Source organism: Protopterus annectens, chromosome 4.part1 (assembly GCF_019279795.1).
Source record: "Protopterus annectens isolate FY-2018-M chromosome 4.part1, PAN1.0, whole genome shotgun sequence".
NCBI lineage: Eukaryota > Metazoa > Chordata > Ceratodontiformes > Protopteridae > Protopterus > Protopterus annectens.
In genome coordinates this window covers 359,866,868-360,011,046 of record NC_056734.1, presented here as the reverse complement: position 1 = coordinate 360,011,046, position 144,179 = coordinate 359,866,868, and positions in this window count along the sequence as shown.

Sequence of the window (144,179 nt, the reverse complement as noted above, 5' to 3'; positions counted from 1 at the left end):
AGATCTATGGAGCACACCCAATTGTCTTGTCCCAGAAAAGGGAGTATAGACTGCAATGTCACCATCCAGAACTTCACTTTCTTTACAGACTTGTCCCCAGTTCTGTGTCTTTGTTGGAACTAAGTAGAACCTTGAGTAGATTCTGGATCTGATTTGGTTTGCGGGGACTTCTTGGATGGCTCTTTTTTCTGGCAACTTTTGGATTTCTAGAGTTGCTTGATCCCTTTGACCGGGTGGGATGTCTAGGATTGATATTGTTGGAGGGGGTGGAGAAGAGAAGGGTATGATGTTTCCCCTGGATATAATCGACCGTACCCAGTTGTCTTGAGTGATGTTGTGACAGGCCTTTGGGTACAGTGATAATCTCCCCCCGACTGCCTCCTGAGGTGGACAGGTGGGCCTCCTTTCAGGAGCGCTGGAAGGGCCTTCCAGAAAACACATCTGTTGCCCTGATTCTGTGTACCCCCTCTACTGCGAGGGGTGGCATCTTCCATTGTTATTTCCCCCTCTGTCCTTGGGGGAAAATTCACCACATGCATCCGGTGAAGCTCCTTTGGATTTCTGGAACCACATGTTTCCGCCTTTCTGACCTTTACGATAAGGTCTGGTAGGGATGGAGAAACGTACTCCCACAGCAAATAGAGTTTTGCCATCTTGTTCGCACCTGGTAAGAGGCTCTTTCACTTTTGACCCAAACAAAGATGAGCCATCAAAAGGGGCATCAATAAAGGAAGACTCGAAGGGTTCAGCAAACTCGCAGATGCATCCAGGAATGTCTCCTCAGAGCTATTCCTGTGCATGCTGCCCTACTCACTCCATCAGCCACATAAGAAATGAGGCACACGGAGGAGTTTGTTACAGAGTTTAAGGTCGCAAGCTGAGAGTTTATCTTGTCAGGTACACCCCCAGATGTAGCACTTTAGAGGGTACCTCCTAGATCCTTGAGGCGATCCCTTTGAAGTCAAGTAAAATGGGATAAATAATTCAATGACCTAAGGGTAAAGGCCGCTGAAGAGAACAGCTTCCCATATCTGTCCATCGTTCGAGACTCATTTGACGGATCGACAGATAAAGTTTTGGCTAATTCCTTCTTGGTGGCTGCCGCCACCACCATAGCATCTACTGGAACACCTTTAGTTAGAAATTGTTTGTCCTCCGGGGCTGTAATAAATTTGTTGGGCCTCCTCGGAACTGGTTCCACCGACTCTGGAGAGCCCCACACCTTTCGACTGACTACACCCAGGAGCTAGTCAAAAGACGGAGACATCTAAGAGGTGGAGAGTCAAGAACCAAATGCCTCCAGGTATACAGACTCATCTTCAGAAGGGGAGAGGGTCTTCCAGCCACCTGTTTCAGGATCTCTAAGGTGTCTGAAAAGGAGACTTCCTCAGAGGGTGACCTTGGGACCTTTCTGAATCCTCTAAGTCAGTATCTGATGTGACAGACTCAGGGGAGTCTATGTGTTTCCTCTTACAAGTTCTCTTCCGAGGGACCTCCTCTGAGGGATGGTCCGAGGAGGTTTCAGAAAAGAAGGTCTTACCCATTGGGGCATCGGTTCTCTATGCTGGGGCTGGAGGGATAGCGTAGAGGTTGGCACTGGCCTTTTTGGGGGAAGAGTAGCTGGAGCCAACGGTGGAGCAATTTCTGAGGAAAGCACACTCCTGATTACCTCAAAGGCCCCACGATCCTGGGCCGAGAGAGCCTCCAGCTCCAAGGAACTGGGAGACCTCCCCCGCACCAAGGAGGATGGCTCCGAAGCTGATGTGGATGCCAAACTCACCTGTGCCGAAGCTCTGAGTGGGAGGGTCAGGTACGACAAGGGTCCGATTCGACTCTCTCCCCCTCGGAACTGAGGAGGGAGTCTCGGACCCTAGATCCCTCGATGGACGACAACATTGATGAAATCGGAGTGGAGGTTGGCACCAAAACTCCGGGGGTGGATTTCAGGTCTGACAGTTTCACCACCAGGACCTCCAGGCACTCTGGCTCCAAACTCGACTGAGTCGGAGGAGGAACAGAAGGTAAAGCAGCTACCGAAGTCAACTCCATGACTATCTGGGCTGGGCTTGTGATAATCTTTGCTAGGCCTGGTGTACAAAGCAACCTTCTAACCACTCGCTCTACATCATCATCCAAAAGGCTCCTGGATGACAGAGAAGAATAGGTGGAGGACTTGTGGTTACCCACTACCGAATGCAATAAAGGAGACTGTGGCACCGAACAAACTGGATCCAGGAAAGGTGACCGGCTCCTTTTTTGCCTCTGAGACGGTTCAGAAACTCCAGGTGGAACCTTTGGAGACTTTGCCTTTTCGGAAACGACAAACTTCGGATCCGAAGAATCCACTTTCTCATGTCTTTTCGATGGCTCGCAAGCTGGAGTCGAAGAAGTTTTGGATGACTTTTCTGAAGGTTTGGAGGCCTGAGTCCCTTCAACAGCCGATTCAAAAGGCCCTTATAACAAACCCCTGCCTATTGTTCCTCCATTCCTGTAGGACCCTTGAACTAAAACCATGGGAAATAGAAGAGGAATCCTGCAGGTGGACAGTGCCCAAGCAGTACACGCAACTAGTGTGTCCATCTGTGAGTGACATTTTGTGTGTGCAAGAATCACACTTCTTAAAACTGGACTGTTTGGTCTGTTTAGACGTTCTGTTAAGTCGCAATTAGCAAAACCATCACAACCAGTAATGAAGTCACAAAATAATAAATTTGTCACTACAAGCACAAGAACACACAAAACGGATCAGCAAGACTACCAAAAAAACAACTGTACTAGAAAGAAAACCAAGTTTGTTTTTTTTTTTTTTTTTTTTTTTTTGGAGAAGGAAATTAGAAAAAAAGGGTTAGAGGAGAGTCTCTAATTTAAACGACATATGTCTCTAACCTGAGGAGACTCCTCTAACTTAAATGGCAAAACCTGGATTTCAGAACAGGGAAAGGGGAGCCCTTTAACTAAAAAGGGCTAAGCTAGGAAAAAAAGGCGAAAAGGAATCCTCTAACTTAAATGGATTCACTGAAAGGAGTAGCCAATAGATAGAAGGTCTAAGAAAATGACGGCCCACACAAAATCAGAAACAAACAGCGAAAAAACCTTTAACCAAGGCATGGAAGCACTCGCTATCTAAAGAAATTAATCCTACCACTTTAACTACCAAAAAAAAAACACACAAAAGGTTAAAGAAAAAATTCACATAGCCTGAGCCAGTGAAAAGGCAATCTCGAAGCTGCAAGTAGCAAATGAGATCTGGGTAACAGTTGCTAGGCATCTTGGTATAGTATGTAGCCTCAAGCCAATGAAAGCTCTTGAGCTTTAGTATGTGGCCGAGTCCCAACCATCAAGAATTAAGGAAAGATAGGACAACATAACATCAATAGTTCCACTGGCAAGATTACACATGAGATTATTGCAGTGACTTCTAACAGTGGTCTCCCTTGACTCATCCATTGTCCTTCTAGATCCATTTAACAAATCAATGCAAACAAGATTTACTTTGTGGAAGAAGCCAGAAAAAGTCCTATGGAGTTGCCCTTTCTTCTCCTCTCAACCCAAGGTCATAGTGATCACAGATGCTCCCCCAGGCACTTCCAGGGAAAGACAGTGCAAGGCACTTGGTTACCAGTGGAGGCCCATCTGCATATCAATGTACTAGAACTGAGGGCAGTACTTCTAGCATTGGAAACATTCCAATCTGCTCTCCCATCAGGGACAATTGCTATCCAGTCCGACATGTCAGTGGTCTGGTATATCATTTAGAGGAGGAGGAAGCAAGTCCTACCCGTTGTGTCGAGAGGCCATGAGAATTTGGCAATGGGCGATAACATTCAACCTTTCTGATAGCAATGCACATTCCTGGGCATTCCAACATGATTGCAGACAAACTGAGCAGATGCATTCTCCTGCCTCACGAGTGGTCCTTCAATCCAACCATAGCAGCAAAGATCTTAGCCGCTGGGGCCAGCCTTGCTGTGACCTATTCCCCTCACCAGCAAACCACAAATGCAGCAGCTATTTTGCCCTAATGGACACTGTAATACACAATTGGCCCACGGGACTTCTTTATGCTTTCCCTCCTCTTCCCCCGATCCCACTTTTTCTAAAGAAGGCCCTTCAGTTGAGAAGCAGAGTAATGCTCATTGCACCCTATTGGCCCAGACAAGTTTGGTTTCCCTTTCTTTGGCCTCAGTATATCAACCATGGATTCTGGATCCAATTCTGGAATTACTGTCGGACCCGAAGGGGTTGATACATCCAAACATATCATGTCTCAAGCTGACAGCTTGGTTTCTCCACTTCTACTAATCATCAGGCAGAAAGATATATCCTCTCCTCTACATAACATTCTTCTGGCTTCACACAAACCATCCATCAGGAAACTTTATCTCAACAAGTGGAAGAGATTCACCACTTGGTATTGACAGAAAGGACTACACCCCTACTCAGCCCCAACTAGTGCAATACTGCACTATTTGCCAAATGTTTTCCATTCGGGAATGGCAGCCTCAACTATTCAAGTACACATGGCTGCTATTTCAAATTTCCACAATGGCTTCCAACATTCATCCTCGATTTCCCACGGTTTATGTAAACCTTTTTGAAAGGTGTTCACACATTAGACCACCCTTCAAAGAACCAATCGAAACTTGGAATTTGACATTAGTTCTGCAATTACTGACTCAATTCCCTTTCGAACTCGCTGCCACTCGCGACAAAAAATTTTTATCATGGAAATCTCTATTGGTAGCTATTACCTCAGCTAGACGAATATCTGAACTACAAGCCTTATGCATAAAACATCCCTACATGGTCTTTCATAAGTATCACTCTGAACTAATCCCTCCTTCTTGCCCAAAGTTATTTCAGAATTGACCATTAATCAAACAATCGACCTGCCAGTCCTCTTTCCCAGTTTTTCTAATAAAGGAGAATACTGCCTGTATTTATTGAATGTACATAGACAATTACGATTCTACTTAGAACTAAATCACTACAAAAATCTGACCAGTTATTTGTATCCTACTCAGGACCAAATTTGGGAAAATCTGTTTCTAAGGTGAATCTTTCTAAATAGTTGCTGAACTGTATATGCTTTACATTATCAAGAAAATTCCTCTACCAACTAAGGTCAAGGCACAGTCAATCAGATTAGTGGTGACATCTGTTGCCTTTCATTCTAGGGCCTCCACGGATGACATCTGTGCAGCAGCTACATGGGCTACTCCTCATACCTTTATCACTCATTACAAATTGGACTTGGTCTCCAGGGGAGAGCATCCTGTCTCCAGGGGAGAGCATCCTTTGGTTCAGTGTTGCTCAGGAACATCCTTCCATAGGGCCACCTAGGACATAAAGTAGCTAGGGACTCTGTCCCATCAGTAATGAATGAATGAAGATTAACAACATTAGATAAAGAAGTTATGTTCTTACCATAATGTTCCATCTGTGTTGTTGATCTTCATTCATTCATTCATTCATTCCATCCCACCCTCCTTCCCCCTCCATAAGACTCCTGGAGGTTTAGATTTGGTTCAAATCCCATTTTTAGGGAATTTTCTCAGAAAAAGCCTCCACTTTCTTACGGCCAAACTCGATCTGCGGTAATAGGGAGATGGGCACTATGGATAAGCTTAGCTCAAGAGTTTTTTTTGCATCTCGCTAGCTTGTTATAAAGGCTGACTCTGTTCAAAGGACAGAACCGACATCCATCCCCATCAGCAATGAATGAATGAAGATCAACAACACAGATGGAACATTATGGTAAGAACATAACTTTTTCTCCAACATTGAATCCAGTACTTTGTAGTGTTCTCTCTCCCTTCCTGGTGAGATGCCATTCAAGGTCACCATCCCTTGCCTCATCATGTTCTTCCAGGAGTCTAACTGAGGAAGATGTGGACAGAATGATGAGGAAATTTCTCGCTGTGCATATTAAGATGGGTGTTCTCCCGGCTCCTACCTTGTTGGAATAAGGAGCCTGTCCATCTGTTACACCACCATTATCCACTCCTTCTCTGATCCCACTGGTTATTTCAGAGTCCCTGGATAGGAACCTTCTGTGTGTATGTGTCTGTCCAGCTCAGATCTGAAGACTTCTCTGAGTGCACCGGGTCTGACTTCTTCGGATTTGTATGACTCTCCGAGCCAAAGCTGCCTTGTCAGATCCAAGGCATTGGAGTCAACTCCAAGGTTTTCTGAGCCATCTCTGCCCCTCGGAGCTTTGGCAAGCTCTGCTCTGACTTCTGCCTCTGGGAGGTTGTTCTTGGAGAAGAGGGAGACAGTTGTCCAGAAGCCTGCCGTCTCAGAGCCACTGTCTTTCTTCTGTCCAGAGCAATCTGCCTTTGAGATAGTGGAGAGGGTGTTTTCTTTTCTGACAAGATGGATGGATCCAGCCCTTTTGGATCTCCAAACTACCTCCCAAATGTCACTGCACTTAGACCCACATCATTCTACACCACAAGGATAGCCAGCTCAAGGCCTCCACTCCAGGCCACCCAACAGGGTCTTACAGTCTCTTCCGACACTTCTCCTGAACATCCCACCTAGAAAGTCCCACAGAAGAGGAAGTACAAGAGGAGGCACTTGGACTCTTCGCAAGAGTCTGTTACTGAAGATACTGATTTCGATAAAGGAGAAGAATCCCCATGATCATCTCTGGAAGATGTCTCATTTGGAGTCATTCTTAAGATCCTTAAGCAGAGTGATGGTTGGTCCTCCAGCAACCCTTCCCCAGAGGAATCGGTATTTCTGGAGGCCTTTGGAGCCAGCTACCTCCTGGGTTACTCTGCCCGCTGATAGGCTCATTGATATCATCTCTAGGTGGGAGTGGAAGGAACCTGACTCAGTTGAACTAATTCCCAAGAAGTTACATTGGATTCTGGCTCCACCAGTTGGGAAGGAATTTTAGAGTAAGGGGGTGCCTGTGGAGTTTATGGTCATGACGGTGGCCATCAAGAAGGAACTCACAGATGGAAGTTCCTCTGTCCATCACCCTAACAGGGAGTCTAGGGAAATGGACAGGATTGGGAAGCATCTATATGCATCAGCGACCTTTGACTTTGGGTCAATGAACTATTTGGCACATTTTACCAGACTACAAAGGGATTTGATCAAGGAACTTTCAAATTCACTTTCCCTTTCAGGGACCATTGCTGCTGAGGCATCTTCTGTGGCCTCTCAGTTGGCTACCCACCAACCCATTTCAACTTCGCTCATGAGGCTTACCTTGCATGCAGCTGAAGCTGTCTCAAGGACAGCGGGTTCAGGCATATCCATTAGAAGCAATGTCTGGATGCACTTATGTGATATTGTGGAGCCTTTCAAGTCCTTGTTTCTCAATGCTCCCTTTGATGGCAGTTTGTTGTTTCTCACACAAGTGAAGGACACACTCTCCAGGTGTGAGAAGGATGGAAAGACCCTCTCAGCAGTGGGCATACATTTTTCAACACCTCAAAGATAATTTTCTGTGAATCAATGAGGTGGTTGGAAAATGTGGTTCAGAACAACCCAGGGCCCTTTACAGGACACACATGTGAACCACACACACCCAAAGAGGCCAATTTGCATATCAATGTTCTAGAGATGAGAGCAGCACTCCTAGCACTGGAGGCTTCCAAGATGCTCACCCTTCAGGGTCAGTTGTGATTTAAACACAGTAGTTCAGTAGTTTGGTGCATCAACAAGCAAGGAGGAACCAGATCTTACCCCTTGTTTTGATAAGCACTCAATGTGGCAATGGGTGATCTCATCCAACCACTTTCTGATAGCAGCAGACATTCTGGGGAAGTCCATTGTGATAGACAAATGGAGCAGGTCCATTCTTCTGCTTCATGTGTTGACACACATGACTTTCTGTCAGTGGGGCCAGCTTTGCTGTGATCTTTTTGCATCTTCCCTAAACAAGTGCAGCAGCTTCTTTGCCTTGATTCCCCCCACCCTGGGAATCACTGAGGGATGCTCTACTCCATGATTGGCTCCCTGGCCTTCTCTGTGCCTACCCCCCCAACTCCCCCAATTTCCAAATTCCTACAGATAGCTTCCCAGTTGAAAAGCAAAGCCATCCTCATTGCACTTTACTGGCCTTGACAGATTTGGTTCTGCATTCTTTAGCCTCATATCCTTTACCCACCTTCTATTCTGTATCCAGTTCTAGACCTCCTGTCTCACCTGGTAGGCATGATTCACTAGGATATCTCAAACCACAAGCTAACAACATGGTTTCCCCCAACTGTCATATACTTTTATCTTTCCATAAGGCTTCTACAAGAAAACTTTACAGACGTAAATGGAAAAGATTGGTTTCCTGGGCACAGCAAAAACACATTGACCCTTTCTCAGCCCCTGTACAATGTATACTTGAATTTTTAGGCAGCAGTGTTTAATGAGGGAGCTAGCTCCTCAATGATTAAGGTTCAGTTAGCAGCAATCTCTAATTTTCATATTGGATTTGAGATTTCTTCTGCGGCTTTGCGTAAACTTTTCATTTTTTTAGAGGCACACTACTGCTGAGACCCCCATATAAAGACCGTACTCCACCATGGGATTTGAACTTGGTACTGCAAGCATCGATTCATTCACCCTTCAAACCAGCACCAGCAGCAAAATGTGATCTTAAGTTTCTGACTTGGAAAACTATCTTTCTAGTGGCCATTACCTCTGCTAGAAGAATTTCAGAACTTCAGGTACTGTCATTACTACTTCCCTACTTGATTTTGCATAAGTGTGGTCACTATATGTACCAGTGCATCTTTCCTTCCCAAAGTGGTGTCAGAATCCACTGTCTGTCAGTCCTTTAATTTGACAGTCTTTTCCTAAATTTACAAACAATGGTGAATATACATTGCATTTAATGGATGTTCACAGGCAATTTACTTACATAGGACAAAAGAAGTAAAACAGAACAATTATTTGTATCCTTTGTAGATTCTAAATTGGGCAAATCAGTTGCAAAGGTAACTTTAGCCAGGTGGCTGATGGATTATATATCATTTAGCTACAACAAATTGGGACTATCCTTACCAAGACCTCTAAGAGCCCATTCAACTAGGTCCATGGCTACTACTTCAGCATTTCTCTCTAGAGCATCCATGGATGACGTGTGACTGCAACTTGGTCCAATCCTCATACCTTTATCACCCAATACAAACCTGATCTGGTCTTGAGGGGAAGAGCAGCTTTTGGCTCAACCGTGATCAGGAATAGCCTTCAGAGTCCACCCAGGATTTTACGTAATTGGGACTCTGTCCCAACAGTTGAGGATAGAATGAAAATTGACAACATCAGATAAATAAGTTATGCACTTGCCATAACATTCCATCTGTGTTATTCATTTTCATTTTTCTTCAACTTCCCGCCCACCAACCTCCAATCCCTTTTTCTTTTTGAACTTTTGGAACAAGAGACTATAAGGACACCACAATCCTTAGTATTGAGCTCCAGCTATGATCTTTCTGTCAGAAAAGTTGTAATTATTTCTACTTTGTGAGGCAGCAAACAAGATGTGAGTTACTCAGCTTAGGCATACTAGTGCACAACCATTCTTGCATTATAATACTACTACACCTTACACCAGTGACGAACAATATAATAAACAGCATGTAGTCATTTTTTCTATGCATTATACCAATGATCATGGACTATTTTGCGATATTATTAAAAGGAATTGGCCAGTTCTTATGATAGAAGAGAAGACTGGTCAGGTTGTAGGACCACAACCTTAAATTTATTTTTAAAAATAAACCCAATCTTAAATGCATGTTACGTTATAATAGATCAGACACTCATGTTAATGAACGAGTTGGTTTTACATCAGCATGTGGAAGTTGTCATTTTTGTGCATATATAGATATACATCCTTCTTTTATACACCCTGTCACGCACTTTGAATACTCTATTCATTTCAAAACTAACTAATAGTACCTTTGTGGTCTATTTGGCAACTTGCCAATCATGCTGTAGTTTCTATGTAGGTAAGACCAAGAGGCAATTGAGAGATAGGATATGTGAACATCTATTAGCCATCAAGAAGTCTGACTCTAGAAATGCCTTGTCTACTCATGTAATGAATAGTGACCCTACTCGCATGTTTAAATTCAAAGTATTAGAACAGACAGCAATTAATATGAGATTAGGAGACTCTAATAATATCCTTGAACAAAGGGGACTAATTGGATTATCAGGCTACATAGTGATACACCACCAGGGCTAAATGGTCCAGTCCCTTTAAAATCTTTTTTTGAGGGGGCGGAGATTGTTTAAGGGATTTTTATTGATGCTTTAATGTGATAGGTATTTTTGAAATAGAGTAATGTATATAATGATGTTATTTTAATATATTTATGTGGTCTGAAGAAGTGCTCAGTGGGGCATGAAAGTGCTTACTTATTGATAGATAATACATATGGCATCACAGCTATTGAATGTATATTGGACAAAGTAGGTCTTGACATAAACGTTAATCTGTGTACATGCACTTTGTTAAAATAGATTTTGGAGAATAACCTTTTCTTGTGTCAAGGGAAACATTACCAACAGAAGCAGGGCATAGCGATGGGTACACCCTGTGCAAATTCTTATGCCAATTTAGTTTTGGCACACTGGGAGGGCTCAGTGATTTTTGATGACAGTAATAAGTGGCTAAATAAGATAGGCTATTACTGTAGATTTGTGGATGAGGCTTTCTTTCTTTGGAGAGATACGGTTGCAGAACTAGGCATGTTTATTGCATATCTAGAATCCACCATGAATTTTTTCAGATTCTCTTTGAATACCTCTGACATACAGATAGATTATTTAGATGTACGTATAAAGAAGGGTAATTGTTGCTTGGAAACTTGTTTGTACAGAAAACCATGCTGGAAGAACAGCACTCTAGAATTTGATAGCATGCACCCACGGTATATTTTCAAGAATATTATAAAGGGGCAAACATGTAGAATCTCCAGACTTTGTACTAAAGATGAAGAGTTTGAACATGAGATTAAGATATTGGAAAATAACCACTCGAAGAGGGGCTACAAAGAGGGAATTGTAAAGAAAGATTGAGCCTATATTAAACAAAAAAGGGCTACCAGTGCTAAGCCTTGGTACTATCGCAATAGAACATTTGCAACAGGGACAACAACACAGGATGCGAATATGAATCAGCTGCACATGTATCTCACATATAGTAATGACATAGGAGGCTTTTGCCAGATTATTAGGAATAATTGGGGGATTCTGTCATCAGATGACAAGATCTCTAAAGTGGTGGGGGCACAACCCATATTCACTTTTAAGAGGAACAAGAATCTGAAGGACATTTTATGTCATGAGCCCCTAGTTGAAGCTAAAAAAGCTAAGATACATAGGAGGGGTACATATCCTTGTCAGAGCTGCAAAGCCTGTATACTTATAAAGAAGGACAATCTCTTTGTACATCCAAGAACTAAAAAAATCCTATTTCTTGAACACATATGCAGACTGCAATACACAGAATGTTATCTATTTAGCTGTGGGTCAGTCCCGCACGGCATATTATGTGGGCAAGATGAACTGTAAACTGAAGGATAGGATCCTTAAACATATGTCAGAAATCAGGCCAAGTAACAAGCATAATGTATTATACACTCACATCCAACAGAACCATGGCCATACTTTATGGTATTACAGGTTGTGAATCAAAAAGCCAGAATGAGTGATATTCAGAATGAAACAGAATACATGGAGATGAGATGGATTATAAAATCAGGGGCTGATAAAGTACCAGGAATTAATGCAGTTGTGCATTTAAAGCCAGCCTTGAAAAAAAGGCGGATTAAGTACTGATTTTGATTGGTTATGTGTCTTATAAAATGCTAAGCTGTTTTTAGTGATGTACTTTATCTGATGAAGGGGCAATACCCGAAAGCACTTATAGAGCTTTTTACTTGTTTTTATGACGGTCTGTTTTAACAAATATTGAATTACTATACAGCCTGGTGGTTCCGGCTTTCTTTTTGCTGTTTTCTGTACTTGGAATGTCAACTGGAACCTTTGGTGAACATTTTTCACTTTCTTTGTTGATAGCCATTACCTCCACCAGAAGAATTTCCAAAATAAAATTGGACCCGTTATTTGTCTCTTTCTCCAGTCCATCTTTGGGGAAATCCATTTCAAAAGTCACCTTGTTAAGAGAATGTATGTTACTTTCATCTACAATAAAAATAATCTCCAGTTACTAGCGCCAGTAAGAGCACATTCTGCTAGGGCAATAGCCATGTCTGCTGGTTTCCATTCTAAATCTTCCATGGATGAAATATGCACAGCAGCAACCTGGGCTACTCTATGTACCTTTATCACTCATTACATATTGGATCTGGTCTCCAGAGGAAGAGTATCTTTTGGCTCTATGTTTCTCAGGAATATCCTTCCATATGGCCACCCAAGATCTAAATTAGCTGGGGACTCTGTCCCAAAGGTCAAGGATAAATGAAGATTGACATCAGATAAAGAAGTTATGTTCTTCCCATAACATTCCATCTGTGTTGTCGATCTTCATTTATCTGTGGCACCCTACCATCCTTCCCACTCCTGCAGATTCTTTGGAGGATCGGACTCTTGTCCTGTTAACTTTCTCAGGTTTGGCCTTGGACATAGCCTCTTCAATTCCATATACATATTCTTCTGTTCTCCTGTGTAGCTGCAAACTCAATCTGAGGTAATTTGGAGATGGGTAGTGTGGGTAGAGACTTAGCTCGAGAGTTTTTGGCTTGTACAAGCTGTGTAATGGCTGAGCTGGTTCTGAGGACTGGAATCAACTCCCAAAGATTAAGGATAAATGACGATACATCACAGATGGAACATTTTGGTAAGAACATAACTTCTTCTCAGTTCCTCAGGAAGTAGTATGATTGGTTGCAAATAGAAATTTCAAATCCTACTTCCATTCCTCATGCTCTGTCTGCTTTTGAGGATTTGTGTAACAGCCTGCAGTTTTCATAACAGGTAGCCTGCTGCCTCCCAAAAAATAGGCTATATAATTGCCTGAGTCTTAAGTTTTTATGCACTTGTCCCAAAATCAGAGCCCACGGTTATTGCTTTAGTGAATTCAGCTGCTGCTAAACATTTGATTAATAGGAATCCCTCTCCATGTGATAAAGATGTGAAGGGTTTTGATAGATTGGGGGGGGGGTATTTTTATGCAACATTTATTTTTAGAATTCTCAATTGCCAAGTTCATATGTTGAAGTTTGTGCTTGCCTCTTGTGAGAATATGAGTAATATCTTAACAACTTTCCTCTTGAGGGGAAATCTGTTTTGTGTAACTTGGTTTCTTCTGTGTCAGAAGTGGCTACCCTGTTTGAAATGTACATATGATTCTACTGGTTTACCATCAAAAGCACGACAGTAACATGCTCAACAGCCATCTCCTCGACCATGGTAGGAGCGACTGTCGGAATGTCGACGTACATTTGTATGTCCGTTTAGAAGGTCATACACGGGCAGGTAGTTACAGCATGTATGTCAATGGGAGAGTTCCACCTTAAGGTCAACAGAATTTGTCGACGTTGCTGCGTCGATCATTCAACCTACTTCATGTTTATGAGTCATTATTTGTCATGGAAATCACCGTTCGTGGACGTGATTTTCACCCTTTTGATAGTAAACAGATTCTACTGATACCACTTCCAGGGCTACTGCTACTGGCCCTGTTATGATGGGGCATGCTGTGCTGTGTTCTCAAAACCTCAAAGAGGATGTCAAAAAATAAATTTTAAATTCTCCCTTAGATAAAGAATTAGTTTTTAGATTTTCTGCAGAAGTCTTTAAAAAACTGTGATGACGGGAAACCATCATTCACTGGATCATTCGGATGTTTCAGCACACTTTTTCCAAGTTTGCCAAGGGATTCAATGCTCCCTCTTCAGCGCTCTTTAAAAAGTAAAATAAACAGTCCCACAAGTTACTGGTAAGCAAATGTTTAAAAAATCAATGGCAGTGAGGTTCCAAAAAGAAATCAGGACCCTCGCCCCCAGAACAAAGGACAGTTTAATAAATCTGAATGACTCTATGAAGGACTTTAAGCTCCCCCTCCCACCCTGGCAGTCCCTTAATCCTAAAGTGAAACATAACGTACTGGTTTCACTGAAACCAAGCCTTGTAAGAATGAGAATAACAGTTTAGGATTAAAAGGTCTTGTTACCAGGCAGAACTGTTAAAATCAAACACTTTACTTAAAAAAACTTTAATTAAAAAAATAAAATCCAAGCTCAAAGTTCAAGTCCCAAGGATAACAAAATTAAAAACTGTTCCTTTGAAGCCTTTTAAAGGGTAATCAAAATCTTATCAGTCTCCGCCTTCTGAGTGCTGGTTTTAAAGGGTCCACACCACTGAGTCCAGTGGCTATCCATCACATTTCCATGTACTCAGTGCAATTGGATATATCCCCTCCAGTTGTCTGTGACAAGTTGGATTGCCATGAAGCAAAAATTATGTGTTGGATTTTGTATTACGTTGGGCTAATGCATTTTGTTTATTCTTTAGATGGATATCATTTAAGTGATGAAGAATACATAATTTAAATGCTTTGTTAGTTTTTCCAGTATAGAAATAAATACATTGTTCACATAGTGCCAAATAAACTAGATTGCTAGTGGTACAGTCCGCATAGAGTTCTAAGTTATAAACCCTTTTTTTAGTCAGATGCTGAAACCATCCAGAACTGTTGATTTAATTGCATGCCTTACATCTCCTACAAGGATACATTCCCAGATGTCCAATGTGTTCTTTCTGGGTTCTAGAAGGAGTATTATCACACAAAACTGTCTTTAAATTCATATTATTTTTAAAACAAAATCTTGGTTGGTCTCCAACAATCTTTTTAATGTCTGGATCAGTCTGTAATATTTTCCAGTTATTCCTAATGACTTGACATACGTCTCTCACATCATTACTATACGTTAAAGTAATTCTAATCCCTCTTTCACTTGTATCAACTGTGTGTGTGTCTGTTTTGAAGTTGCTTCAGTATTACGAGCTGAATAATATGGATGTTCTTTCAACCTTCTCATCTCCCTGTTCTTGCCAACAATTTCTTACACTTATCTCTTGGTGTAACCTCGTTCTATGAAATTATTCTTCAAAGATTCAACTGCAGTATCATAGTATATGTCATTAGTACATAGTCTTGAAACCCTAAGCATCTGTCCCATTATAATTGGTGAGTAAATATAACTGGGATGCATGTTTGATCTGTGTTTTTTTTTCCAACATTTCTTCGGATGAACCTGTGTGTTAATACCATGTGCAGGACTAAGGTCTAGTTTAACATCCAAGAATTGATACTGGTTCTTGAATGCTTCATGTCAAAACTAAGGAACGTAAGTAGTCTTCTCAAGGTATGCAGTAAAGGCATCCAGTTCATCTTCACTGCGGCTCCACAGTAGGAAATTATCAACAAAATGTTTATAGAATATTATGTCTTTTTCCCCCCCATGGATTCATATCATTGAAGACATATTCATTTTCCTAGTAGCAGTTCTCAAAAAAAAAAAAAAGAGTATTATTTTCCAAGATGATGTTTAATAAGGAACAAATTACTTCTATGATGTTAGTAGAAATAGTGTTATCCAATGTTAAAAAAGTATGAACTGCTTTGATTCCATATTCATTGGGTATCATGGTGAATAAATTTGTCATGTCCATGGTTATGAGGATTGGTGCAGTACCATCTCTCATATTGTCTACACATTGAAATAAAGATGTTAGAAATTGGGACATGTCCATAAGGATGGTTGGAACCTTTGTAACAATAAGTTTGAGTTGATGTTCAACAAAGATAGAAGCAGGTTCAGTCAGCCACACCCTGCACCTGATACTGTCTGGTGCATAGGTGGATCTTATTCATTCTTACAAACCTTCAGAAGCCCTTTGATGGTGGGCGCTATAGGTTTTTCCAGTATCAAATATTCATGCAATTCCTTATTGATCTTCTGTGTCAAAAATGTATTATATATTTCATCTTGAACATTGTCCATCACCTTATTCACCTCCCTTTTGGATAATGTCATGTAAGTCTGTACTTCACTCAGCATCTCTTTAATCTTATTTTATATATGACACTATCCCTAGCAATGCTGCCACTTCCTTTATCTGCCAGTCTAATACTTATGGTATTGTTGTTGCTTAGATTTTTTTAAAGCCCTGTTTTCTTCATAGGTCATATTGCAAAAAAAAACTTTCTATGTTGCATGTGTCTGAGCTTGGAAACTTCTGTTTCATTTACTTTAATTAATAAATCCACTACTGAATGCACTAGTGACATATGTACTGGATTTCTTGAATATGTTTAAATTTCCATCTAGATTGCTTCCAAAAGCATGTTTTAATAAAATATTACATCTAAAGGTCTTAATATCAATGACAAATTCACCCAAAGTGGATGAGAGTGCTGGTATGAGTGTCAAACATTTGTTTAACACTGCTGTTCTGTGGCATTAAGTACGTATTTAGAGAGGTTGAAAACCAATGTTCCATTTTTCTCTATCATCCCGTCATTTTTGTTTTCTTCCTGTCTCAGCTGATGGATTGTGATGGTACTGTATGAAGTTTTCTGTCTTATGAGTACTGGAAGATCCAGAAAAAATGGAATATGTGTGGCATTATTCTTGGGTCTAGCCCCTTGTGATGTACCATTTTCTGCAGAGTTTGATGTAATGCTACTTTTCTTTGATGAAGTCATCATCTTATCAGTAGATACTAAATCATTCTGTTCTAAAAATACATTTATCTTTTATGGCTATTGTTTCCTGGCAACAGTCTAGTCATTGCTTATAGGTGAATTAGCAGAGGCAACGTCTTTAGAGTTAATTGTAGTACTTAGTTAATTTCTTTCATTATTAACTTTTTTATCAGCACTTTTGCTGGATTTTGGCCATTCAAAGATATTTCCATGACGGAAGTCCATAAAGTCTCATGCAAGTTTCTTACTCTTCAAATTTTTAAGTTCGGCATCATAAAGTGTAAGTAAATACTGTAGATCTTCTATCTTAGTTATAAAAACATCCGTAAGTCCTAGTATCTGTAATTCAACTTCTTTCCATTCTATAAGCTTAGCCACTCGTTCCTCTTGAGGACAAAGAATTCTATCAGTAACCTAATGTATCTGAAACTTGTTTCCAAGTTAATCTCTTGCCATCTCTTAAGAAGTTCCGGATAGTAGTTTCCATATGTTGGCATGCATTTAATTCTAAGCCTCCTTGGTATGATATTGTAATGTAGACAGGCTTCCAAATGGAAGCAAAAAGCTGCCACTGTGGTCGTTTCGGCTTAAAAGCTGCATCTTCCACTTCTGTCTTGGAAAAGGTCTCATCTTCAGTTTGCTTCAATGGTAATTCTGCAGCCACATCAGCCAGGTTGAACTTCCATCAGATCTCGTTTGCTGCTTTCACGACCAGACGTGGTTGACTACTGCTCATGAGTGATCGTATTAAGATGTATTTCTTTAAAACCTTATCTTTAATTGCCATCCATTTAGCAAATCTCTGTCTGTTTAATAACTTTGTACTTTCCATCAAGTTCTTGCTACTCTTTCATCTTTATTTTCCCCTATACAGTTGCAAATGTATTCTTGCTACTATTGTTGGTAGGCCTTTCATACCCCTACACATATCTCCTTCTGTTAAGGGTGTTAGACCTTTCTTCTTCTTCTTTTTTATTATAAAAGAAAGAAACTACTAGCATTTTTCCCTGCTCTTTCCTTTTTTCAGTGACAGTGTTTAATTCATTACTGTCTGAGTAATCTTCATAGGTAGGTACTAGGCTATTAGCCCTAAAGCCTATATAAGACTAGCCAAAAAGGTACCCTGACTTTCGCCACCCAAGAAAATTATTTACCTGTGCCCCTTTCAAGCAGAGCCACAGAAGTGATACCCAGGGTGAATTTCCTATTTCCCATCCAATCATCAGGATTTGTCTTGAAGAGTGCTATGAGGAGCTTTGTTTGATATAGATAGGTAGTTTGTTCCAGAGTATGGGAAGTCTCTGGGACAGGAATCCATCCCTCCAGCATGTTCTGTTTATTGTGGTGACAAGGTTTAGGTCCCTAGAGCGTGTAGCTTAGAGGGACTGGGATTTCTTTAAGTGGAGCATGTCCATCAGCTCTGGGTTTGACATAGCTTTGTATGTTAGGCAGAGATCACCTCTGAGTAGGTAATATAAGACAGAGTAAAGCTGGAGTTTTTTTAGACACTTTGCGTAGGGCACCTGTTTGAGGCTGGTAATCCTCTTTGTGAGGTATTTCTGTGGCTTTTCCAGTTGTTGTAGATGTCTTATAAGGTACATACCAAAAGGGGTGTTGTACTCTGTAATGGGTCTGAGTGACTAGTAGAGGGGAACAATGACCTCTTTTTTCCTGGATGAGAAAACTTTTGTGATGAGGTGTGCCATGTAGAAGGATTTCCTGACTACTGTGGTGATGTGATTATTAAAGGAGAGAATACTGTCCTCCTGTGTCTCAAGGTCTCTTAGCACACTTTCGGTGTTAAGTAGACTACTGCCTATGTGGTAGTTCATGGGTACAGAGTTTTTCCCAACAGGGATGACAATGCAGTTTTTGACATTGAGCTTGAGGCCATGGCTTTGACACCAGGCATCTGTCTCAGTGAGGCCCTTTTGTAGGATGTCCACATTGTTAGGAGTTTTCAGTTATGGCTCCTAGTTTTCAGTCATCTGCGAACTTCATTAGCCAAAGACCTTTTGTGTTAGCCTGTAATTCAGAGAAGTAGATACCAAATAGGAGAGGACCCAGGACTGAAATCTGTGGTACTCCACTTGTCACTGGTCTGAAGCTGGATTTGCAGTCTGCTACTTTCACAGTGTGGGTTCTGTCAGTGAGCCAGTTGGCAACCCACCTTGTGACATGGGGATTTATACCTATTTTAGTGAGTTTATCTATAATTCCAGCGTGGGGGATGGTGTCAAAAGCCTTGGCGAGATCTAGATAGGCTGTGTGAACCACCTTACCCTCATCTACGGCTTTGGTGACTGCTTCAAATAAGTCTATCAGGTTTAGGAGACATGATCTGCCTTTTACAAACCCGAACTGGGTGGGGTCCAGAGTTTGGAGATTACCAATGTCTTTGTTTATAAGTTCCATGATGATAGGTTCCATTGCCTTGCAGACCAGGCTTGTCAGGGTAATGAGGGTGTAGTTCCTGGGGTCCGTGGTGGATCCCCCTTTGTGGAGTGGGATAACTGTCACTTAGGCGCCATTCAGTGGGCATAGAGCCTGAGGTGAGGCTATGATTGAACATGGTACTTAGGTGGGGTGCCAGTTCGTTCTGTATTTCGAGTAGAATGCAGCCTGGGATGTTGTCAGGTCCCATGGATGCTGTGTTCTTGGCTTTGGAGAGTGTGTTTTTTACCTATGCAGCCGTGTTTACAGGAACTTTGCTTTCTTCCGGTATAGAGATGGGCCCTTTAGGGGGTGGGGCGGGTAAAGTTAGCACTGACCCTATCTGCTAGGATGTTGGCAATATCAGTTGGTTCTGTGCTGTAACTCAGAGCAGATCTGAGTGTTGCCATTGAAATTCTTAACATAGCTATAAAATGCTTTGTGGTTGTCTTTAGAAATGGTGGTGATTTTGTTTTTCTAACTAGCTTTGGATGATTTTATGAGGGGATCTCAGCTTCTTACTCAGGCTGACCAGGGAGTTCCTCTAATCATGATATTTTGCTCTTTTTTGCAGCAGTTTCTTTCTTCTGTTGTAGAGTTTGTTTATGGCAGAGGACCACCAGATTGGCTTCCTTTTTTTGGAGGATAGCATCTTGGTTCTGTTAGGCATAGCATGATCCATGCACTCGTGTAAGTGCCTATAAAGTGCATTTGTGTAGGATTCAGCAGTTGTACCTCTATTGTCCATCTGCATGGGTGTCATGAAGTTTGCCATTTCTGTCTTAAGAAGCATGAAGTTGGCTTTGGAGAAATTTTTTACGGTGGTTTCCCTAATGATGGGTGGAGGTGGGATGTGGATGTCTAGTGTGATTAGCTTGTGGTCGGATCTCACCAAAGAGAAATTGACTTGTGGTGTGGAATACCGGTCGCCCGTGTTGTTAATGACCAGGTCTAGGATATTGCTGCCCCTGGTGGGGGTGTGAGTAAGTTGATCCAAAGCATTGGAATTTATGAATTCCAGAAAACATTGAGCAAAAGAGTTGGTACAGGAGTAGTTTTCCCAGTTAATGGTGGGGTAGTTGAAATCACCCATTGTTAGGGTGTTAGGTTGTACTCTAATATTTTCCAGTGTATCAAGAAATGAGGAGTGGGAATCCTGGAGGATGTGTAACAAGCTACAATTTGGATTGTGGTTTTGCCCAGAGTTAGTTGCACTTGGATAATCTCGGATACATTATGCTGAGCAACTAGCCTGGAGGTGTATTTAATGAATATGGACATGACTCCGCCTTTAGTGTTTTGGTCCAGGTTAGGTGGCCAAAAGGTGTGGTATGAAGTATAGCCTGGTAATGCAGGGGTGCTCCATGGAGCCTTGAACCAGGTCTCTGTCATTGCACAGATGTCGATGTTCTCCATTTTAAGGAGTGCCGAGAGTGAGTGCATTTTGATGTTTAGACTTCTAGCATTGAGTAGCATTACTCTCAGATTTTGCTTGCTTGTACCTATTATGGTGGAGAGTTTGTCATTTGAGCCTTGCCTAAAAAAGGACTATAGGGGTGGCAAGAGCCCTAGCCAGTATCTGGAATCCCAAGGGTGACAGGTGCAGACCATCTCTAGCAAAGCATTGTGGTCTGTCAATCATGTCATCCCAGGCAGACAGATACTGGATCCCTTTAGAATGACACCAGAAGCTTAGCCAATTGTTGAAGTCAATCATTTTTGTCGTTGTATTGTGGCATTATTCTGGGTGATGGTAGGATGCTACTCAGGGCTAGGGTCATACCTGCCTGGGCTACAAGATCAGAAAGTTCCTCCATGTCTCTTTTCATGTAGTCCAGGGCGGTGCATCCCAGGTCATTCACACCAACATGGACAACGGCAGAGTCATATTTGTACTTGTGGAGTGACCTAAGTGCGTGTGTTATGTGGCGGATCCTGGTACCCAACTGGCAGCTGGCAGTAATCTTCTCCTTGTTTAGCCTGGTGAGTGGAACATCAGTGTGCCTGACTGCAGAGTCATCTATGACTATAGTGTTGGATACATTGTTATGCCTTATGGGCTGTGGTTGAGTGGCGCACTGAGTTTTGGGCTATGTGTCATTTGGGTTGTGTTGGGGGAGTGGAGGTTGATTGCATTTCTGCTTTGGAGGTCTCTCTTTCTTGGGCTGATTTTTATTGAGAGCCTCCATGAATGTAGGTGTGTGTTTTGTGTTTCTGTGTGTGTGTTTTGGTGTTGTAGGTTTTGAGGGACTGTGATGAGTATGGTGTGGTGCAGGTGTTTACCCTTTCCTCTTGACTGTCTAATCCAGTCTTGAGTGAAGAGAGCTTTGCTTCTAGTTTGGCTATATAAGTGCATCTCTCACAGGTTATAGTGTTGGGTGGTAGGAGGAGAGAGGGCCGTCTGTGTACATGAGGCAATTGCTGCATTGCCCGAAGATGCCCAGATTCATCAGGTAGACAGGAGAAAACACTGGGAGCTGATCCATAGACATGCCTGGATAGAGGATTATTTATTAAGTACCAAAAACTGTTTTCCTCTAGACAAGTGAGGAATGTTGAGTGCTGTAGTAATTTGTAGCTTATTTAGTGGTTACAACGAGTTCCGAACAAGTGCTGAGCTCAAAGAAACAGATTTGAGTGCTAAAACTAAAAAAAAACTGGCTAGTTCTAAGGGAAAATTTGAAGAGCAGACTTTATGGCGCCGGGAATAGTTTAACCCTAGCTAAGCGGTGATGCATAAAGTGTTTTTTTTTTTTAATATAGCATTAGCATATGAGCAAACCGTTTTAAACAAATTAACCAATAAAAACCTAACAAGTGAGCCCCGTTCCAGCAGTCTTTTTTTTTTTGCTGATATCTGGTTAGAGTGTCACTTGTAGCTATGTCTGAAATAGCCTTTAAAAATGTGGGCACAAGATGCCATTTACTGATGCCTACTCTTTATGTGCGTACTGCTCAGGGGCTTAACACCTAGACCAGGACTGTGACATTTGCAGTGGGTTCAACCCAGGAGCTCTCACATAAAAAAGAAACAAATTAATGTTAAAAGGTTTATTGCCAACTCCTTTTTCCCAGGCCATTGCTTGATTTCAGTCTCCCAAGGACCCTTCGAAAAGGTCCAGATCTTCAGATTCTGTAGCTTCAACTTTTTCAGAACAAAAGAAAAGGAAATCAAAATCAGATCTGACCATTCTTGGATCCAGTCAGATATCTGGCAAGTCCTCCTTCTGATCCAACACCACACACTGCAGATCCAAAGTATTCAGATCCTAACCTATTGCCTCGGACTCGTGTTCTCAACCATGGATCCAGTACCATCCTTGTTGCCTTCCCCATTTCTGGAGTGGCACTGTAAGTCTCCTTCAGTGGTGTCCTCCCATTCCTCCAGAAGTCTCATAGAGGCAGATATGGAAAGGATGATGAGGAGGTTCTTCACGAAGAAATTTCAGAAGTCTTTCTTCATGGTTCGTACCTCCTCGGGTCAGGAACACCGTCCATCTACTATTCCACTGATAACAACTGTTCCTCTGACCCAACATGTGATGCTAAAGTCCTCGGATCTGAGCTTTCCAGGCCCTTCTGTGTCAGATCTGAAGACAGCTTGTCTTTGGATCCAGCTGTTACTCTGAGTGCACTGGCCCTAACATCTTCAGATCCGGATGTCTCTCAGAGCCAAAGCTTCTGGGTCAGGTCCAAGGGGATAGAGTCAACTCTGAGGCTTTCAGAGCCATCTCTTCCCCTTGTAGCTTCTGCATTGGACACCTTGGCTCTGGTTTCCTTCTCAGGTGGATGGCTCTTGGAGCAGTGAGAGGTGGCAAGCCAGAAACTCACCAGAAACTCACCTTCTCGGTTCCATTGGTTTTCTTCTCTCTGGAGTGGTCTGCCTTGAGGTCATGAAGAGGGTTTTCTAAGCTGCTGGAGGTCAAGTGGGTCCTTCCTCCTCAGATCCATCCTCAACATCTCCGCTGACTTTGCAGTATGATCGCTAGAATTCTACACCACTTGGACAGCCAGCTTAGAGCTTCCAGACCACCCAGCCAGGTATTCTCATCTCTTCCAATACTCCTCCGGATCATAGGTTTATAGGTTGGTACTAGGCTATCAGCCCTAGGGCCTATACAAGCCTAGCCATAACAATTCCCTGGATATTTCTTCCCACAATATTTACTTCTCTGGACCCCTGTCTAGCAGGGAGACTGACATGATCCCCGGGGTGAATTTCCTATCTCCCATCCAATCGTTAAGGTTCCTTTTGAAGAGGGCCAAGGAGGCACTCTGCTTGACATGTATGGGCAGTCTAACAAGAGTATGGGGAGTCTCTGGGTCAGGAACCTATCCCTCCAGCATGTTTTATTCATTGTGATCACAAGGTTTAGATCCCTGGAGCATGTGGCTCTGAGGGATTGGGATTTCTTTAAGTGTAGCATGTCCAACAGCTCAGGGTTTGACATGGCCTTGTAAGTTAAGCAGAGATCGCCTCTGAGTAGATGATATGCCACAGAGTATAGCTGGAGTTTTTTAGACGGTCAGCATAGGGCATCTGCTTTAGGCCTGTGATTTATTTAGTGAGGTATTTCTGCAGCCTTTCCAGCTGTTGCAGATGTCTTTTGAGGTACATACCAAATGGGGCGTTGTACTCTATAATGGGTCTAATGAGGGATGAGTACAGTGGGGCAATGACCTCCTTTTTTCTGGATGAAAAGTCCTTAGTGATGAGGTGTGCCACATAGAAGGATTTTCTGACTGTTGTGACAATGTGGTTATTGAAGGTGAGACCACTGTCCACCTGTGTCCCTAAGTCTCTCATCACACTTTCGTTGTTTAGTGTACTGCCACCTATGTGGTAATTCATGGGTACATGTTTTTTCCCAAAAGGGATAACTATACATTTCTTGGCATTAAGCTTGAGTCCATGGCTCTGGCACCAAGCATCTGTTTTTATAAGGCCCTTTTGTAGAATATCTACATCATTTTTCGGATTCAATAATGGCTCCCAGTTTGCAGTCATCTGCAAACTTTTTTAGCCAGAGTCCCTTAATGTTGGCATGTACTCCAGAGACGTAGATGCCAAACAAGAGCGGTCCCAGCACTGAATCCTGAGGTACTCCACTTGTCATGAGCTGGATTTGGAGTCAGCTACTTTCACAGTCTGGGTTCTGTCAGTAAGCCAGTTGTCAACCCATCATGATGTAGGGATTAATGCCCAGCTTACTAAGTTTATTTATGATTCCAGAGTGGGGGATGGTGTCGAAGGCCTTGGCAATGTCCAGATAAGCTGTGTGGATCACCTTACCCTCGTCCACAGCTCTGGAGACTGATTCAAAGAAGTCAATCAGGTTCAGGAGACAAGATTGGCCCTTCACGAACCCAAACTGCGTGGGGTCCAGTGTTTGAAAGTTACCAATGTCTTTGTTTATAAGTTCCATGCCCTTGCAGATCAGGCTAATCAAACTGATTGGACAGTAGTTCCCAGGATCCAAGGTGGATCCCACCTTCTGGAGTGGGATAACTGTAGCTGTGCGCCACTCAGTGGGCATGAAGCCTGAGGTGAGGCTATGATTAAACATGACACAGGTGAGGTGCCAGTTAATTTTGTAGTTCATGTAGTACATAGCCCAAGAGGTCATCTGCTCACATGGATGCTGTATTCTTAGCTTTGGAGAGTGCGGTTTCTACCTGTGTGGCCGTGATTACCAGAATTTGGCAATCTTTTGGTATTGAGATGGGCCCTTTAGGGGGTGAGATGGGGGTGAAGTTGGCACTAAATTGATCTGCCAGGATATTGGCAATATCCTTGGGATCAGTATATTTAATGCCATTCTTTTGTAGCTCAGAGCAGATCTGAGCATTGCCATTTAGATTTTTGACATAACTATAGAATGCCTTGTGGTTGTCTTTGGAATCTTTGGCAATTTTATTTTCAGCTTTGGAGGATTTTATGAGGGATCTCAGCTTCTTACTGAGGCTGGTAAGTTTTTTGCATCCTGGGATTTTCCTCTTTTCTGCAACAGTTTCTTCCTTTTGTTGTAAAGTTTGTTTATGGCAGGAGACCACCAGATTGGCTTCCTTTTTTTGGAGGAGAGCGTCTTGGTTCTATTTGGGATGACACGATTCATGCACGAGTGGATGTGCTTGTACAGTGCCTTAGTGTAGGATTCAGCAGTCGAACTTTCAGATCCCGTCTGCATGGGCATCATGAAGTTTGTCACATCTGACTTAAGTAGCATGAAGTTGGCTTTGGAGAAGTTTTTTACGGAGGTTTCCTTACTGGGGGTTGGGGGAGGGATGTGGATGTCAAGGGTGATTTGCTTATGGTCAGACCTGACCAATGAGGGGGTGACCACTGGTGTGGAGCATCTATCTCCCATGTTGGTAATGACCAGGTCTAGGATATTGGAGTCCCTGGTGGGGCAATGGATTAGTTGATCCAAGGCATTGGAATTTATGAATTCCAAGAACCATTGGGAAAAGGTGTTGGTACCCGAGTAGTTTTCCCAGTTAATGGCAGGGTAGTTGAAATCACCCAGTAGTAGGGTGTTTGGTTGTATCTTAATATTTTCCAGTATGTTTAGAAAGGTGTAGTGAGAATCTTGGGGCATGGTGGGGGATCTGTAGTAAACTACAGTTTGTATTACAGTCTTACCTAGTGTTAGTTGCACCTGGAGAATTTCAGATGCATTGTGTTGGGCAACTAGCCTAGAGGTGTGAATATGGACACTCCTCCACCTTTAGTGTTTCGGTCTTGGTTTGTTGGCAGAAAAGTGTGGTAAGAGTTGCAGCCTGGTATTGCAGGGGTGCTCTCTGGAGCCTTGAACCAGGGCTCAGTTACTGCACAGATATCGATGTCCTCCATTTTTAGGAGTGCCTCGAGAGAGTGCATTTTGAGGTTTAGACTTCTAGCATTGAGTAGCATTGCCTTCAGATTTTGCATGCTTGTATCTGTTACAGTGGTGGTTTTGTCCTTTGAACCTTGCCTAAAAAAGGCACTATAGGGGTGGCAAGAGCTTTAGACAGTGACCTGAATCCCAGGGGTGACAGGTGCAGACCATGTCTGGCAAATCATCATGGTTTGTCAGTCATGTCTTCCCAGGCAGACAGATACTGGATCCCCTTTGAATGACACCAGAAGCTGAGCCAATTGTTGAAGTCAAACATTTTGTCCTTATATTGTGGTATCATTCTGGGTGAAGGCAGGATGCTACTCAGGGCTAGGGTCATACCTGCCTGGGCCACATGATCCGAGAGCTCTTCCACGTCTCTTTTCATGTAGTCCCTTTTCATGTAGTTCCCCTGAAGAAGTCCCTAGGAAGAAGATGTGCAAGAGGAAGCACTTGAACCCTCCCCAGGAATCCGTCATTGAGGATACTAACTTTGAGGAGGGAGAAGGGTTTCCCAAATCACCACCAGATGATGTCTCATTTGGAGACATCCTTGAGATCCTTAAACAGAAGGGTGGTTGGTCTGACGAAAACCCAACTTCTGAGGAGTCAGTATTTCTGGAAGCTTTTAGACTTGCCTGTCTACCTTCTGGATCACTCCACCCACTGATGACCTCATTGATTTGGTGTCTAAGCAGGCATGGAAGGAACCTGATGTGATTGAGCTGATCCCCAAGAAACCAGACAGGATTCTGGCTCCACCAGTAGGAAGAGAGCATTGGAGTACTGGTTGATGCAGTGGTTGTAGCAGCAGCTACAAAGAAAGATCTTGAGGAACAGAGTTCCACTGTCCATCCCTCAGTAGAGAATCTAGGGCTCTGGACAGATTTGGTAATGACGTATATGCTTCAGTGACTTTTTCTCTCCAATCACTGAACTACATGGCACACTTCATGAGATAGCAAAGGGACTTGATTAAAGAACTTTCATAGTCCCTTTCAGGGGCCACTACTGCAAGGGCTCAAACTTCTGTGGCATCATAATTGGCTACCCTTCAATCTTTTGCAAATTCATCCATAAGGCTCATCCCAGATGCTGCAGAAGGTGCCCGAAGGGCTGTGGGTTCAGGCATTTCCCTCAAGAGGCATGCCTGGATGCGCCTGTGTGAATTTGCGGAGCTCTTCAAGTCATCTTTCATCATTGCTCCTTTTTGACAATTCTTTCTTTGGCCCCACAGTAAAAGACACACACTCCAGGTGTGAGAAGGATGGAAAGATCCTGTCTGCAGTGAGCATAAGTTTTTAAACCCCTCAACAGACCTTTTCCAGGAACCAATGGGATGTCTAAAAATGTGGTTCAAGACGTTTACAGGTCCTTTCCAGTACATGCGTGGAGGTAGTTCCCCCAGAGGCAGAAGGAGAGCGATAATGTCAGAAGACACCCCCATGGCAGAAAGGCCTGCAAAACTAAGGGTCTAGAGATACCTTTTCTGACAGACCCTTTCAGTGCTCCAGAATGGAGGCCTGATTTCTGCACCAGGAAGACCGGCTAAACTTAACAAAGGATACTTGGGTGCAGAGAATCATCTCTAGAGTAGGTTATAATATTCCCTTTTCCCTTCTACCCCCATTACCCAGGAAAATCCCTGATGTTCCACCCAGTTAGAGGGATGTAGCAACACTGGAAATATAAAAGCTGTTAGAAAAGAGAGTCAGCCAAGAAGTTCCCTCCAGACCAAATAGAATCTGGAACTTACTCAAGATTCTTTTTACTGCCAAAGAAAACGGGACTGGAAACTGACTTTAGATCTCATTGTGTTGAACAAATCAGTTCAACACACCAGCAGTTCAATTCATTCTGCCCTTTCTGAGCAAAGACGAATGGGTGTGCTCAATAAACCTTCAGGATGCGTGCTATCACATAAAAATGAACAGATGTTCCAGAAGGTACTTATGATTCTGGCTGGGAGCCAGTCATTACCAACTCAGAGGACTGCCCTTTGACCTCACCAAAACCCCCAGGGTGTTCACCAAGTGCATAGCAGTAGTAGCAGCTCACCTGAGACTGCAGGGATTATGGGTGTTTCCATATTTGGATGACTGGCTCATTACCGCTCCAGCCAGGCATTATCTGGTACAAGCACAAGACCAAGTATTGCAAACTTGTTCGAATCCTGGAATAACCATCAGTTGCAAGTCTCAATTACAACTGACTCAGACATTCAAATTCATAGGAGCAATATTCAACACGGTATCAATGATAGCAACTCTTCCCCTTTCGAGAGTACAAACAATAAGAAATCAGGTCAAGAAAATAATTTGCAGTACCAGAATTTTAGCCCGGGTGATTCTGCAAGCCCTTCGATCAGTGTCAGCGGGAATAATCTTAGTTACTTTAGCAAAATATATTATGATAATTTTGTAATGGATGCTACAAACACAGTGGTCAATTCTCTATCAACCCATGTCCACAAAGATTAGAATAACTCGGGTGTGCAAATGGTATCTTTCCTGCTGGATGCAGTCACAGCAACTGCAGGGTTGCCCTTTTGTTCTCCCTCAGCTCCCAGATTGGGTGGGGGGGTGCATTTTCTGGGGAAGACAGTCCAAGGCACATGGTCCCCCAAAGAGGCCAACTTGCATATCAATATTCTGGAAATGAGAGCGGTGCTTTTGGTGTTGCAAGCATTCCAAGACACACTCCCTCTTTGAACAATTGTGATTCAAATAGACAACATGTCAGTGGTTTGATACATCAGCAAACAAGGGGGAACCAAGTCTTACCCCCTGTGTTGAGAAGCTATGAGGGTGTGGCAATGGGCAATTTACTCCATTTTCTAATTGCAACGCACATTCAAAGGAAGTCCAACTTTATAGACAAATTGATCAGGTCCATTTTACTACCTCATGAGTGATCTCTCAACAGTAAAGTGCCAGACATGATTTTCTCTCAGTGGGGGCAGCCTTGCTGCAGTCTCTTTGCATCTCCCCTAAACATCAAGTGCAGCAGCTTCTTTGCTCTAGTCCCAGTCTTATATATACTTATCCCCTGACTCCCTTGATTCTCAAATTCCTTCAGAATGTTGTCAGGCTGAAGTGCAAAGTCATCCTCATTGCACCTTACTGGACTCTACAAATTTGGTTCCCCTTCCTTTGGCCTCATCTTTGGTACCCACCTTGGATTCTAGATCCATCACCAGATCTGTTTCACCTGAAAGGCATGATTCACCTGGATATCTCAAATCTCAAACTTGACTGTATGGTTTCTCCAATTCCATTAATAGCCAGGCAACCTACACTCTGTTTGCCTCTCCATACCATCCTGTTATCTTCCCATAAACCCTCTATGAGAAAACTCTACAAAGGTAAATGGAGAAAATTTGTTTATTTGGCAGAGCAGTAGCATTTTCAACTAGAATACATTCTGTTCTTGGAATTTTTAGCAAGTTTATTTAATAAGGGTGCTAGTTTATCAACTGTTAAACTCCAACTCACAGCCATTTTAAATTTCCATGTCAAATTTCAGAATTCTTCCCTGGCTTCCTCCAAAATATGCAAAGCATTTTTGAAAGGTACTCTTCTACCTAGACCTCCTTACAGAGATCCTATATCACCATGGGATTTAAATATGGTACTGCAAGTCTTGACACAGTCTTCCTTTAAACATGCAGCTAAATGTGATTTGAAATTCTTGACCTGGAAGACTATCTTTTTAGTGACAAATACATCTGCTAGAAGAATTTTCAGAACTTCAAGCATTATCTTCTAACCCCCCCCCCCATATTTGATTTTCCACAAGAATAGGGTCACCTTACATATCAGTGCTTCCTTCTTTTCTAAGGTGGTGTCAGAATCCAACATTAACCTGCCAGTATTCTTCCTAAACTTTAAAAATAAAGGAGAATATATGCTACACTTACTGGATGTTCATAGGCAATTAAGTTTCTATCTGCAAAAAACAAAACCAATTAGAAAGTCAGACCAGGTAATTTTTTTCCCTTTACACACCACAAGAAGGATGAATTAGTCACAAAAGTAACTATAGCCAGATGATTGACAGATTGCATCTTTTTTGTCTACACTAAATTGACTGTCCTCCTACCAAAACTATTAAAGGCTCATTGTACTAGATCTGTTGCTACTTCCACCATGTTCTAGTCTAGCGCATCCATGGATGATATTTGTGCGGCTGCTACTTGGTCAAATCCTTATACCTTTATCACTCATTACAAACTAGATCTGGTCTGGAGTGGAAGAGCAGCCTTTGGCTCAGTTATACTCCGGAACTTCCTTCCTTAGAGTCCACCCAGGAATTTAGGTAGCTGGGGACTCTGTCCCATACATTGAGGAATGAATGAAAAATTGCCAACATCAGATGAAGGTATGTACTTACCATAACATTCCATCTGTGTTGTGCATTTTCATTCTTCCTCAACTCCCCACCCTCCATCCCCCTCCATTTCTCACAAACGACTCCTGGAGGAATGAGACCTTTAAGTACACCAAGGACACCGTATGTCCCTTGTGTTGAACTTCAGTTATGGCAATTCCTTTATAGCCTTTCTGTCTCTCTTTAGCTGTGAATAGAATCTGGGGGAAGTTAGGCAGGGTGCATTGTGGGTAGGAAAGGGGCTCGAGAGTTTGTTGGTCTCCACGTGCTGGAGTAACGGCCGAGTAGATCCAAACCCATACTTGAAAGAATGAAAATGGACAACACATGGAACTTTATGGTAAGTACATAACTTCTTTTTAATGACTATCATGTGATTTTAATATTTTTTTACATGGGTGGATTACTTTTTTACTTTTATGGTAAGAAGTTGTTAAAACTAACTTTATTTTTTCTTTAGTAAAGTTGTGTTATTGTACTTTTGGGGGCTGGGGTAAGTGTTTACAGTGCTTTTTATTTTGTTTTAATGGGGAAAGAGTTACACCTTTACTACTTACTTGTTTTACTGATTGCAGCTGCCAGGTTTCCCAGGAAATGGGCATCTTTTTCGGCTTTACCATGAAACAACCTACTGGATCCCTGGTTCTTCCTTTCAGCCACAAAAAGAAGAAAATTGTCAAATAGTCTTTGCCATCACAACACACTGCTAAAATGTCCCATCTGCAGGTGGGTGACTGCTGAGGCTAGAAAAGGTTCCTCAAACCAATTATCTTTTTTTCTTGAGCCCTGCTGGTGTAGATTTGGGATTAGACAAGTCCTCTGTGGCTGTTGGAGTGTTCTTGGCTGGCAAGGGAGAGCCATTCTTGTTGGCCCTAGGAGAAGGGGCAGAGAATGCTACTCTGTCCATCCCTAGGAACTTTTTTTCCTGGCAAAAAGTGAGTCTGTTTTTAGAGAAATTCCTATAAAAAATAAACAAACTTAAGCATATGTCTTCTGTCTCAATTACTCTGGACAGGAGCAATTTATTGGGCTTAGTTTAGGGTTTAGTGCAGGCTGTTGACCCTTCCTGTCAGTCAGTTTCTGGAAAAAGAAAATTAATCATTCATTATCTGAAGAGATTCAAGAGTCTGAACCTCAAAATGATGCTGAAAGCACATATGTTATGTTATCTCCATGGATTTCTGATTTTACAGAGAATGTGGTTTTGAGTAGTACTTTTGAGGGGCTCTCTTTTTCTGAAACTATTTCCAGAGCAATGTGATTGTTTCAGTGGGAAAACAGTGATGTTTCTCAATCCCTCATGAAATATTAATATCTGTTACACCTGAAATTTCCATAACTTACTCTTATTCTTCCTGTCTTGTTTGTTTTATATGATGTTTTTGTCCCACCCTGCAGTATTCATGACAGGCAGCCTACTGCACCCAGAAAAGCAGATACTCTTTTAATAAAGTACCTCATTCTTTTAAATTTTTATATATCAGCTATTGCTTTAGTGAATCCAGCTGCTGCAAAATGTTTGACTATTAGTAATCCCTCACCTTCTGAAAAATGTATTCTTCTGCAACACTTATTTTTAGAATTCTCAGCTGTCAAGCTCATATGTTGAAGTCCATGCTTGGCTGTTGTGGAAATTAACATATTTTGGCAATCTTTCATCTTGTGGCAGAAATTTGCTTTGTGCAACTTGGCTTCTTCAGTGTCTCAAGTGACTACCCATTGTATGAAATGTGCTTTTGATTCTGCTGATGTCATCTCCAGAGCTGCTGTTTGCCTGGCTGCATTTTCAAAATTTTCCAGAGGATTTCAAAAATGAAATTAAAAATTGCAGTGAGAGAGGCTAGCAAATTCAAAAGGTCTCTCAGATTTTTCAGACCTCCTCCTTCAACTTTGCAAAGGGATTCAATACTGCCTCCTAAAACTTTCTTTAAAAAGCAAAATAAACAGTCCCAGCAAGCAGCTGGTAATCAAATGTTTAAAAAGCAATGTCTGGGAGGTTCCAAAAAGAAGGACCCCCCCCAACAAAGGTCAGTATGATAAGGCTGAATGACTATATGAAGGGCTGTCAACCCCTCCCCATACTGGCAGTCCCTTAATCATTGCAGAAAGTCTAAACCTCCATTTCTCTTTGGCAACAGATAACTTGACAGATGGGTTTTGAGAGTAATATATCAAGGTCACAGATTGCAGTGGGAGTCTGTCCCTCCTTATCGGGAGATTCTTACGTATCTGCCAGACATGACTCTTATCTTCCTGTTTGTCATTCAGCTTATGCTTGTCCAGGAGGTGATAGAAGTTGCTGTTCCTCGTCAGTTAGGGCAAAGGATTTATTCAGGATGTTTCTTGGTACCAAAGAAAGAGGATATTTGGAGATCAATTCTGGATCTTTCACTTCTGAATCTGCTTGTGATAGTACCCAAATTCAAAATAATCTGTCTTCACAACTTGTTATCCCTTATTCCCCATTTGAGTTTTATGGTGACCTTAGATTTAAAAGATGAATATCATTGCCTTTCTGTAGATACAGAAAACCTGAAGAAATGTCTGAAATATGGATGTGGATCACACTATCAATTCTCTGTACTACTCTTTGGTCTATCTATTGATGTCCTTTCATTTTACTGTTGCCATATTCCTTACAATAAGGATCCCCTGCCAAAGGCGGCCTGACATCCGGCTAATATACCAAAGCCTTTCAGTTGCCAAGAGTACACAGTACATCACATGTATGCTCCCTGTGTACGTCATAGGGCATAAAGGTGATGTCCAGACATACTAACCTCAGTTCAAATGCCATCTTTGATCATCGGTCTGAACTCTTGCTTCATTTGCTGTTTCACCAAGCTGTTTTTCAGATAAGTGCCCTTCTGGGATTTTTGCTCTTATCTTTTTCCTTTTGATTTGTTGCTCGTGGGTTTCATGTTCTCCAGAAAGGGTAAATGCCAGTGTGGGAGATTCCCCATAAATATTGTCAGGAGCAGTGTTTATTTTGTCTTGGTGTGCCCCACGACCATACTTCCCATTCTATTTGTCAGACTTTTGTCCCAAAGACTCTCCATAAGTCAGCTTTCCTGTTTGGCCATATATTTAGAGAATCAATGTCTTAAACTTTAAGTGAAAGACATTAAGGAAGGAAATTCCCACTCTGCGGATCAGCCATCTACGAAGAAAAATACCAAAAAGGCTAGGTCTGATTCTTCGGCTGTGCCACCTCCACTAGACATCTCTCTTGAGGTGAGTGAAAGCACAGAGGATCACCTGGCCCTTTTGTTGGATTCTTCTGCCATGTCTGCTTTGGAGGTTGGCATGGAACCGACATCACTTACGTCCCTGGAGGCTTTGTAGGCAACCGTTTCAGATGTTCACGGGGAAATGCGGATGATTATTACCGAAGGGCCAAGGGGCATTCCTCAGATTTTGTTTAGGGAGGAGTTTCTGACTGCTGTTGTAGAGTGCCATACAGGTCTGAGCCTTCGACGTTTCATAAAGTGTATGTCTCTTTAAAGAAAGAAAAAAAAAAAAAAACAAAGCATGTTTCTCCTGATTCTAAAGACCCTTAGAGTGACTGGCAGAATTTCACTCGGGGTTTGTTCAGTGCCCTTATGGCCTTGAAACCCCCTCAAAAAGTTTCTGTTACACCTCTTAAGGGACCCAGAGAACAGGACTCCTCTGAGGAGGGTCTATATTATGTTATTGAACGTTAATTTGTTCGAAAACATAAATATCAACCTGTAAATGTCGATCTGCAGGAATAGTGAAGTCTGAAAATGTCAAAATCAGCGTTTTCTAAAAGAAATAGTTGGCCCGCTGTAATGTACTTAAGTATCATGTCCATACAGCATCATGTCAGAGTTAGTTTATGAGATAGTAATTAGCTACTAAGTAAGTGTACGGAGTTGTAAGATGACTGTGTGGGAGAGCTATATTTTTATAGCATGCATGTATATGTCACATTTATAATAAAATAGTACAAGATTATGATGATGTCGTTTAGTGCAATCTCGGAGTTAGTATATTTAATTAGCAGGGGTTGTGGGGGTGCAGCCCCCCACAAACGCAGAAATAGGTGAGCTGCGTACATTTGGTTTTATGTTGTAGCAATGCTGGTTAGGGATAGTAGTCAATTTTAGTAAGTTGTTTTATTGTTAGTGTGAATTCCATTTGCTGATACATTTTAGTTAGGTTGGTTTAAAATGTTTCCCGGATGTGTGATAATAGTTGTTTAGGTTTGTTTTAAGTAGACGTTAAGCAGTTAGCTTAACACAGGCACGGGATGTCAATTGGGACAACTATGGCCATTCAATTTTGTGATTTTCGACCTTCTCAGATTTTGCTATTATGGTACTTCGAAAAGTAAATATCGACATGTAAATGTCAAACAAATTAACGTTCGATAATGTAATGAATTACTTGCTTTACTCTTTCTAGATTCCTTCTCAATTATCACACCTATATGACTAGGTATATTTTGTCTCTCCTTCCTCAGGCCTGTCAGGTTATTTCTGACCTTCTAGGGACTTCCTCTTAGGTGACTAGCAATTCTAATAAATGCAACTATGATACAGCAGATGCTTCTAGTAGAGCTGCTGCTTCTGGTTCGGTGATGAGGAGGTATTCCTGGCTTAGGCTTCAACCTCTGCCTGATGGTATTAAGGCAAAGTTGATGGATGCTCCTCTGGACAACATGCATTTGTTTGGTGCTGCTACCGCTGATTTGTTTAGGTCTCTACAGGAAAAGGGTAAGGCCTTACAAAGCTGAAACATAGTTTTGTTTCTCCTGTGCCTAAATTCCAAAGGAATTACCCTGATAAGCCAGCTTTTGTTCGTAGGCAGTCTTGCCCTCCCCCAAGGTAAAAATGGTGGAAAATGGGCTTCTGCTAAAGCTAACCAGACTATTTCTATGCAGAAATATCCTTTTCCTGAAAATCCAGGTGCTGTCTGACTATCCTGCACTTCTCAGCCACATTCCTGTTTCTCTCAGTCTTTCCCTGGCTCTTGGGTAAAGATTACTAAGGATTCCAGGTTCTTTCCATCATTCAATAAGGGTATTACATGGTCTGGAAATCTCTTCCCCTTTCATGGGCATGCTTTAACCCCCTCAGGAACAACTAGCCTTTTTTTCAGAGATGCTTCGGGGTCTCTTGACTCAGAGAGCTATTCAGGAAGTTCCAGTTTCCCAAAGGGGGAAGGGGTTTTGTTATTGAATGTTTTTCATTGCTAGGAAAGAGGGCATTTGGAGACCCATTCTGGATTTCTCCCATTTAAACACATTTCTGAAGGTCCCTTCCTTTTGGATGTTGTCCCTTCAGACCTTGTTCCCTCTGCTGCTTTCCTCAGGCTTTTCTAGTTTCTCTGAACTTCAAAGATATTTATCTTCATATCCCCCTTTTCAGGAAGTTTTTACATTTCTCTGTTCCTTCTCAACATTTTCAGTTCTCTGCTTTGCCCCTTGGTGTCTCTACTGCCCCAAGGGTATTCATAAAATGCCTTGGTCCTGTGATTACTTTTTGCAGGATAAAGGAATTACAGGTCCTCCCCTACTTGGACGACCTGCTTTTTCAGGCATCCTCTCCAGAGACTCTTCTGCAGCATCTACATTTTGCCATTTCCCTCCTGCAAAGCCTAGGGTTCACTATAATTTTCCAAAAGTCTTTTCTAACTCATTCACAAGATCATGTGTTTCTGGGGTGTAGGATCCAGACTGTTACAATGATGGCATCCTTGCCTGCTCCCAAGGCCTTAACTCTCATTGATTGTTCTTCCTCTGGCCTCAGTTACAGCCAGGGAATTTCTAAGAGCTCTGGGTTTCATGGCCTACACTATTCCTATGCTCCCTGTAGTCAAACTCCACGTGTGAAAGTTTCAGTGGTTTCTAAAACTGGTTTGGCTTCAGCACTCTCACTGTCTAGATTTCATAGTCCCTCTTCTTCCAGGTCTCAAGCTGGAAATTCAGCACTGGATTCGGTAGTTTTCTGTCAATCCTTTTCAACCTCCACTCCCCACTCAGGAGCTGTTCAGATGTTTCATATGTGGGATGTGGGGTTTCCTTTGGCTTTCTAAAAGTGCAGGGCATGTGGTCACCTCAACAAAAGAAAGGCCACATCAGTGTCAAAGAGATGAGAGTTCTTCTACTGACCATTCAAGCATTTCATCCTCTTCATTCCAGGTCCCCTCAAGGTACTAACCAACAATACCACAGTGATGTGGTACGTCAACAAGCAAGGGGGAACAAGCTCTTATCTCCTGTGCAGGTTACCAGTTCAAGTATGGGAGCTAGCTATCCAGTATCAAGTGACACTTCAGCCAGTTTACATTCCCTCTGGTAGAACATTGTGGTAGACTCTCTGAGCAGGTCCATATCACAATCCCATGAGTGGATGCTTCACAGGGATGTGTTTCTGGACATTGTCCACCAGTGAGGTACTCCTCAAGTAGATCTATTTGCCTCCCCTCTGAACAGATAGCTTCTACTTTTTTTGTGCCAGAGGCCCATGTCCTCTGGTCTAGAAGGTGGACACCTTCTCTTTTTCCTGGAAGGGGAGGTTTCTTTATGCCTTCCATCTTCTTCCTCTCATTCCAAAAGTCCTATTCAAAATAAAACAGGATGCTCCCAAAATCTTGCTGGTGACCCTCTTTTGGCCCAAACAGGATTGGTTCCCTCTTTTTCTGCATTTAGCCAAGGGGAATTGTCACAAGTTACCTCACAGGAGGGGGGGGGCTACTCACACAAGACAAGGGATCTGTCATCCATGCCCACCTTTCTACTCTTCAGCTAGCAATGTAGGTGATAGGATTTTGATTCCATGTAGACACCTTTTCTCTGAGGACATGCTTAGGGTCCCACAGGAAGCTAGGAAACCCACTACTAGGAAATCCTACTAATCCAAATGAAAGAGGTTTTCTGTTTGGTGTCTTTCTCATAACCTGGGTCCATTTTCTGTGGATGTTCCCTTGGTTCTGTCTTATCTGTATGAGTTGCTTAATGCTTGATTGGCATATTCTTCTGTTAAGGCCCACTTGTCAGCCTCTAGCACCTCACTTAGCTTCTAGATTTGAGGCTAAGCAATTTCTTGAAGGCGTCCTTCATATTAAACCTCCCAGGTAGCCTGTCCCTTCTTCCTGGGACCTTAATTTTGTTTTTGAGAAGTTGACTCAGGCTCCTTTTGAGCCTGCCGCTTCAGTTTAGCCCTTAGTTCTACCAGATGGGTGTCTGAGCTTCAAGCCATTTTGGCTCTTCCCCCTTTTTTAGTTTTCCATAAGGACAGGATGTCCCTTTGCACCAATCCTTTTATGCCCAAAGTGGTGAATGAGTTGTCTGTTACTTAGTCTATTAATTTGCCCACTTTATTTCCCTTCTCTACAGTCTGCTAGTGAGAAGGTTTTGCACAGTTTAGATGCGCATAGACAACTCAGATTTTATTTGGATGGGACCAAAGCTTTTCACAAATCTGATCAGCTTTTTGCTTCTTTTCATCCCAAATCTTTGGCATGGGCTATCCAGGCAAACTGTTTCTTCATGGATATCTAAAACCATTTATTTTTGTTATTCTTTTCATGGCAAGAGCCTTCCTTCTACAGTTAGGGTCATTATACTAGGGCTGTGTCTTCTGGTTATTTTTTCCAGGGTTTAGATACTAACTCTATTCTTGAGGCAGCTACCTGGACTTCTCTGCATACTTTTACAGAGCACTTTAAGTTGGATGTGTTATCCAGGGCTAGACCTGGTTTTGCTAGGGCCATCCCTCATGGTTTCCTAGTGGGCTCTAATGGCCTTTCCTCCTCCCTCTCTTCTTCAGGAGCTTTTACACTCTCCCTATTGTAAGGATTACTGCAGCAGTGAAATGGAAGGACATAGTACAGTTGTGTAAAATGTTACCATAATGGTAGATGTCCTTCTCTTCACTGTTGTAGTATTCATTCCTTCTACTCCCTCTTGGTAGTTTTCCCTTCTGGATGTGTCTAGTACCTGTCTAATTCCTAGATTGGCATTCCTACTGGGGCTCTCAGTTCTGAGGATGGTACGTCCAGATTCAACTTTATGCTACGCTGCACAAGAGGATTATACGTGTGACATGTGGTGTACCCTTAGCAGCCTAAAGGCTTTGGTATACTGGCCAGACATTGGGCTGCCCTTGACAGGGGATCCCTATTGTAAGGAGTACTGAAACAGTGAAGAGAAGGACAGCTACCATTATGGTAACATTTACACAACTGTACTTTCCAGTGATATCCACAAAGTGTCTGGCTCCTGTTATAGACTCCTGAATACTGCAAGATATTCATATTTTTCCTTATTTAGATGACTTGCTTATGTTTGCAGAGTCTTTTTCAAAGTGTCATGAATTTCTCCTTTGGGCAAGGGATCTTCTACACAGGCTAAGATTCCAAGAGAACTTGCTGAAGCTTTCTTGACTCCTCCTCACAGGATTGTTTTTCTGGGGTGTCTTCTGGACACCTCAGTTCAAAGAACTTTTCAGTAGGGGTGGCTAATGCCTTGCCAGTATCTGAAAGCCTAGAGGAGACAGGTGCAGACTGGTTCTGGCAAATCAGCTTGGACTGTCGACCATGCCTTCCCAGGCTAACAGATATTGGATCCTTTTGGACTGACAGCAGAAGCTAAGCCAATTGTTAGTGGATCACTTTTTTGTTTGTATTGTTACATGATACTTGGAGAAGGCAGAATGCTGCTTAAGGCAAGACTTATACCTGCCTGTGACACATAATCTGAGATTTCAGTCATATCTCTCTAAATATAGTCCAGAGAGGTACATCTCAAGTCACTCACCCCCACATGGGCTATGACGGAGTCATACTGGTACTTGTGGTTGTGACTTGAATGATTTGATGTATCCTGCACCCGACAGGCAGCCTGCTCCTTATCCAGCCTGGTGAGGGGAGCATCCATGCATCTCACTATGGAATCTTCTATGACCGGTACATTGGGTTTTGTGATGATGCGCCTTATAGGCTTATTTTTTCAGACACTGGTGTGTGTGTTGAGGTTGTTTTTTATATTGTTGTGTGTAAGTGGTTGCTGAAGGCACCGTTTGAGAGGCTTTTGATCTTTTACTAACTTACTAGTGAATGAAATGGTGTGTGTGTGTGCTGACAACTTGTTTGGCATTTTATTTGTCTTTATGTATGTGAGAGTCTTGCCTCCAATTTCATACTGTAAGTTCATCTAAAAATATTTATTTGTTTTGGGAGTAAGTGGTTGTCAGTATACATGAGGCAATTGCTCCAATGCCTCAGGATGACCTTGTCCACCAGGCTTGCCACAGAGATGTTGGGAAATTGCCCATCCATGATCCTTACTGTGGATTTACTCAGGAAGGAAGTTGGTTAAACTAGACTGGACTGTGCTGGTGGCAGAGAGAGTGAGAGTGGGGACTATACTTTGTGTAGTCAAAAGCAGCCACACAAAGCGATGCTGCTCAGTGCACAACTTATTTACTACTTGAGCAGCAATGGCTGGGTATAGTGTTAGTGAGAGTTATTCTAGGAGAATTTCAGTTTCAAGGCATTTGCGTGTATACAGGACACTGCTAACATCCTCTGCACGGAGATCAGCTTAGTGCAAATGAGAGGCTTAAATGCAAGCAAAGAAGTACAAGTTTTAAGTTAACTACCAGTCAAGAAAGCACACAGTAAGCCTTCTACCAGCAATCCCCAACTTGAATTGGTCAGATCAGCCCACTTCTGCATAAAGAGTGCAGAAAAAAACCTTAATGTAGAATGGCTGGTTTGGAGCCGCAGTGTAAAAAGACCACACAAACTAGCTAGAGCAGCCCTAGAACTGTCATATACAATATAATATAGTGCAATTAATTACTTAAAGCAGCCGTACACAGTACAGATTTTTTATATAATGTGCAGAAAAAAACAGTAAATAACTGCTAAAATTGTAAAATAGTCTCAACTTCTTTTGTTAATTGTGACTGTATTTTAGCAGTTCTTAAGTTATTGCTTCAGAAGAAAGTGTGGCTTCAGACTTCCTTCTAAAAGAACTGTTTTTCTGAAACCTTGTCTAAAATGAAAGACGTGTTTCAATGGGAAGAGTATAAGATCCCAATTTCCCAGCAAATTTATTGTGATTTGATAAAATTGGATATTCCACAACCTACAGCTGTTCCTCTTGTTTTATGTGCTTTGAGAATGTTTCCCTGACAGCTTTTAGTTTACCTGCCAGTCAGGCTTCTACTCTGAGTCTAATAGGCTATACAAGGTATCTCAGACTCGCAAATACTTGATCCAATGTTGTCCTTTCCATCCAGTCTCAGCTTGTGGGGGGGTTATCAGTTCTGACTTGGATCTGACACAAGCCATCTCAGAATCATCAATCCAAGAGCCCTGCCTCCTCTACCCATAATACCCTTTTCTAACAATCTGTCCTCAGATTGAGTTTGCCCCATGACAACACCCTGGAAAAGGACCAAATTTAAACATGATGATGAAAATGTCAGCACGAAAAGAGGGCCAAAAGAAAAAGATGCTCTTATGCAGGCTTCAGTGCTGAACTGCAAGGTCTGAAGGTTTAGAATTCTAAAAGTCTGAATTGCAGAAGCATATACTTTTTTCCCCTCAAACTTAACAAAAGCTTTACCATCCTTATCAGAAGGAGAGAAAGAAGGATGGCAGCAACTGGATTTACCTAAGCTATAACTCCTGGGTCAGGTCTGGGACTAGTATATAAAAACTTGAAAGGCTGAGAAGCTCTGTACAATCTATCTACTTTCCTAGGGGAAGAAGTCTGAGTCTAAGCGAAAACTGTTTGTGACAAGAACATCCTCCAATGCTGACAGTTGTGTGTGTGTGTGTGTGTGTGTGTGTGTGGGGGGGGGGGGGTGTTGAAGGTTGTCAAAATTTTGTAGCAAGTCATATTTTCATAGGGACTGAGAACCCTCACTGTTCTCCCACTGAAAACAATGGTTTATCCAGGAAGTAGTCGCAAGGAAAGAGAATCCCTGATAGGAAGAAATGGATACCACACTATCCTCAGAATCCGAATCAGAAACCTGAGGAGAAAAAATGCATCTATCCCTCTGCAATCCACAACAGGTTCCAAATCTTAAACATGTTCAAGAAAAGAGGTGTACCTTTTCTTTTTTGTAGAAACCACCTTACAAGAAGGGTCAAGAGTCTGCATGAGACCCTGAGGCACACCTATTAATTACTCCTGTCCACAGTAACTGACACAGAAGAAGATAAATGTTTAGTTTCCTATCACTTTTTGACAGGAAAATTAGGGAAAACAGACCCAGGATTGCCTGCAACAGCCTTCCCAGGGATAGGCATAAAACTCAGGCTAAACTGGGGCACATTCCCTGCCCCTTCTCCCATTACCAACAAGAGTGGCTCATCCCTTGCCCACTGAGGGAATGCCAACAACTGCACAGGACATGGCTAACCCCCAGTCCATGGTGGCTGTATGGACTACACCAGAGGCATTTGAAAAAAAAAGATGAGTGGTTTGAAGAACCAGCTCTAGGCACAGCAGAGTCACCTGCTGCCATGGCAAAGGCTGCTTAATCTTTTTCTTTTTAGCCACTGAGGGATAAAGCTCTAACTATGGCCCAGCTGCTGCATTTGATTAGCTGTTGTGATGGATGGTGGTGAGGCAGAGTGGGATGGACAAGCTCATGGGGTAGGCATTCACTGGTGATGCTCTCTAAGGGGAGGCATGGTCCAAAGTGTGGAGTTTCCCACATATCTGACCAGCAGACATGGAGGAAGGGAAAGTGGCAAAGGCATAAAATACAAAAAAAAAATGCCACAAGAGAGAAGCACAGGCAGCCCAGCCCCCAGGATGCCCTTAAGATCCATGACTGGTCCCAGCAGCACTGGATTAAGCCAGGGGTGGTAGTAGCATGGCTGGTAGATACAGTGTGGACTTCAGACACTGGATTTCAGAATGGTAATGAGATCTGAGGAGACCAAAAAATGTCTTTATGTGGCTGGTGAAACAGGAAAGTAGCAAAAAAGTAACTTTCCCCCAGGAAAAAAAAAACGCTATAAATAGCACTTTAAATGCTTTACCCTGCACCTGAAAGTAAAATGAAAACAGCTTCTCCACAGAAGTAGTACATTTTGTTTACCACAGAAGTAAAAACATACACTCTAGCTTAAACATGCTTAAGTCATGAGACAGTTGAGGAAAGTACCTTTTCCTAGCTTAAAGGTACTTGTTTCTCACAAAAAAAGCTACTTAAAACAAGTAAAAAAAAGCAATGTGTGAGGTTTTTCCCCCAAAGGGAATTTATCAGCCCAGCAATGGAACAGCGTTAGCCAACTGTTGATCCTCCAAAGCTCACAGAGGAGTGATTTACTTGGTGCAGGAAGGCTGAGAAGGACTAGGTGTCCAAACCTGATTTTTTAGCTGAGAAATAAATAAAATTCTGTTTGCCTTAAAAAAGGTAGTTTGGAAGATTTAGGTCACCCCTTGAGTTAACCTTCCCCTCTCTGAGCTCATGTTTGGAAGGTACCCTGAATCTTTGGGAGATGACTAATGGTTTGGTTATATGGAATGTGTGCTAAAGCTTTAGAAACTGACTTGCTGTTATGTCCAATGCAGGCTGTAATCCGTATAGCTAAGACTACTGCAGTAGTGATCAATATGAAAAAAGTCTGCTAATGAAAGCCAGATACAGTAAATCTTTAACTTCTAAAACATTTGACAATGGGAATGCGATGGTAGGCATCTTATAAAATTAAATTTACCATGAAAGCTAGTAAAGGAATAAGACATACATAATGGTATTTGAGGGAATAACATTTTGAACTTTGGGAGCTTGAAAAAAAGATTGAGAAAGGAGAGGTCATATACCAGCCTTGCAATTTCCTTCTTTGTCCTTGAAGAAAACCTTTTGCCCATCTGGCAGAAAGGCAGTAGTTCTATGTCCCCTGAGATGTTTGTTCTGGAACTGGAGGAAATGGGGATTTGTAGTATTCTGACAAGGATAAATCAAATGGAATGATGATTATTATTAGATGGTTATTACCAACAACAAAAAAGTTGAACAAGTAGCCTATTATGATCTGGCATTTATTCATACACGTACCGCTTTCTCAACTGATATTGCCAATATTATCAGGAAATACTGTAAGGTATTGACTACTAATGCTGAGATTAGTAAATATATACCCCTGACTCCAACGTTTATTAAGAAAAGGGGCATGAATATTAAAGAAATGCTTGAGTATCAGGAAACTGGGAATGGGATAGAGAGATCTCAGAAGAGGCTCGGCACATACAAATGTGGATTTTGCCATCAATGTGGAAATATTTTGGAAAAAGATGGTATTAATCTTCCTACGAGGAATTTTAAAATGAAGGCCAGGGAACACTTCAACTGCAATAGTAAGAGAGTGGCATATATTAGTGTATGTGAAAATGTACCAATTTCTATATAGGCAGACAGAGAGACCCTTGAGAAGACATATATATGAACACATGTATGAAGTTACAGTGCAAAAAGACACTAATGCATTGTATAGGCATCAAAAGGAATATGTACACAGTAGATTTAAGTTCTACGTTTTGGAACAAGTGAAACAGGATCTAAGGGGTGGGTTATGGGAGGCCCATCTGGAATACAAAGAGTTATACTGGCAGTTGAAATTGGATGCAACAAAAAAACAGGGTTAAATGACCACCTAAGTATTAACAGTGTCCTTAAGTTAAGGGCAACTAAGTTATAATACATTGGTAGTCCACATTAATTTTACGCAGGAATTTGTAACTGGATTTATAATGAACAGGTTTTGATTTAATGTTTAATATGTATACATATTTTGTACTTGCAAGCTTTGATTGTATGTATATGTTTAGAATATTTTAAGTAAGAGATTTAGTTGGTAAATAATACAAAATGAATGAAAGAGAGTTCTAAAATTTGAATTAGTGACATCATGTTAATTAATACTAATAAGATTATTTCACTGGGGGAAATATGCATGAGCTGTATAAAACGTGTGGCTATTTTAAGTATTATATGTTATGATGAAGCTTGGAAGATTTTTGAGAGAAAGCGCTTAACTTGTATTCATGGTTTTATTTGGATCTATGTTTTTACCTATTTTTGAATTGTGAAGTGTATTAAAGAGGAGGTTTATGATTCTACAGTGGTGTTTTGTGTTCTTGAACTGTTTGCTGCTGCACGCTGATTTTCCGTCAGAATACCAGATCAACAAATCACCATTATGTATGTAGCTATCAAAGACCAGATTAATAATCTCTCTAAGTAGTGTAAAATATAATTTTCTAGCCTTATTTCACACAAGAGTTGAATTTGTAATTTAAGATTTCACATTAATGTCTTTGCTTTCATTTTTACCTGGAAGTTTGAGTTGTATTTCATTGTGAGAGAACTTGCAGGCAATCAAGAAAATGCTCTGTATGCAATGCTCTTGTATGCTGCGGGTTAGAAAACCTTCAAGATGTTTAATATATATATCCTCAATGATGAGTACAGGGAGAAACAAGCTGCGATAATAAATTTAAAGCAAACTGGGAGCCAAGAAAAATGCCGCATATTTGGTAATATTTTTTTTAACTGGAAACCAAGCAGTTCAGTAAACTTTATATGTAACTGAACTGAAGAAGATGTTGAGTTTGGTGTAGGAAATGATTCACTGTTCAGTCATAGACTTTTCTGTGACATTAAAATTGAAATAATAAAGGGCAGATTGCTGACAGAATCAGGACTAACTAGATAAAGCACTGTGTTGGTGCAGAGTGAATGAAATAAGGCATATGCATTTAAATGAGCTGGCAGAGGGAATGTATAACATTAAAATTGGAGATAATGCTAAAATGAGATGTAAAGACAAAATGGAACTTCATAATTGAAATGGTGACACTAAAAACCATACAGCATTGAATATACCAGCCAGAAGGAATCATATGCTTGAACTTTAATGTCTTGTGTACTTGGTACAGTTCAAGACATAAAATAAAATACTTAGGTTTGAATCAAAATAGGCTGTGTGGCAGCAAGGACCATTTCATTTAGTTATACTTTTAACAGGTGAAATAAGGTTGCACACTAGAAGTTACATGATGTATCATCAGTAATATATACAGCAGAAAACATGAGAAACAGAAAAAAATATTTGTGAGCACTGTGGAAATGCACAGAAAGCAATGAGACCAGCAGCCTGACAGAAACACTTATCAATAACTCTGTTTTAAAGGTTGCCACAGGAGCAGAATATATTTTGATGTGTGTAAATTGCCTTTTATTATGTTGACCTAGTCAGGGCGCAGTATAAAATTTGTGAGTCAGATACTACTGGCATACTGTATAAAAATGAGCTTTAAGGTGCTTTTTCAAGTCATGTCTTTGGAAAACAAATGCAGTAATGCAACCAAATATGTTTGGCATGTAGGAAACTTGGCACGGCTAAAAGGACATAATTGTAGAATTGCTGTCACAATTATGCTGGTAGTCTAATGATTATTTCAGTGCCAGCAAGGTAACATCTAGAGAGATCAGGTTGAAGCTGAGACAACAGCAGCTTCATTCAGAATTAAGCAAGCACATGGTAGGAAGAATACAGGACAGGGAAGTAGGTGTAAAATTACAAAATGAGATGCAGGTGATAATATTTTCTAAAACACCAGATTCATTTATTTGTTTGGGTTATTTTCTAAGTGAACACAATATCAAAATACTGCCTGATGTGATGCTAATAGTCCCAAAGATTTTTGTCTTTTCTAAGCAGTGAGAACAAGAGCTTTAAAGAATTGCAAATCTTGATACTATTGTTACACAGATACAACCTAGAGAGTAGGTTAACAGTATGGTTGTAAGATCAGCTCAGAATCTGTAAAGACCTCCCAGATCTGAAGATGTCGATAGACAGCACTACCCACTTATGAAGCAAAAAGAGAATCTACAGCTTTCATGAATTATTTCACAGTTACTAATTCCATGTAAAAATTGGCTAGAACTTAAATGTGTGGTCTAGAAGACCTCTTGTTCAATCCTGTTAAAATAATTAATTATACACAACAGCTGATTGAAAGCAATCTGGAGAAATTCAAAGAATCACACTTAACTATTGTTAATTGCAGAGAAAGTGCTTGAAATATTCTTTATTGGACAAAGACTGTCAAGCAGATAGGGAATATATTGACAATTTTTTTAGATATGCAACAAATTCCATAAGCTGAACCTTAAAAAAAAACAAAACAACAACAAAAAAAAAACCTTTTAAATGCTAAACTAAAGAACCAACCATAAGAATAAAACGTGCTATAACTGTGTTACTAAAACTGCAGAAAATAAAAACCACAACAAAGTACTTTAGCACTTTTGTTCTTTTACTTAAAAACTTCATTAGGTTACACCCCCAGCTAAGTACAATAAACATTGTGACAGGAAATCCACCTTAGATTGGAAACTCCCTAACTCCCCAAACAAAATTCTCTCTTCTATTGCTCTCTCCAACATTTTATGCAACCAACTCCCTACTTTTATTTTAAGGGACAACCACACTTGCAATCTGTTCTCCTTCCAAAAAGATGCCTTCATCTCAAACTTAGAATTAATAAACTGGAACCAACCAATACAATGCTGTCTCCCTATTCAACACTGCTTTCCTCAATATTGTGAACATACATGCAGCTATAAGAATCAAAGCAAATCTAGCACCGTGGTTCTTCAGACAAACCAAACAATCCATAAACCAGAGAGACAAAATGTGGAGGAAAAAAAACCTAGAAAACTATAAATACCTTAGAAATCACACCAAGCAAAGCATTACATTTGACAGGAAGACACATTGGAACAGTCTCCAAACTGTAAATCAAAAGAATCCAAAACTTTTCTGGTCTTTAGTCAACCAAGTACTAAATCTGGTCAAGTCACCCATCCTAGCTCCTCTGCTGTTCCTCAGTCAAATGACTTGGACTCTCAAATCAATACATGCTTGAACTCTGCAACTTCTGTCATAAATCTCTCAAGCTCCACTATACCACAACCTTCCTGTAAACTACTATTCCACCATAAAACCTTCTCCCTGGAACTATTTCTACCATAAAAAATATTTCTAAAACTAAAACTTATCATTGCTGCTTCAGATAACCTACCGAGAGAAAACATTAAAATGACGGCAGGTACTCTGGCCTACCCAATTTCTATATTAACTGATTCAGTAAAAAGCTATGTTCCCAACCTATAGAAACAAAATATTACACCTTAACTCTTACACAAGGTTGCACTTTCACAGATCTTACTAACTATAGGCCAATAGCTATTCCATCTTTACTCAAGACGGTTTGAGAAACGTATCCAAACACAACTACTCTCCTTCATTTCAGACAATAATCTGCTATCTCCAAGACAGCATGGCTTCCACCCTAACTATTACAATCCTCTTTAATTTCAGAATACTATAAATTGAAACAGAAATGAGGGAAACCTAATCTCCACAGTCTTCTTTGATGTATCAAAGGCTTTTAACACTGTTCACACTCAAAACTGCTACAAAAATTGTCCTCCCTAGGCCTAGATACATCCACAGTCACTTGGTTTGACAACTAACTGTTCTGCTGATGTCTCGCAACCTGCAGACATTGAAAATAGGAACAAAGACTCTTGAAAAGTAGGAGCATTCAGCCAAAAATCTGGAAATCTAATTAGTGTAAAGTTTGAATAACAAACAGCACATACCTCTTCCCACTTCCAGTAGGAATGTGAGATACTACTCAGAACTAAGTTTAAGAAACAGAGAATTACAAAAATGATGGAAAAATATAAGCACATCATCAGAGAAAAGTGTAAAATCTGTAGACTTTAATGAACTGTATTGCAAAATTCTACCACACAAAGTGATTTATTTTTTGCTTCAGAAAAAGGGTGATGTGCAATGCATGTCTTCTTTATAGGTTCATGGGTAAGAACTGTTAGCTGCCCTTGCGGGCCATTTTAATCCTAGTCAATTTCCCTTTTGTGCTTGAATTAACCTAACCCATTTGTTGGAGATTGTCCTTACCCATCCCATGGTCAATAATTATACATCACCCCTAATAAGAATAACTGTGATCATGCCATAGATAATTTGAGGGGACACATGCATGGGATAGACATTTAGAAGCTGCCTCTGTACATGAAGTACAGAGGGCAGTCCTGGAGTAAATTTTCTGTTTTCCATCCATAGATCCCAGTTATGCTTGAATATGGTATATGGACAAAGATAGTGGGGATGGGAAGTCTGTTCCAGAGCAGCCAAATCCTTTGTGAAATATACCTGTCCCTCCAAACCATTCTGTTGATATTGAAAAAAGGTTTAGATCCCTAGACTGGATGTTTCTGATGGCATTTGACTTGCTGATGTGCTGTAAATCCATCAGTACTGGGTTAGAGGATACATTGTATGCCACACACAGGTCACCTCTTAGCAGTCAATATGATACAGAGTTTAGTGCCATGGCTTTGAGTCAGTCCATTAAAGACATGTTTAGGCCTTATATCATTTTGCTAAGGTATCCTTGTGGGCATTTCAGTTGCTGCATGTATCTGGACAGATTTTTAGGATGTTAATCATTCACATTACCTTAGTGGCAATTGTGTTCTACGCTTGCACTAACAGCTTCCCAGAGCTCAGAATTCCCTCCTCTGTCTCTCTGTGATGGGGATTCTTTAAGCTCTTCCCATCAGAGGAACCCTAACTCCAGTCACAGAAAGTCTGTTGTTCAGTCTTTTGCTGCTAACTGTAGGACTAACACAGTTGAATCTCCACAGCAGCCTACGTTGATGAATTACAGCCATAGCTCTTAATTGTCCCAAATTGCTCAGCAGCACACATTTTGAAGCTTAAATAAGCATAGTTCCCCGACTTCCCGATTTGGGTGCTTATGCACCCGAGATTTGTGGTAAAGTGACTTCTATTCTGGCTAGAGATGTCTCGGCCAATCAGAGCATTGTATCTAATTTGCTTGCTGCTGACCAGTTTCATCTTTGTTTCATAACCTTCATTTATTGCTTACATGTAGGAGTGGACCTGATATGTTTTCCATCTTCAGTTAGTATCACGAATGGTGAGTCTGTTTTTGAACTACAGAACAGGAAGGGATATTATGCAACAAGCAAGAAGATAATTCTGTGAAGACCATTGTACTTGCTGAAACTCAAGGGGGACCATGTTAGCCATGAAGAAAACTGGATTTATTGTTTTGGAGCTGTGAGAGCATAAAGTCCATGCAGTTGCCGATAGTTTGGTGGTTTTCAGATGGATTTTCTTCCAGGAGGAAGAATTATTCACAGGAGGTCTGAGGTTTTGTTTTCTACTTCTGCAGAAATGGATTAAAATTCACCATTGTGCAGTAAAATATAGGTGAGTAATTGGTTGCTAGCTAGCCATGTGGCCAAACTGGAAACACTTTAAATCTTCTCTGGCAAATCACTGAGGACTGAAGTCATTAAATAATGACATGCATTTTAATTTCAGATTTCAAAACCTTTAAAAACTACATGCTAAGACAAGTCTTATTATTCTAGCAACTTTGTAAGTTTATAAAAGCAATATTTAAAATCTGTCCCTATTTTAGGACCTTTATCTCTCCATTATTTTAGTCTTTGTCCAGTTTTCTTGCTCTAAGAGGTTGAGTAGTAGTCATGGCACATGTAAAACTTATATATAGATAGATATATAGATATACTATGTTTACTATCAAAATGTTGAAGTGCAGTTTTGCGTTTAGTCACATAGCCAATCCAAAACATTGAAAATGAAAATACCGTGTTGTAATAAATGCTATATGGAAGGCACAGTACGTTCGACAATTGAAATGCTTGACTTCTGTTTTCGAATGTAGGAGAGTCCTTCTATATTTTTGCAGGGGGACAAGCCCTGCTGCACCCCCATGTGGGAGGCTGTACCCCCACACCCCTTGCAAATTATACGTACCAACTCTGAGATTGCACTACAGTGAGGAAAATGGTAAATTCCCCACTCCCACTGTAGCCACGATCTCAACCACAATGCCAAATGCATAATAACGAATGCAGCTTTAATTTCGTTATTATGATTCATAATATTTACTTTCAAGATTCTGCAACCTTGGAACTGTGATTTCACCAGAATATTCAAAGTACTATATATATATATATCTATATCTATATCTATATATATATATATATATATATATATATATATATATATATATGTATATATATATATATATATATATATATATATATATATATATATATATATATATATATAAAGTACATTTTGTTCCCGCTGGTGTATGTGTATGAGTGTGGGGTGGGGGGCAATAAATGCTGCAATGATTTGCAGGAGCACCAGATGGAAAAATGTTTTTTGTAGTGTGTAAACATGAGACACTAACATATTAAGAAACCGTGAAGAAAAAAAGAAGTAAAATATACATAATCTAAAACAAAAGAAGTCTATAACTGCTGTTTAATTGAACATGTGTGGGTGTGTGTATTAATGTCTTCATTTGCATAAGCATATGTTATGCTAATTAGGTGTCCCTGATTCTCTCATCTGGAAGTTGAGAGGTATGATTACAGCTTTCAGAGTCAGGTAAGATCATAGGTTCATAGGTAGGTACTAGGCTATCTGCCTGAGGGCATTTATAAGCCTAGCCAGAGTGTGTTGGCTTTCCCTACCCCATTGATTAATTAACTGATTCTCTGTCAAGTAGAGCCAATGAAGTGATCCCAGGGATGTATTTTCTGTTACCCATCCACTCATCAAGGTTTCTCTTGAAGAGTGTTAATGAGGGGCTCTGCCTAATGTAGTTTGGAATTTTGTTTCAAAGCATGGGGAGTCTCTGTGACAGGAATCTATCCCTCCAGCATGTCCTATTTATTGTTGTGGTGAGGTTTAGCTCACTAGAGTGCGTGGCTCGCAGTGACTTAGATTTCTTTAGGTGGAGCATGTCCATCAATTCTGAGTTGGCTTTTTAAGTCAGGCAGAGATCACCTCTGAGTAAGCGATATGCCACTGAGTACAGCCGGAGTTTTTTCAGTCGGGCTGCATAGGACATATGTTTGAGGCCAGTAATCCTCTTGGTGAGGTACTTTTGTGGTCTTTCCAGCTATTGGAAGTGTCTTGTGAGGGGGCATTGAACTCTATGATGGGTCTGATGAGTGACGAGTAGAGAGGCACTATAACCTCTTTATTTCTAGATTGTTAAAAGAGAGATTACTATCTACCTGGGCCCCAGATCTCTTATTATCTCTTCTGTATTAAGGGGGCCTCCACCTATGTGGTAATTCGTGGGTGTTTTGTTTTTCCCAAATGGGATGACTATGCATTTTTTGGCATTTAGCTTGAGGCCATGACTTTGACACCAGGTGTCCGTCTCAGTAAGGCCCTTTTGGAGGATGTCCGTGTCAGCCGGAGAGTCAGTTATGGCTCCCAGTTTGCATTCATCGGCGAACTTGGTTAGCCATAGTCCTCCTGTGTTTGCCTGTACTTCTGAGAAGTATATAATGAACAGTAGGGGTCCCAGGATTGAGCCTTGTGGGACACCACTTGTGACTGGTTTAGAGTCGGACCTGGAACCCGCTATTCTTACTGTGTGAGTTTTGTCTGTAAGACAGTTGGCAACCCATCTCGTGATGTAGGGGTTTATGTTCAGGCTGGTGAGTTTTTCTGTAATACCCGAGTGGGGAATGGTGTAAAAAGCCTTGGTGAGGTCAAGGTAGGCTGTGTGAACTACCTTTCCCTCATCTATGGCCTTGGTGACTGTCTCGAAGAAGTCAACCAGGTTTAGTAGGCATGATCTGCCCTTAGCAAAGCTGAACTGGGTCAGGTCAAGTGTTTGGAGGTTCCCAATGTCTTTGTTAATGAGTTCCATGATGATACGCTCCATAGCCTTGCAGACCAGGCTAGTCAGGCTTATGTGGCAATAGTTACCAGGGTCAGTTGTGGGCCCTCCTTTGTGGAGAGGAATAACCATTGCTGTGCGCCATTCTATGGGCACGTAGCCTGTGGAGAGGCTAAGGTTGAACAGCATGTTTAGGTGGGAGGTTAGTTCGTTCTGTAGTTCATGTAAGATGCAGCCTGGGACACCATCTGGCCCCACTGACACTGTGTTTTTGGCTTTTGAAAGGGCTGTTTTCACCTATGCATCTGTAATTTCTGGGACACTACACTTTTCCGGTATTGTTGTGGGCCCTTTTGGGAGGAGAGAGGGGGGTGAAGTTTGCACTGAACTTATCTGCCAGGATGTTGGGAATATCAGTAGGTTTAGTATATTTTGTGCTATTTTGCACTAGTTCAGTGCATATCTGCGAGTTGCCACTTAGATTCTTAACATAGCTAAAGAATTCTTTGTGGTTATCTTTTGAATCCTTGGCTATTTTTCTTTCAAAGTTAGCCTTGGATGATTTCATGAGGGACCTTAGTTTCTTACTGATACTGATCAGGGATGTCTTTCCTTCTTGGGATTTGCTTTTTTTCTGAACTAGTTTCCTCCTTCTATTGTATAGCCTGTTTATGGCAGGGGTCCACCAAACTGCTTTCCTTTGCTTAGAGGAGTGAGTCTTTGTTTTGCTAGGGATGGCACAATCCATGCATCCTTGTAGGTGCTCATAGAGTGCATTTGTAAAGGTTTCTGCATCTTGGGCCATGTTATCCTTTAGTATGGGGGCTGTGAAATTTACCATCTCTGTCTTAAGTAAGGGGAAGTTTGCTTTAGAAAAGTTTTTTTTACTGTGGTTTCCATAGTTGGGGGTGGTAGGTAGGTGTGGACATCCAGAGTGATTAGTTTATGGTCTGATCTAACCAGTGATGGGTTGACCTTGGGTGTGGAACACCTGTTGCCCATGTTGGTGATGACCAGGTCCAATATATTTTCACCTCTGCTAGGGGAGTTTACCAACTGATCCAGGGCGTTTGAGTTGATGAATTCCAGGAAGCGCTGGGCCTGGGAGTTTGTACTCGAGTAGTTTTCCCAGTGAATGGTACAGTAATTGAAATCACCCAATATCAGGGAGTTCGGTAGGACCTTCATGTTTTTCAGTGTCTCCAGAAAGGTGGAGTGGTGGTCCTGGGTTATGGAGGGTGATCTATAGCTGGCCACAATTTGCATTGCAGATTTGCCCGATGTTATTTGCACATGGATGATCTCAGAGGTATCATGCTGCGCCACTAACCTGGAGGTGTAAGTATCCTTGAGGAATATGGATACACCCCCTCTTTTTGTGTTTCGGTCCATGTTCTGTGGCCGAAATGTGTGGTATGTGTTGTAGCCCGGTAGTGCTAGGGTGCTCTCTGGAGCCTTGAACCAGGTTTCGCTTACTGCACAGATGTCAACATTCTCCATACCGAGGAGTGCTTCTAGTGCGTGCATTTTGAGATTTAAACTCCTGGCGTTGAGTAGCATAACCCTCAGTTTTTTGTTAATTGTGCTGTTTACGGAGGTGGGTTTGACTTTTGAGCCTTGCCTAAAAAGGCACTATGGGGGCAGCAAGAGCCTTGGCCAGTATTCAAAAGCCTAGGGGTGACTGGTGCAAGCCGTCTCTAGCGAAGCAACGTGGCTTGTTGAGCATGTCGTCCCAGGCTGACAGACACTGGATCCCCTTTGAATGACACCAGAAGCTTAGCCAATTGTTGAAATTGATCATTTTTTCTTTATACTGAGGTATCATTCTTGGTGAGGGCAGGATGCTACTCAGGGTCAGGGTCATACCAGCCTGGGCTACAAGATGAGGAGCTCTTCCATGTCTCTTTTCATGTAGTCCAGGGAGGTATATCTCAGGTCATTCACACCAACCTGAACAATGACAGAGTCATATTTGTACTTGTTCTGGAGTGACCTGAGTGCTTGTGTTATGTGGCGGATTCTGGTTCCCGACAGGCAGCTAACAGTAGCCTTCTGCTTGTCCAGCCTAGTGAGTGGGACGTCAGTGTGATCCCTTTGGAAACTTCTCTTCCTTCCCTTCCTCTTTATTATTATATACTTTTGATTTCTTTCTGTTTAATTTATTAAAATAAATATGTTAGAAAGAATGTTAAAATAAAAAGTTATTTACTACTAATTCCTCTCTGAATTCTAATTTACTACTGTGTTATTTGTATGCTTAATACTGCTTTTAAGCAGTTATTTTATTTTTATTTTATTTTACATTTATTAACCGGGAGTGTCTGACTGAGCCGAAAAGGCCCTTTTTCAGCAGAGGCCCAGGGAGAAAAGCTCCACAAAGAACAATTACAAATACATTTAGTTATTCTGACATGATCAGTATACACACAAATTACAAAAGACATGGTTTTACAGTGGTATGCGGCACATCAACAGTTACAGTGGAGAGAAGAAACAAATATTAATTTAAAAATAAAGGTAATAGATTTGTGGTGTACAGCTGAAATTTGGAACATAGGTAGAATACATACATAGTACACAGGTACAGTACATACATTGTAGATTAGCCAGTGTTTGTGAGTAAGATTGAAAACTATTATTAAGTACTCTAGATTTAGTATGTATACCTTATCCACTTTCACTAGCTTGGGGAACAATTATGTTTTTTTTTTTCTAAAGTGTTCTATGACTTGTACTGGGAAACTGCAGCTCTGTGGTGTCAGTTAAACACTATGCCTGTTGTTTCTGTTATCTATCCCCTTCATTCAGGGGAAATACTGAATTTCTTCATTTTTCTTCATTTATATGGTATTTACTACTGACTTAAAACTACCATAGCCGAATTTATCATTAAATTGCAATTATACTGCAAATTACTTTATTTTCATTTTCTGTGGAGATTTCATTTCATTTCTAACAAGGGAATCTGTAAGTAAATGCTTATCTATGCTATTTTAAAAGGTTTGTGTTTGATTTAAAAGGTATATATTATAGCAATAACCCACGCCTGGGTGTGGGTAATGCTGGATTTACCCACGGTTGGTGTGGTTTGCTCATGAAGGCGAAGCCCGAGTGGCCAAACAAAGCCAACCGTGGGTAAATCCAGCATTACCCACACCCAGAAGTGGGTTATTGCTATTATACAAAGACATTATTTAAGAAAAAAAATAATTACTTTTCTTAAATAATGGCATTGTATAATGCCTCCTTGCTGCCCTTCCGCAGCTGTCTGGTATTCTGCGGCAGTTCTGATGTACTGCGCATGCGCATGCCTATGCAGTACATCAGAGCTGTGGGCAAAAGCAACGGAGAAAGCAAGATCTCCGTTGCTTTTTAAAAACTGTTTCGCTATGTTAAATGAGTTTAACATAGCGAGACAGCTTTAAAAAAAGCAATGGAGAATGTCCGTTGCTTTTTAAAAACTGTTTCGCTATGTTAAACCCATTTAACATAGCGAGACAGTTCTGAAAAAAGCAACAGAGAAAGCAAAATCTCCGTTGCTTTTTAAAAACTGTTTCACTATGTTAAACTCGTTTAACATAGCGAGACAGCTTTAAAAAAAGAAACGGAGAATCTCCGTTGCTTTTTTTAAAGCTGTCTCACTATGTTAAACTCGTTTAACATAGCGAGACAGTGTGAAGCAATGGAGATCTTGCGTTCTCCTTTGCTGTAAAAAAAAAGAGTTATAGTAATGGAAAAAGTCCGGGCGACCGGACCTTTTTCCATTACTATAACTCTGATTTACAACGTGCACGCTGAATAATCAGCGTGCACGTTTTTGAATATTTAATGGGGGGGTCGTTGTATAATTGATTTTTTAGCGCTATTTGGATACGTGAATTTTACTTGGTACTGTAACTGTGTGCTGATGTTTACTACACTCTGCAGATTGTAGAACAAAGTTTAGCACAAAATTTAACTGCTTCTGCTATATTATATGCAGTATAGTCCTATTTGCTGTGTGGGGACATAGTTTATATTTTTCTACTTTTGCTGCCCTTAGTCAACCCTTAATAGTGCACATGTATTTAGCTGGCGTTTTTCCCCCTGACTTGGATCTTAATACAGCCCCCCCTCCCCCATCAAATCCATTAGCTCCTAAAAAGAAAAGCAAATCAACAAAAACATGCATTAGCCTATGGTTTGTGAATCTGTTGTTTCCTTAAGCTGGCCTATAGACCACTTACTGTTTTCTCCATCAATCTCTAGTGTGAACCCACAGTCCTCTATGGTATGGGGGTCAGACACATCCTCTAGGGCTGTAACAAAACATAAGAAAAAGGCCAGTAAAAATATAAAATTCATCAGCTTGCACTTTATTAACAAGAACTTCTCAGCAAGAAATGCCTTCTAGGAGTACATCAGTAAGGAAAAAACAATGCCATTTTATACAAACATTAACTATCAATTATAAAACACTTTAATTAATTATCTAAAACATAAATACTGTATTTCTATAATATTTAGAAAACAATTATATCAAAAGTTTCCATGAACATTCAGTATTAAGTCCACAAGGACTTTTAAAATATAAATCCTTTCTTTATATAACAAATGATGCTTATTCTTAACCTCAGAGTCGCCAACACCCCAATTAACTTGTTCTAGGATGCTGGCTTGCAGACAGTCTGGATTGCTACTGTGAAACAACTTAAAATGCATGGCAACAGGACTAGCAACTTTCTCCATTTTTATGTCTCTAATGTGCTCCTGCAGTCTCAATTTAAAACTTCTCTTAGTTTCGCCTAAATAAAAGAGACTGCAGGAGCATCTGAGAACATATATAACATTAGATGTTATGCAAGTAAAATGTCCTTTAGGACTAAAGGGAACATCATTGATATAACTAAAAAAAATAACAATATATTTACATGCTGAGCATCTAGTACAACCACTAGTGCCCAGTATACCTAAAGTGCTGCTTAACTTGTCCACTGGCTTAACAAATGTACTGTGTACAATAATGTCTTGTATGTTTCTACCTCTTGTGTACGAAAATATAGGAAATCTGCATAATCTATCACAAAAATACTTTAAATTTAAATAAAAAAGACCAAAAATGCTTAATTATCTTAACTTGTTCATGAGAAAAAACATTGTAAGAAATAACTATATACATTTGCCTGACTTCTAATTTATCTTGTCTAGTATTACTGCCAGTATATCCTCTGTAGTGTTTCATAACAGAGGTACTGGCTGCTGACGAATTATTTTGTACCAATGAATTATTTTTTAGTTTAACCAGTGCCTTCTGGATGTCTTTCATGAAATAACCCCTTCTCAAGAACATATTTATAGAAGTGCACATTTCCTTGTATAATTCCTTTTCATCAATACATAGTCTATAGACTCTCTGTCACTAACTCTCCATAGGGTAAAGAATCCAGCAGATGAGATGGATGGCAACTGGTTCTATGTAAGAAATGATTACTGTTGTCAAACTTTCGATGAATTTTAGTTTTAATTTTTCCCCCACTACACCTGTTAAGTCAATATCCAGAAAACTTATAGTTTGTCTCCGTTGAAGTCCATCAAATTTTATTTGAAACCTATTTACATCCAAATCTTTAACAAAGGCAGATAAATCAGTCAACCAACCCTTACACAAAAATACTAGGTCATCTATAAATCTATAATACGAAACAACATAAGTTCTAAAAAAATTATGTCTATATAAGTATTCCACCTCATAAAGGCCCATAAAAAGGTTAAGATAGGCAGGTGCAAATTATGCACCCATGGCAGTGCCTATTTTCTGAACATAAATATCTTCACAAAAACAAAAATAATTATTAGTGAGACAAAATTCTATCAGTTCTAATATATAATGACTTAGTGGACTGTCTCCTAAGAAAAACTTAGTAGCTTCTAAACCATGTTGATGTTGTATAGAAGTGTATAGACTTTAAACGTCAACAGACACCCAATACATGTCTTCAGTCCACTCAGTCACTTTAATTTTATCTAAAAAATCAAAATAATCTTTTACAAATTATGGTAGCATCATTACATAGGGTAATAAATAACTATGCAGAAATACACCTATGTTTCGTAAAAAATAGTGAGTAGCAGAAATAATGGGCCTTCCTGGGGGATGTTGCATGCTTTTATGAAGCTTGGGTAAACAGTAAAAATATGTTATAGAATTATTTTCATTATATAGCTTTTTATCTATGTCTTGTTTAGAGAAATACCCAAGTCTTTAACCTTTAAAAAGTAAATGCTGAAATTCGTTTTGTGCATTATGATAATCACTCACTGTCACCTTAACATATACTTCAGTATTACTAAACCATCTGATAATTATCTGACATAACTATCTGATATTTAATGATATAACTATCTGATATTTAACTGTTAGCCTAGAGGGTTTCATCTGTACTTTTAAGTGCTAGCCACAAAGTTTGAGAATTCATTTTATGCTCAATTTCGGAGAGACTTGGTTGGCTACAATCACCTGCATTAGAAGCTGAAGTTAAGTGCAAACTTGCAGTACTGTATTTTAATCTTCTGTTAAGTGCAAACTTGCAGTTTTCTGATACCTAATTGTTTCACTGAATAGTGTGCTGTGTGTCTCTCTGCAGTTAGTTCCCCACCCACCGTCCCTGTTCTTGTCTTGGTGTTAGTGTTGGTGGCTCTGGAATTGCACGCCCCTCCTGTAAGTCTGTATTTGAGCACTCCTCCTGGGTCCATCTCATTTGCTCACTTAACCGAGTACAGTGAGATCATATTCTGAGTCTAGTGTTCACTCTACTTAATACAGAGAGAAGATTTGAGAATGCCAACCCACTTAGGTTCTTCCTTCCTCTCTCATTGCACTTTACTAACAAAAAAAAATTGCACTTTATTTATCTGTTTTTACTGTATTTGTGTTTCCTCCTACTTTATTTTGCTTTCGTCTCTTCTTAAAAGTACTCAATTTTATTTATTCTGCTGCATTTATTACTGCTTGGTAGTAGCCTGATTAAATTGTAACTGTTATTCTAAATCTTTTGGTTTAAGCATTTGGATTTCATACCATTTGTTTTACATTAAGAAGGTTTGTGATCTGCACTCTTGTGGCAGGACAGGTAGCTTATATCCTTCTAAGCTGGGAATTGCTGATTGAAGGCTCAGTGTCTGCTATTCCAAAAGTGTATTAGTTCTGGTTTAAGCACTTGGGCTTCAGGCCAGTTATTCTACATTAAGAAGGTTTGTGGTCTGTACTCTTGTGGGAGGAGAGGCTGGATTCTGCCCTTCTGAGCTGGGAATTTCTGGTCACAGGCTTATTGTGCTTGTTTATTTGAACTGTTTCTTTCTGAAATTGGTGCACCTTGTTGCTGTGGCTTAGATTCTGGCCTGCTGAATCTAACTTTGTTTGTATAACTTGAGCACTGATCCAGGCCATCTTTTTTTTGGAGAAGGTTCCCCTGCAGCCTAGTGGCAGGAGTGTGCAGTTAGAACTTGTCTGATTGAAGACTGCTGCAACAGGGTTCAGTTTTGAGCTTTTTTCTGGTTAATTGGGTAACTTGTTTAAATCAGTTTGTAAGTTTTATATTGTTTATATATATATATATATATATATATATATATATATATATATATATATGTGTGTGTATATATATATATATATATATATATGTATACACAATTTTGCACTTTATTCATCTGCTTTTACTATTTTACTGTATTTGTGTTTCTTCCTACTTTATTACTAGGTGCATTGACTACGACTACGATCTGAGATATATAACAATAAGTATCCTTTTCTGTGCATTTAAAGTATTTTTTTGATTGTATCTGCTTTATTTTCTGAAAAAAAAAAAACTTGTTTCCTGCCTTTCTAACCTAGTATAGTCCAATTTTCAGGTTAGTACTGAATTCAGGGCTGTGTTACAAATCTCTGTGTTTGCCCATACCTTACTTGGATAGAAGGAAGTTTCTCTGTTCACCTGTGAGAGAGGGGAGCTTTGCGCAGCCTATCTGTCCCTGGAGGAGTAGTTTCAGCCCAGAAATTAGTAGTTTACTGGCCATTTTGGGCTAATTTATATCTCTTTCATTTCCCTGGTATAAAAATTGCATTTGCCTGGTTTTGCACACCGGGCAGCGCTGGTTAGCTAGGGTACAACTATTTCCGGCTCCACAAAGTTTCCTCTTCAGTTTTTCCCTTGGAACTAGACAAATTTCAACTTAAGCACTCAAGCCACTCATTTCTCAGCCCGGCACTTGCTCAAAACTCATACCAAGCACTTATAAACCCTAGCACTGGACCCCTTATACTGTACAGTAGGACAAGGCTCTCTATTCGACCATACCAGCCAGTCAGTAAAACAGTTCACTGTACCTATCCAGGCATGTCCAAAGGGCAGTTTCAGGTTTAATCTCCAGTCCAACTGGTGAATCTGGGCATTTTGAGGCAATGTTACAACTGCCTCATGTACACAGACAACCCTCTCCTCCTACCACCCAACACTAATACATGCGAGAGATGCAATTATACAGCCAAATTGGAGGCTAAGCTCTCTCAACCCAAGACTGGATCAGACAGTCAAAAGAAGGAGGGAAATACTTGCATCACACTACCAGTCTTATATAGACCCATTAAACCAGCACCAGCAAAAAACACACATAAATACAAGAAAACATACTCGGAGGCTTTAAATAAAAATCTGCAAAAGCAACAGAGACCTTCAAAGCAGACATCCAAGCAACCCCCCCAACACAAACCATGAAACACATACTTCACAAAACCAGTGTGCCATGCAATCACAGCCTTTAAGTCAAAATAACATACCCAACACACTAGTAATAGGTGACTCTATAGTCAGACACACTAGGCTGAATAAGGAGAAGGTTACTGTTAGCTGCCTGTCGGGTGCCAGGATTCGCCACATAACACAAGCACTCAGGTCACTCAAGAACAAGTACAAATATGGCTCTGTCATTGTCCATGTTGGTGTGAATGATCTGAGCCATACCTCCCTGGACTACATGAAAACAGACATGAAAGAGCTCTCTGATCACATAGCCCAGGCCGGTATGACCCTGACCCTGAGTAGCATCCTGCCCTCACCAAGAATGATACCGCTGTATAAAGAAAAAATTATCAATTTCAACAATTGGCTAAGTTTCTGATGTCATTCAAAGGGGATCCAGTGTCTGTCCACCTGGGATGACATGCTTGACAAGCCATGCTGCTTCGCTAGAGATGGCTTGCACCTGTCACCCTTAGGCTTTCAAATACTGGCCAAGGCTCTTGATACCCCCATAGTGCCTTTTTTACACAAGGCTCAAAAGACAACCCCACCACCATAAATAGCACAAGTAACAAAAAACTGAGGGTAATGCTACTCAATGCCAGAAGTCTAAATCTCAAAATGCACGCACTCAAGGCACTTCTCAATATGGAGAAAATCGGTATATGTGCAGTAACAGAAACCTGGTTTAAGGCTCCAGAGGGCACCCCAGCACTACCAGGATACAACTCATACCATACATTTCGGCCACAGAACCCAGACCGAAATACAAAAGGCGGGGGCGTATCTATATTCATCAAGGATACCTACACCTCCAGGTTAGTGGCACAGCACGATGCTTCAGAGATCATCCACATGCAACTAATAACGGGCAAAACTGCAGTTCAAATTGTAGCTTGCTACAGATCACCCACCATGTCCCAGGACCCCCATTCCGCATTTCTTGAAACACTGGGAAACATAAAGGTCCTACCACACACCCTAATATTGGGTGATTTCAATTACCCAAACATTAACTAGGAGAACTACTCAAGTACTAACTCCTTTGCCCAACACATCCTAGAATTTATAAACTCAAACACCCTGGATCAACTTGTCAACACTCCCACTAGAGGTGACAACATATTGGACCTGGTCATCACCAACATGGGTGACCGGTGTTCCACACCAGAGGTCAACCCCTCGCTGGTTAGATCTGACCATAAACAAATCACTCTGAATATCCACATTCTGCCCCCACCCCCGGACAAGGAAACCACTGTGAAAAACTTTTCAAAAGCAAACTTCATGTTACTTAAGACCGAGGTGGAAAGTTTCAAAGCCCTCATGCTAAAGGATAACGCTATCCAAGCTGCAAAATCCTTTACTAATGCATTCTACGGGCAGCTACAGGAATGCATGGATCGTGCTATCCCAAGCAAAACCAAGACTCACTCCTCCAAGAAAAGGAAACCAGTCTGGTGGATCCCTGCCATAAAAAAACTATACAATAGAAGGAGGAAACTAGTACAGAAAAGACTAAAATCCCAAGAAGGGAAGACATCCCTGATCAGTATCAGCAAGAAACTACAATCCCTCATAAAATCATCCAAGGTGAGCATTGAAAGAAAACTTGCCAAGGACTCCAAAGATAACCGCAAGGCATTCTTTAGCTATGTCAAGAATCTAAGTGGCAATGCTCAGATCTCCTTGGAGTTAGTGCAGAATGGCACAAAATACACTGAATCGACCAATATTGCCAACATCCTGGCAAACAGGTTCAGTGCAAACTTCACCCCCCTCTCACCCCCAAAAGGGCCCATAACCATACTAGAAGAATGTAGAGCCCCTGAAATCACAGACACTCAGGTTAAAACAGCCTTCTCCAAAGCCAAAAACATAGCATCAATGGGACTGGATGGTGTCCCAGGCTGCATCATACATGAGCTCAAAGACTAACTAACCCCTCCCCTAAACACACTGTTCAAACTCAGCCTCTCCACAGGCTATTTTCCCATAGAGTGGTGCACAGCAATGGTTATTCCACTCCACAAAGGTGGAGCCACAACAGACCCTGGGAACTATCACCCTATAAACCTGACTAGCTTGATCTGCAAGGCTATGGAGTGCATTATCATGGAACTCATTAATAGAGACATTGGGAACCCCAAAACTCTGGACCCTACCCAGTTCGGCTTTGTTAAGGGCAGATCATGCCTCCTAAACCTGGCGGACTTCTTTGAGATAGCTATCAAGGCTATAGATGAGAGAAAGGTGGTACACACAGCCTACCTAGACCTCGCAAAGGCCTTCGACACCAGTCCCCATTCTGGTATTATAGACAAGCTCACCAGCCTGAATATAAACCCCTATGTCACAAGATGGGTTGCCAACTGGCTCATGGACAGAACCCACATAGTGAGAGTTGCCGGAGCTAGGTCCGACTCTAAACCGGTTACAAGTGGTGGTCCCCAGGGCTCAGTCCTAGGACCCCTCCTGTTCAGCATATACTTCTGAGAGGTACAGGCAAGTACAGGAGGACTATGGCTGACCAAGTTTGCAGATGACTGTAAACTAGGGGCTATAATTGACACTCCGGCTGACACAGACATCCTCCAAAAGGGTCTCACTGAGACGGATACCTGGTATCAAAATCATGGCCTCAAGCTAAATGCCAAAAAGTGCATAGTAATCCCCTTTGGAAAAAACAAAGTACCCACAAACTACCACATAGGTGGTAGTCCCCTAAATATGGAAGACATAATAAGGGATCTGGGGACCCAGGTAGATAGTAATCTCTCCTTTGATAATCACATTGCCAAAATGGTTAGAAAATCGTTCTATGTGGCCCACCTAATCAGAAAAGGGTTCGCATCCAGATCAAAAGAGGTCATTGTGCCCCTCTACTCATCAGTCATCAGACCCATCACAGAGTACAACACCCCATTTGGGATGTACCTTACAAGTCACTTGCAACAGCTGGAAAGGCCACAGAAGTACCTCACCAAGAGGATCACTGGCCTCAAACAGATGCCCTATGCAGCTCGACTGAAGAAACTCCAGCTGTACTTGGTTGCATAAAGCCTACTCAGAGGTGATCTCTGCCTGACATACAAGGCCATGTCCAACCCAGAATTGATGGACATGCTCCACCTAAAGAAAACCATATCCCCTTGAGCCACATACTCTAGGGATCTAATCCTCACCACAACAATAAATAGGATGTGCTGGAGGGATAGATTCCTGTCCCAGAGACTTCCCATGCTTTAGAACAAGATTCCAATCTACATTAGGCAGAGCTCCTCACTAACACTCTTCAAGAGAAACCTTGACAAGTGGATGGGAAACAGAAAGTTTACCCCGGGGATCACTTCAGTGGCTGTGCTGGACAGAGGCACAGGGAACTAATCTAAGGGGGTGGAGAAAGCCAACACATTCATGCTAGGCTTATAAATGCCTTTGGGCAGATAGCCTAGTACCTACCTATGAACCTATGAACCTATAAGATGTTCCATGCACATTTCCATGTACTGATTAGCATGCATTAGTACTAAATGATTCCCCTTGTCAGAGGGTTTAGAGACCAGTTCATGTTATTCCCCCATATTTTTAAGATTTTTTCATTCATCTTTAGACAAATTGTAAGAAAAAGAATTCCCTATTTGCATAAATTCTCTATATGTATGTTCTAAAGAAAAGTTGACCATAGCGGAAAATTGTTGCACACCCTCATGCAAAAAAGGTGGGACAAAATCACTGGAACATTTAAAAGATGTAGTGTCAAGATAGCAGTAACCATTTAACTCATCTATGTCTGAAGAACAAGAATAAAAACTGTCATCTGTATCTGAAATATCTTCAGTGGAAATTAAAGTGTCATTAGTGCCAGCATCTGAGTTATTTCTAGAAAAAAAGTTAAGCAAATGTAATTTTGTACACATTCTATATACTTCAGGTTTAAACATATAGGGTCTAGGCATCACAGTAGGTACGAATTTAAGACCCTTATTTAAAATATACATTTGTATTTCACTCAATTCCACTTGTGATAAATTTATAAAAATGTTATTCTCACCATGTTGTTGTTGATAAGCTCCTCTATTACTAAAAGTTTGTTGTTGGTGGCGAAAACCATCCTCGGTGTTTCTTTCCGAATCCGCTGTTCTCTTACCATTCCAAAAATTATTTTTCAAATATTGAGGCTTTTGAGCTTGAGGCAAAGGTGGATATTGCTGGTCATCCATGTCCCAGTTTGTAGAGCCTCTAGAGGTGTCTGAAAACACTTGATGTGAACTGCCTCCACCACAATAACCCCTTTTAGCACTATTAACAAGCTGTTGACATGGTTTGATCTTATTTGCTTTCCAAATGAAAGCCTTATAGTTATTGTAGTCCCTTGAATCTCTATGAGTTTTGTTTTTTCTTTTGCATGAGATCCTGTTCAAGATCAATCAGTTTGTCATTAATGTCAACTAGCTGGGTCTGTAAGTGAGCTGAACTAATTTTGGCTGCCAAAGAATTACACAAAGTAGAAATTTCTTCCTTCAGCTTTTGCTGCAAAGTGTCCCATTCTATAGAGATATTCACCCACTCACAGGCACACAGATGGGCGGCTGCAATCCATCTAACTTGAAGCCATTTTTCTGCTTCATCTGAAACATCAAAATGTTTAGATGGATGTTTAAAGGCACGCAGCCCCCTCGGTGTAATGTCAAGCTGAATATAACATTGCAGGCTCAAAATGTTAAGATAAACTGCAATTTCTTTAATCATAAGCTGTTCTAGCTTGTAAATGATATCAGATACATCCGTGGAAGAATAAACAGAGTGGTTCTTACCCACACAGTCAAAAGGATTGGCTATATGTTGTTTATGGCCATCTTCAATAAGATGTTCCCAGTTGATAAAATTCTGCTCACCTAGCAAACCAGTTTCTGAAGATGTCTCTCGGTTAGACAGCACACACTGATCCATGTTTTTTTGAGTAGCATCTATACTCTCATCTCTCAGAATCCTCGGTAGTTGGTTAGTTAGTTGGTACTGTGAGTGTGTGTTGTTGTTTACACCACTCTGCAGGTTGTAGAACAAAGTTTAGCACAATTTAAACTGCTTCTGCTATATTTTATGCAGTTTAGTCCTATTTGCTGTGTGGGGACATAGTTTATATTTTTCTACTTTTGGTGCCCTTAGTCAACCCTTAATAGTGCACATGTATTTAGCTGGTATTTTTTCCCCTGACTCGGTTCTTAATACAGCTTCCCCCCTCCCCCATCAAATCCATTAGATCCTAAAAAGAAAAGCAAATCAACAAAAACATGCATTAGCCTATGGTTTGTGAATCTGTTGTTTCCTTAAGCTGGCCTATAGACCACTTACTGTTTTCTCCATCAACCTCTGGTGTGAGCCCACAGTCCTCTATGGTATGGGGGTCAGACACATCCTCCACGGCTGTTCCAGTACCTGGTTCAGGTATGGGAGAACCAAATCCTTTAGGTGCAGGAGAGGTCTGGAGTAAGAGACCTCTTGTCAGACATAATACTGTTTCTCCAGATATTTTGTCATCTAGTGTAGTTCATAGTAAAAAGAAACAGAGACTTCACCACATGACAGACAGTCTAAGAGTGTTTTACAGTCAGCCAGTTCCAGAGGCTATGCTCCTATTCAGAATGACAATTGGGCTACCTTCTCTAGAGATCAGTCTAGTGCTGTCAACTTCATTGGAAACTCTGATGCAGATGGTAGTGAGAATTGTGAGTCTGTCCCATCTGATTCTTTTAAAGGTGAGCAAGTTCAAAAGCTTAAGCAGGTGTTTATCTTTCCATAGGGGCTAGCTAGGTTTAGAGATGTGTTTGGAAGCAATATGGAGCTATGTCACAGAGTTTATAATCTAACTGAGGATGAGATTCTAAATGTTTTGGCTGTTTCTCCTCTGTTACCAGCATTAGGAGGTATCTATAAAACTGCATATAAACCCCCCTTGGCTAATGAATCAGTTTCTAAAAAGGCTTTGAGGAAATACAAGGTCTACTCTGATCTTGTAACTGTCTTTGCTCTATTGTCAGCTTACCCAGCTGTGGCTTCTACAGCTACCAACTTTAATAAGAAATGCAACTTCTTCTAACCCTACACCACTGGATAAAACTGGCAAGTGATTTGAATCTCAAGAAAAATAGTTGGCTCAGTCTAGTAATTTAGCCTTTAGAATTTATATTATTAGAGCTTCATGTGGACATTTATTTTGCAATGTGCTTGTAAGTTAGATGACAGCTGTATTTTTGCCTGCTAAACAGAACTATCGCCCCATTAGCCTGACGAGTCTGATATGTAAGGCTATGGAGTGCATCATCATGGACCAAATAAATAATGATATAGGGAATCTCCAAACTCTGAATCCCACCCAATTTGGCTTTGTGAAGGGTAGATCATGCCTGCTCAACCTGGTTGACTTCTTCGAGTCAGTCACCAGAGCTGTGGATGAGGGCAAGGTAGTTCATACAGTCGACCTCGATCTGGCCAAAGCCTTTGATACCATTCCCCATTCTGGAATCATAGACAGACTCAGTAAACTAGGCATCTACCCCTATATCACTAAGTGGGTGGCAAACTGTCTCACAGACAGAACCCACAGTGTGAAAGTAGCAGATTCCAAGTCAGACTGTTGACCAGTCATGAGTGGAGTCCCACGGGGATTGGTCCTGGGTCCTCCCCTGTTTGGCATCTACTTTTTGGAAGTCCAGGCCAACACAAAGGGTCTCTGGCTGACCAAGTTCACAGACAATTGCAAGCTGGGAGCCATCATTGACTCCCCAAGTGATGTAGACATCCTACAGAAAGGCCTCAGTGAGACCAACGATTGGTGTCAAAACTGTGGCCTTAAACTCAATGCCAAAAAATGCGTCGTCATCCCCTTTGGAAAAAACTCAGTTCCTATGAATTACCACATCAATGGTAGTCCACTGAACACTGAAGGCGTTATAAGAGATCTGGGAACACAGGTTGATAGCAGCCTCTCTTTTGACCACCACATAGCCACTGTGGTCAGAAAGTCCTTTTATGTGGCACATCTCATTACTAAGGGTTTTGCATCCAGGAAGAAGGAAGTATTTGTCTCTCTCTACTCCTCCCTGATAAGACCAATCATTGAGTACAATGCCCCAATTGGCATTTACCTCACCAGACACCTGCAACAACTGGAGAGACCACAAAAGTACCTCACAAAGAGGATCCTGGGTTTTAAACACATGTCCTATATGGACAGACAAAAAACTCCAGCTATTCTGTTTCATATCGCCTACTTAGAGGTGCTCTCTGCTTGACTTACAAAGCCATGTCTGAACCAGCCCTGTTAGAAATGCTACATCTAAAAAAATCCCAATCCCTCCACACCACATGCTCTAGAGACCTCTACCTCATTACCTCAATCAACAGAACATGCTGGAGGGACAGGTTCTTAACCCAGAGACTGCCCATGCTCTGGAACAGCCTTCCAATACATGCCAAGCAGAGCAACTCACTGACCCTCTTCAACAGAAATCTTGATTGGGAAATAGAAAATTCACCCCTGGGATCACTTGAGTGGCTTTGCTCGTTAGAGGCACTGGAAACTAAAGTTGGGTGGCACAATGACAGGGCAATCCTATGGGCTAGGCTTGTAAAGGCTCTAGGGCCATTAGACTAGTATATGCCTATGAACTCATGAATCAGTTAGGATAGTACAGTCTGGCATACATGTATATTTATTTTCTGTCCAACAGGGCATACTGTTGGTACATTTTTTACACAGGAGCTTTACAAATACATTTTTCAACACAAGCATCTGTACAAATCATTTTGCTATACGAATGACATATAATTCTTTACAAAACTCCAGCTAGCTATGCTGACATATGTTGCACATACACTGCCCTATTTCTTCTGGCATAGCTGGCAATACCTCACATCATCACAATGTAATATGGTTTAATGGGTACTAGACAACTTCAAAAATCAGATGTGATGTGGGGGATTCAGAAAATTGTGTGAAAGGGTAAATCAAGCCCTAAAATAGGGACATACCTCCAAAAATGGAGACATCCTGTGCAGGGGTAAATCAGGCCTGACTATAGCAGCATTCCTCCAAAATAAAGATAGTTGAGAGGTCTGAATCCCCCTTTTCTTCCCATAGCAATGGGAGTTCCTCAGGACTCTATTTCAGACTTGATATCTTATTCAACATGTTTGTGAATGACCTCCACCCAGCAATCAAATATGCAAAAAAATCATTCAGTATATGGCTGACTTCCGATCTGTGCTGCTACAAATGGATACACCACAGCAACTAACCCAGAATTCATTTCCCTGACCTCTATTGAAGTATAACTATCTGATTTCCAACTTCTGGTAACCCCCCAAAAATCCACATTCATCCTATCCCTGTTCACTGTAACTTCCTCAAATAGCAGAGAAATTGAATTAGTAACCCACATTAAGCTACTAGCTGTAGTAATTGATAACAACTTGAAACTTATCATGGAAAAGATTTATTTAAAAAAAATAATCAAAAATTGACACTCTCTACAGGATAAAACTTTAACCAACAGAAAATTTTCTAGAATATGTTGCTCCAAATTTCCTCCTTCCAGGTCTCCTCTAAGAAGTTCCAATTCTTATAACTCTTCAGGCATAGCACATCAAGATCTTTGAGCAATGTTACAGTAAGTAGCTAAATTTGGTGCTAATGTGGTATATAAATCTCACCCTTGTCCAGCCATACTGCAGCTACACTGGCTAGAATTGCCTCTTCCCTGACAATGTCAACTTCTTATCACATATAACCTTTTTCATGAAACTGGAAAATGTCCTATCCTAACTTACACCTTTAATACTGCTACCAAACAGGCATATTTTTTAGTAGGTACAAAGTACTCCAAAGAACTAAATGTAAAAACACTGGATGCACTCAAAAAACCAAGAATCCCACGAAACAGAGTGCAAGTAGCCAAAGAAAAACTGCAAGGCTTCTGTAACTCCTTTTGAAAACATGTTTAATGAAAAAAACGAACTACACAGACCATAACATTAACGCAATTCCAACAACACAGTTCCTAAGCGTTTTCATCCAAACCAAATGGACTTCATCAGACATTGTTAAGACATTAAATAGGTCTATATATAGTAATTTAATTAACCCAGTGACCAATGAATCTTACTTTAAACATTTAAATTAAACAAATCAGAAAAACGGCCTAATTAATATTAAAATATGATAATGAATTAATAAATAAAATCCTTGCCTTCAGAATAAAAACCTGTCCACAACATATACACAAAAAATATGCAAGTGTTAAAATTGTACTTAGTAAAAATACTAGGAATTATGTAACTAAAGTTTTATATGAATAAAGTGCTTGTGCTAACTAACAATATATACCTATATATACCTATTGATATTCCTCCCTCTGCTGACAAAACCCTATATTACATGTGTGTTGACACTTGCCTAAAAAATATATATTGAGTACAGAGAAGTAAATCAATAGAATGCTGTTTGTGCAAAATATTCATAATAAAGTGCTTGTGCAATAAATAATTAAACATTAACACCCAACCCTGTTTGAAATATTGCAGTTATATTTTATTTGCCTTTATTTTCAATAAAGAAACTATACTTAAATAGTTATTCAACCCTGGTTTTTTGCCCGCTTCCAGGTATACCTGCCACCACAATTCCTTACTTTCCAAGATCTCTTCCCAAATTCCACCCCTTACATCTTTTCTAACTTGTTGAAGTATAAAAAAATAAAATTTACATCCTGTGCATTCTTTACTATGTTTAAATAGTGCACTTGTCTCCTTTCCTTTTTCAATATCATAGACATGTTCGTATATTCTTTTCTTTAACTCTCTTTCAGTTTTTCCTACGTAATATGACGAACATTTGTCACAAGTTGTCAGATAAACCACACCTTTCGTGTCACAGTTGTAGTAGCCTTTGCTTTTAATTAAAATATTTCTACTTCCTATACAAATATCACTCTTGTTACTGACGTAAGAACATTGATTGCATCGACCGCATCTAAAAGTTCCAACTTTTTTTGTATCATTCTTCCTATAATCCCCACTTTTCTTATTTCCTTCTAACATATTCTTTATACATCTGGAATTTCTATATATAATTTTAGGCTTAAAACTGTTTATTTCCTCTATATCAGTTAGGGCAGTGAATTTATCCCATTCTTTGTTTAAAATATTTCCTAGTCCAAAATTTTGTGTGTTATATTCTACAACAAGATTCCTTTGGTACTGTTCAACAGTCCCCTTATTTTTACCTTCTTCACGTAATGTCCTGAATTCTCTCATGCCTATAATGGGTTAAAATCTCTCCACCCTGCCCTTTTCCACTTCCCTTCTTATGTTAGTTACAAACATTTCTGGATAACCTCTTTCCAAAAACATCTTATTTAATTTATTACACTCAATTACAAAATCGTCATCCAGACTGGTCATCCTTGATCCCCTCACAAACTGCCCTTTTACTATATTTCGCTTGCAATGCAGGGGATGGGCACTTTCAAAATGTAAATATGAATTAACATAAGTACTTTTCCTATATACCCTGGATGCAAAATACTTTAGTGTGTCATTCTTAACCAATTCTATATCCAGATACTGTAACACTTCACTATTAATGTTGTAAGTAAACTTTAAGAAGTTAGTAGAATTACCAATATATTCCATAAATTCCATGAACCTTTCCTGTCCCCCTGTCCAAAATATAACTATGTCATCAAGGAATCTTCTATACAGAATCCATTCCTTGTTAAATTCAGAATTCAAAATATATTTTTCCTCCCATTTGGACAAAACTATGTTGGCATATGTGGGTGCACATGCCGCTCCCATGGACACCCCAGTCTTTTGCTGAAAATACTCTCCATCAAATATTAAGAAATTGTATTTTAAAATAGTGTCCATGAGAGCTACCGAAAGTATTTTTTCTTCTTGGGTCATAGTTTTGTCCTGAAATATACACTCTTCAAACATCTCCATACCACAATCGTGTGGTATACTGGAGAATAGATCAACAATATCTATAGTTATAAACAAAAGGTCGGTGCTGTAAAAATCCGGTGAAAGTTGTTTTAAAAAATCCCATGAGTCTTTCAAAACAACTTTATTATTTATCCATATATGCTTAGTAGTGCTGTCTACATACTTCGCCAAAGGTGTGGTTTTTAACCCTTCAGCCGTGACTATGGGTCTTAAGGGGGGGTCCAACCAAGTTTTATGGACCTTCGGAATTCCGAACATTGTAGCCATTCTAGGTTTTGCTACTATAAGAAATTTATATAATTCAGGCTTTAACACCCCCTCAAACATAAAATCTTTCAACATATTGTCTATTCGGTGGTAAGCTAAATTTACCTCATTTTTCGAAACCACCGTATACTTTGATTCGTCCCTGAGGATCCTGTTCATCTTTCCTTCGTAAATAATATTGTCCATAATAACCACCCCCCCCCCTTATCTGGTTTCATAACCCTGATAGAATCATCGTCTATTAATTCAATTAATGCTTCCTTCTCATCCTTCTTCAAGTTGTTATGAAATCTATTTATATTCTTATTATGTTTGTTTCTAATTTCTTCTTCCAATATTTTTTCAAAATTTCTTAACTGAGGTAATAAGGGTGGATTATACGTGGATTTCTTTCTCAATTCTGCCTTGTTATTTCCATACCCATGACCATTATTCTTAGCCAACACACTTAAATTAATTTTTCTCATAAATAACTTTGTGTCTAATATTGTGGTGGTAGTGTCTCCCTTACAGCTGGGTATAAACTTCAAAGAACTAAACCATACAACTTTGCTGGAAACTCTCTGTATTCCTCCTACATCTCACATCTGGAACACCACCCCAAATACCTCAGGTGGAACTCTTCCAGATTTCAATTAAAACAACACCTAATGAACACATAGCTGTGTTTCTTCTCATATCCTGGTTAGACAAAAATTCCAGTCTATCCACACACTGTATTCTAAGCTATGCTATCCCACCATACCTGTCAACCTCTTACAGCAAGCAATCTGGACAAAGGAACAAATAATGGGGTGACAAAGACCCAAAATAGGGACACTTTTTAAATATTGCTCTTACAAACTTAGAAAGTTTTGCATTTGCATGAATTTTCCAAGGGATATGAAGTCTGAAACTCAAATGTGTGCCAATATTTTCTGAAGTTAGTCCTAAATAGTTTGCCAGAAACCTCCAGTTTCATGAGAAACAGACTAAAATATGAGGCAAAAATCTGGACATTCTGTGAAAATATGAACAGTTGAAAGGTATGTATCCCTCATCTTATATAAGGGCATTATGCTGACATATATCTACAGCCTGTGTTTCTATCATCCTTTCTCCCTAAACCACTCACTTTCCTCCCACTCTCTTTACCATTTCTTACTCTTCTGCTTACATCCCCCTTATTTTTATTCCCCTCTCCTATTCCCCTTCAACATCTCCTGGCTCAGTGCCTTGCTTTTTATATTCCCCCTTCTGACATCCCCTCTTTCATCATACCCCTTCTGTATGTCACTATACTCACCTACATAGCATAGATTGGCACCTGACGCCCTATTCATGACAATAATCCTAGAACTTCTTAGTCAACCTTACTCACTCATTTTATCTAATAATGATCTGTTTCAACCTCACCACTCCCCTGCACAATCCACCCATTTTCTGTGCAGACACATCAACCCATTTCTCTGGTTTTACCTATTATGCTTGTCTTTTCACCCTGCTCCTCCTGTATACTGCTGAATACCTATCAGGTCCATCAACATGATACCTGAATACTGTTTTCCTCATGCTTCACTTTTTAAAAGCTTGCTTTCATGGGTGCTTTATTTCTTCTTTGCTTTGAACCACTGTTGTATTCATGTATTAGATTTGATTTATGGCTTACAAACATGTTCATATATTGATATGTATTACTATGTATTTTGTATGCATTCATTCTGCTAAATTGCTTAAAGTCATTGTAGGTTCATAGGTTTATAGGTAGGTACTAGGCTATTGGCCCTAGGGCCTATACAAGCCTAGCCAAAAAGGTACCCTGGCTTTTGCCACCCAAGAAAATTATTTTCCTGTGCCCCTGTCAAGCAGAACCACAGAAGTGACCCCCGGGGTGAATTTCCTATTACCCATCCAATCATCAAGATTTTTCTTGAAGAGTGCTATAGGTTCATAAAAAGGTTGCTCCTCCCAGGAGACACACACAGTTGGCAAGTGCAGGAATCAAACCCCTACCTAACTACATTATGATACTACAGCAATACGCATTTACACGATGCGCTGTACACATTACTGTAGTTTTGCTCATCTGCTTTTTGTACCTTTTATACATATGCTTGAAATTTCTCCCCAGGCCTGTACTGAAAAGGGGCAACATATTCTCAGATTAATAGCCTCGGTAAACAAATGTTAATAAATAAAAATAAATTTAGTTACATAACTGGTACTTTGTATGTCAGATCTACTACTGAAAATTTGCCTAAAAGTTGTGACAGGTCAAATCTTGGTGAACTTCTATGAATAATCTGCAGCCTACAGTTGATCATTTATAGCTACCTGAAATTGAAGAGGGAGTGTAGTGATGGGTGGTAATTAAACAGAAGAGGAAGAGAACGAAGACGGAATGCATTTAGAATGGCTAAATGAATATGAGCATAGAATGAAAAATATGCCAAGCTTAAGGATTCCAGTATGTCAGCAGTAGTATAAGCAGCTAAAAAGAAAACTCTGGGCACAGAGCAGTTTAAAACATCAAAGGCCTGCAAACTGCTCCATATTGTTAACAGAATTTGGTATCTGAAATGTCTATAACATCTATAAGGTCAGTGAAGAAGACTGGAAATAACATAAAAGGGAGAGCATCTGTGAAACCTCAGAAGAGGACTAAAAGCAATGTGGTGGAGCAGTAGTGGGAGAAGTAGATGGCAATGGCAGCTGGAAGAGAAAACACTTCAGTAACTCTAGAAAGAAAGATTGACCGAATCCCCTCTTGAGATTTTCAAGATAAGTGGAATATGTAGAGACAAATTAAGAAGATGCTACAGGATATACAAGAGGTTTTAAACAGGGTTTCAGTGGAAATAAATGATTTCTAGACTTATGAAATAGAGGTAGCTATTCAAGTATGAAATGGCACAGAAACTTGACCTTAAACATATGTCATGCAAAGACAGCTTCAGGTTTACAGCAGTACCAGAGCAAACAGAAGGAAAGAATTGTAAGTACATTTTAAGAAAATGCCTCAGCACATGGACTGAAGTTTCTATTGATGATATTAAAGAGAATATTGAATAAATACACCTAATTTGAGACCGAGAAATCAACCAAGAGATATGGCAATTACTTTGCAGATATACTAACTGAAGGAGGAAATTCTGTCTTGTTAATGAGGGGGAGCAATCTTAAAGTTCAGAGACAAAACAGTTTGTGTAGATAATGACTTTTCATTACAAACATGTACTAACAGAAATGCTATTCTTTCTTCCATAAGAATCTGGAGTGAAATGAAACTTTATTTTTTTACCTCCATAAAGAGACACATGAACAGTAGAGTACCCCAGGGTTTGGTGCTGAGACGTCTCCTGTTCGAAATCTACTTCTATAAAGTAAAAGCCAGTATCAAAGGGCTCTGGCTGACTAAGTTTGCAGATGACTGCAAGCTAAGATTAGTCACTGAATCCTTAAATGACTTTGCCATTCTGCAAGAATGCTTTCCCTAACAAATAACTGGTGCCAAAATCGTGTTCTGAAGCTAAAGATAAAAGAATGCCTTTTTGTATGCTTTTGGAAGTCATCTACCATGAAGAACTACCACTTTGACAATATGTCCCTAAGAGCTGACCCATTTGTTTGGGATTTGGGAACTTATGTGTTTGTGTATAACTTATATGAACTTATGTCCAACATGCCCACTGTTGTAAGAAAGTCCTTCTATATTGTTCAGCTTATAAACAAAGGGGTTGTGTCTGGATATAGAGATGTTATTGTCCCCTTTACTCTGCCATTATTAGGCTGATTATTGAGTATAATGCATCCTTTGGCATGCAACTGTCCAAATACATGTAACAATTGTAACACCCACAGAGATACCTTCCTAAGATGATACAAGGCCTAAACAATATATACTACATGGACTGCATCAAAGCCCTGTCACTATACTCTGTATCTTCCAGACTGCAAAGACTAAAAGCAAAGGTTCCAAGTGGTGGACACAGCCTGATCCAGGCTAAACCAACCTGGGGAGGTAAGAGGCCCCCGTCAGGAGGGACAGAACAAATGCTAACAGAAGCAGCTTGAGAGTAGGTCGTGGTTCAGGAAGGAGAGTGAACCTTAGATTCTATCCAGAAGTTTCAAAACTTTCATATTTAATCCCTTCAAATCTTCAAAATAAGTTGGCTTAAGGTGGTATTCATTTAAAGAAGCTTTATTTGGATTAGAGCTTTAAATTTATAGTCTTTGTCAGATCAGGAAAAACTTACAGTAATACTGGCTAAGGCATTGTTCTTTTATCTTCACTTCAGCAAAGGGGTGTGGGAGGAGCAGTTGTGATTGGTTATCCTATTAGCCTTTTAACTGACTGTAATGTAAGCTTCTCATTTGGCTGTACTTCCTTGCTACTAAATTGCATATGGATTTCAGAATTAGCCTTTTCATTGGCTATAATTGAAGTTCCCAGATTGGTTGTACTTCCTTACTACTAATTTGTGTAAGATTTTCAGAATCCTCCCAATTTAGTGGGTCTTTTCTTGCCACAATTGTGTTCCCAGCTCCTTTGCTATATCTAACTTTATACTTTGTTTTCAAGTGAATACACAAATTAATAGCACTGTTTATTCTGTCTTAATCCACAAGCAATAGCAGTCTACAGTATGTACCATTCCAGTGCAAAATAGGTCCACCTTTTTACAGTTTGTGTATATTTGAGATTGCTCTCATTACAGAAATTGTTGCACATATATAATTGTCTTTTTTTAAATATTTTATGGGCTGAGGGTCAAGTGGGTGGATTCAGATCCTTTGAGTGTCATCCTGTTTGTGTTTAGCATGCAAAAATCCAATAACAAGAGATGTAAACTCAAAGATCCATGTAAAACAAAGCTCATGTCTGTCCATATTCAAACACAACTTCAGTCTATGGATGGGTAATAGAAAATTTGCCCCTAGACTGCCTCCTGTACTAATAGTGGTCAGTAGCAGTTCCTAAGTGCTCTATCCCATGCCTGAGTCTCCTCAAATTATCTATGGTATGACTCCAGTTATTCTCACTATGGTTAATATATATCATTATTGTCCATGAGATGAGTAAGACCACTCTAGCACCAAATGGGATAGAATAGGATAGGGCAGGATAATTAAATCATAAAAATGGAAATTGGCTAGGCTTAATGTCACCCATAATGGCTGCTAGTCTGAGACTTAGCTATGAACCTATGACTATATGAAGCTATTTCAAGTTATTGTAATAAATGATTGTATCCAGCATTACTTTGAGTTTTCTCCTCACTTGGATTAACACCTATACAGACTCTTAGTAGGCACAAGATGAACTGGAAAACAAATAAGATTTGAAGGCAGGAGATGATGAGGGAACAAACAACCAGCCAACAGATGTAGAAAAAAAAAACTATGCTGTGGACACTTCAAGGGTGAGATTACATGTAAACATTTTTCCTGGTTTCCAAATTAAATTGATGGATAAAACAAAAGAGACTATATTACAAAAAAGTGAGAGAGTCTCTAAAAAAATCCACTGGGAACATTGAGTGATGACAGTACTTAAAAAGGAAAAATGTTTATGTGGAAAAAGGATGCGATATAATCAAATTATATGTTGCATTCAGAGTGGAAATCAGTAAGTGCTGCACAGAAAATAACTGATTTATATACAGTGTGTGTGTGTGTGTGTGTGTGTGTGTGTGTGTGTGTGTGTGTGTGTGTGTGTGTGTGTATAAAATGAATAAAAGCAGTAACAAGTAGCATAAAATAAAAATCAACTTTAATAATGCAATAAAACAATAACATAAGATAAGAATAAGGTAAGTACTTTCGGGTGTTCCCAACACCCTTTGTTAGATCTTGTTCATTCATAAAAATATCAGGTATTTAAAGAAAGACAGGAGCCTATCAAAAGTCAGTATTTAAGTTTACACTAACTTTTTTTATTGTTTGCTTTGAAATATATGATGACAGATAAAGGAGATACATTTAAAATGTGAAATGGCTGTAGAAATTCATATTAAGGAATGTAGATAGCCTGGCTATCAAGCAGCACAAGGACAGAACAGCTTCAGAAATGACATGTTGCAGGCAAGTGAAATAAACAGTAATTTATAATAGTTGTTCTCTAGCCCAAAGAGTGATTAAAGAGGAATGGACTAGTTCTACACTGCTGTTTGTGCAGAGGGTCACCTGTACTGCCCTTTGAATATATGTATATGGTTAACGTGAAGTTTATTTCCTTGGGTAGGGAGGGAATTCTGTGTTCTAGTAAGATATTAGTTTAGGGCAATATTACACAAAGTTATATAAAGTGACACAAAAAGTAACAGAAACAGACTTTGAAGTACCAGTTTGTAACTGAAAGACAAAGAATATATATTACGTAGAATAAAATATAGACCTGGCACAGTTTGACTTATTAGTTTGGAATGTTAATGGCCTAGTTGACAGGAAACAGCTGGAGAAGATACTGCTAGGAATTCATAAAGAACCCTACCACTCACATTAAATGCTGTGGTAAAAAGGCTATGTTTCCATGATGTGGAAATTTGCAACTCAGAGACACATTATTGACAACGAGGAAGGACCTCATTATTACATAATTTACACATCTCTGCATGGTAGTAGCAGGTGATTGGAACTTTGTAAGAAATAATGAAGATGTCTCTAGAAGGCAAAGATATCACAGAATACCAGCTAAGGTCTTATACTTAGATAACTATATTTATGTATTTGAGCGTATTGTTATAATGAAAATAAGACAGATTGAAGTGGAAAACACATTTTTTTCAGAAACGTATGATTCTTGGGCAAGATTAGATAAATGTTACTTATTGAAAGAATACTGTAACAATGCCTGAACTATGAAAACATATCCATTCATAGTGTCAGATGTTGCCCCTATGCTAATTAAGGTTTGTAAGCAAGTAAAAGTCTATTGTTATAAGCATTGATATTTCCCATGTTTCCCCTGAAAGAGTATCAATTAATGACTGGGTAGCTCAAACTTTAACTGAAATACTATTAGATTTGAACCTAAATAGTAAAGTTCTTGCAAAGAATCAGTATAATTGTATTGAAGATTGGAAATTTCATAATGAAAGCAAATGAGATATGTAGTAATAGTCAAATTAAGTATCTAGAAAGTCTTTAAAAATAACAAATTTACAGAAACAAAAATAATACATAAAACGCAAGTTGAAGATCAAGTTAAAATAGCTAGAATGTCTATGCAAGAGTACCTAGAAAATATGAATGAACATAGAACAATGGTTTTAAAACAACCATTGTTGACAATAATTATAGAGAAACCAAATTGTTGGCTCAGTGTTTAAAAAAGCAAAAGTCTGAAAGGAAGACAAATTAAAATTAGAAATTATGAGAATGGTAGGGTAGAAGTGGACCCAAGAAAAATTCTGAATGTAACAGTAAATTTTAACAGTACGATGTATAAACAAGATAAAGAAATTGAAGCAAAGCACAGGAATGGAAACATTTGAAAGAGGGGGGAATATAAAAATAAAGGAAATTGAAAAAAAAAGCTATGGGAAACCAGAATACAGAAAAATCCCGAGATTGATATAATTCCAATAGAAGTATGGAGCTCTTCATGCCACAAACATGGGCATGATTAATATTTAATATCTACAGATGAGTTTAAGCTAGGGTAATGTGTGGTGGTGAGCAGGGGTGTCTACTTTTATATTTCTCTGCTTTTTCTTTAAAACGGTTAGCCAGGGATAAAAGACAACCAAATATCATTAGATGTAAATGGAGAAATACTAATGAGAAAATAGCCCTTTTTACAGGCAACATAATATATATTACAGTCCAGATCATGATATAAAAATTATATTTGATGAACTGAAATATTTTAGTAGTATAACAGAATATAAAGCATATGAAATAAAACCAAAACTGCTTCTCGTAGAAATTACTTCAGAAGGAGAGAACTGGGGAAAAAAACAAGTTATATTGACTTGGTCAATTTGGGGAAAAAAAAGTAGTTGACAACAAGGACTTCTGTGGGAAGCAGCACCTTTGTAAGACATTGTGAAACCATTTAAATAAAGCTGGTGGTAAGATTCTAGCTCAATATATGAACAAGAATGTGACTAAGAAGAGCATTTACTGCTTTTGTAGTTTTCAAAAGACAGAGTTTGGGATTCATAGACAAACAGTGCATAACTCAACACTAAATAGCATGTGTAATGGTCATGAGAAGGTTGTGCTGATTGTAAAACAATCCATATTGCATGTCTTTTTAGCTGTGAGACCCCCACCTAGGGGACAAGGGTGTACTAGGCATACTCACTGTACTCATGTAAGTACATGTTTTTCTGAACATCTCTCAGAAACTTTACAGTTTAAATAGTACCTTATATTTAGAAGTGCCTGAACTATTGTCTACTGTACAGGACTATACAAAGCATGCTTTCCTAAGAAGAATATACCTTGAAAACAGCCTTTTTGTTTGCCTTCTGACTTTGCTCTACTGTTTTCCAAATACCTGCTGAGAGACTACTGTCTCTAATGGACAGAGGTAACCTGTAAATGGTTCATCTCCCAGGCCCATGCTTACATTTATCAAGGGTAACAGAACTTGTCAGAGATTTGGGAAGCATGGCTAGGCTTAAAAAGGCCTTTGTGGTCCTTAGCCTAGTAAACACCTATGAATCTATAAGTGCTTATTTTCAACTGTTTTTTTTTGCACTTTTTGATTAACTAAAACAATATTTGCTGTATATCTGTTTGTTTAAACAGTGCAACTGTATTTTACTACATGTTTAGATTGTCTGCTAATTGAACTCCTCTTACAACTGTAATTAATATCCATCTGCTTGTTTTGTTCATTGTACTTGTTTGCTGCACTTGTAAAACACTAGCATAGACAAGTTTCAGGTTTTTGCTGAATCTAGTACTGTTTGTGACTTTTAGAGCTTGTAAAACAAGCCTTTGTGTGACGAGGCCCCCATGCCCTCATGGGAGAAAGGTACAGTTTGTACTGATATAGCTAGAGTTACTGTTGCAGGGCATTTTGATTGGATAATTTGAACTTTGGCTTTTTCCTGTTTTTCTGCTTTAATAAGCCTACGTTTGAACTGGTTTGTGCTTATTTGCTTAAAGCTGCAATGAGTTAGGCCTTCCGCCCTTGCGCTACTGTTTTCCAAATACTTGCTGAGAGACTGCAAAAATAAGTACTTATTCGTAACTGTTTTCTGTACTTTCCATTAACTAAAACAATATTTGCTGCATATCTGCTTGTTTAAACTTTGCAACTATATTTTACTGCATTTTCTGCCCTTGCTCTACTGTTTTCCAAATACCTGCTGAGAGACTGCAAAAGTAAGTGCTTATTTTCAACTGTTTTCTGCACTTTCTATTAACTAAAACAATATTTGCTGCATATCTGTTTAAACTGTGCAACTGTATTTTACTGCATTTTTTAAATTGTCTGCTAACTGAATTCCTCTTACAAATGCAATTACTGTTCATCTGCTTGTTTTGTTCATTTTACTTCTTTGCTGCACTTGACAAACACTAGCATAGACTAGGTTCAGGTTTTTGCTGAATCTAGTACTGTTTATGACCTTTGGAGCTTGTAGAACAGTTAATCTTTTGTCTGGAGAGCCCCCCCCTGTGCTCTTCTGGGAGGAAGGTACAGTTTGGACTGATTTAGCTAGAGTTACCGTTGCAGGGCTCTGTTTAGGGTGTTCTGATTGGATAATTTGAAATTTGGCAGTTTCCCATTTTTCTGCTCTAATAAGCCTTTGTTTGAACTGGTTTGTGCTTGTTTGCACATTGTGCAGCATCGCTCACTACAGTGCATAGCGATTGCTGGTTACAGATGCCTGCTTTCTAGCCTCACAAATATTACCTAAACCAGAGCTCTTCATGCCTAAACCTACTAATAACTGCCCCTGTTATACTGTTATACCCAGACCAAAATTATTCCTAGGACCATGAACTGTCAGTTTCCCTCCTTTTCTCCTACCAGCCTGGTTGACATGGGTCTACTGAGGCCGTTTGGCAACTGCCCATGTACACTGACAACCCCCTACTTCTAAATCATTTCTGTACCATTTGTGAGAGCTGCACATACATTATTAATCTGGAATCACAGCTCTCTAATGTACTAGACAACAATACAGAACAGGTTGTCAGCCCACCTACCACCTACCTACTCATGACACACAGCATACACATAGACCAACAGATGAGGAAGTACTCACAAAAAATCTACCTGAACACCAGAGACCTCCAAAACACATACATACTAAACCAACCATAACACCCAAAGCTCACAATAAACATAATGACACAAGCACAAGTGTCTCACCATCAAAGTCCATAAGGCAACACACATCCACTCCAAATATTTTAGTCATAAGAGACTCTATAGTGAGACAACAGATGTCCCCCTCACCAGGCTGAACAAGGAGAAAGTCATGGTCAGCTGTCTTTTTGGTGTCAGGATTTGTCAGATCATGCAGGCACTCAAGTCTGTCAACAACAAGTAACATTATGATTTGGTCATAGTACATGTTGGTGTGAACTACCTGAGATGTGCTTCCCTTGAGCAGCATATTACCCTTGTCTAGGATGATACCACAATAGAAACAGAAAATCATTGACTTCAATAATTGACTTAGTTTCTGGTGTCCTTTTAAGGGGGCCCAGTTTCTGTCAATCTGGGGTGACATGATCGATAGACCTTGATGCTTTGCCAGAGATGGTCTTCATCTGTCACTCCTGGGATTTTGGCTATTGGCAAAAGCTCTTGCCACCACCATAGTATCTTTTGGGGAATTGTCACAAGGACAAAATTCTCTACATAAAAATGTCATCAAAAAAATAACCTCAAGGTTAGCTGCTAAACATTAGGAGTCTTAGCATGAAGCTGCACTCACTGGAAGCAGTCCTCAACTTGGAAGATGCTGACATCTGTGCAGTCACGGAGACCTGGTTCAAGGTAGTGGAGAGCACCCCAGCCCTGCTGGGTTATACCTACTACCATGCATTCAAACCATGAATGGAAGGTGTGAAAACTAAAGGAGGCAGTGTATCAATATTCATTAAAGATAAATACACCCCCAGATTGGTTAAACAGTATTATTCCCTGGCGACACTTCAGGTGCAACTAACTGTTGGTAAGACACCTATTCAAGTCATTGCCAGCTACATGACCGCCTCCATGAATCAAGACACCCACTCTGTCTACTTGGATCTACTAGAATCCATCAAGATGCATCCGAACACCATGGTTCTGGGTGATTTTAATTACCCATCCATTGACTGGGTAAATTACTCATGCTCAGACTCACTTACCCAAAGGTTCCTCAAGTTCTTTAACTCCAATGCCCTGGACCAGCTGGTGGACACCCCAACTAGGAGTGATAACATCTTGGATCTGGTGCTTACCAATATGGGGGGACTGCTGCACCCCCATTGCGAGGTTTTTCCTTATCAGAGCTGACCACAAATCAGTCTCATTCAAAGTAACTTTCACACCAGACCTCCCCCAGCAGCAACTAAACTAAAAAACTTCTCCAAAGCAGATTATAACTTTCTAAGGGATGCTGAAAATAACTTCACTGCACCCCCCTCCCAGATGTAACTGGCAACTATGCTGAGTCCTACACTAATGCTTTTTACAAACACTTGTGTAGATCAATATGTCTGTATATACCTTTAAGAAGCTATCCAAGTGCTTGCACTAGAGTATAAATACTGAGCACGTGCGAGCCTGACTGCCATTTTTTAGTTAGCTGTTGAGATGTGAGCGTGTATGTATGTAAGCTCTGTTTGTTAGTTAGTTCGTGCATATTTAAAGATGCTGCTACCCATTCTGATGTGTTTGTATATATTAAAGCATCTGAATGAAACCCTAGGCCTTCTTATTATTTGTAATAGAAATGAACAACCGACATGGTGTCGAAGTGAGATATCCAAAAGGACATGGTATCAGAAATGACATATTCAAAGGGCCTGCAGTCAGAACTGGCATACTAAAGTGGCATGAAGGTTAAAATGGCTTGGTGAAAATGATTTAAGGCACTTTTCCAGATGTTGGTGGATTATTCAGCAGTGGACTGCCCCAAAACTGTGCATACTTCATAAAACAGGTCAGAAATGAAGTTCAGGTATTAAAACTTGCTCAACACTATTTCTTTTTCTCATAATATGAAACAAGACATACAGAACATTCTAAATAATTTTCACATAAACAAATATGTACGATATTGATAAAAATATTCAAATTACTACAGAAAATGTTTGAAATAAAGTCTGATTGCATAGAATGAATAAAATAAAAGGAAATGACCGCATTTTAGCAAAGCATATGTATTTTCATATTAGGTAAAGATATCTTTTTCAGAAGTGTATAAAGTGTTTGCATGTTTGTGCCATGTTACAGTAAAGCTATTTTGCAAAGTACAACCATTGCAAGACATATTTCACAGAGTAGACCCATTACAAGGCATATTTCTCAAAGTAGAGCCATTACAAAGCATATTTTGCAGATTACAGCCATTACAGAGCATATTTCACAAGGTAAAGTATTTCAAAGAGTTTATTGTGCGTTTGAATGTTGTTACAAGCTCACAGCACAGTTTTTTTGTACATAATTATAAGGGCCATATTTTCAGTGTGTTTGTGTATACTTTGTGGGCATGGCAGACGGATTTCGAAAACCCAGTGCACTTGTGTCTGACAGTCATATTGCTGAGAATTGGAGAGTGTTTGAGCAAGAGTACGACATTTTCATACAGGCTGCATTTTCTGATAAAGGTGACCGTACAAAGGCATTTATTCTGCTTCATTTAGGTGAGTCAGAAGCTATAGAAAGGGAGCACTCATTTGTGTATGCACTTGCTATTTATGCTGGAGAGGGGGAAAACTGTCATACTGTTGTACAGGATGAGTCCAGGAATGACCCAGAGTGCTTAAAATATAAATTTAGAGAAATGTGTAACCCCCAGAGAAATGTTACAATGGAAAAACATTTATTTCACACAACAGATCAATAGCCTGGTAAAACTTCTGCATTTTCTGATAAAGGTGACCATACAAAGGCATTTATTCTGCTTCATTTAGGTGAGTCAGAAGCTATAGAAAGGGAGCACTCATTTGTGTATGCACTTGCTATTTATGCTGGAGAGGGGGAAAACTGTCATACTGTTGTACAGGATGAGTCCAGGAATGACCCAGAGTGCTTAAAATATAAATTTAGAGAAATGTGTAACCCCCAGAGAAATGTTACAATGGAAAAACATTTATTTCACACAACAGATCAATAGCCTGGTAAAACTTTTCTGGTGTATATAACTGACCTGAGAAATAAAGCTAACATGTGCAGATTTGGTCACTTAAGGGATGAGTTGATAAAGCACAGGCTTGTGTGTGGTATAAAAGATGATGCTGTGAGAAAGATTTTGCTTTGTGACAGTGATTTAACTTTGAATAAGGCCATTGAGATTTGTCAGATATATGAAGTTACAGAAAAGCACACAAATATACTTACAAATGAGACCAGCTGTAGAAGGCACAGTTATAAAGCTCATGTTGATAATATGCAGCACGTGGTTAAAAGAAACAGGCCTAAGCACAGGACACAGCTGTAACTCCTGTAGCACTCACTGGTAAACACCAGAACTTTTAGCAAATTTCAGACTTCACACAACCTCAGTGAAGCACAAGAGTGAATCAGCGCACTCAAAACATGGGCCCCCACCCAGTTTCATTGCCAACTGTCGTAATTGTGTTGGTAACCATGAATCTGAATGGGAAAAGTGTTTAGCTTTTGGTCAATAATGCCACAAATGTAATAAATGGAATCACTTCAAAAGATTTTGTAAATGAAAAGGCCCACACTCTTTCATTAAAAGAGAACATTTTAAGAAACGAGTTGATCAGTGAGACTGTGACAAGCTGACTCTTTATGTTGATGGTGTGTCAGTGCTTCATGAAACGATCAATGCAGTAGATTTAAGGACAAATAATGAAGTATTTTGTACTGTTCAGATAAATGGCAAACCCACAGAGCTCAAAGTTGATACAGGTTCCAACTGCAATGTTATGTCTACCGAAACATTTGCCAGAGTATGTAGAGGTGAAAGGCTTGATTTGGCAACGTGTGCAAAACTTGTTGCTTATGGAGGTGAAGAAATTCAAACTGAAGGCTCAGTAGTGCTTTCATGTTACTTCCAGCAGAGTAGAAGAAGTTGCAACTTGTTATTTTATGTGGTCAAGAGGCACATTCAGTCATTATTAGGGCTCAAAGACTCTAGAAATGGGACTGATTTCATTTAACAAGGAAGTCTATCATATTAGCTTAAAAGGCCATTACTCTAATTTTGCCCAGCACATTTTTTCTACCTATGCTCATCCTTTCCAAGACCAAATAGGCAGACCTACAGTTGTGTACTCCATGAAGTTAGACCCAGAGATCAGTCTGGTTATCAGGCCAGCATGTAAAGTTCCAATAGCCATGGTGCAGGACAGAGTCAAGGCCGAGTTAGATAAAATGGGGCGACAAGGTGTGATTTGTCCAGTGGAAACTCCAACAAAGTGGGTATCTTCCATGGTGTTGGCTCATAAGAAAAGCTCAGATAACATCAGAATATGTATTGATCCATGGGATTTAAACAAAGTGCTAAAAAGACCTCATCATCCAATGTGCACAGTTGAAGAAGTCACTGCCTTGATGCCAAATGCCACTATTTTTTCTGTCCTAGATGCAAAAAGTTCATTTTGGCAAATTTAGCTTGACAAAAAATCCTCATTGCTCACTACATTTAGTACTCCATTTTGCAGGTACAGATTTTTGAGAATGCCATTTGGGATAAATTCTGAAAGTGAAGTCTTTCAGCATGCAATGGAGCAAATTTTTTTCTGGGTATCCTTGTGCTATTATAGTAGACAACATACTAGTAGGAGGTTGTGATGAAACCGAGCATGACTGAAACCTCAGGAAAGTTCTAGAAAGGGCACATCAAGTGACTCTTAAGCTCAATGCACAAAAATGCAAATTCAGGCTACAAGAAGTTCCTTCTGTTGGCCATTTATTTATGAGTACAGATCCTTCAAACAGGTATTTTCGAGATGCCAGCCCCAGACAATGTTCAAGTCCCACAACGTTTTCTTGGCATGGTCAACTACCTAGACAAGTTCATTCCAGACTTGAGCCAACTTTCAGTGCCACTCAGAGAGGTGACACATAAAGATATATCCTGGTCTTGGTCAGAGCAATGCCAAAGAGCATTTAATGTCCTGAAACTGAGAATTGCCAGTCCACCAATGCTCAGATACTTTGATGTTCACAAATCAGTTACACATTCCTATGATGCTTCAAAATTTGGACTTGGAGCAGTTGCTCTACAAGAGGATCAACCTGTTGCCTATGCATTGAGAACTCTTTCCCAAACTGAACAGCAGTATGCTCAGATTGAGAAAGAGTTTTTGGCAATTGTGTTTGCATGTTCGAAGTTCCATGTTTATTGTAGACCTATCCAGATCGAAACAGATCACCAACCACTAGTCACAATCCTGAGTAAGCCAATGCATTCAGCTCCAGCCAGACTGCAACGTATGATGCTGAGATTGCAAAAGTACAATTTTAATCTTGTCTATAAGAAAGGCAAACTTCTTTATCTTGCTGATACACTGTCCAGATCACCCAGAAATACCACTGAACAGAATGACAATCAAGGTTCTCAATCGCTTGATGATTTTGAAGTTATGGAAGTGAGAAATGTTTCTTCCACATGTCTTGATGAGCTGAGAGATCTCACAGCCACAGATCCAATTTTGCAGAGGCTGAACCACTTTATCAACCAAGGATGACCGTCAAACAATCTAGTTTACCTCAAGAACTGCAACCTTATTTCCCATACAGAGATGAGATTTTGTTTGACAAAGGTATCATTATGAAAGGTCTGAAAGTAATTGTTCCAAAATCCTTGCAACCTGAGTACATTGCTATCTTACATCATGGTCAGCAAGGAACTGAATCTACAAAAAGAAGGGTGAGAGAAATAGTATTTTGGCCTTCTATGTCACAAGACATTGAGAGAGCACTTTCTTCTTGTTCAATATGTAATAGTAGTAAGCCTCATCAACAGAAAGAACCACTTCAGCTCAACCAGATTCCAGAACTACCTTGGTCGACGGTAGCCACAATCTTCGAGTAGAATGGTCAACATTATTTGGTGTTAGTAGACTCTTACTCCATTTGGTTCGAGATTCACTTACTTCCTAACCTAGCATCTAGTACTGTCATTGCTAAGATGAAACATCATTTTGCTGTTCATGGAAGTCCACACAAAGTTATTTTTAACAATGGCACACAGTTTACAAGCCAACAGTTCAAACAATTTGCAGAAGACTGGGACTTTACTCATGTCACAAGTAGTTCAGAGTACCCACAGTCAAATGGTTTGGCAGAACGTGCAGTTCAAAGTGCAAAACATTTACTTGAGAAGTCAAAACAAGACAATACTGATGTTTTCCTGAATCCTTTGAATCTCAGAAGTGTTCCTTGAAATAAACATCTTGGTAAACCTGCTGAGAGATTTCTGTCAAGACAAGCCAGAACCACATTACCAATCAGTAGTCAATTGTTGGTGCCATGTGTCAAGAACAACAGATCAGTGAAAGCCAATCTGTTGAAGAAGCACCTATCCCAGAAGTCCCATTACGATAAGACCAGTAGACTGCGCAATCCATTGTGAGAGGGAGAAGTGGTAAGGATGCAAACATCCAAAGGTTATGACTGGATTGGTGTCGTGAAGAGTATTAGTCCAGAGCAGAGATTGTACATTATAGAATCAGAAGGAGCAACTTTTAGGCAGAATCATAAGCATTTGACACCGCTGTCCAAACTTGTACCACAGCATATAGTCTGTGAGAGAGACTCTTTATCTCAGAGTGAGTTGTCTGGTATTCCAATTTCAGAGGAAGTTTCAGAGGACATTCCTGTTGCTATGATGAATCCAGAAGTTCCTGATACAAGTTGTGCACTGAAGACTGTCCCTGTTGCTAAATCTAGTCCCAACTGCTATGTCACGAGATATGGCCGAATCTCTAAACCCTGTAGCAGATATGAAGCAACTTGGACATGAATGTTTCTAATGTGCATAGTAATGCATGCCTAGCTCTAACATTGTTTTGCATGAAGGGCAATCTTTTTAAGAGGGAGGATGTAGATCAATATGTGTGTATATACCTTTTAGATGCTATCCAAGGGCTTGTACTAGAGTATAAATACTGAGCATGTGCGAGCCTGACTGCCATTTTGTAGTTAGCTTTTGAGATATGAACATGTATGTATGTAAGTAAGCTCTGTTTGTTTGTTAGTTTGCTCATATTTAGAGATGCTGCTACCCATCCTGATGTGTTTGTACATATTAAAGCATCAGAACAAAACCCCAAGCCTTCTTGTTATTACTCGTAATAGTGACGAATGAGCAACAGTGTGTATAACTGCACTGACGTGGCCGTACCTGATAGGACCAAAACAAGCTATTCAAGGAAGAGCAAACCTGCCTGGTGGACAACTGCCATTAATAGGCTTTACAATAAGAGAAAGAAATTGTTGTCCAAAAGTAAGAAGGAGCATGCCCTAAAGTGGAAACACTGCCCCCTCAGCTTAAACAAGCAAATTAGACTTCTTGTGAAGTCCTCCAAAGCAAACTATGAATCCAAATTAGTGTCCTCAACCAAGGACAGCCATAAGACATTCTTTTTTTACATCCATAGCCTAAAAGGTAAGATCCAGATTTGTGCCGAACTGGTAGTTAATGATACCACATACACTGAGCTTGTGGACATAGCATACCTGCTAGCCAACAGATTCTGTGAAAACTTCACTCTCCTGTCCCCACCACACATACCCCATGAAATTCTTTCCACCTGTCCCCACCTTGTATCTCTAGAGAGCAGGTTATAAATGCCCTCTCTAAGGCCAAAAACACAGCATCTATGGGACATGATAACATCCCAGGCTGCATCCTACATGGGCCTCAACAAGAATTAATAATACCATTGGGAATGCTTTTCAATTATAGTCTAAGCACCGGTTTCATCCCAGCTGAATGGAAAATGGCCACTGTTATCCCCTTGCACAAGGGTGTTGCTTCTGCTGACCCCGGGAACTATTAGCCTGACTAGCCTTATCTGTAAGGCAATGGAGCAAATCATCATGTACCTTATCAACAAAGATATAGGTAATCTCCCAACACTTGACCCAACTCAGTTTGGATTTGTCAAAGGGAGATCATGCCTGTTAAACCTGTTGGACTTCTTCTTGACAGTCACCAGAGCCATGGATGAGGGCAAGACTGTGTCTACAGCCTACCTGGACTTGGAGAAGGCTTTTGACACTATTCTCCACTCAGGCATTATTGACAAAGTCACCCAGCTAGGTATCAACCGTTATATCATTAGGTGGGTCACTAACTGGCTCACCGATAAAACCCATACAGTCAAAATAGAGGAATCCACCTCCAACAGCAGACATGTAACCAGTGGTGTTTCACAGGGATCAGCCCTGGAACTTCTGCTATTCAGACTCTAGTTCTCTGAAGTGCAAGCAAAAACTAAAGGTCTGAGGCTGACAAAATTTGCTGATGACTACAAACAAGGAGCGGTCATAGAATCTCCATATGCTGTCAACATCCTACAAGAGAGTCTTACACAAATAAATGACTGGTGCCAAAGTCATGGCCTTAAACTCAATGCAAAAAAATGCGTTGTCATTCCTTTTGGTAAGAGCGATGTTCCTGCTAACTACCACATCAATAGAAACACCCTAAGTATGCACTCAGTGGTGAGAGACCTGGGCACGCAGGTTGACTGCAACCTTATCTTTGATCACCATGTTTCCACAGTGGGAAAAAGGACATTCTATATTGCTCATCTCATAAGTAAGGGCATTGCCTCCAGAAAAAAAGAAGTTATAACCTCCCTGTACTCTTCCGTCATCAGGCCAATAATTGAGTACAATGCCCCTTTTGGTATCTACCTTTCCAGGCACCTACAACAGTGGAAGAGACCACAGAAGTTCCTCAGAAGGAGAATTCAAGGTATTCAGCATTCGTCCTATGTGGATCGGCTGAAATCACTGTCACTTTACTCCGATTCATAAATACTACTCAGAGGCGATCTCTGCCTTGCATATGAGGCAATCTCTGACTCTGCTTTATTGGAAATGTTGCATATCCACAAGTCCAATGGCTCAAGGGTTACTCACTCTAAAGACCTTAACCTGGTATGTGACATTAACAGAACCTGCTGGAAAGACAGGTTTGTCTCCCGGAAGTTACCGCATGTGTATAACAGACTTCCAATTCATGTCAAGCAGAGCACCTCTTTGGCCCTCTTCAAGCGAAATCTGGACAATTGGATGGTGTAACCATTAATTCACCACTGGGTTTCCACCTGTGTCTCTCTTGGACATGGGCATTAGGTGCTGATCATGAAAATAAGGGCAGAACTTGGCTAGACTTGTAAGGGCCCAAGGGCCATTAGCCTAGTAAGGGTCTATATCATGACATTGAATCCTAATAAGTCTGAACACCATTTGTTCAAACCTAAAAGTCTGAAAACCCTAAACAGTGAACTCATGGAACAGCGATTTTTTTTCCCAGGGAAAAAAAATCACTGCTCCATGGAAAAAAAAATCAAAACTTTAAAACAAACTGAAGTGGGGGGCTTTGCCCCCACACCCCCCTACTTAAATATACCAACTCTGAGATCACACTACAGTGAAGGAAATAGCAAAGCCCCAAAGATGGCCCACCAATTTATTTTCCCTGGGGAAAAAAATCGATGTTCCGTAACTCTGCAGTTTAGGGCTTTCAGACTTTTTGGTTCCAGCAAAGGGTGTTCGAATTTATCACCATTTGATGTGGTGATATAGACCCGCTTAGTGACAACTGAAAATAAAGTGTCCCTTTCTGAAGTGCATAAAGGCAGTATTTTGAGAGTTGAGTACATTTTTTTAAATGTTATGGGGGTGGGGGCAACAGCATAAGGTTGATTACAAAATATACAATATGATGTTGTTAATCTTCATTCATTCCTTACTGATGGGTTATCGGTTCCGTCCTCAGAACTGAGCCGGCCAAATACCAAGCTCATGTCAGCCAAAACCTCTCGAGCCAAGGTCATACCCAGAATGCTCTGCTCCCTGTTACCTCAGATTTCATTTGCTGTGTTGCTGTACAGCCGTGTCAAGCCACTCTCTTCAGCTAAGTGTCTAATTTTTTGAAAGTTTCATATATCGTTTCTACTTTAAAGTTTTTCAAACAGTTTCTGATATTATTCTCCTACCCTATCATATTCTTAAGACTCTCTCCCTTTAGTCTATTTCTCTTTATTCCACTTTTCGTACTTTTGAGGTAATTCTTCATTACCATCATTGGTAATCCTTCTTTCTTCTCTATTCTTACCCTTTTGGGTAGCCTTTCCTCTTTGTTTTGGTATTGTTCTTCTTCTCTACATCATTATGTCAGATAAGAAAAGTAGTGTTGGTTTTAAGCAGTGTAAGGATTGCGGCTGTAAGTTACCACTTTCCGATGGCCATGACTTACGTGTTTATTGTTTGAATGTTTCCCACCTTACTGTGGATTCCCCATGCGGGATTTGTAGAAATTTTTTGAACAGGACTCTTAATGAGAGAAAGAACAAATTAATCTTGAAATGTCTTCTCAAATCTCCTTTCTGTGAGGCTATTTCTGGGTCAGAGGGCTCACCCACCCTCCTGCTAAACTCTGCAAGAGGTGTTCTTCCTCTTCTTCATTGAAGTCGCTCACTTCATCTCCCTCTGGAGATTGTAGGGAGTTGACTCATAAGAAGGGAAAATGACTACTACTTTGGTGCTGCCTCTTGTGACCCTGTCGGCTCCAGGCTAGGCACCGCCCCAACTGATTCTTGCTCCAGCCATGTCCTCCTTATTGACCCCAGCAACGGAGTTCCTGTTGCAGACAATTATGGCTCCGACAGTTCCATCGCAGCCCTTACCGGCACCGTCCATGTAGGTACAGTCCCATCCATGTAGGTACAGTCCCCTTCGGCACCGTTGGTTTAATCCCCTTTGGCCCCGAGTATGATGTTACTGTCCTCCATGGTGCAGACACTTTCAGCACCGACATGTTCTTCAGTGCAGTCCTTCTTGGTACTGTCATTCTTACTGGTGCAGACACTTTCCTTGACGGCGCCGTACCCATCGGTGCAGACACTTGCTTTTACGGTGCAGACACCTTCGACTTCTATGGCGCTGACATCATCAGGACAGGCTACTTCCACACTGTTCTCTTCAGTGCAGATGTCCTCTGTTCTGGGTTCTGCACCTCTAGAATTAGCAAGGACCAAGTACTCTCCTTCCTTGGATCCATTCATTGGTAGCCAATATAGTCCTTTTCTAGAAAGGCCAGAATCGTCCTCAGGTTTCTCTATGAGGTCAACCAGGAGCCTCTCTGTGCAAGATGTGTTGCGGCTTGTTGACCAGTTGCTTGTGGCCAGAGGTCTCTCTCAACAGTTGAAATGCATGTTCCCTCCTTCAGGTGAATGCATATCTCCTCATACTCCTAGATTCCTCCTTCGACATCCACCCAAGTATCGAAGCCCATTACTCCGACAGCAGCTTCCCTTCCTCTGACTCCAATAGTGGATCTCTCTTTGGAACCAGGGTCATCCTTGTGGCCCTCAGTGCACTGGGCATTGGGCTCTTCTCAGGCCAGTGGCTGTACTGTGGACGAGGGTATTCTTGGTTCCATGCTGATTTTTTTCTGTGGCACCCACCAGGAATCCTCCCCTCTCTCACGCTTCACAGCCCTCTTGAGACTCCTGGTCTGGGAGTTGGCTCGTCGGGGCAGGGGTGTGACCCTGGTTCCGAGGTTGTTATGCTCAGTTCTGGGCTCCCATCCCTCCTTGGGTGGGCCAGCCTTCCAGGCCATGGAGAGGGCACTTGCCTTCGCTGGCAAACCCCACATGTCAGAGTCCTCTCCCCCCACTGTGCCACAACTCTCAGAAGCCACAACTGCCAGACACCAGGCACAAGGGTCTCCGGTTTCTCCTCCTCAGGAGACCTCCTCTTTGCAGTCTTCCCTAGAACCTCCCACTAAGGAAGTACCTCACAAAGCATTGTGCAAGAGGAAGCACATGGACTCCACTGAGGAGGAGTCGACTGAAGATACAGATGTTGATGATGGGGAAGGGTCCCCATGGTCACCCTCTGATGAGGTGTCCTTTGGTGACATCCTCGAGATCCTTAGACAGAGAGGTGACTGGAAGTCCTATAATCCTTCTTATGATGAATCCATATTCCTGCAGGCCTTTTGTGCCTGGCCCCCTGCCTCCCGGGTTACCCCACTGGATGATGAGCTCATCCAGCTTATCATCCAGTGAGCATGGAAGGCTCCTGACACCCTGGAAGCAATACCGTGGAGGCCTGATAAAATCTTATCACCCCCAGCTGAGCATCTCCATTGGTCACAAGGTCTTCCAGTAGATGCCATGGTGGTGGCAGCTGCAACTAAGATGGATTTGGCAGAAGAGAGCCAAACTGTCTATCTGCCCAACAAGGAGTCCCAGGCGATAGACATACAAGGGAAGCATGTGTTTGCTTCATCGATCTTCACCGTAAGGTCTTTGAATTATTTGGCACACTTTACCAGGCTCCAAAGGGATCTTATCAACCAACTCTCTGAAATCTTGGCAAGAACTGTTTCTGATGAGGTCCATGACAATGTGGCTTCTCAGATAGCCACTCTGGAGTCCATTTCCAACTCTTTCATGCATCTTATTTCTCACGCAATGGAAGGAGTGGCTAGAGTGGCAGGCGTGGGTATAGTCACCAGATGACATGCCTGGATGCGCCTTTGTGACTTTGCAGACTCCTTTAAGGCTTCTTTCATGAATGTCCCCATTGAGGCCACTTCTTCATTTGGCCCTAAAGTGAAAGATATGCTGGCAAGGTGCAAACAAGATGGCATGACCCTATCTGCCGTTGGTGTTAGACACTCCACTCCTCAATGGTTCTACTCCAGAAATCAGAGGAGCGGGAAGATGTGGCACAGAAAATCACAGGGATCTTTCCATGATGCACATGCCGAGTTCTCCCCTAGAGGTAGAGGGAGAAACTCCAATGGAAGATGCCCCTCTCGGGACAGAGGAGGTCTGTAAAACTGGGGTTCCAGAGATTTTTTCTCTGGCCAATCCTATCAGCGCTCCTGAAGCATTGCCCGACCGCTCATCTCTGGAAGCGGTCGGAGGTCGTTTTTCCTTGTACCCTGCTGCCTGGCGAAATATAACCACCGACTCCTGGGTACAATGGATAATATCCAGAGGCTATTGCATTCCCTTCCATCTTTGTCCAATCTCATCCAGAGTATTACCTGATGTTTTACCCAGTCAAAGGGAAGCAGCAGCACATGAAATCCAAACGCTGCTACAAAAAAAGTCATCCATTTGGTCCCCCCAGACCAGATAAGATCCAGTTTTTACTCAAGGTTCTTTTTAGTGCCAAAAAAGACAGGGGACTGGAGACCAATTCTGGATCTCAGCACACTGAACAAATATGTAAAAACAGAGAAATTCTGGATGGTCATGGTTCAGTCTATCCTTCCTCTCCTGGAAGAAGATGATTGGATGTGTTCTGTAGATCTTCAAGATGCGTATTACCACATAAAAATGGACAAACACTCAAGAAGATACCTTTGCTTCTGCATAGGAGCCAGTCACCACCAATTTCGAGTTCTGCCCTTTGGTCTCTCTACAGCCCCCAGAGTGTTCACCAAATGCATGGCAGTGGCAGCTCACTTGTGACTTCAAGGATTCCAGGCATTTCCATATCTAGATGACTGGCTCTTCACCACCCCCACCAAGTGTCTACTAGAAGAAGCCCTGTACTACACTCTTCTTACAGCACAATGCCTGGGAATCACTATAAACTGGGAGAAGTCCAACACAACCCCAACTCAGTCTTTGGAATTCATAGGGGTACTGTTGGACACGAGAAATTGCACAGCATCTCTTCCAGACCACAGGCTTCAAAGAATAACGCAACAAGTTCAACCACTGCTCTGTCACCACAAATCTCCTACTCGATCTATACTCCAACTCTTGGGGTCAATGGCAACATCGATCACCATTGTTCCTCTAGCCATATTCCACATGAGGCTCCTTCAGTGGGTACTTCTCACTCAGTGGTACCCTCTACAACATCCTTTGTCTTTTCAGATAAATGTAACTCAGAAATGTAAGCAAGATTTACTCTGGTGGACGTCTCGAAATCCCCAACAATGGTCTTGCCCCTTCAACCCCCATCAACTGAAAGCCACGGTGACCACGGCCACCTCCCTGATGGGGTGGGGAGGCTATGTCAGGGAAACTCGGTCTAAGGCACCTGGTCAGAGACAGAGGCCCTTTTGCATATCAATGTCCTAGAACTGAGGCCAGTGCTACTAGTGTTGCAAGCATGTCAATCCATCCTTTCATCACGGACTATTGTGATCCAATCAGACAACATGTCCATGGTCTGGTACATCAACAAGCAAGGGGGCACCAGATCTTACCCGTTATGCTGACAGGCCTTGAGAATATGGCAATGGGTAATAGCTTCCAACCACTTTCTAATTGCAATGCACATTCCAGGGAGCTCCAATGTGATAGCGGACAAATTAAGCAGGTGCATTCTACAACCTCATGAGTGGTCCCTCAACCCTATGAAAGCGGCAAGAATCTTCAACCGCTGGGGCCAGCCTTGCTATGACCTATTTGTCTCACCAACCAACTGCAAGTGCAGCAACTATTTTGCCCTGATCCCCCCTTGGGGACAGTCACCACGAGACGCTCTAGTCCACGCTTGGCCCTCAGGTCTACTTTATGCTTATCCTCATCTTCCCCTCATCTCCCAATTTCTGAAGAAAGCATGACAGTTGAAAAGCAAAGTGATCCTCTTTGCTCCATATTGGCCTCGACAAGTCTGGTTCCCCTTCCTCTGGCCTCACTTGCTAGATCAACCATGGATCCTCAGTCCATACCCAGCATTGGTCTCCCATCTGCAGGGTCTGACTTACCCCAATCTAACAACCCTGAAACTGACAGCTTGGTTTCTCCACTTTCAATGATTGCCAGGCAGGAAAATCTCTTATTCCCCGTGCACAATATTCTTATTGCATCTCATAAATCATCCACCAGACTAATCTATCTCAATAAATGGAAAAGGTTTTCTCTATGGGCAGTGAATAAACAATTAAACCCCTTGTCAGCCCCAGTTTCAGTGGTTTTGGATTACTTATTACATCTTTTCCACTCTGGGGTGTCTGCCTCTACCATTCGTGTGCATTTAGCTGCCATTTCAAATTTCCACATTGGTTTTCAGAATTCTTCGCTTATGTCACATAGACTCTGTAAAACTTTCTTGAAGGGGGTTCTCCACTCAAAACCTCCCTTTAGAGAACCAGTACAACCTTGGGATTTGGCATTGGTTCTGCAAGCTCTAACAGCTCCCCCCTTTGAACCTGTGTCTTCATGTGATGTAAAATATCTCTCTTGGAAAACTTTGTTTCTGATTGCAATCACATCGGCCAGATGCTTGTCAGAACTTCAAGAATTATGCATCAAACCTCCCTATCTTATTTTCCATAAGGATAGGGTATCACTGAGAACTAATTCTTCCTTTTACCAAAAGTGGTGTCAGAGCGGTCTATCAACCAATCTATTGACCTCCCAGTATTCTTCCCTAACCACTCTAACAAGGGAGAGTATTGCCTGCACTCCTTGGATGTTCATAGGCAAATATGATTTTATCTGGACAGAGCAAAATCTACCCGTAAATCAGAACAACTATTCCTGGCTTTTTCTGGACCAAGACAAGGTCATCTTGTCTCAAAAGTTACATTGTAAAACTGTATTACCTTTATCTACAACAAAAACAATGTCACCTTGCCCCACAGAGTGAAGGCACATTCCACAAAGTATATGGCAACTTCAGCAGCTTTCCATGCTAAGGCTTCCCTCAATGACATTTGCTCAGCTGTGACTTGGGCTAAACCTCATACCTTTAGTCTTCATTACAAATTGGATTTGGCCTCCAGAGGTAGAGCTTCTTTTGGCTCCATGGTGCTCAAGAATGTCCTTCTGTGAGGGCCACTCAGGGATACAGGGTCTATATGACAGTATCAAATGGACTAAATAGCGAATGCTATTTAGTCGATCCAATACTGTCGAAATGGTAAAATAGTGAAGTCACGGAACATAAAATTTTTTCCCAGGGAAAAAATTCAGTGGGCCATCTTTGGGACTTTGCCATTTCCTCCACTATGGTGCAATCTTGGAGCTGGTATATTTAAGTAGGGGTGGTGTGGGGGGCATAGCCCACCACTTAAATTTGTGTTTAAGTTTTTTTTTTTTTTTACGGAGCAGCAAATTTTTTTCCCCGGGAAAAAATTCACTGCTCTGTTTGTTCGATATTTTGTTGTTTAGATATTATCGGTACGATGAAATAGCATTCGCTATTTTCATCATATGATAATGTAATATAGATGTGGGATACAGGTAGCTGGGGACTCTGTCCCATCAGTAAGGAATGACCGAAGGTTAGCAACATCAGATAAAGAAGTTATGTCTTACCATAATGTTCCATCTGTATTGCTGATCTTCGTTCATTCATTACTTCCCTCCCTCTGTCCCCCTCCGGAGGTTCCTGGTTGATCACATATACTCCTTTATTGTAGGTCTGCTTTGACCAGAGGTAGCCTCTACTTTTGTCTATCAACTTGCAAACTCGATCTGAGGTAAACAGGGAGCAGAGCATTCTGGGTAGGACCTTGGCTCGAGAGTTTTTGGCTGACGAGAGCTTGATATTTGGCCGGCTTGGTTCAGAGGATGGAACAGATAACCCATCAGTAATGAATGAACGAAGATCAACAGCACAGATGGAATGTTATGGTAAGACATAACTTCTTTTTTCTGGCTATATCCCTGCTAGGGAATTCCGAAATATCAGTGTCGTGAAAGTGTGCAGTGCTCATGTTTGAATCTAGTCTAACAACACAACACAAACACATGGAATTTATACTGCCATTATAAATTTCACTAAGAGAATGGAGGAGTAAGAAAAGAAAAGGTGAATGGATCCAGATTTTTGTGCACTAATGGAAATGTAATTGAAGGAAACAGGATCATATTTTAATGTTTATTTTAAAATATCAAGTAACTTCTGATATTGCAGAAGAATAATGTTTTGTTTACAAAAAATGTGTAATAGTGTAGAAAGTTGAAAAATAAAAGGAGAGTGACCTAAATTAAATTGCCTGATGTACTGTTTTGAATATAGCTATGCATACATGGATTTGTTCCTGCTATATAGATTCCAGCTGTGCTATACAACGAGTTAGCAACAATTTCTGATTTTCTAGCTCTTTTTTGTGAATAGTGTATACCCTATATGTGTTTATTTATTTAACATTTGTTGACTAGGAAAGTCCAACTAGGACAGAGCCTATTTTCAGCAGAGGCCCAGGGAGAAATGCTCCAGACACATGTCTTTGGAATGTGGCAGGAAACTGGAGTTCCCAGAGGAAACCCACACAAATGCAGGGAGAACATGCAGACTCCACATACAAGACACCCCAGCTGAGACTCAAACCAGAAAACCTGTTGATGTGTGGTAACAATGTTAACCGCTGCAGCACTGCACCACCAATATAGTATAAGGCAACCTTAGTTTATTTATGTGGTGTGTGTGGAATCCCAAAGGAGATGGTTGTGTGAGTTTTCAGTGCTTGGAGTGTATGTATATTTTTTGGTAAAAAACGTGGTGAAAATTTCTGTTTCTCCCTATGAATAATGGCATAAAATAACATAAAGATTAGAAAACCTGCTTGTGAATTTAGACAGATTATTTAACAGTATTTCTGGGTCAAAAACTGACTGTTTTGCTGGAGCATTTTTCAAGGAGGAAGTCACTGAAAACATTTTTGAGAACTAAGTGCTTATTCTCAAAACATATTTCTGAGAAGTAAAGTCTTTGTTTTTAAAAACATATTTTTGAGAAGTAGAATACTTATTTTTCCTGTCAGTGCACTAAAGTGACTGAAAGTACAGGGTGTTTTGTATATTGATTTTTTGGGATTTTCTTATTTCCTGTAAAAATGACTATTTGGATTGTGCTGTGCTAAAATGAAAGTGGCAGTGAAAAGAATAAATCTGACAGTACTGAAGCTGAAGTTGACCATATGTTAGTTGTATTATCCAGTGTTATGCCAAAATTAGTGAAGCCGTGGTGGTGCAGCGGTAGCGTTGTCGCCTCACAGCAAGAGGTTCTCCCATTCGATTCTCGGCTGGAGCGCCTTCTGTGTGGAGTCTGCATGTCCTCCCAGCGGTCGAGTGGCATTTGAAAGACATGCGTGAATGGGCGGGCCTTTTTTGAAGGTTGGGCGTCGAGCTGACATCTCGGCACTGTAAAAATCTACTGCCAATCATTAGTGGACCGGAGTTCTGCTGTGACGACCCCTAACTGGGAAAAGCCAAAAAGAAGAACATTTAAATCAGATTGGGGAAGAAAGGTGGGATGCTTGGGTCAGAATCACTATCTCAGAACATGTTGGTATACCATTGCAGTGCATAATTAAATGATTTATTGAGATGGATGGCATATATTGAAAAGCACCTGGATGAAACAGAAAAATATGGCTTGACAAGAAAACATTCATTTAGTGGGGAATATACAGAAAAGTGCAGTGTAGGAGATGCCATTGCTTTGTTGAAAGACTGTTAGCAGGCATCTGGAAAACAAGGTATAAGGTTTGCTACTGATGTAGAAACAGGGCAAAGAGAGCAGTTCCCCCTCCCCCTGCAGGAAGTACAAGAAGCCCTGCAGTTAATTTTCATAATTCAGTGAGTATAGAGCAATCAGTGACTGTTAAATTGGATAGGGCAACAGCATGTATAGGGTAAGAGAGAGAGAGAAACTAGTAGAGGACTTTTCTGTTATATAACAAAGAACAGGGGGTGTGTTGAGATTGTCTGGCACCTTACGTAAACTGTGGCCTTTGCATGGGTGCAGCACTCTGCTGTAGTAACTGCAGTGTGGAAAGGCAGAAGGTACCCTTTCCCTCTGACAGGTGCAAACTCAGAAGCTTTATGACTTACACATGACAGAGGCTTGCCCCTATGTTCTTCTCCTGTTTGTAGTGAGGTAACACTGATTAAAATACAAATGGGTAAGACACACAGGCACTGAGGTAATAGGATCCCTGGCTAAATTACCATAGTAGGGAAAAAGGAAAACTGAATGTCAACAATGAGTACCCTCACAACAGAGAAAGGAGTGAGTCAGAAACTCCTAAAGGTAAGCAAGAATGGAGGAGCAGCATTGCTACTAGTGTGATTGCTTTATATAGTTCTCAAAAGATTTTCTGCCTTTCCTTTTGTGTCATGTGACGGGGTCTGTGAAATGTGGTGGGAAGTTGCAGTAGAAGCAGAATGAGTGTTTACCCCTGTGGCAGTTGTTATAGCTAAGAATATGAGCATAACCTAGAAAGTATGTTCTTATAATATGTGTGTTAACCTTCCTGTAGATGACCCATTATCTGTTATATGTTTTATTCCTAGGTTATTTATAGTATCTCTTCATATTCTGAAATAACTCCTATCATTTTCACCTTGTTTGCCCTTTCGATAAATATTTTGATTTTCTTATCTTGTACTGTTACTCTACAAATCAGTGTTTACTTTATTCTCTATGCTGTCACTATCTATGCAGGGTCTCTTCCCCTTATTATCACAATATCTCTGGCCAATGTATAGTAGCTATGTATTAATCAGGTAAACCCACTAGGCCCAATGCCTCACACAGTATGCAGATGGAAAAAGAAGGATTCAAACACAAGACTGTAATATGAAGATCATCAGCTCATAATCTTAATTATTGGCACTAAACTGCCAAACTTGATTCAGTCAGCTCCATAGTCTTGTGGTTTGTCGATCCATTCCTTGTTATACCTGGTGTAAACATATTAATCTCAAGTTATTTAGTTATGTGTTTGTAAAATGTGCACCAAAAAAATCTACATTTCATACAAATTGTCCTTCCTGAATACCTGTACTATACCTGAAGTCCAGTATTTATTTAACAAAATTTCCATGCAGATAATTACAAGAAGAAACACATCTGCTTTGGGTAGGAATATGTGGCTCACAATTCCTTTGTTAAAAAAAGATCTACTCTGACATGAAAATATAGTGCTAATTGTATGATTATTTGGTTTCTTTTTAAAGTCTTGCTTAGTATTATTAATACCCTCAGTGAAATTGCATTTTATTAGAGTGTTCCCATATTTTAACAACAATGGAAAGACAAGGCCATTAAAATTCCATGTGTTTCATTTCTCTTTATTTTAATCTCTAGAGTATTTCCAACTAATGCAGGCTGCCTATTTCATATATATTAAATATGCAAAGATATCTGATACATCTTTATGCCTTTGTAACCATTTGAAGTGTCAGAACTTGCTAGAGCAAGTCCCAAAATATGGAAACCGAATAATTGAAAGAACCGACATATATACCAACTCTGAGATGCCTTTTCTTGGAATATTACCTTTTGTCCATGGTATGGCGATCTTGGAGTTGGTATATATAAGCTTGGGGGGTGGGGACTTGCTTTCCTCATGGGGGGGAAGGTGCAAATGGGGTCTGCCCACTTGCAAAAATAGGTTTTAAGGAGAAGCCCAATTTTTGAGATTCACTCTTCTCCTGTGTTTTACTTTTTTTTTCAACTTTTCGGCATTCTGCATTTCGAGTGTTGACATTTCAATAGGGAGCCTTATGCCTTATTGCATATATGTTCCCACTCATGTTTCCAGCCACTTACCTACCTGCTGCATTGACAGCAAATTAAATAAATCAGATATGAAGCAATGCCATGTGTTCAGAAACTGAACGCTCCTTTTCATACCCAAGTCAGTCTGGCATCACCTTTTCAGCTGCAGTTCTCCAAGGAGGATGCAAGTTTAATATTACTGACTATCATTTAAAAAAAAATCTGTAAATTAAAAACAAAATAAAATGTTTCAGGGGCAGAATGAAACTGAAAACACTTATGACCAATGCTTAAAAACAGTGAAGGGAACATGTTGTAAGTTAGGTGACCAAACAGATTTGAACCTCCTTCACCTTAATTTACTGCTACCTCTATAAGGTTCATAGGTATATGCATCCCAAATCTCTGACAAGTTCTGGTACCCGTGATAAATGTAAGCAGGGATTTGGGAGATGAAAAACATTTACAGGCTCCCTGTGTTCATTAGAAACATAGGAGCCAAACCAGGGATGAATTTCCTGTAATCCTTCCACTTGTTCAAGTTACATTTGAATTGGGTTAGGGAGGAACTCTGCTTCAAATGGATGGGGCACCTGCTCCAGAGAAGGGGAAGTCTCTTGGATACATATCTCTTTCTTCATCAGGTCCTATGTGTATTACAGGCACAATTTAGTCTTCAGAATGGGTAATTCTAGTGCTGTGTGTTTTGAGAGTACTCAGGAGGTCTATCAGAGTGGGGTCTGACAATGCCTTGTATGCCAGGCATAGATTACCCCTCAACAGCTTGTAGGAGACAGAATACAGGGAGAGGGCAATGAGGCAGTCTGCACAAGACATGTTACTTATGCCCTGTATTCTTTTAGTGAGGAACCTCTGTGGATGTTCCAGTTGTTGGATATTCCTGGTTAGGTACATGCCAAAGGGGGCATTGTACTCAATGATAGGTCTCATGAATGCCAAATACAGTGGAATAACAACTTCCTTGGACCTAGATGCCATAACTTTGTTTATAAGTTACACAACATAGAATGATTTCCTCACTACTCTAGACATGTGATGGTCAAAAGCTAGATTACTCTCTATGTGTGTCCCCAAGTCCCTAACTATTATTTATTTATTTATTTTACATTTGGTTACTGGGAAATTCCGACTGGACACAAGTCCTTTTTCAGTGGAGGTCAGGGAAGAAAAGCTCCACATATAACAGATTAAAAATACAATTTCACAGGTACAAAGAATATCACAGTACATTTTATGTTGCATAAAACTAGGATAATAAAACTTTAAACAGTACATCAGCTAAAAGCAGGGTGAAAAATGGTACACTGTATTAGGTATCAAGACGAAACACCTTAAACTATACAATCAAAATAATATTCACTATGATATAGTATTATAATATTATAAAGTATACACCAAGTGTTTCTGCTCAGAAGCAGCAGTAACTGTTAAGAAGAAGAGAGAGGTATGAGGAAGGAGACTTGTGAGAAAAAGAGAAGTCTACTGCCTGAAAAAAGGGAGGAGAATTTACCCGAGGTGCACAAGAAAGAGATGGATTTAGACAAGCCTGGGGAGTCACAGTTACAAATCCAGTTAGTTTGTAGCTGTGTTTTTTAGAGATTTCTTAAAGTGAGCTAAGGATGTTGTAGCTGATATATTAATGGGTAAGGTGCTCCATTTTGTAGGCATACAATTTGAATAGAGGGAGGTCCCTGCAGAGATGTTGGCTTTAGTGACTGGAAGGAGAGAGGTTTATTGTTGGAAAGTAGGACCCTAGTACTGGAGTAAGACTGTATTAGGTTTTGTAATGTAGGGGGGTTTTCACTGTAGAAAATAATCTTATGGGTTAGTTTAAGCTGGTTGTAAAGGAGAAGGTGAGGAAGTTCAAGCCAGTTGAGTTGTTTAAGCCCTGAGCAGTGGTGTGTTTGATGTGGACTATTGGTGGCGAACTTTGCAGTTTTATTATAGTAGGCATCAAGTTTAGTTCTATCTGATTTTCTAAGACTGGTGAGGATAGGGGGGCATATAGTGGTTTAAGATATGAGATGTGTTTGTGCTATTTTAGCCCTGGTGCTGTTTGTGAGGAATTGTTTATTTCTGTATAGCCTCCCCCCCCCCACCAGTTTTTATGTACTTTCTTTATGGTGACTGACAGGAGAGATAGTTGTTTTATTGTTAGAAATGATAGTAAATGTGGGTATAGGAGTGGAGTGGTTAGTAGGCTGGAATATGAGGTTTGGTTTTATTGGGATTTAGTATTAGTTGCAAGTTGGTAAGCCATTCTTCTACAGAAAGGAAAGAGGCCTGTGTTTGTAATTGTAGGTCTTGGAGGAAAGGAGAGGAACACATTAGTGTTGAGTCATCAGCATATCGGATGACTGAAGCTTGTAGAGTAGAAGTATGGAGGTTGTTAGTAAAGATAGAGAAAAGTAAAGGACCAAGGATGGAGCCTTGGGGAACACTCAGTGTGACTGGTAATAAAGGTTCATAGGTTGGTACTAGGCTATCGGCCCTAGGGCCTATACAAGCCTAGCCATAACAATTCCCTGGCTATTTCCTCCCACACTATTTACTTCCCTGGACCCCTGTCTAGCAGGGCGACTGACGTGATCCCGGGGTGAATTTTCTTTCTCCCATTCAATCATCAAGGTTCCTTTTGAATTGGGCCAAAGAGGAACTCTGCTTGACATGTATGGGCAGTCTATTCCAGAGTCTGGGAAGTCTCTGGGTCAGGAACCTATCCCTCCAGCATGTTTTGTTTATTGTGATGACAAGATTTAGATCCCTGGAGCATGTGGCTCTGAGGGATTGGGATTTCTTTAAGTGTAGCATGTCCAACAGCTCTGGGTTTGACATGGCCTTGTATGTTAAGCAGAGATCGCCTCGGAGTAGATGATATGTGACAGAGTATAGATGGAGTTTTTTAAGGCAGTCAGCATAGGGCATCTGCTTTAGGCCTGTGATTCTTTTAATGAGGTATTTCTGTGGCCTTTTCAGTTGTTGCAGATGTCTTGAGAGGCACATACCAAATGGGGCATTATATTCTATAATGGGTCTAATGAGGGACGAGTACAGTGGGACAATGACCTCCGTTTTTCTGGATGAAAAGCCCTTAGTGATGAGGTGTGCCACATAGAAGGATTTCATGACTGTTGTGGCGATGTGGTTATTGAAGGTGAGACCACTGTCTACCTGTGTCCCTAAGTCTCTTATCACACTTTCGGTGTTTAGTGTACTGCCACCTATGTGATAATTCATGGGTACATGTTTTTTTCCAAAGAGGATAACTATACATTTCTTGGCATTGAGCTTGAGCCCATGGCTCTGGCACCAAGCATCTGTTTCTGTAAGGCCTTTTTGAAGAGTATCCACATCATTTGGGGATTCAATAATGGCTCCCAGTTTGCCGTCATCTGCGAACTTTGTTAGCCAGAGTCCCTTCGTGTTGGCCTGTACTTCAGAGACGTAGATGCCAAACAAGAGAGGTTCCAGGACTAAACCGTGAGGTACTCTACTTGTCACTTGTCTGGAGCTGGATTTGGAGTCAGCTACTTTTACAGTGTGGGTTCTATCAGTAAGCCAGTTGGCAACCCGTCGAATGATGTAGGGATTAATGCCCAGCTTAGTAAGTTTATCTATGATTCCAAAGTGGGGGATGGTGTCAATGGCCTTGGCGAGGTCCGGATAGGCTGTGTGGACTACCATACTCTCGTCCACGGCTTTGGAGACTGATTCGAAGAAGTCAATAAGGTTCAGGAGACAAGATCAGCCCTTCACAAACCCAAACTGGGTGGGGTCCAGTGTTTTAAGGTTGCCAATGTCTTTGTTTATAAGTTCCATGATAATACATTCCATGGCCTTGCAGATCAGGCTCGTCAGACTGATGGGGCGGTAGTTCCCAGGATCCAAGGTGGATCCCCCCTTGTAGAGTGGGATAACTGTAGCTGTGCACCACTCAGTGGGCATGAAGCCTGAGGTGAGGGTATGATTAAACATGACATTTAGGTGAGGTGCCAGTTCATTTTGTAGTTCATGTAGTACACAGCCCGGGATGTCATCTGGTCCCATGGATGCTGTATTCTTAGCTTTGGAGAGTGCATTTTTTACCTGTGTGGCCATTATTACTGGAATTTGGCAATCTTCCAATATTGAGATGGGCCATTTAGGGGGTGAGAGGGGGTGAAGTTGGCACTGAATCGATCTGCCAGGATGTTGGCGATATCCTTGGGATCAGTATATTTAATGCCATTCTGTTGTAGCTCAGAGCAGATCTGATCATTGCCATTTAGATTCGTGACATAGTTATAGAATGCCTTGTGGTTGTCTTTGGAATCTTTGGCAATTTTATTTTCGTAACTAGCTTTGGCGGATTTTATGAGGGATCTCAGCTTCTTACTGAGGCTGGTAAGGGAGTTTTTTGCATCCTGGGATTTTCCTCTTTTCTGCAACAGTTTTTTCCTTTTGTTGTAAAGTTTGTTTATGGCAGGGGACCACCAGATTGGCTTCCTTTTTTTGGAGGAGAGCATCTTGGTTCTATTTGGGATGGCATGATTCATGCATGAGTGGATGTGCTCGTACAGTGCCTTAGTGTAATACTCAGCAGTCAAACTTTCAGTTCCCATCTGCATGGGTGTCATGAAGTTTGTAACTTCTGACTTGAGTAGCATGAAGTTGGCCTTAGAGAAGTTTTTTATGGAGGTTTCCTTACTAGGGGGTGGGGGTGGGATGTGGATGTTAAGGGTGATTAGCTTATGGTCTGACCTGACCAACGAGGGGGTCACCATAGGTGTGGAGCATCGATTTCCCATGTTGGTAATGACCAGGTCTAGGATATTGGAGCCCCTGGTGGGACTATGGATTAGTTGATCCAGGGCATTGGAATTTATGAATTCTAAGAACCATTGGGCAAAGGTGTTGGTGCATGTGTAGTTTTCCCAGTTAATGGCAGGGTAGTTGAAATCACCCAGTATTAGGGTGTTTGGTTGTATATTAATATTTTCCAGTATGTTTAGAAAGGTGTAGTGAGAATCTTGGGGCATGGTGGGGGATCTGTAGCAAGTTACAATTTGGATTGCAGTCTTACCTAGTGCTAGTTGCACCTGGAGAATTTCAGACGCATTGTGTTGGGCAACTAACCTGGTGGCGTGAATATCCTTGGTGAATGTGGACACTCCTCCACCTTTAGTGTTTCGATCCTGGTTTGGTAGCCAAAAAGTGTTGCAAGAGTTGTAGCCTGGTATTGCAGGGGTGCTCTCTGGAGCCTTGAACCAGGTCTCAGTTACTGCACAGATATTGATGATCTCCATTTTTAGGAGTGCCTCGAGAGCGTGCATTTTGAGGTTTAGACTTCTAGCATTGAGTAGCATTACCTTCAGATTTTGCATGCTTGTACCTGTTATGGTGGTGGGTTTGTCCTTTGAACTTTGTCTAAAAAAGGCACTATAGGGGTGGCAAGAGCCTTAGCCAGTAACCTGAATCCCAGGGGTGACAGGTGCAGACCATCTCTGGCAAAGCATCATGGTCTGTTGATCATGTCGTCCCAGGCAGACAGATACTGGATCCCCTTTGAATGACACCAGAAGCTTAGCCAATTGTTGAAGTCAATCATTTTGTCCTTATATTGTGGTATCATTCTGGGTGAAGGCAGGATGCTACTCAGGGCTAGGGTCATACCTGCTTGGGCCACATAATCTGAGAGCTCCTCCATGTCTCTTTTCATGTAGTCCAGGGAGGTGTGTCTCAGGTCATTCACACCCACATGGACAATGACAGAGTCATACTTGTACTTGCTGTGGAGTGACCTGAGTGCATGTTTTATGTGTTGGATCCTGGCAACCGACCAGATGACTGTTGCCTTCTCCTTATTCAACCAAGTGAGTGGGACATCAGTCTGCCTCTGTATCGAATCACCTATGATTAGTGCATTGGGCAAGCTGTTTTGCTTTAGGGGCTTAGGTTGAGGGGCACACTGTGTAGGTGAGCTATGTGTCTTGTGATTTGTGCTATGTTGTGGTGGTCGAATGCGTTTCTGATTTGGAGGTCTCTGCTGTTTGGGTGATTGGAGGGGGAGTTCCTGATTTTCCAGGAAAGAGAATGTTGTTAAAGGCTGTCCAAAGATTTTTGGGGTTATTTTGATTTTTAGTTTGTATATTGTGGTAGTAGCTAATTGTGTCTATTTTGACATATTTCTTTGACTTGTTATGGAGTTCCAGATATGTCTATTTATCGGTATGGGATCCAGTTTTGTGCCAGTGCTCCCAGGCTTTATCTCTGGATTTCAGCAGAGATCTAGTCTCTTTTGTCATCGAGGGATCATAGTTGGATTTGACTCTGATAGTCCTGGGAGGGGCATTGCAGTTTAAGATATCTTAAGAAGGAAGAGTTGAAATACTGAACAGATTCATCAAGGTTGAGGTTCTTGAGAGGAGTCCAGTTACATTATTTTAGTGCATTAATAAAGCTAGCTGGATTGAAGTTTTTCTTGTTTCTTATTACCTGGTAATTTGTGGGCTTTTCCTGATATGTGCAACATCTTATTACAAATGTAGTAAGTGGTCACTCAGGCTGTCAGGGAGGCATCCTGATTAGGTTCATAGGTAGGTACTAGGCTATCTTCCCGAGGGCATTTATAAGCCTAGCCATAGTGTGTCAGCTTTCGCCACCCCATTGATTAATTAGCTGAGCCTCTGTCAAGAAGAGCCAATGAAGTGATCCCAGGGGTGTATTTTCTGTTACCCATCCACTCGTCAAGGTTTCTCTTGAAGAGTGTTAGTGAGAGGCTCTGCCTAATATAGTTAGGAATTTTGTTCCAAAGCATAGGAAGTCTCTGTGACAAGAATCTATCCCTCCAACATGTTCTATTTATTGTTGTGGCGAGGGTTAGCTCACTAGAGCAAGTGCCTCGCAGAGACTTGGATTTCTTTAGGTGGAGCATGTCCATCCATTCTGAGTTGAACATGGCTTTGTAAGTCAGGCAGAGATCACCTCTGAGTAAGCGATATGCCACTGAGTACAGCCAGAGTTTTTCCAGTCGGGCTGCATAGGACATATGTTTGAGGCCAGTAATCCTCTTGGTGAGGTACTTTTGTGGTCTTTCCAGCTGTTGGAAGTGTCTTGTGAGGTACATCCCAAATGGGGCATTGTACTCTATGATGGGTCTGATGAGTGATGAGTAGAGGGGCACTATAACCTCTTTATTTCTAGATGCGAACCCTTTAGTAATTAGATGGGCTACATAGAAGGATTTCCTAACTACTTTGGCAATATGATTGTCAAAGGAGAGATTACTATCTACCTGGGTCTCCAGATCTCTTATTACCTCTTCTGTATTAAGGGGGCTGCCACCTATGTGGTAATTCATGGGTGTTTTGTTTTTCCCAAATGGGATGACTATGCATATTTTGGCATTTAGCGTGAGACCATGACTTTGACACCAGGTGTCCGTCTCAGTAAGGCCCTTTTGGAAAATGTCCGTGTCAGCCAGAGTCAATTATGGCTCCCAGTTTGCAGTCATCAGTGAACTTGGTTAGCCATAGTCCTCCTGTGTTTGCCTGTACTTCTGAGAAGTATATGCCGAACAGTAGGGGTCCAGGACCGAGCCTTGTGGGACACCACTTGTGACTGGTTTAGAGTTGGACCTGGAGCCCGCTATTCTTACCGTGTGAGTTCTGTCTGTAAGCCAGTTGGCAATCCATCTCGTGATGTAGGGGTTTATGTTGAGGCTGGTGAGTTTTTCTATAATTCCCGAGTGGGGAATGGTGTCAAAATTCTTGGCGAGGTCAAGGTAGGCTGTGTGAACCACCTTCCCCTCTTCTATGGCATTGGTGACTGTCTCGAAAAAGTCAACCAGGTTTATTAGGCATGATCTGCCCTTAACAAAGCTGAACTGGGTCAGGTCAAGTGTTTGGAGGTTTCCAATGTCTTTGTTAATGAGTTCCATGATAATGCACTCCATAGCCTTGCAGACTACAGGCTAGTCAGGCTTATGGGGCAATAGTTACCAGGGTCAGTTGTGGCCCCTCTTTGTGGAGCATAATAACCGTTGCTGTGCATCATTCTATGGGCACGTAGCCTGTGGAGAGGCTGAGGTTGAACAGTGTGTTTAGGTGGGGGGGGTTAGTTCGTTCTGTAGTTTGTACAAGACGCAGCCTGGGACACCATCTGGCCCCATTGATGCTGTGCTTTTGGCTTTTGAAAGGTCTGTTTTCACCTGTGTGTCTGTGATTTTCAGGACACTACACTTTTCCGTTATTGTTGTGGGCCCTTTTGGAGGTGGGGGGGGAGTTTGCACTGAATCTATCTGCCAGGATGTTGGCAATATCAGTAGGTTCAGTATATTTTGTGCTATTTTGCACTAGCTCAGAGCATATCTGTGAGTTGCCACTTAGATTCTTGACATAGCTAAAGAAGACTTTGTGGTTATCTTTTGAATACTTGGCTATTTTTCTTTAGAAGTTAGCCTTGGATGATTTTATGAGGGACCTTAGTTTCTTACTGATACTGATCAAGGATGTCTTTCTTTCTTGGGATTTGCTTTTTTTCTGAACTAGTTTCCTCCTTCTATTGTATTGCCTGTTTATGGCAGGGGTCCACCAGACTGGTTTCCTTCTCTTAGGGGAGTGAGTCTTGGTTTTGCTAGGGATGGCACAATCCATGCATCCTTGTAGGTGCTCATAGAGTGCATTTGTAAAGATTCCTGCATCTCGGACACTGTTATCCTTTAGCGTGGGGGCTGTGAAATTTACCACCTCTATCTTAAGTAAAGTGAAGTTTGCTATAGAAAAGTTTTTCACTGTGGTTTCCTTGGTTGGGGGGTTTGGTGTGGTGTGGACATCCAGAGTGATTAGTTTATGGTCTTATCTAACCAGTGACGGGTTGACCTCTGGTGCAGAACACCTGTCGCCCATGTTAGTGATGACCAGGTCCAATATGTTTTCACCTCTGATAGGGGAGTTTACCAGCTGATCCAGGGCATTTGAGTTGATAAATTCTAGGAAGCGCTGGACCTGGGAGTTTGTACTTGAGTAGTTTTCCCAGTTAAAGGTAGGGTAATTGAAATTGCCCAATATCAGGGTGTTCGGTAGGACCTTCATGTTTTCCATTGTCTCCAGAAATGCGGAGTGGTGGTCCTGGGTCATGGAGGGTGATCTGTAGCAGGCCACAATTTGCATTGCAGATTTGCTCAATGTTAGTTGCACATGGATGATCTCAGAGGTATCATGCTGCACCACTAACCTGAAGGTGTAGGTATCCTTGATGAATATGGATAACCCCCTCCTTTTGGGTTTCGGTCCATGTTCTGTGGCCGAAATGTGTGGTATGAGTTGTAGCCCGTTAGTGCTGGGTGCTCTGTGGAGCCATGAACCAGGTTTCAGTTACTGCATAGATGTCGACATTCTCCATACTGAGGAGTGCTTTGAGTGAGTGCATTTTGAGGTTTAAACTCCTGGCATTGAGTAGCATAACCCTCATTTTTTTATTTGTACTGTTTACGGAGGTGGGTTTGCCTTTTGAGCCTTGCCTAAAAAAGGCACTATGGGGGCAGCAAGAATCTTGGCCAGTATTCAAAAGCCTAGGGGTGACAGGTGCAAGCCGTCTCTTGTGAAGCAACGAGGCTTGTCGAGCATGTTGTTCCAGGCTGACAGACACTGGATCCCCTTTAAATGACACCAGAAGCTTGGCCAGCTTTTGAAATTGATCATTTTTTTCTTTATACTGTGGTATCATTCTTGGTGAGGGCAGGATGCTACTCAGGGTCAGGGTCATACCTGCCTGGGCTATATGATCAGAGAGCTCTACCATGTCTCTTTTCATGTAGTCCAGGGAGGTACATCTCAGGTCATTCACACCAACATGAACAATGACAGAGTCATATTTGTACTTGTTCTGGAGTGACCTCAGTGCTTGTGTTATGTGGCAGATTCTGGATCCCGACAGGCAGCTAACAGTAACTTTCTCCTTGTCCAGCCTATTGAGTGGGACGTCAATGTACCTGACTATAGAATCGCCTATTACTAGTGTGTTAGGTATGTTATTTCACCTTAAGGGCTGTATTTGTGTGGCACACTGATTTTGTGTTTTATGTGATGTCTGGTTTGTGACAGGAGGTGCAGGTTTTTTGGGTGTCTGCTTTGGAGGTCTCTGATGCTTTTGCAGGCTTTTATTTAGAGCCTCCAATTGACAGGTAAGAGTTGGATCCACTCTTTGGGGTGTGTTGTCAATATGATAGTTACTAGGGGTTGATGACTTCCCAAAGAATACTATTATGCATTTCTTGGCATTTAGTTTTTGTCCATGGCTGTGACACAAGTTGTTTGTTTGTGTCAGCCCTTCCTGGAAAATATTTGTGTCAGTGGGGGATTCAATGACAGCTCCTAATTTGCAATAATCTGCAAATTTGGTCAGTCAGGTACCACTGACATTGGCCTTGACTTCAGAGAAGTAAATGCCAAAAAAGAGTGGTCTGAGAACCAATCCCTGAGGGACTTTGTTTGTGCCTGGCTTCTTTGTATAGGTTGAGTCCCCAATTCTAACTTCCTGGGTCCTGTCTGTGAGCCATCTGGCTATCCAGCAGGTGACATAAGTGTTTGCACCTAATCTGTTGAGTTTGTCAACAATGCCTGAGAGGGATATTGTGTCAAATGCCTTGGCCAGGTCAAGGTAGGCAGTGTGAACCATTTTGCCCTTATCCATTGCTTTGGTGACCTTCTCAAAGAAGTCCACCAGGTTGAGTAGGCGTGACCTGCCTTTGACAAAACCAAATTGGGATGGGTCCAGTGTCTGGAGATTGTCTATGTCATTATTGATAATTTCCATGCTAATTCTTTCCATGGCTTTGCATGTCAGACTAGTGAGACTTATGTGTCTATAGTTACCAGGGTCTATAGATGGCCAACCTTTATGCAGAGGGATGACTAGTGCTGTTCTCCATTCATGAGACATGAGGCCTGTTTTGAGACCACAGTTAAACAGCAATTCAAGTGGGCCTGATAGGTCATATGTCATGCTATTTAGAAAGCATCCTGGGATATTGTCTGCGCCCATTGATGCAGTATCCTTGGTCTTAGAGATAGCATTAAGGACCTGTTCCCTAGTGATAGCAGGGGGAGTTATATTTGATGGTATTTCCTGAGGAAAAGTTGAAGGGGAGAGAGGGGTAAAGTTGGAGCTGACTTTTCAGCCAGTAGGTTTGCTATATATTCTGGGACATTATAGGTGATTCCATTAACAATCAGCCCTGCACACAATTGTGTATTGCCTTTGAGGTTGCAGACATAGCTAAAGAATGCCTTGTGGTTGTTCTTGGCCGAGGAGACCGAATTTATCTCAAATTTGGATTTGGTAAAATTTATTTGTCATCTGAGATGTTTGTGTAGTTTGATGAGAGTGCTTTTATCCTGCTGGGTGCTGCACCTCCTGATTTTTACCATAATTTTCTTCTTTCTGTTATACAGCCTATTGAAGTTGTGATTCCACCAATGTGGCTTGTTTAGTTCTGTACTTCTTCCTGGTGGGTACATCTGCCTCTATGTGGTGATTAACATGCTTGTATAGGGTTTCTGTGAACAGTTCCATGTAGGCAACAGTTTTCTCAGGGTTTATGGGGGTGGTGGTGGAAATTTTGCCAGGTTATCACTTAATAGTAGGACGTTAGCCTTAGAGTAGTTCCTAAATATTCTAGGGTTAGCTGAAGTTCCAGGTTTTATTTGTACTTCAAAGGTGACCATTTTGTGGTCTGACCTCACCAGAGAAAACATTGCACTAGGAGGTGTGCAGCACTCTCTCATATTAGTGAGGACTAGATCCAGTTTGGTTGCAGCCCTGGTTGATGTACTGACAATCTACTCCAAGGAGTTTGTGTTTACAAAATCCATGAATCTCTGCACCTGTACATTTGGTGTCATATATGATTCCCAGTTAATAGTGGGGTAATTAAAGTCACCCACAAATATGCTATTGGGTTGGATGGTAAGCATCTCCAGTTAGGTTAAATACATGGTATGAGTTTTCTGTGTTATGGGGGGCTATAGCTTGTAAGGAAGTGGTATTGGATTTTGCCTATTGTGATTTGAACTTGGAGAAGCTCAAGTGCATTGACCTATTTGACCAGCCTTCAGGTGTATTTATTTTTGATGTAAATCGAGACACCTCCACATTTAGTCCCTGTCTGTGTAATAGCTGGTCTACATATGTGGAAGGTGTTATAACCTGGTACTGTTGGTGTGCTCTCCCCTTGTCTCAGTGACTGCACAGATATCAGCATTCTCTAGAGTGAAGAGAGATTCCAGGGAGTGGAGTTTTTTGTTTAGACTCCTGGCATTGACCAGTAACACCTTTAGATTTTCTTAGCTTTGATTTGCTCTGGCGGAAGTACTTTTAGTTTGGCATTACCTAAAAAAGGCACTATGGAGAAGACAATGTTTTAACTAATACTCAAAAGCCTAGAGGGGAGAGGTGCAGACCATATCCTTCCATGCTGACAAATATTGCACCCCTTAGAATGACACCAGAAACTATGCCCATTATTAAAGTCAATCATCTTTTGTTCGTATTGTGGCATCATCCTTGAGAAGGTAAAATACTGCTCAATATTAGGCTCATACCAGCCTGAGACACATGATGTCTGTCTTCATATAGTCTAGGGAGGTATGTTGTAGGTCATTTACAACCACATGGACTATGACTGAGTCATGTTGGGTCATGGTACTTATGGGCCAATGACCTGAGTGCGTGCATAATGTGGCGAATTCTGACCTCTGGTAATAAACTGATCGTGACTTTCTCCTTGCTCAGCCTGGTGTGAGGGACATCAGTGTGTCTCACAATGAAGTCTCCAATGACCAGAATGTTGGTTTGTGTGGTGGTTTACCTTATGAGATTAGAAGTAGAGGCTCCATGAGATGTGGCTGTATGTGTTGATATGGGTGTTGTTTTGAAAGAGTGCATTCGGGGCTGCTGAGGGTATTTGTTATGTGTACTTCATCTAGGAGGTCTTTGGGGTTTAGGAAGGTTACATTTAAGTGCCTCAGCATATGTGGATCTATGTGTCTGCTTTGAATTGTGTGTGATGGGTGTAGCATGTGTATTACTGACAACCTTATTGACATTAGGAGTGTTTTTATGTGATAGCTTTGCCTCTAGTGACATTCTGCAAATACATCTCTCACATACCATATCAGTTTGTGTGAGAATTAACTGTCTGTCAGTAAACATTAAACAACTTCTGCATTGCCTCAGGATGTGCATATCCACCAAGCTAGTAATGGAGATAGTGAGAAAATTCATATCCATGGCAACAGACTCTTTTTTTATTGATTACACAGTTGGAGTGAGAATATAGAGAAATGTCAGGAGTATCTGGTTTGCAACTCTGGAGACAGTGCTTGTCACTACAAACTAGTTGTCCTGTGTGCAACTAGGTATTGCTGAAATTTCAGTCGTGCTTTTATAGTACAAATGTCAGCTCAAGGTGTCTGCATCTTTACATGGCACTGCCAAACAGTTGAAACTGATAAGTAGACCCTGATGATTTATTGATGAAGTATTTCATAGGTTCATAGGTAGGTACTAGGCTATCGGCCCAATGGCCTATGTAAGCCTAGCCAACAAGGTTCCCTGGCTTATGCCACCCAAGAAAGTTATTTTCCTGTGCCACTGTTGAGCAGAGACACAGAAGTGATCCCCGGGGTGTATTTCCTATTTCCCATCCACTCATCAAGATTTTCCTTGAAGAGTGTTAATGAAGAACTTTGCTTGACATAGATGGATAGCCTGTTCCAGAGTATGGGAAGTCTCTGGGTACAGGAATCTATCCCTCCAGCATGTCCTGTTTATTGTGGTGACAAGGTTTAGGTCCCTAGAGCATGTAGCTCAGAGGGATTGGGATTTCTTTAGGTGTAGCATGTCCAACAGCTCTGGGTTTGACATAGCTTTATATGTTAGGCAGAGATCACCTCGGAGTAGGCGATATGCTACAGAGTAAAGCTGGAGTTTTTGAGGCGATCAGTGTAGGGCATTTGTTTGAGGCCAGTAATCCTCTTTGTGAGGTACTTCTGTGGCATTTCCAGCTGCTGCAGATGTCTTGTGAGGTACATATTTAGGCAGATATTCTGACGTTAGAAGCAAATCAAGCAGTACTTACTGAAAATAAAGAATTAGCTTGTCAGAATGAGGAAAAGAGGGGAGTCACATGAATGGCTACTGCCTGGCTACTACTAGTGCTGGTCTCACCACAGCTTCACACAACTGGGATACAATACTCCTTTACTTTCCCTTTCACCAGAAGCAAAACAATAGCACCACTCCCAGGCCACAGGCTAGGCTGTGTGAATTGTCCCAAATGATGCAAGAGTTTATAGGCTTGTTGTAGCCTTTTCCTGGTATATGCCTTGAATAGCAACCAGACCAATCAGGAAGGTCAAACACTCACACTCACTGCCCAACCAGAAAGTTTCAGCAATCAATGCACTCTGTTTCTTCTCTTACCAAGAGCAAAATATAATCACAAATTCCAAGCTGGCGTGCAGCAGTTATTGGGCTTTCTAATGATCATCAGTCTCCAGGAAATGTCATTATGGTCCTTTTCTCACAGGAGCAAAAAGGAAGCACTAATCCCAAGATGACTACTGAGAGACAGAATGTGGGCTCTTCAATAATTAGTAGTCCTGGAGCAGATTGTGCAGATTCTAAAGATAAGATGGAAAAAATGGTTAATATTCTAAGAGCTGCAGTGTGCACTAAGCAGTTAGATATGAAAGAAGGGGTAACTTGAGGTATAGCTGCTTAAGTGGAGCACCACTTATTTTAAAAGAACAAGATAGATTGGAAGGGGTGTGCCCTTTATATTCTGGTGCAATGGAATACAGTGGGATGGCCAATAAATGTAAATAGTTGAAGGGAGTGACTTCACAAAATTATAATTTTGTGCTTATTCACAATAGTCAATGAAAGAGGAGAGGGAAGGAGATATGTGGTCAAATTAATATAAAGGGTAGGTAACTAAAAAGACAATTAATTTCTGTTGTGAATCACAAGAGACACAGCTGTGTTCTCTTTCATAGTTTAAATATGCAATTAGAAGCAGAATACAAGTAAAACACATTGTAAAGCAAATAAATCACAATATACAAAATAGAAGAAGACAATGAAACAATACAAAATACAAAAAAGTAAAAATAAACTAACCTTTCCCTCACAGCAAGTTGTGGCAGTGTCTGGGTGAGCTTTTCCAGTAGAGCATCTATGTCCCCTAATATGTTCTCTGTCTATAACATTTTCTTTACTATAGATGTAAAATATTGACAAAAATGGGTGACCACCAGTGTCATGATGTGAGCCAGTTGGCACAAGCAGCTTCAGCAGTCCCTCTCCCTTGTGCCGTATAATGTTAATTTGGGGATGCTAAGCACATATTCAGTGTCTGGAGAATTTTTTTGTTTTTTTAATACATTTTACACATGCAGTCTGCCTAACAGGCCACTTTCCTTTGTGCATAGCTGTAGATTGGCCTTCAGACATTATCCTAATGTAAGGGAATTGACATGGTTTGGTTCTGTGGAATCAGACTTACTGCAGTGTGATGAACTGAACTTATTGACTTTGATGGATCGGTTGGGAGAGTTTAACTGATATGTTTAATAAGTTCACTAAACTAGAACTTCCTGCAATATTGAAATGCAGAATGCTTTGGTAAGTTAGCATTTCTGTATCTTCAGGTGCTTTCTTATTTCTGCAGCCAGACTTCTCACTCTGTTTATTTAACACTAGGACATCACAAGCCCCACATTTTGGTTTTTCGAAGCTCATTATTTCTGTTAGGTGCATCACAACCAATATACATTGTATCTTAGTTTTGCCAGCCCCAAGTGGTATTTAAACTGCCTTTTGAGATCCAATGCGGCCATAATGCTTGCATTAAATAGTCCACATTTCCCTACTGTGTGGCATTATGTAGGTTTCTCAATAGTTTAAACTACATAAAAGTACATTGGCAGTCAGTGATATGGTAGAAAGTGAGCTTTAATGTCAGAAAATGCAGAAATCTTCAGTGAGATTTTCTGTTTATAATGATTAAAAGTCTATTCTTCATACTGCCCCTGGCTGCCACTATGACTGAAAGTCTTTACTGGAAAAGGTATTATGTGTTTATTTACATATTGTTGGTATGAAAATTAAAATACAGTTATGTTAGGGTCAAGCTCAGAACATAGCTCCCTGGCTCTCCCTGCATGCATACCTGCTGGGTGAATAGATTACTCAGGTGTGTGAACACTGTTTCTCTTGACTTGAGTGGGATAATGTAGAATTCTATATCCGGAATAAAAGTACAGTAGGCACCTCAATGGATGCCCCTAGATTTTTACAGCTGCCCATATTTTTATCACTGTCTGGAATGGACTTTCTAAAATTCTAGATCCTAGTTTGATTTTATCTATGTGTTCTTCATTTTACTTTGTGTTATAAATAGCAAATAGTGGATAGGGGAATGTAAATGTTTCAAATCTCAAATGCAAAAACAAATGCACTTCATAAATATATAAGCATAATAATTACAAGAAATAACAGTTGGACTGATATTAAAAACACATTTTCAGTAGTTTAACACAAAACACCTCAACAGACTATCTGAAACGTCATTTTAGTTGCATTCAGAGTTCTATAGTTACTGTGTAAATTTGCTTGTAAAAAGATATTTATCATATAACCTGTCTGGAATTAAATACTAAGGCACCAGATTTAATTTGAATTACATTTATTGTGAAATGCGTTCATGATTTATGAGAGTACAACTGTAATCAGTAAGGTTTGTGTAATAATTATAATTAATGCACCTGCTTTGTAAGAGACCACTGTCTAGCAAACAAAATGCTTCACAGTTCTCTGTGATCATGAAAGAAGAGAGAAAATGCAAAATAAATGTGAACCAGTTTCTCCAGGCCCATTTAGTAAAGTGAATCATTTGTTTCTTTACTACTTTCTGTTATGATGATTCCAAGTAAATATGTGAATGGCCAGCTGTATTTATTTATTTACTTATGTACTTACATACATACATACATTCATTTATTTACTAGGATGTCCACCTGGGAAGAACTCCATGGAGAAAAATCTCAAATAAAAAAACAAAAGCATAATAAAAATGTACATAATATGCACAGAAACACACGCAAAAACAAAAAGATTTCTTGTACCTATTAAAAAAGAGCAACAAAACATTGCAACAATCTTTACTGGTTATTGATATCTTGGATATGCTGTTTGCTTCCTTTTCCTGGACAAATTGCATAATCCAAAACCACTGCCATATACACTTAATGTTTTGTTTTAAAAGAGATCTATAGTGGATGTGTGACATGGTCATTCATTTCCAAGTATATTGCCAAGTTGTTAATTCCAACAGTTACATAAAAAATGTTTTTTTCTTTGCTATAGTGAAACAAAAACTAGACCGTGGTGGTGGTGCTGCGGTAGCGTTGTCGCCTCACAGTAAGACACTGTCTGGTTCGATTCTCAGCTAGAGCATCTTCTGCATGGAGACGTGTGAATGGGCATGCCTTTGTTGAAGGTTGTGCGTCAGGCCTGGCAAGCCGGTAAAAATCAACTGCCAATCATTAGCAGACCGGAATTCCGCTGTGGCGATCCCTAACCGGGAAAAGCCGAAAGACACAAACAAACATAGTGAAACAAAATCTAAACAAAGCAAAGGAGAACATGGTCAGACAACTGCTTCTTACGAGATGTTAAAAATGAAAGCTAATAGAAGGATAAAGGTGTTACAAGTACAATGGCAGCAATGCATCCGCTGAGCCCTGTATTACAGAACACTAGCCTTGTGTATTTTTGTCACAGTATAGCAGTGAATTTAACTTTCACAAGCTAGAATGTGTACCATCAGTTTAACCCTGCATTATACACTATCACTTGAGTTTTCCATTACTGAATGCTATCATTTCATATGTTTATCACATTACAGTATAACACAATAAAATAAGTAGCTCAGTACATTTTTCTGTTACATAAAACTTGTTTTAATGAGTGCCGACAAGTACCTGGAAGAGATGATGCGATTCCTTGCATTTAAGTAATATGAATATTTTCCTCATTTAGTGGCCACGTGTTATAACAATCAAGATAGTACAATGCAAGTTTTATAAGTAGCTTGTGCTGTGTAGTCTGACTAATATGCAAGAACACACTGCTTTTGTGACTAATTTATACTAGATATTTATTAAATGGGTTACAGCATGTAGCAAAAGTAGCAACAACTCTAGTAGAAAGGAAAAAGGTGCCTAACACAGAAAATTAACTAAATGACAAATATGACCCTGTCATTCACTGATAACTGAACACAAATTACATATGATACTTTTAATTGAGACTGTATACCTTTGGGCATTATGTATTATATTAGGAAATCAGTAGCATCCCATTATGGTATGTAATGAAATATGGAATATTCACTGGATCAGGTAGGGTTTTACAATGGAGGTATGCTAGCTGAATTAGGAAATCATACAGTTACAGTTTTAGTATGATTGAAAAATGGGTCTTCACCCGAGTCCTGTGAAGGCTTGCTTCTTTGAGATAGACCTCAGTTTATAAGGAAGTTTATTCCAGATTTCCCCAGTATATACAGGGTATAGTGAGTCATCAGGTTTATTCATCGTGTTGGGAAGGCTAACTAGTCTGACAGCAATAGATCTGAATTCTCAAGGAGTTTCTCACCAGGTTGTAGCATTTGATTGACCTGGGTAATCTAGTAACAAGAGAAGTTTGTGGGCAAATTTTATTTGGATGAGGAATAGTTAATTTCAAAGGTCCAGCTACTTTAGGCTGTACAGAATTGTGCAATGGTATGCTTTTTGTTGGCTGGCAGTGACTGTAGCTGTCTTACTGCAACCTTGGTTTAATTTTTGAATGTGGGTGGCTGTAGTCCATGAGTATGTCAGCAGAATAAAGGAGAGAGAGTAACAGGTATCTGATGGGGCTGGCTTTCCTAGCACTGAGCATTAGGATTACACTGTCTTCATAAAGCTTACTGACTTTCTGATTAGTTCAGGTTATAACATTAGCTGCTTCTTTGTTGAATGTTGACTGTCCATCCAGGATGTAGCCAAGGAGTTTTGTTATACGAACTTCTTCTATGTGTCATTCGTCTAAGTAGGTGACATTAAAATGATTACTGCCTTGAGCAGGGGAGTGAGGGAATGATGTCCATCGAATTAACGCAGATATGTAGTCATGGTATCTTGGCACTGATACTTAGGCATAAATGGCATCAATTTTTATCTTACATGTAATTAAGTTGCAGTTTCAAAGCATTTAGCAGATGTGGCATGTAGAAACTAGATTACAGCTTGGAGATGACAGATTCATTGGTTACATCATTGTGGATAGTGGCTGGATTAATATACTGCATCAATTTTGCATTTTCACAGTGATTAAACATTTTATGTTTGGACGGTGCAGTGGTGCAGCGGTAGCATTGTTGCCTCATGGTAAGAGGTTCTCCGGTTCAATTCTTGGCCAGGGTGGAGTCTGCATGTCCTCCCTGCATTTGTGTGGGTTTCCTCTGGGTGCTCCTGTTTCCTCCCGTGTTATAAAGACATGCGTCTGGAGTGTTTCTCCCTGAGCCTCCACTGAAAATTGGCTTTGTTCCAAGTCAGACTTTCCTGGTTAACATATGTTAAATAAATAAATACATTTATTTACAAAAATGGTATAAACAGGAGAGGGCATGATACAGACCCTTGTTGAACGCTTGCATTCACTTATAAGGTATGGGAGATTGATCCATTCCATCTAATTAAATGATATCTATTTTCTGAGTAATTACTGAACAATTTTGTGGCATTTGTAATGAGACCTTAAACAGTTACAATCAGAGAAATATTATATGACATACTATGCCATATCCATTTAGAAAGATGTAAGTTGAGAGAATCACCAATTTTACCTTGGTCTCACAGACTGTACATTTTTTCACAACATTAACAAAAGCTGTGCTAAATCTATGGTTTAGTCTGAACCCATGATTCCTGTTGGAGATGAATAAGACTGTAATTATTAAGTGCTGCTGTGGTTATGAATGAACACATTCTTCAAGAATTTTGATAGGAAAAATGATAGGGCAGTGTGGCAAGGCTTAGTGGAAGTGAGGGGCCACATTTGTGTAGTAGAACAATGAGTATAATTTTCCAGATTTCGGGTACAACGTTTTACTAGCAGAGAATCTGGATATCTGTTGAAACTTGTTGAAGTTTTTATTAATTCATTAAGGTGCTGGTCAAAAGCAACTGCTCCTTGTTTAAGTTTAAGCAATAGTTCATACACCAAATCTAAACAGTAGGGAGAGTAAAGGCAAGGGGGAAAGGATGAGATGATTCATCGAAGACAGTGAGTTGCTAAAGAGCCATAATTTGTAATAGAGTAATGAACATGTTAAATAAACTAGCAGTTTCCTCATTGCTGAGTTGAGGGAAGTACCTTCTCTAATCTAATTCAGGAATAACTTGGACCAGTGGATGGAGAATCAGAAATGTACCCCTGGTCATGCTCCTATGTCTTTGGTAGACAGAGGCAGCATGTAAATTCTTCGGCACCCATGCCTAAGTCTACATATAGCCCTTAAATAACCTTAGGGTACCAAAACTTGTCAGATACATTTGGGAAGCAAGGCTTAAAAGGACTAGTAATCACCTATGAATCTATTAACCTAGAAGTATAGTTGAGCAATAAAATCACAGCTCCAACTAGATGTATTACTTAGCTGTTACTTAACTTGAGATTTGTGAGCCAAATACACTGTTGTAATTATTACCCTGTGTGTACGGCTGTTGCATAAATACTGTAATTTTTAACAACATATTGCTAACTTTCAAAACCTAAGAACTTGCACAGGCAGACACCCGTACCTTTATGCCCTAACACGTAGCACAGAGATATTAATCAGCTCTCTTGTGCACTTGTATGGATGTAAATAAAGTCAGGATACGTGGAGAACTAATGCAGTACTACTAGTGATCTGTCTTTTGTGTACGTCAGTCGTTACAGTTCATGCAGTAGAGAAGTCTTACCTTTATTGTTTTTTTTTCAGGCAAACTTTAACCTAGGGGGATGATAGGATCTCAAGGTAATGCTTCTCCAAGTTTCAGTTCTGCTTTACTGCATTAGAAACTGTAGGATGGCAAAAACAACTAGCTCCTGTAACCAAATACTGAAATGTGAATGACATATTCAGTAGCAGCAGTAAATTACAAACACACTTAAACAAAGAAGGAGTACATGGACCAGCCAATTGGCTAGCGGAAACACATTAGTCAAGCTCAGGTTTGGCAGGTGCACAGTATTAGCTAAAAACTTGGTTAATGAGATCCAGAGCTAGTTCTCACACTTTGAATAAAGGAAGTGATGCGATGTGTTTGTTACCAGACAGGCAATTTTATATGCAACATGTTTTATGTGAACAGCTTGAGACCCTTTTCACCTTTGCATATTGGTGTGAAAAAGTAAGTTGTAATCTCTGCTATATTAGAATACATGTGAATCTCTGTCCCTTTTTGGAGCAGAGTGAAAGAGACTGAAACAGACTGACAGTGATTGAAGGCCATTTTAAAGATAGTGGGGTAAGAGTTTAGAGATATGAACGAACCCACTTCAGCAGGCGCACCTGTAAGTGTTTTCATACAGTGTAATACAGAAGTGTTTTAATGTGCTTAATTTTCAAATGCATAGTAAGAAATGCTTTTGATCTATCCAGACAAGTGGTTGGTGAGCTTCAACTGATTTGAATTTTGTAGTGGAAGCTTAAGGTTTATACTTGTATTTTACTGTTTTGTTTTAGTGTTGGTAGGTTCAAAACCATACTGTGTGACTATTTGCCCTGCTACACTGCTCTAGTATGTTTTAGTTATGCAGCATAAATAATATTTGAAACAAATAATAAAGTATGCTCTAATAGTTGTCAGAATGTTTATCTACATAGCTACAGCATAAAGCATGGAATTAGTTACTGTTCTTAATTTTACTATTTAACTGTTATTGTTTTGCTCATTTGTTCCTATGCATGTCTGCCAAGGTAACATGATGGCTTAGTGACATTCATATATGGGACTGCTTTTCAGTGATAATAGCTACTGCTGATTACAAGGTTCTTATTAGTAATACCGAAGATTAAGAGAGAAGCTTGAGAGGTGAATCTTGGCATCCATATTTCCTTTTTTTAAAACCCTCTTGATATTTTAGTGATGCCTGTAGTGGGATAGCTGTAGTGAAAGAATGGCCACATGGATAAAACTAATACATAATGACCACAGCTTTGTGTGTTCATTCATATTCAGTATGTATTAGCCATTTCTGAGGGGCTGCTGCCTGAGCTGTTTTATTGTGACTTATTTACTTACTTTTTTCTGCAGATATTGGCATGGCAGGAAATTTTTTTTTTTTTTAATTTTATTTATCATTTGTTGACCGGCAAAGTCCGACTAGGTTCCACAGAGCCTGTTTTCAGCGGAGGCCCGGGGAAAAATGCTCCAGATGGCTAATCTTTCAAACTCACATCATCACTATGCTAAGCTGGATGGTGTGAATACATGCGGTTCTGCAACCTTGGAGGAAATGGGGCATTTTTTTAAGCAGAATTAAAAAAAATGATCGAATACTTTTTTGTGGCATCTGCACATCAGAAAAATACAGTTGCAATGTTATGAGGACAGCGAACACGCCAGACATTTTTAGGGTAATTGAAAAGTGCTGTACATGATATTTAACTCAGTAACACCTACATGATATAGAATATCACACCTCTAGCAGACTATGCATATCTTGCATTCCAGAGCATTTTCTAAAAAATAAACAAGTGAAAAATTCACAAAATATGTAAATGTGATTAATAAATGCTATTAGAAATGTGCACGTAGCTATGTTATCAGTAAGAAGTATTCTTTGCAGTGATAATAGCTGGTGCATTCATATACTTTTTCATAAATACTGTAATATTTTAAACTGCACATAAACCCAAATTATATTTTTGTAAACCTTCACAAACAAATACATTTCACATCTTTAAAACTGTACAACCTAGGGATATATTGTTAGAATATTTTTGTTAACCAGACATAAGCTTTCACGTGACAACAAGAAATTCCTCTGTAAGTGCATGTTTACTGAGGTATTTACAGAAAATCTGAAGACATATGATTAATTGTATAATTAGTAAAACAAATAATACTAGATATCTATTTAGATGTGCAACTTACAGTGCAAATATCAAAGACGGTTTTCTTCAACAACATCTAAGGTTTCACTTAATGTCATGCAACAGTTTGTAATTTACTTGTTTTTTGAAATATTAAGTACATGTGGAAATATTGCTTATTTTCATAATTGCTAGCAAACAACTAGCAATATTTTCAGTTTGTTGTTTGTCTTTTCGGCTTTTCCTGGTTATGGGTCAGCCACAGCGGAACTCCTGTCCGCTAATGATTGGCAGTCGATTTTTATGCTGCCGAATTGCCAGCCTGATGCCCAACCTTCAGCGAAGGCACGCCCATTCACGCATGCCTTTCGGAGGCCACTCGACCGCGGGGAGGACATGCAGACTCCACACAGAAGGCACTCCAGCCGAGAATCGAACAGGAGAACCTCTTGCTTTGAAGTAACAATGCTACCGCTGTACCACCGCGGATCTAAACTGACAGTGAATTGTACTGTCTCGCACATTTGTGTTTCACACCATACACCTCAACAAAGTGTATATGAAGATAAATTTGAAAATATGAATAATATGTGACAAATATATTAATATTTCCATTGCAGGACATTCTAGACTAACAGTCTTAGTGTAATTTTGTTAATAACTCTTTCCCTTTCTAATTCTGCCTATTATAAGCTGGTAAGTCAGTTAGTTAAAGAAGGCAAACCCAAAAAAGTTCTGGATGCCATAAGGCGGTTTGAGTGTGAACTGGAAGTATACAAAAAGGGAGTTTTAGGCTTGAGTGAGTTAAAGGGTATATGTGTACCAAAACTTTGCCCTAGGTTTAGGCAGCTACATATGATCCACAATTCTCAGGACAAGAATGGGTAATTGCTTGGTGTGCTGTTGAACTACATACCACAAACTATTGTCAAAGTACTTTAGCTCTCCTGCTTTCATTCTCTGCAAACCCTGGAAACCTGCAGCACAAAAAGGACACCCTGATGATTTAACCAAAACAATCAACATTTATATGTTGTTTTGTGCTTATATGGGTACTAACAATTTATAGTATCACTGTATTATAGACAGTCTGTGTCAAACATTAGAGCCTGATATTCATCTGGCCTTCAAGTGATGATACAGATCATGTCCCATGTTTTTGTAAGTCTCCACTAGGACCTAGGGGCACATGTGGTATTAAGAGATCTGGCCAGCAGTACTAACTTGAGTATGTAGTGCTTGAAGGGTGATGCAACAGCACAGTGAATAGTATTCTTGCCTCACAGCAGTAGGGTTGCCAGTTTGATTCTCCTATGAGATGCTTTTTGTGCAGTGTCTGCAGGTACGTCTATGTTCACATGGGTTTTCGCTTGGTATTCCATTTTTTTCCCAAAGGCATGCAGTAGGCAGATTGGCAACTCTAAATTGCCCCCAATAAAGAGTGTGTGCTTTATGTGTGTGCTTTATGTGTGTGCTTTGAGTGTGTGCTTTGTTTGTGTGTGCGTGTGCATGTGTGTGTGTGCGTGTGTGTGTATGTGTTTGAGAGAGAGAGAGAGATACAGAAGAAAGACCTGAAATCTACTTCAATTCTCAACTTGCTTGGTGAACTCTGTGAAAGGTGTTGGCTGTAGATAGGGTTACTATAGGAGTCAGATGAAATCCACAAGCATGGATGGATGGATGCTGCTTGAAATGGAAGACAGTGTGCATATTAAATAAGATGTACAGTTAGCTAGAGGGGTTCAGAGTTTACATGGCAGTGGAGAAACATACTGAAATATAAAGGATGCAAGGATACTGACCAGACCTAGTAGGGGTCCTTTGGGAGTGGCACAGGTGAACTGTGCAGCATGGTCTGTTGTCCTTCTAGTGTACTGTATGATACAGCTCTAGTCAGATCTAGTAAGAGGCCCCTGGGATAGGTCACAGGTGATCTGTGCAGGATGCTGTGTTGTCTGTCTAGTGTCTTGTATGTTGCAGCTCTGCTCAGATCTAATAGGGGGTCCCTGGGATGGGTCACAAGTGAACTGTGCAGCATGCTGTGTTGTTCATCTAGTGTACTGTATGGTACAGCTCTTCTCGGATCTATTAGGGAGTCACTGGAATGGGTCACAGATGAACTGTGTTTCATGCTGTGATGTCTGACTAGTGTACTGTATGTTACAGCTCTACTCAGATCTAGTAGAGGCTCCCTGGGATGGGTCACTCACAGGTGAACTGTGTGGCAGGCTGTATTTTCCTTCTGGAGACCTGAATCTTTCAGTTGTACTGTATACTATAGCTCTATTCTGCTGTATTTTCCTTCTGGAGACCTGAATCTTTCAGCTGTACTGTACGCTATAGCTCTATTCTGATATAGTAGGTGTCCCAGGGATGGGTCAGAGATGAACAGCATAGCAGGCTATATTGTCTTTCTGGAGAGCTGATTTTTTTGGGTATACTATTCTTAAGGAGAGCTATATCTTTATGCACTGTATTTCAGGAGACTGTGGTCTTGTGGCATAGCCTTATTCACATCTTATAGGGATACCTGTGATGTGTCACAAGTGAGCTGCATAAGAAGTTGTATTGCTCTGCTGAGGAGCTGTATCTTTTTGGTGTACTGTATTCCACAGCACTGACTTATATTTTATGAGGGACTTAGCAAAAATATGAAGCAAACTCTGGGACATTCTGTAAAATTAAAGTCAGTCGAGAGGTATGGACAAAGTATATGTTTAACAGTTTTGAACTCTTTGCAGTGAGGGTTATAACTAACTTTTTTTGTGACAACCAACAGACTGGCAGTGTTACAATTTACATGTATTGTTACCCTTCACTTATTTGCAGGTTTCCAGCAGTCCCTTTGGCAAGCCTAAACCATGCCATCAGTTAAATAGACATTTAGGAGGCTGACTACTGAAGATGTACTCCCTGTATCCACAAGTTTCAGAAGAGCTAGACTGAGGTGACTTTTTCCATCCTGTCTGGTTTTACAGCTGGTCAGGGACCTACTTTGATTATGAAGAGGGAGCTTGTGCTTTAGGTAGGGGATTCTTTTTGAGTGGAATCTCTCTTTTGTGAACCAGTTTGTAGATTTAGATACAAGGAATAGGTACTAGTGATGCTACCTGTTTTAAGAAGATGCAAAGGTCGAGCAGGACTGGATCATTTGCAGCCATCTGGGTGAAGCAGAGGCCACCACATAGAAGTTTGTAGGAGGTGGAGTAAAGTGATGAGGATTATAAATGTCTGTGTAGCTTGAGGAGATGTAAACATTTAATTGAATAATTGCAGGTATGAATGGTTTAAACTAGGTCTCTGAGATGGATAATTATTTTCTGTGACAGGACAACTACTGAATGTGATGCTGATCCCAGAATGCAATTAGTCTGCAGCTGAGTCTGTCAGATTACTCAGGTGGCACAGTGACATTAGAGTTGATGATAATGAGAAGGGGGTTCCAGAGGTCACGGCCCTTAAATCGAGACTGTGAGGACTTTGTTCCACCATGTGTTGGGTTTGGTGTCTAGTTTGTGTGAACATTTTCTGTGCATGTTTTTTATTTGTTTTCCTTTAAAACATGCACAAATAAAGTGCCTGCTGTAACAACCTCAGTGTGTGGCTGGGAAACCTATTTTTCAAGGCTTTTTATTCACACTACTTGTCAGGGATCTGCCCTGCCATAACTGCACATTATAGAATGGCAAAGGCAGTCTCATATTTCCAGTGTCGCTCACTCCCCAAGGGAGTCAGTGTAGAGGTAGACCAGTTTCTGTCCCCCAAGATGGCTGAGTTGACACTACAACCACTTACTCCCACCCTCCCTAGATGGCTTGGCTGCTAATCGAAACCATGTCTTCTGGTAATAGTCAGGACCTCCTCCTTGTATGCCTCAGAGGTGACAAAGGTAACCTCTTACATTGACTTGCTTTGAAGAATGAAAGGTGCTCAATGAGAAATGCCAGTACACACTGGGGCACAAATCATGCACACATTCATTCATTCGGTGATGATAGGAGTCATCAGAATACTTTTGAATAGTTGCTTATCTGAACATTTTTAACATTTCATATACTGAAACTTGTATAATTTAATGAATGTGACCTGTCTAGTAACAAAATCAGTGACATACAGCAAGATATGATTTTGGAAGTGCACCCTTCCTGACATACAGCAATATATGATTTTGGAAGTGCACCCTTCCTGACATACAGCAAGATATGATTTTGGAAGTGCACCCTTCCTGACAAAGAATACTGCGGTGGTGGTGCTGCGGTAGCGCTGTCGCCTCACAGTTAGACGTTGCCCGTTCGATTCTCAGTCAGAGCGTCTTCTCTGTGGCGACATGCGTGAATGGGCATTCCTTCGTTGAAGGTTGTGCGTTAGGCCCAGCAAGCCAGCACATAAAAATCTACTGCCAATCATTAGCGGACCAGAGTTCCGCTGTGGCGACCCCTAACTGGGAAAAGCCGAAAGACACAACAACAACAACAACCCTTCCTGACAAAGAAGATGAGATGACAGGAAATTTGGCTTGTTAGGGTCTGCCAACACTTGAAAGACTTTTTCCTAAGGTTTCCAGATTTCAGATGAGAGAGACTGAGAGAGATGGAGAGATCCCATTCAGGAGCAAATCAATCCACCTTGGCTTGAAGAACTTTGCAAGGATAAGTACTAGCAGAGGTGCATCCTTTTGTTCTATTTTTGGAGAAGGTTGAGAGATATAACTGTATGTCATCAGGTGCTTGATGTTCTCAATGACCTATATTATTGGTATAGATGCATTCCTTAAAGATGTTTAATCCAAACTGCTTTCATCTATGAAGATGTCAAGTGGTCACTTGTTTAGGTATGCTGCAATGCAGCCCGGATTGCACTTGATATTTAAAGCATTGCTTCTGTTTCAGCTGTACTTTACCAGACTAAATATCTTTATTAGTTAGTGGCTATGATATTGGCTACAGGTCTAGGGAGAGAGAGGTTGGTTAGAGCCATTTAATTTTAATGGAAGGTAGCTGCTCGGCTGGCTGTCATTGGCTGTAGATAGGGTGTAATGCCACGTGGTGTGCACATCACTGGCTAGAGCTCTGTGGTGGATAGATGGACATAACCCCGGACATCTGTCTGTCTCTCCCTGCTCTCTTCAGATCTTCAGAAAGAGAATCGGCTATTTAACCAGATTTTTCAAACATTCCAGGAGTCACAGAGAAGCAATGCTCTGAGCTTTAAAATGTATTTTATAGTGGCCTTGTTTTCCATATATGGACATGTCATGTTGGAGAGTAAGAATAGTAGAGGCAAAGGGGCTCAGAACTGAGAAGAGTCAGTTGATTACAGCAGAAAACAAGTAGGTGTGATCAGTAGATACACAACAGTCTACAACAAAACTAGCTAGAGTTCAGCAAGGATGAGTGCCCAGGGCTAATGCAGTAGAAGGGTGCACTCCTAGTATTACAGTCTTCAGACCCCAAGACTGTTCCTGTTTTTGCAGAGCGGGTAGTGATATGGGGTATTAAAAGAGATCATCCTTGTCTTTGCAAAACAGTACCATTGAGAATCTGATCAAAATGAGTATACAGGACAGCAAATCATATTACATTAATATCAGTGCTACTGAGAGTGGTAGGTGGCAAGACAATGTGCTAGTGGGTCCTCACATTTCAATGGTTACATGATTTTGGGGAGAATATAAGATGCTTAAGGAACTGGACATAGCTAGGTGACTATATAAAGTTACGGATAGTGGCACATTTTCTTAATGGACTTTCACATTGCTTCAAGTTAGTTTCCTAGGCAGAGCTGTTAATGTAACCACAGTGCTGAAAGGATGCTTGGCACACAGAGTTTGTTGGTTATCTGCTGCTCAGGTAGTGGGGCTGATAGCAGGTTCCTGCTGCTTTATGTAAGAACATAACAGGTAAGTGGGAATGTGTCTGTCCAAGGTATTTGCATAGTATTATAAAATCATGAGTAAGAGGTACCTATCCTTTGGATAAGATGTTAAATTGAAGTTCCAACTGATGGTAGTTCTGGAGGATGTAAAAGATCTCATAGCACTGATCAAAAGAGTAGGTTTCATTAATATTTTTAGTATTTTATAATTATAAAATTAAATTTGAACACAACCTTTTGCTTCATTTTTTTTCTTTTTTTTAACATGTTTATTGAAATATCACTTAAGGCATAGGCAAACATACATTTATACATGTTAACATGTTCACAGTTACAAATATTATATATCACATATATTCCTTTATAAAATTATCGATCCACCATTACATATATTGCTCAATTTCAACCTTCTCTTAAGCCACACTCCTCCCCTAAAGCATTATTTTGCATGTATTGTTCCCATAATTTCTGTTTTTTTTCTATATAATTTGTTCCTACCCTTTTCTAAAGCTCTCACTTCCAGTCCTTTTATCTCTGTTATAATATTCACTACTTCAAATACAGTTGGTTTAGACATATTTCCATTCTCTTTAATTTGTTTTTCTGGCAGCCATCAGAATTAAACTTAAATGTCATGTCTAAAGTTGCAAAAAGCCCTGTGCTTTTTGTAAAAAAAAAAAAAAAAGTGTTTGATGGATCATTATGCAGACGGTATTATTTTGCACCTGTAACACCCACCTCCCACACACTTGAAAAGAAAATACTCATAATTCCATTTCATCTTGAATTTGGAACACTCTGCCATAATAACCACGCAACTCCAAAATAACATAATTGAATAATAATCCTTTAAAAACACATTGTACACACTTTTTGTGTTCTTATTATGCTTACAACTGTTCAAATATTCTCTCTTACTCTTTCATTGGTTCTTTTTTCCTTGTTATGTATTCCAAATATATTTAGCTAATTTCCAGTAAAATGAACATTTTCAGTTTCCCTGCATTCCTTGAAGCCTTTGTATTTACATTTGTTACTACAGCAGTGCCTGCGGCTCATACACTTTCTTTGATGCTGGAAGATCAAAAGCCTGTGGGTTCTATTCCTGCTCTATGTGCTTGGATTTATTTTTTTAGTAGTAACACTATGTAGTGCAACATAAGGGAGTTGTTGCTCTCCTAGGGGTCATAGGTTTATACTAAATCAGCAGTTAAGTCAACCATTGCAGGCTTAGCCAACAATGCCAGAGAAAAGAACAAGAACCCTTGAAGGTGAGCTGACAGTTCAGAAGATGATAGTAGAAAGAAAAGTTAATTTGGTAGATGTAACTAAAATATTTAAAGCTTGGGCTACAGTAGATGAAAAGGAAGTGAAGAGAAGTTGAGAAAAGGGAGAACAAAAGAAAGAGAAAAGGAATAGGGAGGACTGAGATGTGATAATGTTTAGTTGGGCATAGTTAGAAGTTTTTATCCAATGACCCCCAGAGATTAATTTACAGGTTCCCTTCCACTCATCTAATTCAAGTTTGAAAGTTGCTAAGGTTTAAGACTGTCTTGTATGTAGGGGAGTGTACCACATAGGTAAAGGAGGCAGCATGTAATGAATTTATCCATGAATCAGGACTCATTGATATTTTGGCAAGAACTAGTTCTTTGTGAAATAGAGGTGTTTCTCATTTCAAGGAAAATTAGGTAGCAGTGAACATTTTTTTTTTTTGTCATAGCTCAGAAAGTAAGGCACAAATCACCTCATAGGAGTTGATTAACTAAGGGCAGGCTTTTTAGTCTATCAAAATAAGAATGGCTCTTTTAAACCCTGTATTATTTTGGTTATAAAATGCTGGAGTCTTCCTAGCTGGGAGAGGTGTTTAGTGCTATGCAAGTGCCATTTGTTACAGTTTGCTTTTCGGAGAGGTACTACTTATTGTGAATTTATTGATAAGTTCTACTAAAAATTATTTAATGCCTTTACAGTTAGTCTAGTGAACCTGATGGGCCTATAGTTATTCAAGTCAGACACTGTCCTTATGGAGAGGGATGAACAGTATTTCCCCAATCTTCAGATACATATCTGTGGGGAGGCTCTGAAGATAATTAGGAGAGTTTTGGCTAGGTGATGTTTTAAGCTTACCAGTAAGAAGCCTGGTATGTTTTCTATCCCACATCAAACTGGTTATTGTCTGTTTTGAAGTTGGTGTTTCAGACTTGAGTAATATTGATAATGCTGGTGTTTGGGCAGAGTTGATATTGGGGAGGGGTGAGGCAGAGAGTAGAATAAAATTAGAGCGGACTTAATTGGACTGTGTTAGTTATGGAGTCTGGGTCAGTGGGAGTAGTACCATCTTACAATGAGTTCCGATCATGGCAGAGCATTATTTCAGATTTTATGTCCATACTAAAAGAAATCCTTATGGTTGCTCTTATTGCTGGTTATCATGTATATGTAGGCAACCTTGGTGCTTTTCATGGTATTTTTGAGTTTCTTTCTAACTTTGGTTTTGTTTAGTAAGTTGGGAGTAAGACAAGGAGCTTACATATCTTGTTAAATAATTTGTTGATTCCATTACCTTGCCAGATAGGACATTTGCTGTATTTATTGGTTTTTTTTCATGACAAAAGAGGAACAGTTTTCTCTGCACAGTGATTTAATAGGTCATAAAATTCCATAGCTAATGCTGGGGCAATTAGTATTTATGATTTTGGGGTGATTGCAGCATTTACATTTTGCAAAAAGGTCAATGCATCTAATAGGTTGTATTTGGTAATGTCCCTGAATGTAGATGGATTACTGAGACTAGGGAGGCTGGTCTTGAGGCAGAAAGTGATGGATACATAGTCTGATTTATCTATAGAGGGGAATACATGTGGAATTGAGCAGGGGAGAGTGGAGTTAGTAGAGGTCTAGGATTTCTGGGTATCAGATTGTTTTGTGTCCGGAGATCTGGGGCTGATGATACCTTGACAGGCCTGGGTGTGGCACTTATTGGATGCACTGATGTACTAGTTCATATTAAAGTCTTATAATAAAAAAAGTATTTGGTTTGATATCCAGCTGGGGGAACATGTTCAAGTTTTGATCTGATGTTGTCAATCTTCATTTATTCCTTGACATATGGGTTCAGTTCCTAGCACTGGAACTGACTCTGCTGTTACTACAGCCCACAAGAACAAAAAAACTCTTAAACTTAAGTTCTACCTAGAATGCTCCTCTCCAGTATACCCCAGACCTAGTTTCCCACTTCCTGTGACAGATGCGTTGCCAAATTGCTCTAGAGCCAAGTTTAATTTTCTTGTTCTATTTAAATTTTATTTTCTATAGCCATACATTTTTTCCTTATTAGTATATAGCTTGTTGATTTTTCTCCTTCACCCTACCCTTTTCTTCAATAAACCTTTCATCTCCACTCCTTCCTTCCCTTATACACTTTGGTGTACCTTGCGACTACCATTGTTGGTAGTACTTACCTCTTTTCTTTCCTATCCTTTAAAAAAGTAGAAAAGTGGTGGTAGTTCTATTTTTCGTATTTCTCCCTGCACTTGTAGTTTATTTACCATCATTGTTAGTCTCCTGTACTTTGGTACTGTTATCTACCCTTTTTGGTAGTCTTCTTGCCTTTTTCTCTTCTTGTTTCTGTTGTTTGGATTATTGCTAGTATAAGATATGGCTGACAAAGTTAAAGGAGCTTCTGGTTTTAAAAAATGTCAACAGTGTGACTGTAAGATGCCCAATTCCGATGGGCATTCTCTTTGTATCTATTGCCTGGGCCTGGTGTATTTTCAAGAGGATTGTTCAGTCTGTCATGCCTTTAGTTGCTGGGCCCTGGTAGAAATAAAAAACAAATTACTACTAAAGGGGATGATTAAATCTGCTATTGAGGAGGCCTTACCTAGTTTTTTCTGGTAAAAGCAAACCCCTTCCTCTTTATCCTTCAAATTAGATAATCCAAAAAAGAGGAGTCGACCAGTACCACCTTCTCCCTCAGCACCGATGATCAAAAAAATGAGGACTTCAGTTCCTGCTGTCTCTACGGAACTGACAGTTTATTCAAAGACTACTTCAGTGCTGACTTTGGCACCAAAATTATCAGAGAAAATATTAGATCAACCTATGAAGCCGGTGTACTTGGTCCCATCTTCTATTGCGGTACCAATATCTTCAGATCCAGTGGAATGTCCTGAATTTTCTTTCTTGGATAGACCTAGGACCAGATATTCCCCATCCATAGATCCCTTTGCTGGTCAGTTGCCCAACCCATTCTTGGAAAGACCAAAATCCCTCTCTACCCAGTCAATTCATTCCATTAGGAGCCTAATGGAAATAGATATGTTTAGATTGGTGATCAACTCCTTGCAGCGAGGGGACTTGCAGGTGCATCCTGGGTTCCAGCTCCTTTGGTTGCTGGATCCCCTCCTTCTGTGACCCCCTCCTACTCTTCCTCCTCTGAGGCCTTGGAGATTCTGGCTCCATGTTCCCTGGCACAGATAAGATATGTATCTCTGGTACCAATTTCTACCCTGAGTTCTTCGGCTCTGTTGGATCTGGAGAACTCTCAGGGTTATGGCTAAGCTGTTTGCTCTGAAGGGTGGGACTCAACTCTATTTTTTCAGAGCCATCTCTGCACCTCAGTGCTTTGGCACATGTTAGCTATACCCTGGCTTCAGTGTTGGGCACGGCTTCTTTGGAGCAGGGAGTGACCATGGTTCCCAAGCAGTCCTTCTTGGTTCTGGGCTTCCTTCACTCTTTGGGTGGCCAGTCTTCCAGGCTGTGGAGAAGGCCTTGTCCACTATGGGCATTCAGTCTGTTCCTTCTCTGTTGGAGCAGTTTCCTGATTCTTTCTTTCGATCAGAGCTTCCTCCAATTTCAATGCCTTAACAGTGAGTCCCACAAGAGACACCTATTCAGGTATTGTCCTCTTCTGATACCACCCCAGATCTTCCCACTGAGGAGGTCCCAAAGAAGAGGAAGTGTTAGAGGAAACACTTGGATTCCCTGGAGGAATCCATCACAGAAGATACTGCTTTCAATGAGGATGAGGGTTCCCCATGTTCACCCCTGGAAGATATCTCCTTTGGAGACATCCTTGAGATCCTTAAACAGAGGGGTGGCTGGACATCCTAATAGCCCTCTTCTGAGGAATTAGTGTACCTGCAGGCCTTTGGCACTTGACCCTGTACCTCTTGGGTTACTCCCACCTGCTGATGAGCTCATTAAGTTGATCCTGCAGAGGGTTTGGAAGGCTCCTGACACCATAGAACCTATCCCCAAGAGGCCAGACAAAATTCTTTCTGTACCAGAGGACCATCAATTTTGGGCAAAGGGATTACCACTAGATGCCATGGTAGTAGCAGTGGCCACAAAAAAGGAACTGGCAGAGGAAAGTTCCACTATCCATCCTCTTGGTAAAGAGTCTGATGGATAGGTTTGGAAAGCAGATTTACATTAAGACCTTTACATTATGGTCTTTGAAATGTATAGTACACTTCAGAGGGATCTGATTAAAGAGCTATCAGATACCCTGGCAGGAGCCATATCTGAAGAGATCCAACATAAGTTTGCTTCTCCATTGGCCACCCTAGAGTCCATTTCAAATTCGTCCATGAGGCTCATTATGCATGCAGCCAAAGGGATGACTAGAGCAGTGGGATCAGGCATAACCATTAGGAGACACACCTGGATGTCCTTATGTAAATTTGTGGAGCCATTCAAGTCTTCATTCATCAATGCATCCTTTGACAGATCATCTAATTTTACCCTAAAGTTCAAGAAACTTTGTCCAGGTGTGAGAAAGACAGACCCTTTCTGCAGTGGGTATACATTTTTCTACTCCTCAATGGTCCTTCACCAGGAACCAGAGGAGTGGGAAAATGTGGTTCAGAAAGTCCCAAGGGCCTTTTCAGGACACACATGGCAGGGGCTCTCCCAGGGGCAGAGGGAGGAGCTTTAATGGAAGACACCATCCATACGGCAGAGGTGGCCTGCAAAATTAGGTTTACAGGGACTCATTTCCTGTCAAACCCTACCAGTGCTCCTGAAAGGAGGCCCAGTTGCTTTTCTCTAGAAGCAGTCAGGAGGCATCTATCCTTCCACCAACACACCTGGCTTTAGATAACTTCAGATGTTTGGGTGCAAAGGATTATAACCAGAGGATGCACTATACCCTTTCTGTCTCTTCCCAAAATATTCCAACAGAATCCCCAATGTTCCACACAGTCAGAAGGTATCTATCCTTCCACCAACACACCTGGCTTCAGATAACTTCAGATGTTTGGGTGCAAAGGATTATAACCAGAGGATGCACCATACCCTTTTCTGTCTCTTCCCAAAATATTCCAACAGAATCCCCAATGTTCCACACAGTCAGAGGAGTCAGCAATACTAAAAATTCAAAAACTACTTGAAAAAAGAGTCATTCAAAAGGTCCCACCAGACCAGATAGAATCCAGAATTTACTCAAGATTCTTTTTAGTGCCAAAGAAGACAGGGGACTGGAGATCAGTTTTGGATCTGAGTGTCTTGAACAAGTCTGTTTGACAAACAAAATTCCAGATGGTCATGGTTCAGTCTATCCTCCCTTTTCTAGAGAATGAGGATTGGATGTGCTCAGTAGATCTCCAGGACATGTATTGTCACATAAAGAATGGACAAGTGGTGCGGGAGATTTCTCCACTTCCGGCTGGGAGCTGGTCATTATCAGTTCAGAGCTCTGCCCTTTGGCCTCACCACAGTCCCTAGGATGTTCACCAAATGCATGGCAGTAGTAGTAGCTCATCTGAGACTGCAAGGATTCTGCGCACTTCTGTACTTGGGTGACTGGCTCATTACCGCTCCCACCAGGCATCTACTAGAACACGCAAGAGACTATGTTCTCTAGACCTGCACCAACCTGGGCATTACTGTAAATTCTGAAAAATCACAATGGACTCCAACACAAACTTTAGAGTTCATAGGAGCAGTGCTGAATACTAATACTTGCACAGCTTCCTTTCCCTTTCCAAGACTGATAAAGATCAAGGCCCAAGTAAAAAAGATTGTCAAGAACAAGAGAGTAGTCTTGTAGGGCTTTGATTCAATGGTAACAGCCATTACGTTAGCTCCTCTAGCAAGATTTAACTTGAGAATTCTTCAGTGGCTTCTAGCATCTCGGTGGTCTATTCTGTATCAGCCATTACATTAGCTCCTCTAGCAAGATTTAACTTGAGAATTCTTCAGTGGCTTCTAGCATCTCAGTGGTCTATTCTGTATCAGCCAATATCAGATCAGATTTTTTTTACCAGTCATTGCAAGAAAGACCTAGCATGGGGAATTCAGTCAGATGAAATTCTTTTGGGCAGTCCCTTTGTTCCGTCTCGACCTGAGCCATAGTGACCACGGACACTTCCCAGATGGGGTGGGGGACATTATCTGGGCAAGACCATCCAAGGCACTTGGTCCCTGTACAGGTCAACTTACACAACAATGTTCTGGAGCTGAGAGCAGTGCTTTTAACATTGCAAGCATTTCAAACTGCTCTTCCCTCAGGAAAGATTGCAATTCAGATGGACAATATGTTGGTGGTTTGGTACATCAGCAAGCAGAGAGGAACCAAGTCATGCCTCCTTTGCTGAGAAGCTCGCAGAGTCTGTCAGTGGGTGATCTTTTCCAACTGTTTTCTAATAGCAATGCATATTCTGGGCAGTTCCAATGTGATAGCGGACAAACTGAGCAGATACATTCTCCTGCCTCATGAGTGGTCTCGCAATCCCAAAGTGGCAAGGAAAAATTTTCATCACTGGGGCCAGCCTTACTGTGACCTATTTTTTTCACTCCTGACCAACAAGTGTAGCAGCTACTTTGCCCTGGTCCCCTCTCTGGGGCAGTCCTCGAGAGATGCTCTCCTGCATGATTGACCCTCTGGACTTCTGTACACCTTTTCCCCTTTCTTTTAATCCCTCAATTCCTAAAGAAGGCAATCAGATTGAAGAGAAAAGTAATACTCATTACTCCCTTCTGGCTTTGACAGATTTGGTACCCCTTTCTTTGGCCTTATCTGATTCAGTGACAGTGGACTGTGGACCCAGATCCAGATCTCCTCTCCCATCCAGAAGGATTAGTTCACCCAAACCATCATAAACTGAGGCTTACGGTTTGGCTTCTCTAGTTCCACTAATTGCCAGGCATAATTCTCTATCTTCCCCAGTTCATAAAATTCTTTTTGCATTACAACTCTACAAGACTAAATGGAAGATATTTTCCTACCGGGCTCGTTATAATAACATTGACCCTTTCTCCGCTCCTATCAACAAAAACTTAGACTTTTTTTAGTTTTACCCATTGAAGAAGGAGCCTCTTCCATTTAGTTAGTGGCTATTTCAAACTTTCATAATGGGTTCAAGAAATATTCATTAATTTCTCATAAACTTTGCAAACATTCTTAAAAGGGACCTTGTTGTTAAAACTTCCGTATAAAGGTCCATTTGTACCCTGGGATCTTTTTACAGACAATAATATATTCCCTCTCTTTGAGTCTGCTGCCAACTTCAACCTAAGAGTTTTATTTTGGAAAACTATTTTTCTGGTAGCAATTACTTCTGCCACAAGAATTTTGGAGATTAAAACCTTATCTTATAAACCATCATATTTGAAATTTCACTGAGGTGCCTTGAGAACGAACCTTTCCTTTCCACCAAAGATGGTGTCAGATACAAATGTCAGTCAGACAATCAGTTTACCAGTCTTTTTTCTCAATTTCTCAAACAAAGATGAATGCTCTCTATATTTATTGGACATCCATAGACAATTGTGATTTTTATCTCCATAGAACAAAAGACATTAGGAAATCTGACCAACTGTTTGTTTCCTTTTTGAATACCAGAATGGATAAGCCAGTATCCAAAATTACTTTAACTAAATGGCTGAAAGATTGTATATCCCTCATATACAACAAGATGAAAGTTGAATCGCCTGAGCCTGACAAGGCAAACTCTACTACAGCCATAGCTACTTCAGTTTTTAATTCTAAGGCTTCCTTGGATGATATTTGTGTCAGTTGTGACATGGACTTCCACACATACCTTTATTACTCATTACAAATTGGATTTGGTCTCTAGAGAAAGAGTATCCTTTGGTTCTATGGTGTTCAGGAATATCCTTCCGTGGGTCCTCCTGAGATATAAGGTAGCTGGGGACTCTGTCTCATATGTCAAGGAATAAATGAAGACTGGCAACATCAGATAAAGAAGTTATGTACTTACCATAATGTTCCATCTGTGTTGTCGATCTTCATTTATCCTTGACTCCCCACCCTCCACCCCCCTTCCATTCTGACCTCCTTGTGTAACGAAATCTGGACCCAGTTATACGTTTTTACATATATGACACCAGGTATGGTCTCCACTAAAGTGCGATAAGGATTATGTTCTGGCATGTTTATCTGCAAACTCGATCTAAGGTAAATTGGAGAGGAGCATTCTGGATAGGACTTAAGCTCAAGAGTTTTTGGTTCTCACTGGCTGTAGTAATGGCCGTGTTGGTTCTCACGCTCTGAAGCGAACTCATATGTCAAGGATAAATGAAGATTGACAACACAGATGGAATGTTATGGTAAGTACATAAGTTCTTTATAAGTTCACAAGGATCTATAATTACTAATAAAGTAAACATTTATTTTTTATTGAGACTGATTTGGAACTGTATGAAATCAAATTTGAGGTCTTGTAGAAAGAGAGGAATAGCCATGATATTTCTAGTAAATAGGGATACTCCTTTGTCACTACAAGTGGCCCTAAGTGAGTGATGGACAGTGAACCCCACAACAGAAGCAGAGCTTTCCATATACAGGAACCAGACTTCATTAACTACACAGTCATGTATGTTCTACAGATAAAGGAAAGTTTCCAAGTCAAACATTTTGCCTTTGAGGCTTCTTGTTTTGAACAGATCTACATTGCTATCCAGCAGCAGTAGTGTAGCTATGGTGGGACAAGAGGGGCAACTGCTCTGGGTCCACAGTGTTTTTGGGGGGGTGTGATCAGCCGATCTGGATTTCTCTTTAATGTAATAATGGCTTTTAAAACGCTGGTATTGCAATTGTGGTCAAACCTGAGTGCTGTAGTGCTTTGTGTGAGGTATAAAATGGAGCAATGTAGCTATCAGCTTACACTAAAGTGTTTTTTTATCTTCACTTGAACTGATGGAGGTGGGCACTGGCTTGTGAAAATGCACTATGGGGGGTGGAAAAGGTTTTTTTTCTGCAATATGGAAAAGTTCTCAAAGGACAGCTGCAGCTCACCTCAGGCAAAGCAGGAAAGTCTGTCTGCTATCTTCTCCCAGGCTATCACAAAATAGATCTCCCTAGAATGGCATGATTTACATAGCCAGTTGATTAGATGATGGTTAATTTGAAACTAGGCATTATTCTTCGTGGCAGGCAGAATATTATTCAACATGAGCTTTTTAAGAATATAACAACAAGAGCTCCCCTGTGTTGCTCTGTACATCTACTTCAAGATGGACTGCCTGAGACTGTTCATTACAAAATGAGCAACTACAAGGTCATACTCATAATTTAGACACTTTAGGGCCTGGCAGGTCTTGTTGATGTGCATAATCCTAGCATCTAAGAGATCACTGACTCTCATCTTGTCCTTTGCTATTCCACTGAATATAAAGTTTGTATACCTGAGAATGAAGTCACCAGTATAACTAACCATTTCTGATAATATGTGTTTTAACTGCAGGTTTAGTCTGCCTTCAGAAGATAGTATTTTTGTCCCAGTGATTCCTTGTGACATCATGTGCTAATGTGGTGGTAGTAAACATGAATGTTAGTGCACCTATGTGTAGCTGACATATCATATCAGGTGTCTTGGGCAACCTATGTGGGTTTGTTTTAACTACTTCAGCATATGTGGGCTTACATTTACTGACAAGATCTGACAGATCTGCATCTAGTTTGTGTACATAAATGCACCTCTTGTAGATTGATGCTGTTAGGTAAATAACAGTGGATTATCAGTGGGCAGCTGCTATACTGCTGATACCTATAGAGATTAGATTGGCCAATGAAACAGAATTAAATTTGCGGTTTCACAGATGATAGCCTGAATAGGTAGGCTGAATTATTGTCTGAAAATGCAAGATGGGGTGGTAGTAACAGAAGGTTAGTCACTTTTTCTGGATTAGATACAGCACTACATTCCATTTTAGTGGTAGGAGAGGTCCAGTGAAATTAAGATTGCAAAGGAAAGACAAGCAACAAGAGTGAAGTTTTATGAGATACTGTTGGGGAAGAATGACAAGTACTGACAGCATAACTGCAGGAAGGAAAAAAAAGTTGCATTGAATTATGCAGTTGCAGTAAAATAGTCACTGCTTGGGCACCAGCACATCACTAACAGGTGAGCACCTGCATTAGGCACGTTGGTAAAAGCAACAGGAGATGGCCAGTGAGCAACTACCAGCTAAATACTGAGGCAGCCATTGATAGGTAACAGCAGGCATCAAAATGGGATTCAATTAATAAGGCAATATTAATAGACATACACTGAATATGAAACAGTACAAGCACAAAATGGCGGTAGGACAGTCAACAAATAAGCATCTGCAAAGTGCTAAAATGGGGTTCTGCTAATAAAGCAGTAAACTAAAAATACAAATCTAGTTAAGTTACTATATTTGAAAGGCCAATGAATAATCTTAAGATGTGTTCTAAATTTAAGCTAACAACATTAATCACAGTTATGCAAATTAGCTGTAATTAATGAAACAGAAAAAAGGCATTGGTAAAACTTATGAATCCACAATAAGGCTGTTGAGGTTGCTTTACCTGTTGTAGACTAGGCTCTTGTGCTGCTTACCCAGTACAATTTACACTGCTCAGCAGAGCTGTACAGATTGCAGCAAAGCTCCTAACTGAGCAAACCGGTTATAAAAGTCTGTAAAGCTCTACCCCTGCAGAAGCCAGCCAATCAAACTCAAACCTGTCCCTCTGCAGATGTTGTTCAATGAAAATCAGGCACATTAGTCCTTCAATGGAAGATATGGTCCTTCAGATGAGATATTATGAGGTCC